Below are 135,124 nucleotides of genomic sequence, written 5' to 3' on the forward strand. Positions count from 1 at the left end.
CACACACACACACATGGCTTTACTGGAACACTTAAAACAGAAATGGATCCAGTTACAAAACACAGGTAATTTGTTCTGCAGAAAGTAGAGTATACCCCTAGCTGGCCTCAGTATCACTTCCATACTGCAAGTCAAACCTGTTTGGCAAACTGTGCCCCAAATTCCTCCTTTGAATCTATGGGTCCTCCCCTGTTTTAATTTCTGTTCCTCCTCATTTTCCTTCAGGCCTCACCGTCTTCAGGACTGAGGCAAATAGCTAAAGTGTGGGTCCCCGGCTTGAATAAACAGGTGCTTAGTGAGTTTACAGGGAGCTTTCTGAAGAAGGTATCCTTGCCCACAAAAAAAATCAGAAACCTATCACTGCTTTTGGCCACATCTTCTCACATCATCTGCCCTGTGGTAAACATATTTTCCACCCAGTTTACTATGAAAAATTTAATACTTCATGGTTTTCAATATACCTTATAGGAAATGAGATTTTAAAACAAACTATATAAAATAGATACACAACAAGTTTCTTCTGCATAGCATAGGGAACTATATTCAGTATCTTGTAGTAACCTATAGTGAAAAGAATATGAAAATGAATATACATATGTATATGTATCACTGAAACATTATGCTGTACAACAGAAATTTATACATTATGAACTGACTATACTTCAATTAAAAAAAAACTTTAAATGAATTACTAAAATCCTAGTGACTCCAAAACAGAAAGAAAGGAAGGAAGAAAGAAAGAAAGGCCAAAGGAGAAGTAATTTTCCTGTAAGTGGTGTAAGTTTCCTTATAGATGTTAAAAATGTCCTCATTATTCTCTTAACAGCAACTAACAGTGCTCCTATTGATAATAGGATGTGGGAAAACTCATGCAGCTCAAAGTCATAATAAAGAGCCCATGCGTTTGTTGCTGGTGAAAAGATGCTTTTGGCAGGAAAGCACCTGCTATGGGTATAATCAGGGTGGTGTGCGAATAATAAACTGCAATACAACTAAATGTAAACTGCATGTAATGTTTCTTGGGCCTTGGAGATGATGATCAAGTTGTGTCCCGCCCAGTGGGATTTCTGAGATCCTCAAGCTCCTGTCCCCCAGCTCCCAAGCTCATTCTGAACCTTGCCATGAAATCTGGGGGGCTCAAGATTTCCTCAGCAGCCGTGGCAGCCACAGTTGATGTCCTGGTTCAGTTTTGGCCTGGATGCTCGCTTTCTCTATGATGGCTGCTTTCCTGGTGGGACCTTGGTAGGACATCTGTCAGTCTCCCTGCTTTAATTCAGCTGAGCTGTGAGTAACCTGTTCCTCGAGGACTGTTGAAAGCTTTCTGTCTTAAAGCTATGACAACATACCTAATTTCAATGCTTTTTTTTTTTTTTCCTTTTTTACAAAGCTGAGGGGCTGGAACAAAGTGGAGAAGGAGGGACGTTTCCTAGGAAACTCTCCTATTCCTCGGGGTCACCTGTGGAGTCCGAAAGTGTTCGGTGACAGTGAAAGCGAGAGTTCACTGGTGGGCGGAGTAGCCCCTGTCCAGCTAAGGCCTGCAGCAGGCTGGGCCCTCAGGAGCACTGGACACCGGCCAAGAACAGTGCTGTGTGCTGAGTTGTAGCTAGAATGGTCTGACAGCAGGCTGTCTGGGAAAATGTCTTTACTGGCCTGGGATAATAGATTGCCAAATACAGGTCCAAATACAGGCATCCTTCGTTTCATCACACTTCCCAGACATTTCAGGGTTTTTTGAAGTATAGTTGACTTACAATATTATATTAGTTTCAGGTATACAACATACGCATGTCTCTCACTTTAAATCAAAAGCTAGAAATGATTACGCCTAGTAAGGAAGGCCTGCCGAAAACTGAGACAGGCCGGAATCTAGGCCCCTTGCCCAGTCAGGTTGTGTGAATGCAAAGGAAAAGTTCCTGAAGGAAATTAAAACCATTATTCCAGTGAACACATGAGTGATAAGAAAGAGAAACAGCCTTACTGCTGATATGGAGAAAGTTGTAGTGGGTCTGGAGAGAAGGTCAAGCCAGCTCCAGCAGTCCCTTGAGCCAAAGCTTAGTCCAGAGCCAGGCCCTGACCCTCTTCGGTTCTGTGAAGGCTGAGAGAGGCGAGGAAGCTGCAGAAGAAAAGCCTGAAGCTAGCAGAGGTTGGTCATGGTTTAAGGAAAGAAGATAACATAACAGAGCAAGGGAAAGCAGCGAGTGCTGAAATAGAAGCTGCACAGCAGGTTACCCAGAAGGTCAGGCTAAAATGATTCATGAGGACAGAGGACAGGCTGCCCTGCTTATTAGGGGCTCGCTAATGCAGCTGGTGACTTAAGGTGAAGCCATCACTCACTTACCATTCTGAAAATTCTTAGGGCTCTTAAGAATTACACTAAATCTACTCTTCCTGTGCTCTCTAAATGAAGCAGAGTAAATTGAGAACCTTCTGGAAGGGATTCATCATTCCAGATGCTGTTAAAAACATTCGTGATTCAAGGGAAGGGGTCAAAATATCAACATTAATAAGAGTTTGGAAGACGTTGATTCCAACCCTTACAGATGACTTGGGGGAGGGGTTCAAGACTTCAGTGGAGGAAGTAACTGCAGATGTGGTGGGAAAAGCAAGAAAACCAGAAGATGTGACTGAATTGCTGCAATCTCGTGATAAGGCTTTAATGGGTGTGGAGTTGTTTCTTACGGATGAGCAAATAAAGTGGTTTCCTGAGACGGACTCTACTCCTGGTGAAGGTGCTGTGAAGATCGTTGGAAGGACAGCAGAGAATTTAGATTATTAAATAAACTTAGCTGGTAACGCAGCAGCAGGGTTTGAGAGGCCTGACTCCTATAGTGAAAGAAGTTCTGCTGTAGGTAAAAAGCTATCAAATAGCATTGCAGGCTACAGAGAAATCCAAGGCAGAATCAACTGACGTGGCAAATTTCATTGTTGTCTTATTTTAAGAAGTTGTTGCAGACACCCCAACCTTCAGCAACCGCCACCCTGATCAGTCAGCAGCCATTAACATTGAAGCAAGACCTTCCACTAATGAAAATATTATGACTCTCTGAAGGCACAGATGATGGTTAGCATTTTGTAGCAATAGAGTATGTTTTGATTAAGGCATTACCTTGTTTTTTCAGACACAGTGCTATTGCGCACTTAATAGACTATAGTATAGGGTCAACATAATTTATTTGCACTGGGAAACCAAAAATTTCATGTGCTTCACTTTATCGTGATATTCATTTTACTGCAATGGTCTGAAATCAATCCCACAGTACCTCCAAGCTCTGCCTGTAGATTGGCAAACTTCCAACCATGGGAGAGGGAGGGTGAGATTGGGAGTGGGTAGTTGCCTGCAATTCCTTCAGCTCTTTGGGTCCTGCAGGAATGCCAGGGGGAGCTAAACAATCGCTGCCTTGAATGGGGGCAAGCTTTCAACCCCGGGATTTTCACTCACTCACTTTGTGCATCAGTCACCTTAGTCTAAATGAGATGACAGGAATAAATGACCCACAAATGAACATGGTATTACTGTTCAGATTCCATGTTCATTGAGCATTGGCTGTAGTTCAACTCCACAAATTTAATCAGTGACCAGCATTTACCCGGGGCATGCAGGTCCACGGCAGAGAAAAGAGGGCAGAGGAGCTGCTTTAAAGCTCGTGTTGAGAATTGGCACCTGCCCCTCCACTCACATTTCATTGGCCCAAGCAAGTCACAGTGCCAAGCTTGATGTCAAAGATGTATCAAGATCTAATCTTCCCATGGCGTGGGATGGCCAATATTGGAGAAAAATAATACAGCTTGAAATACTATGTTGAGGTGAGCAAGGCATCTCTCTGAGCCTCAGCTTTGTCCTGGATGTAGGGGATGATAATAACATTTACCCCTCAGGATTGTTTAGAAAGTAAAAGGGAGCAATGCATCCAAATGCCGTGTAAATGTGAGAGCTATAGGGATTATTTGTTGCCCCAAGATTGCTCTTTCTCAGATATCATCATCTCAGGAAACTGTGCAATTTTTTTCCTTTTCAATTTTGTATTCAATACAGAAAATAATCATAAGTAAAAATATACATTTTCAATAAAGACATTTGCACATGTATCGAAGGTGTCTTGTCAAAACTGACATTGTTTCTTAATTGTTTCACTTTCAAAAAAAGTTGTGTGATTTAGCAATTAATGTAGGAGTCTTCCTATAGCTTTTGGCCCCTATCCTTTCCTCTTAAAGAGAGGCTCAGCTGAGATTGTTTGGTGTCTGCCCCTCCTGCCTCCCAAGAGGTCCTGCCCTTGCTCACCAGGCATGTAGAATGTGGGCTGCAGAACCTGGGAACGAGAACAGGCAGCTAGAGCCTCAGGGTCAGGAGGAAAGGAGAGGGGCCATGACAAGAGACTTGTCATCGGAGCGGTGAGATGTTTTCCTCTTCAGAAAAAAAGGAAAAGCCTCTTGGGGCTGGGATCCTGGAGATTGCAAGTAGGGAGGGGCTTCTGGGGATTTTAGGAAGGAAAATACAGAGATGTGAAATGTGAGGGCTTTGACTTTGAATTGCTTAAGATTACATTTGGTTGCAAGCAAAGAAAAAAACCTCTGAGTAATAGCAGCTTACATAAGGCAGAAAATTGTTCCTTAATCACTTTAAAAAGTCCAAATGCAGGTAGTTCTTTACCACTACGGAGGTTCCGTGACCATCAAGGACTCGAGATCCTTTTCCTGTTCCACCATCCTTAGCATGCTCTCCTATGGTCCAAAAGAGGTGTTTCAGTTCCAGCCACATCATCTGTATGATTGCCAGCATCGAGGACGAAGGAACAAAGAAGGCCCGCTGACAGTCTTTAGGGAAATTTCCAGGAATTCCACCCAACATATGTGCTTAAGCTCGTTGCCCAGAACTTAGTCACATGGCCACACCTGGGAAATGTTTGATTTTATTCTAGGTGTCTAGCCAAATCAGCGGTTCCATTTCTAAGGAAGAAAAGGAAAACACAGAATAGGATAGATGACTGGCAGACATCCCATAGAGAGAGAAAAGAGAATTTTAAGGTGGTGCTTTGGATTGTGTATTTCAATATTTTTAACAGTCCTTGAGATATGAACTGAAGAATTTATGTTATTTTGAAATAAAATCTTGTTTTCTGTATTTTATTTCATTGCCTGTGACCTAGATTTGAGGCCGAGCTGCGTGAGCTGTGGTTCAGTGCTCATCCGGCCGCTATAATCACCAGTGAGTTTGTATTTCTGGTTACCACGCATGGGCTCCTTCCACTGAAATGCCTTTCTGTCCCGTCTATATAACAGTCTGAGACAGGAAAGGACTTTCTCACCACCATCATTCCAATTTATTGCGGTCCCCAATGAATGGTCTTGATCTCCTGTTCTCATACACTGCGGGGACATATATATTTATTATATCTGCTCTTTCATGTTCTTTTATTCTTACGTTCCTTTTTGAAAATCTGGGACAAAGTCTCTTAGAACTCGGTCAAATGGTATTCACAAGTACCATGGCCAAAGCATATCTCTCTTAAAAACCTCAGGGTTCCAGGACGAAGGCCAGGAACCTTGGACTCTTTCTTTTGTCGAGATGTGAGAATTTAGGAAATACCCAGTTGCCTTACTGCTCTTACATTAAGAATGCTAACGCTGAGGTCCCGTGAATCTCACCCCTGGCCACTCTGAAGTCTTCATTTTCATTTTCTGCCAAGTATCATATTGAGATTCTGTGCTAATTTGCCATCCTCTGATGTTGGTCTTGGAAAGCTCAAGTCCCAGCGATAAGTATTAAGACTAACTGCTCACTATCCTTTTTTTCTCAGCATGCCAGTTATAGATATATTATAATTTTTGTTATTAAAGCAATACAGGTTCATTGTAGAAAACTTGGAAAAGTACTCTGAAGGAAAAATATCATTCATATTCTAACCATCTTAACCATGTTCACTGGACTCTTCCTAGTGCTGCTTCTAGGAGTTTACACGTGTATGCATATATACGCGTGTGTGTGTGTGTGTGTGTGTGTGTGTGTGTGCTCACGTACCTTAAGCAGAACTGGGAATAGTCTACAAACATGCACTGCTTATGTGTTCTGCTTTCCACTTAACCTGAGCACTTTCCACCCATAAATATTCTTTGAAGGCATGAGTTTTAATTACTGCATAGCTCTTAACTGTATACACCATTAAAAATTCACTTTGGTAGGTATTTCAGTTCAGTTCTGTTTAGTTCTGAGAGGTGAAATGGCTTTGACAACAGTATGGCAAAGCCAAAATTAGTAGTCCCAATGACAACTTTTAGTCCAGTGTTTATTTAACTACTATAAATTTCTGGAAGTTAGGGACCATGCTTACTTACCTTGGCTAGTCTCTAAAGATGGTCCCCAACAAACCCCACCTCCCAGAATTCATGGTCTTAGGTAGGTCTCTCCCACAGTGCACCTGGGTTTGCCCTGTGGTGCCAAGAGAATTCAATGAATGTGAGGCTGCATAACTTCCGAGGCTAGGTCATAGGAAGCCTCGTTGCCTCTGCTTTGGTCTTTTTGTGCTCTGGAAGAATTCGTAAGTCTGAATACCTGGGGCTGTGGGGAAGCCCCATGTGGCTATGTGCACAGGCCACATGGTGAGACAGAGAGATTGAGAGGGAGGGAGAGAAAAAACAGAGGAAGAGAGAGAGACTTGGCGAGCCCCAGCCATTCTAGGCAACCGCAGTGCGAGCAAACAAGCCAACTTGGATGTCCAGACCAGTCAAGCCTTCATAGGACTTCAGCCCCAAAACCACTATCTGATTGTAACTACATGAAAGACCTGTGTGGCAGCTGCCCAGCTGAGCCCAGTCAGCCCAGCGAACTATGAGAGATCATAATGAATTAGAGAGTCAGGCGCTAGATTTGGGGGTAATTCGTTGTACAGCAATAGATAATCAAAACACTGTCATATGAACTGCTATATCTTCAGCCCCTCGCATGAGCTGGCATAGTATACTGTAGATGATTGGAAAATATTTGCTAAATGAGTAAATGAACAATTTATGAGATTACTTGTGCACAAATACACACACATTTGTGTATGTGTATAACTACAAAATTTCCTTATAATTAGAAAACTAAAAAAAGCCCCTTTTCCTTTTGTTGTTGTGTTGTTTTGTTTTTTCATTCTTTTTTCTGACTAGACTGGATCAGTGAAGATTGCTTTGGTTTTTGTAAAACAGAGTAGAAGCCAAATGTCATAAATGGTTGATTGGAACATTTCCTTTCAAAATCATGCATTTATTTGGTTTGGGAAATTTGTTTTTTAATAAGTAAATTTGGTTTTGCTTTGAAACTTCTAATTTAAAATAAGAATGAAAAAGAATTGAGCATCCACACAATCGGAGATGGTGTTATGTCCTTGCGGGTGTTTCCGTCCCAGCACCGGGAGGACAGGTGAGGTGTGACAGTGAAGTTCTCAAGGAGCCAGTGCAACTATGGCAGGTGCTTAGGCAGGAACACTGACTATGGGAAAATGTGTGGTTTTTCATGGTTTCTGGAACTTGAAGTAAGAAGAAAAGAACTAGAATTGTTTCCAAACATTCTTTGCTCTACCCTGTTCTTGGCCTCTTGTGGCAAAAGATGGGTTTTAGAAAGAGAGCCAAAAAAATAAAGGTGGATGAGGATAGATGTAGAAAGAGGAAGAACAGGACACTCTTGACCAGCATGTGCTTTCTCCAAAGAAGACATAATTAAAGGCATCGTGTGAAAAACGAGCACTGTTTTCTCAGTTCCTCTTTTCTCTCATCTCCGCCAACCCCCGCCCCACGCCCTGCTGCCCAAAGTACAGAGTACACTCCACGTGAAGTTTGCAGAATAAGAAAGGATATTAGCCTTCCCACAAGCTGTAGAAGAGAACTGAGACCTTGGCTGATGGACAGTCCAAAGTCAGGGTTACAGCTATGAAAACCACTGCAAGGCTTTTAGATGAAAGGGAAACGGTCAACTGCAGTGTTGACGAAGCCGCACCTGCTCCTGACTTCACCATCCAGCAGAAGCCTGTATGGAGTTTAAGGGGTGCTGCCAAGTCGCAGGATTTTAATCTGTTTCAAAGGTCCATGAAAAAATGCATTTGTACGTAAATGTTACCCAAGGCCTCGGAAAAAGATTGCAAATTGCAGGGGCAATGGGTTAAGCTACCACCCCAGCAATTCCTTTGAGATTTTAACTCATGGCTAGAGAGGCACCAGATGCTCCTGGATGCTAGGACACTGCTCACAGAATAAGTGGACAAGGGGAGTTTTCAGAGGCATCTAGGCGCCTCCAAATTCTGCACCCACCTATCTACTGCTGCTACGTGCCTTTGCCTGTGACAAAATCAGTTTTCTTAGATTAGGTTCCCAAGTGTGTTTCTGATGTGTCCCGAACCAGGTACTGTGGGGTTAAATTTTGCAGGTGTGGCAATCAGGGTTTTGGAACTTCAGATTCAGAAAGGCCTGCTTTTCTGCCAAGATAGGAAAGAATTAATGTGAAGAGGCCAGCACAGGGCAAATACTCAACAAACCTTTGTCACCTTTTGTTACTGTTCAGACTGCACCACGCACAGGCGCAAACACAGTCACACGGCGCCATAGCCCAGGAGGTGATTTGCAAGTATGAAGGAGTATCTGAAATAAGGTGCATCCTGTGAGATTGGATATCAAAGCCCCTTTAGATGTGAGCATGAGCCCCGCCACGTTGTAGAGGGCACCCTTCCACTGTGAACTTGTGCTGTCTTGATCCAAATACTTAAAAATGTGGCAAGCATAAACAAACCTTAGAACTCCTACAACGTATTTCCACGGCTGCACATTTTAATCCCGAGGAAACGTTTTAGTAGAAATTACCAGCGCCCCTCTGAGACTCATGTTTCAACATGAAACACCCTGAAAAAGTGGACCTACTGAGGTTGCTGCCAAATTTCTAATTCACAAAGGGGTGTGCTTTTCTTAAGGTTCTTGTATGGAGGCCTGGCTGCTTGCTGTGTGCAATTGGAGATACCTGGAGAGGCTTCTTCTCGCTTTACATTTTTTCTAATTAATCTAATTCTGACTTCTGCTTTGAACATTCCTCTGCTCAGATTATTTATTGCTGAACAGACAGCCCACTGGCTCTCTTCTCTGCTCTCCAGGGAGATGTGGGTGCTGCGTGGCTCGCTGTGGTTTGTGCTGCTGGGTCTCACCCTGGAGCGGGGACGACTGTGCCTTCTATAACTCCAAAAAGCTCCTTTGATAAGTTGATCTCGGTTTCTTACTTAAATATTGAACAATCCAGCCTATGATCAATCCTAGTTTGTTTTTTAAATAATTTTTTTTCATCACACCCATTAAATTCATCCAAAGAATGTCAAGTTTTTCCTCAAGCAGAGAAGAAAAGCTACCCAGAGTTTTAGCTTCAAGAAGGCTGAGAATTGTGGTGTGATACGGTGATACCACGCTTGTTCCAGGGCCTTGTGTCTTAGTCCTACCAGGTCAGAAGAGTCAGCTGTGAGGTTACCCATGCGATCTTACTGCATAAATGAGCCAGAGCACGTCAGGCTAATTCTGCATGATCAAACTCAGCAGGCTTATTGGCGAAACAGTGGGCCAACTTAAATAAATTATTCACAATGAATGAAGTGCTAGGTCCAGCCACAGGGCGACTGCTGCTAATTGGAATATTCCATCATCCACAGAATATTTATTGATATTAAGCCAAACACTAGTGTTCCTTCAAACATAGCTTGAGAAGTGCTGAGTTAGACAGTATGGTTTGAAACAATTTTAGTAGATTATGTTGACTTTAGGATTCAGTAAAAATCACCTCCTTCAGGAAGCCTTCCCGGCCTCCACTACAGTTTTCCTCTATTTTACCACTTACTCTGAAATGCAGTATTCAAGTTCCCTGTCTCTGTTCCCCATGAGACTGTGTGCTTTTCAAATGTATTAACCACAAGTTTGGCTTTGAAGAGTAAATGAATTAATAAATGAATGGATGAGCACAATGTCAGACGGCCGTCATATTGGAAGAGCGCTGGACACCACAAGTAGCCACATAAGGCAGGACTTTCCTCGAGTAATGGTGATAGTTTTACTCATCTTGCAAGGTTGTTGAGGAGGGAAAAAATGAGATAAGCAGTATGACTATTTAATAAGCTTATAACTAAATAGTGTCTACTTGGAGCCAAATACTTTGAAAACATTCCAAGGGCTTAAAAAATGATATTGTTTCCATTTTTTTCATAACAGAATTTGGTTGGCCAGTGGCTCTAACTACATACATCACTAGGCAGGGTGGCTTTTTGTGGTTCTCTAACAGCCTGTTTTGGGATTTTTCCAGCAAGGAGTTCACATTTCCTCAGAGCTGACTGCTACTTCTCCCTGTGGCCCTATAGTGATACGGATGGGCCCTCGGGGAATCTGAGCTGTGAGCGTTTTGATAGCTGATGTGATGATCCAGCTTGGTTTAATTTGGACGAGGTCTAAGAAAAAGGAAACAGAAAACAGAAAAAAAACTTCTCAGATGTGTTTTTTAATAATTAAATATAATCCCTTAAGGATATGATGCCATTTTATTTTACTTTTTAATTTTAATTGATGTGTTCTAAATAATTGGAGTGCAATTTGGGTATAGAGAACGAGTTTGATAGAAATCTGAATTTATGTTTGTTTGACAACTGGATAGCAAAGAGAAATGTAAGAAACATTTTTAATACTGGAGAATACTAACTTTTTTTTTTTTAAAAAGCATGCATCATGCAAGTTAATGTTTATATAGCTTTGAAGTGGTGCTTGTGCTAATATATGACTGACAGGAAAAGTCAAGAGAGAAAAGGCATCTTCACTTAGGAACAGCTAAATTTGGGAATTATCAGGAGTAAAGCAGACAGATAATTCAGTAAATTGTTGCATGGGATAAACTTACTGTGGTAAAAACTCCATTTGCTTGGAGAACATTTCTATATTTTCAAAAATAACTCATAACATCATTCTGTATAATGGATGAATTTCTTTCAGTGGTCACGTTTTCATAATTTGTAAAACCTAAAAAATGTCTTAACCTTCTGGTTGGAGTCTTTGTTTTTATAGTTCTTTTCTAGAGTGCTCTGACATTAAATTGCTTTGGGTTGAGTGTTTTAAATTCTGAGAGATATGGCTCCCAAAGGCACTCAAATAAAAAGGCAGAGAGATGGAGTCATCGGCCTCCAACAGCTACTTAAGTCAAATAACGGATTAAAGACTGGGTTGTGGTTTTTATCTAATGAAAAGGTTGGGTTTCAAAAACTTTTGAGGTTTGGGTCTCAGACCCTCATTTTCATAGAAACCTTGATATAAATATAAATAACCCTCCCTGATACAAGTTCTGAAGCCACTCCATCAAGCCAGTTTAATGTCCATGGTTGTTGGAAAGATAACCCCAAATCTAGAATTGGGGAGCCTGTCTCATCGGTGAGTGCACCTTTAAAGGGCTGCCCGTGGAATCAGGGTGCGAGGTCCTCCTGCTGGTGAGGCTGCAGCCCTGTGATGGAGCTGCAGAGTTTACAGGGAGGACCGTTAAGCTTTGATGCTGACAAAGATGCCAGAGGCAGAGGCCGTTTCCTGCAAAGGGGAGGCTTGGGGTTCGCTGCAGTGTGTGGTGTGTGAGGCCTTTTCAGCAACACTGGGGAGGACTCTGGTGTCTGAGCAGACAGGTCGTGGGCAGATGCTTGCCGAGCAGAGAGAGGGCAGGTATGACGGGGCTGCGTGTCTTTCATTAGCTGTGTCTGTAGATCGTGTCGTTGTTACCGTGGCTGTGTGAATAACCGCAAACCACAGAGGCATAAAAACACCTTTCATCACGTTCGTGGGTTCTTTGGACAGGATACAGTCGAGGCAGCTTGCTTTTACGAGGTCTGGGGTCCCATCCGGAAGGCTGGGAGGCCGGGGGCTGGAATCGACTGAATGTTCCCTCCCTCCCGCGTCTGGTGCTAGAGGTGGCTGTTGGCTGAGGGTCCTTCCAGGGCTGTGGCTTCTCCGTGTAGCCTGGGCTTTCCCTCCACGTGGTGGCTGGTTGACAAGACTAAGCGTCCTCGGCTAGGCTGGCTCTGTGGGCTTGTGCCCTGTGCGCTCACACTTGCGCTTGGTTTGGTGTTCTGTCATGGTCTTCTTGAAATTTTTAATTTTTGAATGAGAGACTGCTTGTTTTCATTTTCTACTGGGTTCCACTAATTATGTAGCTGGTCCTAACTGAGAAGGAGGGAGAAAACGAGAGGAACTAGCCAGACGCTAACCTGCCCTTTTCGACCGAGTCTAGGAAGTCGGACTCCATGACACTGTATTTGTTAGAACTGAGTCACTGAGGTGCCCCACATTTGAAGAGAGAAAAATAGATTCCACTGCTTGATGGAAGGATGTCAAGGTTCTGGGAGAGTATGTGAGAACATAAATATTGCTCTGGCAATTTGTGGGAAATGCAATCTGCTACAAATGCTCTGCGTGCATTTCTGCAGGTGCCATCCACTGGGTGAAGTTTTCCTTTTGGATAATCTTGTGTAATAGAGTGTTAACATTAAAGTTAGAGACTGAGACTCCAAGATAGACTTGATGTGACATTCCACAGCCAGATCACAGTACGTGAAACTCGGATTCCATGACTAGAATCCCCTCAGCCCCTTTCAGATGGAAAGAGTTGGTATGGTGAAAAATTTTGAAAGGATTTCTTTGGAAAGAGCGGTTGCTCCCTCCTGGGGAATGGTAATGAGTATTATGCCCTTTACTCCCACTTTAGTAAGAAGAGACGTCAGTAGGTCCATTTGGAGCGTTTGGAACCGTATTCCTTGCTGTTAGGGTTCTCGGAAGACTGGTGTCCAACTTATACCTTAGAAAGCCGAAAAGGGTAATGGCAACAAGATAAAGTGTTTTTTTTTATTACAAATCTTATTATATTAAAATTCATTATGATTTTTGGGCTTAAAATAATAGTTTTATTTTATTTATTAATTTACTAAAACTACTATTATTTTTTTAAGGTGTCTTATCATTAAGGTCTTTATTATTCCACCATAGAGTAAACAAGGTAGGTGGCCTCAGGGTAGGGTTATTTATGGGTTCACCATGTGCATCATTAGGGTCACATGCAGATTGACCGCATCCATGAAGCATGTGTATCTTCTCAAGGAGAATTCCAAGCTGGACGCCCCTCGAGGTCCTTTGGCCACGACCAAACCCTCCTAGAGGCCACGAGAAGGAATCTGTTCCACTGGGCCCAGGACACACGTGAGTCTCTCCAGGAAAGGGGGTTGGAGGTACAGGGAGCTGCTCTCTCTGTGCATTTGGAGGTGACCACTCCAGCTCTGAATTCAGGCAGTATGGAGGGCTTATACCTCCAGATTTCAAAGAAGCAAGGGAATATTTTCTGTGGACCAGATATGGGGTCACTGGGGCAGCCAGTCTATGGAGGCTTATCAATAGCTTTGTTTAATAGGGCCCTAAAGAAGTGAAGGACCAGAAGCCAGGAGTTAAAGTTGATACCAGACTAATTAAGGGCTGAAGAGCGCGTGGCACCAGGGTGTTCCGCCACACTTGTTTTATCCAGGACTACGGGGTTTCCCAGGACGTGGGACTTTCAATGCTGAAACAGGGACATTACCTAAAACTGGAATGATTAGTCACCCTACCCTGGACAACCCATACATCTGCCCACTTGAGGCAAGGGAATCCCAGGAGAGGGGTCTGGGAGAGACCCTACAGGACACTCACAAAAGCGTCCACGAAAGAAAGGCTCACTTGTAAACACTGTAAATGTTTTAACAAAGCCAGTTCGTGAAGGACATTTCCCAGCCCCTAATCATTTCTCTCTCTTCTGGCTCTGGCTCCAATCCAGAAACTGGCTAGCAAGCTGTGGAAAGAGTGCCAGGAGGGAGGGGGGAAAGCAAAAGTGCAGAAATTGAGAATAAGCCACCTACCCACAGAGAAGCAGCCCAAGCAAGAGGGCAGGAAAAGGTTTAGTGCTAAATCAGTTCGTTTTCTGATTATGTAAGATATTCTCATTACTGAATTTAACTAACTGTTTTGAAGTGACTGTAGGATGTCCTTGTTTTGACACAGAAACCTGAAAATGTCTAGAAAAGCCCTGGGATGTGCCTGAGAGTTCATTCAGGGGCAAGTGAAGGTCAGCTCCACTCAACACATGCGTAGGGGAGTGGATCATAAAAACAGAGATTTCATCATGGACCATGCTTGTTTAACATCTGTTACATGTGAAATGACAAACCTGCTCTAACAGTACCAAACTGAATGCCAAAGAAATAATTTGTCAATTCTTGTACCCTACTTCTTAAGGCTTATGCATATTCCACGAACTGTTTAAAATCCTTTGGATGGTGATGTAGTTAGATATAGGGGACAATTCCTCCCTTCCCATCCCTTGCTCAGCCTCCGGTTTCCCTTGCTCAGCCTCCAGTAGCATACAGTGACCATCCTATGAGATGCCAAAGATTTGCTTCTTTTTTAGGTCAGAGGCCAAGTGATTTCAGGGGATAAACATCAGAGCTTCCACAGAGAACCCTACGGTCATTCATTCTCTGGGATGATCATCAGCTATGACTTAACCTCCTCCACTTCCACCCTACACCCCCAGTCAGGTGAGCCCACCTGCTTCTCCCACCTGTGCTCAGCTCAGTTTATCTGCTTCTACTTGAGTTCTGGCACTCAGAAATTCCCTTCCTGCTGGCTTGTCAGTATCATTACGAATTTCCACCCCATCCCTCCACTTATCCATACCTAGCACCCAATCTCAAGATCTCATGTCAATTCCCTGGTGTTTCAGACTCAAAAGCCCTTTGAAGCTTCCGACTCTGTCACTCAGGATTTCTGTGTTAGAGCCTGGGGTCCTGCAGCCTAGGCACTGCTTCTTGGTTTCCTTGAATCTGGGTTCTAATCTCAACTCTATTAATAACTCTCAGTATAATTTTATTTTATTTTTCTGTGTAATTTTAGACAATTGTTTTAACCTCTATAAGCCTCAATTTCTTCATCCATTCAATCGAGGTAAAAACAGTTGTGTTGCCCAAGGATATTGTGAAGAATTGATAGACATTAAAGCACTTTGTACAAGTTAGGTGGTAAATACATGAATGGTATTATTATTAGCACCATACGGTTACCAAGCTAGAGTTGAGATTTACAATATTGTTACCTTATCTTTACCCTTACCTATTATTACTGCATCTCTTGGCTCATTTTTCTGGAGATGCTCTCTCTCTCCTTAGCTGGCTTTGAGGAATCAGTGACCATATTGGGGAACCTCATGTGACAAGGAACTCCATATGGCCTCAGGGAGCTGAGGGTGGCCCCTTAACCCACAGCCAGCAAGAAACCAAATCTCTCAGGCTTGCAACTGCAAGAAACCAAGTTCTACCAACAGCCTGAGTGAGATTAGAAGTGTATCCTTCTCCAGCAGACCCTCAGGTGAGGCTGAAGTCTCAGCCAGAATCTTTTTTTCCCCCAGCTTTCTTAAAGTACAACTGACAAATTACATTGTAAGTCTACAGCGTGAAGGTCTGATATATGTACACCTTGTAAAATGATTCCCTCATCAAATTAATTAACACATCTATAACCTCACATATTTACCTTATTTTGGTGAGAATGTTTAAGTTCTTACTCTCTTAGCAAATTTCAATTATACAATACAGTGTTGTCAACTATGGTCACCAAGTTATACATTAGATTCTCAGATCTTATTCATCTTATAACTGAAACTTTGTACCTTTTTATCAATCTTTCCATATTTTGTGCACATTCCAGCCCCTAACAACCACTTCTGTATTCTCTGTTCTCTGTTTCTATGACACTGTCTTTTTTTTTTAATTCCACATATAAATGATAACATCCAGTATTTGTCTTTCTATGTCTAGTTTATTTCACATAATGTCCTCCAGGTTCATACATATCACAGGTGATAGGAATTCCTTCTTTTTTAAAGGCTAAATATTATACATATATTTATATTTATACGTTTTCTTGATTTATTCATTCCTTGACAGACACTTAGGTTGTATCCATATCTTGGCTGTTGTGACTAACGCTTCAGTGAGCTTGGGAGTCCGTAGTCTCTTTGAGATATGGTTTTGTTTACTTTGGGTATATACCTGTAAGTGCAGTTTGTGGACTATGTGGTAGTTCCAGCTTTAATTTTTTGAGGAAACTTCATAGTGTTTCCCACAGCAGTTTGTATTCCCACCAACAGTGTAAAAGTGTTCCCTTTTCTCCACACCCTTGACAACATTAGTGGTTTCTTTCTGTTTAATAAAAGTCATCCTAACAGGTGTGAGGTGATACCTCATTGTGATTTGATTTGCATTTCCCTCATGATTAGTGATACTGAGCATCTGTTCAAATATCCCATTGGCCATTTGTGTATCTTCTTTGGAAAAATGTTTAGTTAGGTCCTTGGCCCTTTTTTTTAAATTGGGTTATTTGGTTTTTTGATATGGAGTTGTATGAGTTCTTAATATATTTTGAATATTAACCCCTTATTGGACTTGTAGTTTGCAAATATATTCATTTTGTTGATAGTCTCCCTTGCTGAGCTGAAGCTTTTTAGTTTGATGTAACTCCACTTGTTTATTTTTGCTTTTAAGATCAAATCTAAAAAATCATGATGTCAAGAACCTTACCCCTATGTTTTCTTCCAGAGGTTTTACTGTTTCAGGTCTTACATTCAAGTCTTCAATCCATTTGCAGTTGACTTTCGTGTATGGTGCAAGACAAGGGTCCAGTTTCACTCTTTTGCCTGTGACAATCCAGCTTTGTCAGCACCATTTGTGTCCTTTTGGCTCCTTGGTCAAAAATTAATTGACCATATGCTCATGGGTTTATTTCTGGGCTCTCTATTCTGTGCCATTGATATGTGTCTGTATTCATGTCAATACCATACTGTTTTAATTACTATAACTTTGTAATATAGTTTAAAACCAGGACATATGATGCCTCCAGCTTTATTCTTCTTTCTCAAGATTGCTTTAGCTATTTGAGGTCTTTTGTGGTTCCACACAAATTTTAGGATTGCTTTTTCTATTTCTGTGAAAAATGCCATTGCCATTTTTATAGAGATTGCATTAAATCTATAAATCACTTTGGGTAATATAGACATTTTAATAATCTCAATTCTTCCAACCTATGAGCACAGAATATCTTTCAATTTGTGTGTGTGTGTTTTCTTCAACTTCTTTCATCAATATCTTATAGTTTCAGTGTATAGATCTTTCACCTCCTTGGTTAAATTTATTCCTAAATATTTTATCCTTTTTGATGCTGTAGTAAATGTGATTGTTTTCTTAATTTCTCTTCTCATGATTTGTTGTTAGTGTACAGAAATGCAACTGATTTTGTATATTTATTTTCATATCTGCAATTTCACTGAATTTGTTTATTAGTTCTAACAGTTTTTTGGTTGAGTTTTTAGGATTTTCTATATATAATATCGTCATCTGCAAATAGAGATAATTTTACTCTTGATTTTCCAATTTGGATGACTTTTATTTCTTTTTCTCACATAATTGCTCTGGCTGGGACATTCAATACTATGTTGAATAAAAGTGGTGAGACTGTGCATCTCTTAGGGATGATCACAACCGGTCCCTAGATGTATGTTAAATTAGAAGCCTGACCCTCGGGTGGCAGCTTTTAGAGTCTGCAGGTGAATCCTTTTTGTGGAAAGACTGCGAAATGGACATTTTTCCTTGCTCCCTCTGTGCTGAGCCCCGGGGAAGCAGCTGCAGGGAGTGCTTGCATGTCCCTTAAGAACTGTTTCTTTGTTTGCTATAGTCTTGAGGGTGTTCAGGGATGCAAGCCTCATTGGCTTCAGAGCTAGGTGTTTGGGAACCCTTCCTTCCGATGGCAGTATTAAAAGTGGAGCAGGAGACGTGGGGTCCAAATCCTTCACTCCTCAGGGAGAAGCTGGGAGTTGGGAGCACCCTTGGGGTTTTACGTGCTGCACTGGGGCTGAGATTTACGGCGGGAGAGTGTCTTGGGCTTTCCTACTCAATTCGAGGTAGGTATTTGCTCATTCACCCGATGGATAGGCCTTCCGGATTTCTTTCGGAGGTAGTTTCTCTGTGCGTAGCTACCCCTCCTGTATGTCCATGGGAGGAGAGGCGTTCAGGAACCTGGTATGTCATCATCTTGGTAGACCTCCTTCTTAGTCTTTTAAATAGATTAAAATAAACATTGAGAAATTTCTGTTTTAATTTTGAGTATGTTAAATATTAATAGATATAACCTAAATGAACAAAAGCTCTTTGGTGTAGTCAATAATGTTTGAGAGTAAAAGGACCCTGAGACTAGAACGTTTGAGATCCACTGAGTTTTATCACTTACTGGAAGGTGAAGACCTGCTCTCAGGAAATGGTTGAAAGGTTGGACCTGTGCAAAAGAAGTTGAAGTAAAGAATCTTTCTGAAGACTGTGACCTACAAATTGAGATCATGTCTCTAATGGAATAGCAGGGAACATATATAGAAAAAGTATCAGAAATAACTTTTTGAGCTATGGGAAACTTCCTGACTTTGAATAACACAAGAGTATTTTTATGAAAAATTAGTCAATAAATCAATCAGTTTATATAAATATGTGTATCTATATATAAGAAAATGGTATCTCTTTGCAACCTCCATGAAGCCCATTTATTTTAAAGATTTAGAAGTATTTTTTTCTGATTGTGAAAGCAATACACGTTCACTGTAGAAAATATGAAAAATTCTGAAAAGTGTTAAGAACATATGAATTAGTTGCAATTTTACCTCCCAGAGAGAATGAGTTAGCATATTATCTATTTCCTTCTGTCTCTATTTAAAATTTTTTTCGTGTTGTATGTTTAATGTCACATCCACTATATTTACTTAACCTTTTATTATGAGCATTTTCTCATTTGACAATCATTTGAAATCACTGTATGTAGTGCAGGAAAATATTCCATTGAGATTATACAATAATTTATTTAGCCCATCTGCTACAGTTGGACATGAGGAGTTATTTTCTCCACTTTTCCTCTTTTGTAAGGGATATTTGAATGCATCCTTCTCTATATAATCATTTATGCTGTACACACGCACACTCACACACTCACACACATGCATATGCCAAGAACTCTGCATATGTTCTTATCTACATCACTGGTTCAAAAGCATTCTGAAGGAAATAAATGTTGAAAAGATGTAACTGTCTCCAAAATGAACTTACATATTTATTGTCTAATTTATAGGCCATTCTGATAAAAGGGCTAGTAATTTATTTTTAAGATGATGAAATGATCCCAAATTTCATGTGGATAAATTAACGGATTAAAAAGATTTTGAAACTGAAGACACAATTGAGGGGTAAAGGTGGTGACAGAAAATATTGAAATGTATTGTAAAACTCAAGTAATTAAAACAGCATGGTTTTGTAATAAGGATTGACAGATAAAATCATAAAATTTCCTGGAGACATGGGTAGCACATATAGAAATTTAGTATAAAATTTAAAATAGTATTACAAATAAATAGTGATACTGTGAGTGTTCAATAAGAAATACCATTAACTCTTTGAAAAACAATAAACAAAAATAAAAAGCAAATCCCATTTCTAAAAAGCGAGTTTGAGATCCAATTAGAAGGAAAGATGTATGATGCCATCTAGTGGTGAAACAGGTAATTGCATACATATTGCTTAATGTAGCATCTATTGGCAGAAATTGAAAATAAGAGGAGACTTAAGGGAGGTAAATTATTCATTAATAAAAGGGTTTATACCTCACACTTCAAAAATTTAAGGAAAGCTTTGTTAATACTGATAAGATGGTTTTACTGTTTTAGAGCATATTATAAATGGTAGCCTATATAATGATCCCAATTTAACATGTAAGAAATTACGGTTGCAGACATTTACATAAACAAGTATGCCAACCTGTCATACTTTTTTTTTAGTAACACGATGAAACAAAAGAACAATCTGAGTAAAAGCGTGCTGGTTGGAAATTCATATATGAGAATAGAACCTGCCAGTAGTTATAGTTCTGAATAAGAACACATTCCCAGAAACCTGTCCTCTGGGTTGTGAAGCATGATGGAGGTCCAGAGCGTGCTCTGGGCTTGTGGTTAGTGTGGCTGCGTAGTCCCTGAAGTTAATGGAGGCTTCAGCTTTCCTCACTGACCCCAGACACAGGGACCACATATGCAACCATTTCCACTTTGGCTCTGCCCTCAGGCTTTCCATCCAGCCATCTAAGTTGCAGTGAGGAAACACAGGTGAATCTGCAAAGCAGCCCTTGCATTTCTGGGAACAAATCCTCGTTTCCCATCCAAGTGGCTGCAGCCCAGCTGCCCTGTTGTCATGTACCTCTGCTCGCTGGCACTTTCTCTGGTCAAGAGATGAGCTCTTAAACTAAAGATGAGTCTCGAAGTCCCCTCTGTTGGGGGATTTAGGATGATTTAGGAATGGGAGAACTGGGTGAGTCTATCTCTGGGTTATCAAGACTGAGAGCTTAAAATTCAGGAGATTTGGGGGACCATTAATGCAACTGGAGAAACAGAAAGAGCAAGTGGAAAGGGGGAGGCTAAAAAAAGCAACAGGAGGAGGTGAATGAAGCACACGAGGTTCCCGTGCCTGGTTCTGTAGCTCCCAACACACTTCTCTGCCCTTTGCTCAGCTTGGACGTCAGTTCTCACTTAGATTCCTTATATTCCCAAATGTCAACGTTTTTCTGTCCCTTGGGTTCATAATTGCACCATAAGATACGGTTAGAAAGGACAAACCTGACCTATGTCTTTCAATGGCTGCTCATTACCCTTGCATAAATGTCCAAACCCTTTAGCATGAGTATGAGGCCTCTCATGATCTCTCCAGTCTCATCACCGACTTTCCCTTGCTCTCTCCTTCCTCCCACTCACCTCTCCCCCTCCTTCTCTGCCCTTCAAGCTCCAGCCATCTGCAAAGGTTCTCATTTCCCGTACCAGGGCATTCCACCAGCCTCTTGGCCAGGCTGTTCCCTCTGCAGGAAATACTTACTCTTCCTCCACCCTTGCCCCCAGCAGTGACCATTTTCTTTTTAGATCCCAGCTTAGGCATCATTTTCTCCGGACACACTCATAGGTACAGTTTCTCCTCCTATGTGAGCACCGTATCTCTAACCCCATCATAGTTTTTATGACTCTGCATCAAAATGACCTGATTATTTATTTGTCTCTCCTGAGAGACTCTAAGCTCCATGAAGGAAAAGTCTCTCCTAATGCTTCGTAAATAACCTAGAATACAGCCAGCATCCAGATATTCATTCAAGGAACAAATGAACATACACAGAGAACGTACCTGTTACTTAAAGCCCAAGTGAGCTGTGAGTCTTTTCTGAGCAAAGTGTCCGTCGGCCTGATGTGCGCTCAGATGAGGGTCTGTAAAACTTCATAATGTTTTTAAGAGCTGCTGCCTCCGATTTCAAAACCAGACAAATACTTCTAACATATGCAACTTTCTCTTATGCAAAGTGAAAGCTAAATGCACATGGAATCAATGTAAGGATTATCTGTATTTTGTGGACATGGGTGGTCCAGACACCCACAAGGAGATAAATAAATGTTTGAGGTGGGTCCTTCAATGATTTTTACAACAGTTGCCAATTTGGCAAGCTTGACCGGGCCCTACCAGTATGAGGAACCATGATTTTGGTATGATGTTGGGGAATTTGTGGCTTCCATCTGCTGGTTATCTCACAAAATGTGGAGCTGAGAAAAAAAAAAAAAAATCACATACTGATTAAATCATAGAATCCCACACTTGGAAGGGACTTCATGAGATGATCTGGGCCCGCCTCCTGAAGGTCAATGCATAAATCATCTTGTGCAGATGGCTGTTTATACTATTTTTAAAGCTCTTTAAGGATGGAGATTACACAGCTTCCCTTGGTTGTCTGATCTTCATGGTCAAGAACTTCCTTTTTTAAAAGCCCAGCTTCTCACTGCAGTTTGGCCCATTTCCTCTTTTTCTCAGCTCTCTGTGAATATGGAGGGTACATGATCAACCTTTCCTGCTAATTAGCTCTGGCCCACACCCTGTACTCTTATAATTAATTATTCAGATTTATGCTATCCTCCCCCCTCCCCCAGCTACACAGTTGCAATTCATTTATTTTTCAGAAGACTTATTTTTTCCCTCTTCATTGATTATTGAGATTAAGAACTGTTCTCCTTAGAGTCTATTCCATACTTGACTATATAAAACTGGTAATGGTATTTCTTTTCAAGTCCAAATCAGCTGTAAATAAACAGCAAAAGTTTTCTTCTTATCTTATCCCAATATCAGATTTGCTGTTTAAATTACAGCCTTTCCTCTTTGTGCCTGGCATGGATTAGGTTCCACAATAAGCCTCAAGCCTTTTACTGTCAAACTGTTATTTTCTACATGTCATATCTGTGTAATTTGCCTTGGGTTCTGTGGTAGGCTAGTGAGTACCGCCTCCCATCTCCTCAAGATGTCCGCATCCTGATGCCCAGAACCTGTGACTGTCACTTTACACGGGGAAGGGGACTCTGCAGATGTTACTAAGTTAAAGGTCTTGAAATGTGGAGATTCTCCTGGGTTATCCAGGTGGACCCAGTGTAATCACAAGTGTGCTTATAAAAGGGAGACAGGAGGATTAGGGTCAGAGACAAAAGAAAGATGAAGACAGGATCAGAGATTGGACAGATACACTTCGAAGACAGAGGAAGAGGACGAGTGAGGAAGTGGGCAGGCAGCCTCTAAAAAGTTGGAAGAAGCAAAGGAATAGATTCTTTCCTAGAGCCCTTGAAGGGAGTGTGGCCCTGACAATACCTTGATTTCAGCCTGTTGAAACCTATTTTGGGCTTCTGACCTGCAGAGTGAAGGTAGTCCATCTGTGTTGTTTTAAGCAACTAAGTTTGTGGTAATTTGTCATGGCAGCAACGAGGTCCTAATCCAGCTTTGTTCATGAAAATATCTGTGCTTGTCTGGAACTTCATGATTTTATTTAATAGACCATTTATGGATTTATAATGGTTATTTAGTATTATGTTCCCACCACCCAAAACCACACAAAAAAATGAGTGGGTATTTACTAGATTATTGATAATCTTATGTAATCAAAGATTCCTTACATCATAGAAGATTCCATTTATTGAAAGGGTTCTCTGGGCCAGGCAGGGAGAGCACCATGAACTTGGAATGTGTTACCTCACTTAAGTGCCACAACAAAACCATGAGGTAAGGATTATTATCCCCGTTTTATTGGGGTTTGGAGGCAGGAAGCAGCGCGGAGCTAGTCACTGACAGAGCTGACATTCAAGCCCTGTCTGCCCAATTTTAAAGCCCATCTTCTCGCTACTGTCCCACATTGACCTGCCACTGCCCTGTGCGCCATTTCTCTAGCTGGAGGGTAAAACTGTTAAGAAGCACCGTGAGTTTTCAAGGAAAATGTGTTACTATAAATGTAACTTTCTTGGGGGGGGGAAAGGCTAGTTTCCTAGAAATGCCATGTATTTGTTCCACATGTCAGATAGAAATGATTTCAAACACCAAAACGAAGTTAGAATTGTTGGGAAAGTGAGAGGGATCACTCAGAAACATTTGGAGGGAAAGTGAGAGTCTCTCTGTCTTGGCGAGAACCTGTAATTTCCCTGAGGAAAGAGAATTTCTGAAGAGCAAAACTTCAGAATTAGTTTCCAGCAAAGTTATGGTTTAAACTCATATTCTGCCCTGTGGAAGTCCCTGAAATCGTATTCTTAGGTCATTTTTTTTCTTTTGGTACCTGCAGAATTAGACGCGTTAGGTTTGAAAGGGTGCTATTTCATCTCTGTGCCCTCGTCTCCCTCTTTCTTCTCTCTATTTGAAAGAGAAGAGTGTGCAATTTCATTTTGATACCAGCCTTTCCCAACTCTGCTTTCCATGCGGTCTGCCCAGGCTGGGAGGGAGGAGATACACAATTTGTTCCTAAGGCATCTCATCTTAACAAACCAACCAATAAATATTCAATCAAGCCATAACCACCCCTTGGTTCTACTAACCAGCCTTCTCCCTCCTCCCTTTTCCATGTGAAAAATTATTAGGTTTTCTCCATTTGATATAAAACATTATGCAAACATAGCATCAAGTCCCACCCCTCTTCCAACCATACTGTTCCTATGTCCTTCTTATGTATCAGCTTCACAGCAGTCCCTACTCCTTTTCTTTTGGGCAAAACTTGAAAGCCCACAGTGGTCCATACTTGTTATCTGCACACACCCCCCTTTTCTTGTCTCTTCTTGGTCCACTATAGTTCAGTTGTTCCATCACTCCTTTGTGGGGCAAGTTATAGTGGATTCTCGTGTGGTTGGGTGGGTGTAGAAGTCAAATGGACGTCTTTTCTATGTCCCAGCTAAACCAACTGGCTTCCCTCCAACCCTGAAAACCTGCTCCTCTACCCGTACGCACCCTTCAGGGAGTAACACCACCTCGACATCAACTCAGAAATCTAGGAAGCAGCCTCTGCTCTGCCTTCTCCTAGTCAGGCCACCTCCTTCGTATTTTGTCTGCATCTCTGTTCTTTTCACTCTCAGTTTGTCAATTCAAGTCGTCATCCTTTCTCAACTGAATTACTGAAATACTCTCCAAACTGCTGCTTTCCTCCAATCTTTAAAGTTGTTTTATGAAATGAACAAGTTCATTCTGGGTAAAAGAAGAAATAAGAAAAGAGAGGAGACTGCTCATGTGTAGGAGACATAGACACCTGTGTCCAAATCTAAGGACATCCAGGGCAGTAAGAGGGCCCAAGGAAGAATGGGAGAAAATAATGAAAGGAATTGAAATGAGAGAAGATGGGCTGAAATGCGAAGGTCACGGTGACTGCTCTAAAACACCTGTGAGCTAGTGTGCTCTGGACACGCCCATCTCCTGGGCTATTATGGCCTAATTTGGCATGAGTAGATGAAATATAGTCTATTTAAGCATATATTATGCAATGAGAGTTGTTAAGATGATGAGAGAAGCTGAGTTTATAAACTGTAACCAGAATCACCAGCCATGGCTATCACATAATGAATTATTATTATCATTATTAATTTTATCATTATTTATTATTATGGGTATTTTACTGGGAAGTTGGAACACAATAGCTTTTTCTTCTCGTTCTCCTTCAGTATCTTCATTTCATCTCTCATTTATTATGACACTTTAAAGACATTCAAGCAGATATGCAGACTAATGAAACAAACATCCATGTACTCACCACCAACCTTAAAACATCAGCTTCCAAATACCATGACAACTGGAGCACTGTGCTCAGTCCCTACTTCTCCTCCCCAGCTCCCAACTGGAGGTAACCCACCCACTCTTCTGAAACTGGCATTCTTTCATTCCCATGTGTATTTACTTTAAATGTCCAAATTACAACAGCTCTCACTCAACTAATGTAGCATCTCAGCCACATCACCCAATTGCTGAAGATAAAAACTCAGGAGTAATCCCTGATTCAACACTTTTTCTCATCCTGTGACCTGATGCTGTGGGCTGCAACCCTGTGGAGTAGCAGTAGCGCACTGTTCTTCCCAAGTCCAAGTTCAGCGTGAGGTTGGCCATGGTGGGAGTCCGCACACCTTTAACACTGGTGTGATAACCGTGGCCCAGAACGGGTCATCAAACACTAACCAGCACATTACTGCTCGTCTCCAAGGTGGCAGTTTGTGGTGTGGAGGAGGTGCCAGCAGGGGCGCAGGGAATAAGGAGGGGAGCGGGTCTCTCAAGGATGCATCCGGGCGAGGAAAGGCTGTAGTCTAGTACACTGAGCAGGGGACGCAGCAGCAAGAGCTCCCTGACTTTGGGATCTAACCGGTCAAGCTAGGGGTGTCTCAGGGAAGCGCCCTATCATGGCTAGTATGGTTTAGAACCCATCGTTTGTCTTGCCATCAGGTGAAACGATGCCTAGTGCTGCCAGGCAGTCGGCAGGGAACTTCCGGTTTTGCAAGTGTTTTGATAGTGGCAAGGCTCGCAAGGCAAGCAGTTAGCTACTTCAGAAAATGAGTATTCTGCAGGGTCCTCAGGGCTGATCAAGTGGAGGCATTTTTGCACTCGGCCTCCAGAGTGATTGTCACCACAGCCATTTCCCTCCTGGTGGGGAGGCGATGCGGGGAAGGGGGGATCCCAATGTCAAGCGAGGCTGAGGTGTGACTGAGGTGCTGTCTTCCCCGACGGTGAGCTCTCGGCTGGACAACCTCCTCTGAGGCACTGGCATCCTGGGGGCGGTGGAGGCCGGCTCGGCTCCGGGAAGGTGACCCTCCCGGGCGGAGCCCCTTGAAGGAGTGGCTGACTGGTGTCAAATTCTGAGCGCATACAAGAATAAACAAATGGGACCTAATGAAACTTACAAGCTTCTGCAGAGCAAAGGAAACCAGAAATAAAACAAGAAGAAAACCTACGGAATGGGAGAAAATTTTTGCAAGTGAAACCGACAAAGGCTTGATCTCCAAAATATATAAGCAGCTCATACGACTCAATAAGGAAAAAATAAACAACCCAATCCAAAAATGGGCAGAAGACCTAAACAAGCAACTCTCCAAGGAAGACATACAAATGATCAAAAAGCACATGAAAAAATGTTCAGTATCACTAATTATCAGAGAAATGCAAATCAAAACTACAATGAGGTATCAACTCACACCAGTCAGAATGGCCGTCATTCAAAAATCCAAAAATGACAAATGTTGGAGAGGCTGTGGAGAAAGGGGAACCCTCCTACACTGCTGGTGGGAATGCAGTTTGGTGCAGCCACTATGGAAAACAGTGTGGAGATTCCTCAAAAGACTAGGAATAGACTTACCATATGACCCAGGAATCCCACTCCTGGGCTTGTACCCAGAAGGAAATCTACTTCAGGACGACACCTGCACCCCAATGTTCATAGCAGCACTATTTACAATAGCCAAAACATGGAAACAACCTAAATGTCCATCAACAGGTGACTGGATAAAGAAGAAGTGGTATATTTATACAATGGAATACTACTCAGCCATAAAAACTGACAACATAATGCCATTTGCAGCAACATGGATGCTCCTAGAGAATATCATTCTAAGTGAAGTAAGCCAGAAAGAGAAAAAAAAAATACCATATGAGATCGCTCATATGTGGAATCTAAAAAACAAAAACAAACAAACAAACAAAAACAAAGCATAAATACAGGACAGAAATAGACTCATGGACAGAGAATACAGACTTGTGGTGACCAGGGTGGGGGGCGGGGTAGAGGGTGGGAAGGGATAGACTGGGATTTCAAAATTGTAGAATAGATAAACAAGATTACACTGTATAGCACAGGGAAATACACACAAAATGTTATGATAAATCACAGAGAAAAAAATGTGACAATGAGTGTGTATATGTCCATGAATGACTGAAAAATTGTGCTGAACACTGGAATTTGACACAACACTGTAAAATGATTATGAATCAATAAAAAATGTAAAAAAAAAATTCTGAGCGCATAAACTAGAGGCCTGTCTCAGGGTGAGATTATAAGCATAGGAGCTACTGCTTGTTGATTCTTTTAACCAGTATCCCATGGAGAGATATGTGGGGTATTCAGGTTGTTTACAATAATCTATTTCTTTTGATTAATATATAATAGGGTACGTGTAGTTTAGCTTCATAACAAATTGCCAAGTAGTTTTCCCAAGTGGGCATCCATCCCATTTTATAATATTACCCAGAATATATGAAACTTCCAGTGCCGCATTTGTGCCACCATTTAGGTTGCTGGCTTTTGCAAACTTGATATAAATGTGCAATGCATTATTTCCATTTTATTAAATTTTTATATGCAGCATGTGTGGAGATAAGGAGAATTTTTTTTCTTTTTAGACCTCCTTAATATGGTGTATTACATTAATAGATTTTTCTAATATGGAACCACCCTTGATAATTTTGGAATAAAGTTGCACTTGATCATAGTGTATTAATATTTTTAATATGCTGTTGAATTCTATTTGCTGGGATTTTTTTTTTAGGATTTTAAGATAAATTTCATGAATGAAATTAGTTCATAATTTTCTCTTTTTCTTCTATCTTTATCAAGTTTAGGCATTGACGTTGCACTCACTTTATAAAAAGAATGAGGACATTCATCCCCCTTTCTCCCCTTAGCCTCTAGAATAATTTATCAAGCATCATAATCACTCACTTCTTTGAAAGTTTGATGGATGTTCCATGCAAAACCTTATGGATCTAGTGCCTTTTTTTAAGATGATTCTTTGATACTTTCCTTCATTTCTTCTGTGGAAATTGATTTATTTAAGCTTTTAGAAAAATCTCTACTAGTGCCAATTTTTTAAAATTACATTTTATTTAAAATTTTGTCTATCTCTTCTAGGTTTTCAAATATATTTTATGCTAACAAATCTTAGACAGTTTCAATCGTCTGACATTTGTTTTAATTTCACCTGTTTCAATGATTGTTTCCCAACTCACTTTATTTTACATATTGTTGCTTCCTCCAGTCCTTGTTTGTACTGTAATATTTCTTTTATATATTGCTAGATTTGACTCACTGATGTTTTGTATGGGATTTTTTTTTACTGATGGTCATGAATCAGATTGATGTGTTGTTTTCCTTTCCTGTAAAATCTTTGTCAGATTTTGGTATCAAGGTTATCCTGGTCTCATAAAATGAGCTGGGAAATAGTCTTTATTTTCCCCTTATTTTAAAGAGTTTATGTAATATTGGTGTTTTTTCTTCCTTAAATGTTTAGAAGAATTCACCTGTTAAGCCATCTGGGCCTGGAGTTCTTTTCTGGAAAAGTTTTTAAAATAACAGATCCATTTCCATAATAGACAGAGAACTATTGAGATTTTTCTATTATTTGTGTGTATTTTAGTAACATTGTTAAAGGGAATCTGTCCATTTTGACTAACTGTTTAATTTATCAGGCATATAATTTCAAATACCATATTCTTATTATCCTTTTATTGTCTGTAAGATCTTTAGAGGTATCTCCTTTTACTACAGATATTGGTAATTTTTTCTCTTTTTTTTTCCCCCTGATCTTGCTAGGGATTTATTAATTTTATTTATCTAGCCAAAGAATCAACTTTTGGTTTTGCTAATTTTTACTGGTAATTTTTCTCCATTTCATATTTTCTCCTATATTTGTAAAATTTTCTTTCTTCTACATTTTGAAATTTGCTGTCTTTTCCCCCCAGCTTTTTGAGGTAAAATCTTAGGCTATTGATTTCCAAACTTTCTTCTTTTGTAACAGGTGCATTTAAAGCTGTATTTTACCCTTAAATACTGCTTTGGTTATATCTCTGATTTGTATTTATTGTATCTTCATTTTGATAAAATTCAAAAGTATTTCTTGATTCCTTCTATGATTTCTTCTTTGATCCATAGTTTATTTAGGTTTATTGCCTAGTTTCAAGCAGCTGTGATTTTCAAGCTATCTTTTTGTGTTTGATTTCTGTTTTAATTCCACTGTAGTCAGAGAACAGACTCTGAATGATTTCAGTCTTTGGAATTCGTATAATTCTTTGTGTAAGTATTGAGGTTTTCTTTGTGGCCAACTATGTGGTCAATTTTTGTGTACTTTCCATTTCATTTTGGAAAACATGTATCCTGTTTCATAAGAATTCCCAGTTCAGTTTAGAGCTATACAATCTATCTTACTGGTTATGTTGTTTTGGTCTCTGTAGCCTAACTTTTTGCTTCCCTAACTCTATCTTGAGTTAAGAGAGAAGGGTTAAGATTTAATTTTATCAGTATATTTCTGACACTTGCTTCTTAAATCTCGTGTAGTTTCTGCTTTATGAAAACGGTTGATGTGTTATTGGGCGCATACAAATTAACAGCTGTTATAGATCTTCATTATGACTCAGAACACTTAGCATTTTAAAGTGTCCCTCTTTTCCTTAATATTTTTTCCTTTGAGTTTTACCTTCTGCTCTCAAAAGTGCGACCCCTACTTTCTTTTATATTTACATCTGCCTGTTTTAGTTTGTTGTTCACCTTAAACCTTCACAATGGTATGTGTTTATTGTATCTCAATAATAAAAAGGAGAGAAAAAGAGTTGGCAGTGCTGTATGCAGCAAAGTCTCTGGCATGGCAATCAGCACTAGACTGGCCCAAGATTCTGGACAATGCAGGACAGGGAGATGAGGGTACAGGTTATAACTGACAAACTTAAATGCCCGCAGGTGACAGGCAAGTAATATGAATAAATAAAATGTGCCAGGGGAAAGTGCCTTCTGTATACATTACCTGCATGTGTGTGAGCATGCACAGATGTGTGTTGTGTGCATTTGTGTGTGTGTGTGTGTGTGTGCATATAGGAGGCACAATAGTGAGCTGAAAAGCATGTGACCCTTCAGAAAGAGGCAGCTGTACTCAGCTCCAGAAAAGATTCATTTGGTGGCTCTCATATTACCTAATGACCTAATTTTTCAAGAGAAGCTAGAAATCAATTATTTTAATATAAAATAACTTGATTTTTCAATATTGGCTCAAAACAATAAAGCACTGTGCCACAATTCAAAACACGAATCCATCTCGGCACCAGATTCGGCTTGTGGGCTACCAGCTTAGGGAGAAGGGGTACTTGGAAGAAGTGGGAGCACAAAGAAGAGAGAAAATAGATGATGGTGAAGAAGCTTGAAAATTTTATTTAAGTCTATCTTTGATATATTGAAAGCTGAGCATTTTTATGACAAAAGTTTTAAGAAGAAAGTTCTCTTTTGTTTCACAACTGTGACTACCAGTCCTTCCTTTATCCTATTATTATAATGCTGATATGTCATGATTGGAGTAATTTATATATACAAATACTATCACAGAAAAACAATTTCTTTGCTAAGTGGAAGCAGGTTGGGGTACTTCATCCAAAATAAGAAAATAAGAGAACTCTGTACTTCCATATTTTAAAGCTCTTATGTTAGCAATATTTTGACAATGGTTTATTCTGTTTATAATCTTTTTGGTTACACAGTATTAAATGAAAATTTATTTATTGGCATGCAAAGCAATATGGCTTTAGAATACACCTCTTAAATTTACAGAACTTAAAATTTCAAACATCCCACATGGCTGGCAGGTGATGTTGTGAAGATGATCTTAAAGCAGTGACATACTTACTTCCTAGAGATAAAAAAAAGAGAGAGTGAGAGAATGATTTAACACAGTATACTATCCAGATGATATAGTTAAATTATCCAGGAAGTATATTAATAATTTATTTTGATAAAAGCTGTTTATCAATCTTTTCCTCTTGTACATCCCTTTATCTTTTGGACTCCAAATATTTACATTCAAAGATGACTTATCCTAAAGTTCCCCTATCAAGAAGTACAAAGAGTATGAATAACTATAAAAAGCAATTATATTCTATCAAAATATGTGGCTAATTTGGGCACTTAAATTTTTACCACTATGGCTATTACATTAAGTATTTAATACCATATATAACTTTCACTTTGTGCTAAAATTTCAACACACATAGCTATTTGCAATGTGACCTTAAGATGTAAATGACTTAACATGTCCATTTTTTATTCATATCTGTCGTCTTAATGCCTTGTCCTTTATTGACATTCAGGACAGATGTTTGGAATAAATGGGTGAATGGATAAAACTGTAATGATCAAAAACAAATATAATAATGTACTCTTTAAAGATTCATAGTTTTGATTGTGCACCAAGAGAGCAAAGACTCTCTTCCCCACATAGGAACAAGCTGGAGCAGTAGGATATCTATGAGAGTTTTGATGATTTTCGGAATGAACTAAAATACAATCACCTGTCAGTAATTTTGGTCTGAAGCAACCAGTTTATAAAGTCCTGGGTGGCAAGATTATCGAGAAGCGTGTTCATCTCATCAGAGAAAGAGCCATCAGCATGTCTGCGTCGGAGTTCTTCAACAATGGTGACTTCTTCTGGGAAACTGAGAAAACGAGGGGTAAAATTAGTACTTGGTTAAACACTTCAAATAAATGCTTACTGATTACCTATCACTGGTAATACACATGAGGGTCATTGAGAAAACAAAACGTTTTTATTTACAGAGGACCTGCCACGAAAAGTCTCATAGAAACTTGCATGTTGGAAAGGGAACGAGGTGGGCAGAAAAGGGCAGAGCTGGGACCTGAAACCAAGCCCTTTCCATATTCCAGCTGCTTCCAAGATTTGAGTGTATTGTCAACACAGAGGTTATTACTGAGTCTAGTAATTTGTTTGTAATTCAGAAAAATATATCCTGTAAAACAAATGATTATCATAACAGCCTTGCCAAGCGTAGTCTTAAGGGATTAAATCTTAGTCTTTATTAGATTTTCTCTTCAACTGGTTTATTTAACAGAATTTTTGGTATCCCTTTGACACACTATAAAATAATCTCAAGAGTAAGTGACTCTTCTACCACTGATTTTGTAAATTTGAGTGTTAATGTTCGAAAAATCAGTGACAATACTCCTTCCCTTTTGTCCTGAGAGTGCTTTAAAGTCTCAGTAAGCTCATTTTAAATCTCACTAAAAATAAAAATAGAACGGAACTTGAATTTCCTGCTTATCATAATTCAAATGTCAATCAAAACGGTCACAAGAAAATGAGATGGTTCCGGGTTGTGTTTGGTTGTGGTAAGATCCAAGAAAGTACCTAAAGGTCTTAGTCTCATTTTCAACTGTGATATTTCAATGGTTGTCTACATGAAAGTTCCACAAAAAATGGGTATGTTGTTAAATATGTGGGTGTTTCCAAGTATCTGTATTTTGAGTGTCATTTCATTAAACATCTTGAGTTTAGTTCCTGTCAGTCTTCATCACATTTTTACCTGGATACTTACTGACATGTAAATATATGTTGATCATGTATGTATATATTTAAAGTCAAACTAAGTTTTCAGCATTATTTCTTCTTTTCCCTTTTCCCTATTTTTCCTGGGACAGTCCTAGTTTATGCTTGTTTTCCTGGTGTAGTTATCAAATCACTCTGTTTATTCTCAAAAGTGTCCTAGATTGACACATTACTACCCTAATTACAACACAACTATAATGGGGGATAAAAAAGTAACCTGTCCAACCCTATTATTAATACCTGCTACCTAAGATAAAACAGACAAGAGTTTTGTAAACCGCGATTTCCTCTCTTGTGGGACTCTACTAATTGCCTCTGTAATGCAGATCCATATATAGATAACTGTAGTCTAAGTTTTCAGCATCAAGCAAGAAAAAAAAGTTAAATAAGAATATACAGACTTACTCTCGCCTTCCTCGGCCTTTCACCAGCCAAGCAATGAATTCCTTGGCAGCTTGGCCTTCCAAATAAGAACTTACATCACTGGTAAAGGTCCCTTCAGCATGTCTCTCAAATTCATCATGACGTTTGGCAATGTTATTCCTGAAAGCAATGTGAAAGTCAAGTTGAAGATCTGTCTCTTTAGCAATATGGTTCTCACCTATAAGCCGTGGCAGCTTCGGGTTCGAGATTCTGTGTAGAAGGGGCTAGGGAGATTGGAGAGATGAGGGTGGAGGAGGGGGCTCATCTTGAAGCTCCATTAATTATCTGGAGTGAGGTTGATGGGAGATGGCTAATAACAGGTAAGGGGGCTAAGTCCCCTCACTCCCCCAGTGACTCATTTTCGCCTCCCCTGCTTATCCAAGTCATTGAATATTAGAGCTGTATTTACTTCCGTCTCAACGTGTGCGGATTCCCCAGTGTGCTCTGCTATTCACCAACAAAGCAGCTGGGGCCAGAGTTAGTTCATTGGTACAAGGGGAAGCAAAGGAGCATCTCAACATGTCATCAGAAAGACCACACGATAATGGATCAAAGGAAACATGTGATGGGTGAGCAATGAGGAAAGCTAAGAAGATGACCCCTTGTCATCCTCAAGTGTGTGCAGAGTGCTCTGTGGAGGTTGATCAGCTGCTCTCAGTCTCCACGGCACATATGACCCTGAGAGGTTTCATCTTAAACACAACAGAAACCGCCTGAGAGCTAGGATTGTTTTACGTTAGTTTACTAGGATGTGGCATTCTCTTTCTAGGAATGAAGACAGCTGGGATTTTTTCAAACATGTGATTTCTCACATTTCACCAATGGCTCCGTTTGTAAACTTAACAAAGGTTTCTCCCAGTGTCTTCTCTGACCACAACTGCCATCTTCCCTGTAGTCGTGCCCTCCAGTTTAAGACTTTTTGGTCAATGCTCTGTCTCTTTCTTCCTGCTGGCTCGTGTCTCTCACTCACTCACTCTCTCTCTCTCTCTCCCCCTTCTCCATTCTATCCAGACAAATCTATGCCCTTTTCCTGATTTTTAGATTCCTTCAGCTACTTTGCATGCATAACTCCCTTCCCCTTGTGGGCCACCCTCCAAAGAAATTGTGAAATTCCACCATCCCTGTGAACCCTTGCAGCTGATTTCCTCCAGTAGCCTAGATGCAGCAGAACCCCCAACACTGCCAAAGGAGGTCCGACGTTAAAATGTATGTCTTACGATGGGCTTGTGTTCTTATTTGCCTTCTTCTCTCTTTGTGCTGTGCAGCTAGGCTGTAATTTTAAATGTGTATCTTGGATTGTATTCTACAAGAAAAAGACTGCATCTGTTTCCATTCCTAACCATGATTAACTTGGCTAGAGGATACTTTAAATGTGATCACAGTCATGAGTTTGAACCTTACAAGGGAATGTTGAATTCACTCTTATCTTTTGGTTAGAAATTAGATTCCTAACTTTGCAGGTTCACAAAAGTCGGCTTTCAATTTTTAAAGGCAAATAGGCGAGAGAGTGAATATTGCTAAGACCACAGCTGGGAAAATAATTTAAAGCCTATGTCCCATTGGAGGACGGGTAAGAGTTTTGGAGGCGCAAGGGGTGGGGCATTCACAGGCATAATGGATAACATCATCAACCTGGAAAATCATCACAGATGAAAGAGCTTATGGGCACTATTTGATATGCACTTTAACTGAGGAAAGTCAGGAGGAATTTTAGACATATTGAAGGAGCACATTTGTATGCAAAGGTCTGATCAGGGTCAGACTCTTACTTGTTCCTCTTGGTGTTCATCAACCACTGCACAAAATCCTGGGCACGCCTGGAGTCCAGATACTTGCTGTAGTCACTGGTGAACGTGCCCTGCGAATGGCGCTTGTCTTCATTCATCAGATCCGAATCATTGAGTGGATCAGTCTGGGGAGCCGGGAATGATCTGTGAAGAACAGTGATTGGTGCAACTAAATCTCTCAAGAATAGATTCATTTGAGAAGCATCTCTCTGCAAAGTACAAAACCACATGAAGCTGGAAAGCAGGTACTTTCAATATTTCAGTTGGCAGTTCGGAAAGACCTTATTCTGGTAAAACTCATGGTTTTACCAGAGTTAAGTACATCCTGATTCAGAAATCTAGCAATTGATCTTTCAACTGGCTGCTGCTGCTTCTTTTTTTTTTTTTTCTGAAATAGGATTAAGTAAATCTGTTTTCAACGAATTCATGTACTCATAATTATGCTAATAATTCCAGAAGAGAGCAATGCCTTGAATATTTTAAAAGAGTGAAGAATCCCAAATCATTTTTGTTTGGGCAGCAGATTTATGTTCCAAATTTAGTTTTGCATATATTAATATAAAAAAATAGCTCCATTACCTACTTATGTGGTAGCTAATGGTGGAAGAAAGACAATTAAAAGTTCAAAGGAAGATAAGAAGAAGCCCACTAATTTAAAACTGGGTCATGAATAATCTGCATGCCAGTAATCAACAGTTGGTTGGCATGGCTATATGGGGAAATATTCAATATGATTAAGGCTCAGAAATAGAAGTGAGATACTATTTTTACCTGTCAAATTAGCAAGGATTAACTACTGGGGAGGATATTGTGAGAGGAGTATTTCTATAACGCTGATGAGAGTGTATATGTGTAGGACTTTTCTGGAAAGCAAATTGGCAAGATATAATAAAAAGTTTAAACTCATTTAAACTCTTTGACACAATAATTTTACTACTATAAATCAGTCCTCTGAAAATAGTAAGAAATGTAGGAAAAAATGTTATTTGCAGCATTCTTTGTGTGAAAATTTGAAGAACTCTTAAGTAGTCAATAGAGGAGGAATATCTAAATAAATATTATACATTTATGAGATGGAATAGTGTGCAGCCATTAAATAGCATATATTTAATAGATATTTGCAATGATGTAAGAAAAAGCTAACAATACAATACCAAGAGGAAAAGCATAATACGAAGCTGTAAATGATCTGAGATATATTTACATACAGTACACTCATATTTTCTGTCATGAACCTGTAGGACTTTTACAATTAGCAGGAAAAAAATGTTATTTTTTAAAAGGAATTAAAAAAGGAAAAGTTGGTGTGAATAATTAACATGATCTACTATGCAGTGCAAGTAATAAATGGATGGGGTAAGATCAGCTGAAGATTTCAAAGAGATGTAATTTCCTCTGTAACATATTTTTCAACATTGGCCACCCCTTTGGTTATGAAACAACATACTCTGATCTATACTCTAGAAAAGCCTTTATCGCAATGATACTTTAAACATTTGAAAATTATGCATAGTATTTATTCTAAATCACTGAGACCTATTCACTAATCACAGTTATCTTGGACTGTATTCTAACCATAGTGCTGTTAGTTCAAGTCTGAAGATTTAATACCTGGATTTCTCCTCTGTGTCCTGAAGGGAACGTTGCCAGCTGCCTTGCACCAGCATTACAAACAATCCAGCCACAAAGTAAATGCTTTTCATTATTGCTGCCTGTCGGAACACAGAGTCAGGGGTTGGGGAGAGGGATAAAGACACTTAACCATATTTAAACATGTCAAGCAAAATTAGTTCAATTTTGATTAAGTACTATAAATAGAAAGAAAAAGCTAGTCATCAATTTTATTCTGATTTTATTTCTAACTTAATTTCAAATATTAGATGATATTTTTCCTGCAGATTTTTTTTTTGGTGGCAAAAAAGAATACAAAAGATGTTTAGCAGCACTGTGAAACTTTTTCATTAGTGTGGGATACTTCTGTTAATGATTAGAAGGCTCATTTCCAGACTTGAAATTAAAAACGTCCAAGATAAACATTGAAAATCCCCACTGTAGATGATCTGCTACATATGGTTAGCTTGAATGGCACTTTATCCATAATGCCACCCCCTTCCCTATCAGTCTGGCTTTCAATTAATAGTCCTTCACTTCCCAGCATTTACATTATACTGCATTTCAACCATCTTAAAGCAGCCTCAGGCTACAACTTGGCATACCAGCTGTCGGTTCAGATGTATTATTCATTTATATTTTAAATAGTGTAACTTGGTCTAGACTTTGTAATTATAAAGCGGCCAACAGATTTGAGGTATTTTAGGGTGCTTTGACCTGTTCTAAATTAAAGGGAAAAAAATCATTTTAAAGACAAGCAATTTGCAACCAGAACTAATGCTTCTGGCAACTTGAATGATCACAACTGAAAAACTAAGAGATCACTGTCATAAAGAAAATTAAAGCTCGCTTTTGAAGTCTCGGAAGTCCCCCGTTTGTTTTATAATTGGACTGAGTCCAGGACATCATTCACTTCTAGCGACACCCTAGACCAGGTTGCGCGGTGCGCCTGATCACTTGTCCTCACGTCATAAGCAGATGCCCCGTGAAGCCACGGGATGCTAAGGACATGATGGTGCAGTGTGGATGCAGCAGGGCAGGACCAACATGAATGTGAGGCAGAATGTCCCCACAGGGTGAGCACCTCTATTTTCTGAATGAAAACCTCAAGTCCAGTATTTGTCACGGACTTTTCTCTGCTGCTTTCAAATCTTACCATGTTTACTTTGAGAAGTGGGGATTTCAATCCAAGTTTGATTATGCTTACCCATAAAAAATTTGAATGAGTATTTTTAGCAAATGGCATTTGGTTTGAAACAAGTATTTTCCAAATATTATCATTTTAAACTATCAATCTTTTCTCTAACATCTTAGTCATAATTACTATCTATCCTTGGCACTAAAACACAGAGACTCTGACACCTGCAGTGGTAATTTCTTTTCTTTGAAATACGAAGTCTTTTTAGATTAGGTGGTCAATTAGACAAAGCAACACAATAGGCACTACATATTCATCCTTCTTCATTCATCAATGTTAAATTACTCATTTGGCATCTTGCTATGTTTCATTTTATCCAGTTGGCAAACTTTGGAAACCTTGCCAAATGTATAGGCAGGGTCTTCTGATTATAATTCTTACTTATTAATTCATGCTTTTAGAAACTTCAAAAAATTAAAGCAACCATTTCTTTTTAGGATGACATCACTCTTGGAAAGTTAATTTAGAACTAAATAATTCCTTCCATGCAACGTCCCTAAACGGCTTGCAACATCTTCTATTATGTTCTACAGAGGCAGATACGGAGCAGGTGGTTTTTTGCCGCTGTGGGAAGAAGAAACAACCACGCAGAAGTGAATGTTCAAAGTCCTCTCCAGGCAGTAAAATGACCTCTACTGAAAGAAGAGACTGATTTTTAAAATTTCCCTTGTTCATTATGTAAAAGTCTAAGGAATTGCGAAAAATTTAAGAACAAGGTTGGTTGGTTGAATACCCCTACTGAGAAAGCAAATATTTGTGTTATTTTAGTGTCAAAATCTTATTTAATAAGAGAAAAATTTCCAGTTACTTCCTTACCTCTGCTTTAGAAAGCCTGAGGAAAGAATCTGCAGTTCTGTAAGAACGTTACACGTCCACTCAAATTTAAAAGGAAATACGGTACCAAGAGCATTTCCTGAGTAGAAAGTCTTTTGGAAAGATTGATTTTTGACATAGGCAAGGTGACATATATTATCTCCCTAAATATATTGGTGTTGTAGGTTATTTCCTCTCACAGGTCCTTGGTATGTGTGAAAAAAACACATCACATAATCATTTACTCCATTGAGGATCTCCATAAAATTGTTCTTTGTCCTTAAGAGCTTAAATAGGTAATTTAGAACATCTGATTTTTTTCCTAAAGAGATTTACTACAATTTCATTTCAGAATGTGGACACTTTAGATATTTTATTTATTACTACTGGTCCTCAATACATAGTAAATAATTATGAATCTCTGGCTCTACTCAGTTCCATCCACAGAATTTCCAGTAATTGATGATATTTTTTCTCAGCACTGAATATGCTATGTCTTATTTACAAAGAGCTGATTTCATGGGCTTTGAGTTTTTGATAGACTTATCAGAAATTTGAATATTTGAACGATGATGTGGATTCTGCTCTTTTTGAAAAACATACGTTTTCATTGATAAGGAGCAACTGCTGTTATAGCATCTCTAATGGACACATACATTTCTGCTGAAAGGCGCCTTCTGTTCAAAGGCATACACATCTTAACATTTATCAAATCCAAGGAAAAATTTTTATTTTTCAAAACGTTACAACTTATTTTTAAAATGCCGTTGTTATAACAGTTAAATCTTGTGATATGTGCATTGATTTGAATCTTTTTCTTTCTATTTGATATTTTTGCATTGAATTGTTTCTCTAACTCACTTTGCGGCTTTGGTATGTTGAAGTATATGTAAATGCATTTTATATCACTTTTTTCATCTCAATTCTGCCCCGTATTTTAGTAGTAAACTATAAGATGAAAAAACAATATTTCAGTTAATAATACTTTGCCCCCTTAAGAATGCTCAACTTCACCCCAAACAGGATTTACAATCGTATAATCAGTCCATATTAATCTTACCTTCCGACACCAGGATGCGAACAGAACAGGTGGAGAGAGAGCGCGTCCTCTTTTCGGAACTTTGGGTGTGCTGTGCCCTGAGCTCTACAGTTCTGCACCACAGTGCCCTGCCTTTATATACTCTCCAGTGTCGTTTAGCCTCGCAGATATTACGCTGACAATATAAATTTTTCATCTGTAAATAATGGGGTTTGTTACAAACAATTTCACTCGCCCACTCACTTTGCTCATCTGCATTTTATGCTTATATTGGGTGAGACCTCAGAGACCAGGAAACTTTTTATTTACTCTGGTGCTTTTTTTTCCCCCGGGGAATGGAAAGAGCAGTTTGGAAAATTCACCTTTCACTCTTGGTCAGGCATGAAAATCACTTAAGTACTCTAAAATGAATTTTGATGCTGAAGCCAAAAAAAACAAACAAACATGAAATTACACAGTCCATGGCTAACCCACTTGGAACAGGGCCTTATTTGAGGGTCTTATAAGCCCTTTTGTTTGCTGTTTAACTGTGATGAATTTATCTTAATATAATAATTAATTCTTGTACCTCGCCAAATAATAAAGTACTCACTCGAAGCGTATGTCTTAAGAATCGTCTCATCTACACTATACAAAATTAATTGCATTGTTTTGGTGGAGAATTTTTAAGAATGTCAGTTAAAACCTAATGTATCCTGTTGTAATATACTGGGTTCAGACAGAAAGGATAAAGCAAAATGAGGATTAAACATCCAAGACAGACAATGCTAATAAGACAGAGTCTAATGTTACTTTTTCCTTCTAATGTATATTTAAAGGCTAACTCTGCTGGTAAGATAGCTGGATACTAATTTACAAAAGAGTAAGTCACTATGTGTCTGGTCGTATTTCCTGAGCTTTGTGATCTGCCAATCAGGACTTCAGTGATCTGTAGGATTTAGCAGCTATGAGTCTGGCCACCTTTGAGAAAGAAGAAAATGAGAAATGATCTGGGCAGACAGCCTGAGGACAGTGTTGGTATGATGAGATTTTAGTCTGGCTGCTGTCAACACGCTGTGTGGCCTCAGTCAAGGCACGTACTCTCTTTATTAAGCCTCAGCTTTCTGATTTGCAAATGAGAGTGTCGGTTAAATGACTCTTCTAAAATAAAAATTTGATTTCATCTGACAAAATCATTGCAACATTTCTCAACTTGATTCCAATATTCTAATATAATCATCTGCACAATGGAGCTTGTACAGAAGTAAGTCATTGAGACAACTGGAGAAACACTCCTGAGGAACTTGAATGGTTTACTTTGTAGACTGGACCCACTCTTGGATGTAGAGCTGCCTAAAGGCCATAAAGATCAGTTCTATGCGAAATTAGGAGACCTCAGGGAGGAGTATTTGGTTTTTTGGTATTTTGGGGGGGGGAGTTGCATTCTTTTTTATTGAAGTATAGTCAGTTTAAAATGTGTCAATTTCTGGTGTGCAGCACAATGTTTCAGTCATACATATACATGTATTTGTTTTCCTACTCTTTTTCATTCTAGGTCACCACAAGATAGAAAGGGGTACTTGTGCTGGACATACCTGATGGTAGACCATCAGTGTAAGCCTTACTATTCAAAGTATGGTCCAAGGACCAGCATTACCTGGGAGCTTGCTAGAAATGCAGACTCTCAGACCCAAACTCAGACTTCCTGAATAATAATCTGCATTTTACCAAGATTCCCAGGCAATTTATAGGCGTACTGAAGTCTGAGAAACAGAATGAAATACCCATCTCGTTTCTTCAGCTTCTCCCTGGTGCTTGCTGGTGTTTTGACCTGAAGATTGCTTTCACCAGCAGAGGGGGATAAAGAGCAGAGAACAGTGGCGCACCTCAGGGCCGTCTGGAGTAACACTGGTACGTATTGTCGTGGCTTGAAAGTGTGGATTCGTTTAATACATAGTCAGATTGTTCTTCCTTCTGGTCTCAGTCCTCATGAGTATATTAGCTATATTTTTATTAAATCGTTTGACATTCAATTCTTTTCTTTTTTTCCCCCCTTTGGCTATTTGAGTAGATGTTTCTTCCTCTCTTCTCTGTCTGTCTGTCCTTTGCAGATGCTACTTGTTCGTGGGAGCAGCCCTAAGAAGGGAGATGTGTGATGTATAGAAGGGCCTTACCCTAGCACCTGGCATCTCAGTAAATGCCCTCTCCCAGAATCTCATTACAAAATTTCTTTCTTTCCCTCTACCCGACTTGCTTTCTATTGTTTCTAAAGTGACTATCCCAAGTTCTTTCAGGAAATGTCCTCTAGTTTCATTTCCAGCCCAGCAACACTGATTCTTGGGGGGAGGGTTCCCAACATCACTAGTGATAAGCATTCTGAGAGTGCAGAAGTAGTAAAAGCCCCACTGCTCTCCTCCCCAGGAAGGGGAAATCAGGCTCCTTAACAAACAGAGCATATTGTCAGAAATTAAGACAAATATCCAGTGCAGCTTGGACTAGTGGATCTTCTTAGAATGACTGTCCCAACACCCATCTCCACCTGGCCTCTAATTCCCATCACTGCAGCTATTCAATTACTTAGACACGAGGCAGGGAACGTGGGGGCCCTGGATCTGTATAACGAGTGTTAAGAAGCTTGTCTGGGAGCAGCGATGTTCTGAGAGATGTTGTTTAGAGTTCTCCACGCAGGCTCATCAGTCTGCACGCGGTGCCTGGTGGTTGCAGGGGGTATGGCCACACAACAGCTATGATATGCGTTCCTTCATGGAGGGTTAGTTTGACCTGATAGAAGTAATATAAAACATGATTATTATATGGAATAGAGTGCAAAAATGTGCATCACATTTTAAGATAAAATAAGTACTTATTCAAAGGTTTCTTGCTTTCTTTATGGTGCTTAGGACCAGGGACAACTCCATGGGCTTACAGACTGTCCGTTGCATGCGGTCACATGCTTGGCTTAATGTTCTACTCTTACCATCTTGAAGTTCTTAAAAATATTTTAACAAGGACTCCATATTTTTGCTTTGCACTTGGCCCTATAAATTATGTAGCAGATTCTGCTTAGGATCTCACTTCATAAAATCATAGGGTTTTACGTCTTTGTTTTCCTCAGCTGTTCAGGATACTTGGGTTGAAATATTCGAGAATGGCAAAGATCCAGGTTCACAGTGCACTCTGGTGGCAAGTCTACGGACAAGGGGAACTCTTCTATTGCTGAGGGGAGTGCAACATGTCACAGTACATTTGGGGGCACAATTTGGCAACTTTAACAAAATTATAAATACCTATAACTCTTGGTCTAGGTAGGCTAAAGCATCATTTTGAAAATTTATCCCATCAATAGTCCTACATAAATAAGTAATGATGTAGGCACCAGTTTCTTTACTGCAGCACTTGCATAATCGTAGCAGGTTGGAACCAATCCCAGAGGCCATCAATAAAGCAGTGTTTAGAAAAAGAATGAGGACTCTCCTTATTCACCAATACGGAAAGATTCTGAAATGTTGTTAGGTGAGAATAGGAAGGTGTATTATGGGTATATAGTAGGTTACCTTTTGTGTTAGAAAAGGGAAGGGAGCATGTATATGTTTATTTATTCATCACTGTGTTTTAAAAAATTGTTTTTTTGGGGGGGGAAAGTTTGCTTGCTTTGTTTTACACTTCAGTTACTGAAGCCTTACAAGGTAATGTAGAGATACAATCTTCTGTACCGAAAATAGACAAGACAGTGCTGTCAATATTAGTGTAATGTAACGTGAGTCTGTACTGGTGGAAATAATTTTTGTTCCTCTTATTATTAAAAAAAAAAGGAAGAATGCATAAGAAATTAATAAAATTAGTTTTACTGCTTACCATGTGGGAGGCAGTGTGGAGCAGTGGGTTAGACAGGAACAGGGTGCAAAGAACACTTCTCAATATGTATTTGTTATGCTGTTTTGATTCTTTTAACCATTTGGTTTAATTATCTATTCAAAACATTAAAAATGCAATTTAAAAGGGGTGAGGGTGTAACCACTCTGAGAAAAGGTTAAACTTTAGAGCTAAATGTACAATGACCCTTTGGCCTAGTACTTCTACATCTAGGTGTTTCACACAAAAGAAATGAAAACACGTAACCACAAAAAGACTTGTACAAAAATATTTACAACAGCTTTATTTACAATAGCTAAAACAGGAAGCAACCGAAACTATCCATAAACATAAGAAAAAACAGACATAAAATGGAATCCTATTGAACAGTAACAAAAAGGAGCCAATAAGTGACACTGGCAGCAGTACCGATGAATCTCACAGACAACAGGCTGAGAGAAAGGAGCTGGACACAGAAAACTACGTGCCGTGTGAGTCCATCCACAGAAGTTGCAGAGGTTAACTAAAACTCAGAACTGGCTAGATAAAACTCAGAACAGTGGTTGTCTCTTAGAAGAGGCGGGAGAGGATAGTCTGGGCGGGGGGGCTTCCTGGGGAGGTGGAAATAGTCTGTATTGTGAAAGGGATCTGTTTTACCAAGGCATGTCCAATTGTCAAAATAGTGAATATTTGATTTGTGATTTCAACTTATGTAAATTTTAACTAAGAGAGATAATGAAAAAGGAGTGTGGGGTGTGGGTGGAGGTGTAAATAATAGAACCTTGGCAGGTTATTGATAATTGTTAGAAAGGGTAATGAGCCACTTTTAAAGTTTCAGCTTTTGGTAGCTCACGGCGAAAAAGAATGTGACAATGAATATATGTATGGTCATATATAACTGAAAAATTGTGCTCTACACTGGAAATTGACACAATGTTGTAAATTGACTATAACCCAATAAAATAAAAATTTTTAAAAAGCTATAAGGAAAAAAGTTTCAACTTTTAAAGTTTCAAAGGCTTTTGTTAAATGACTCTACATTTTTATTACTTATTATTTTTTACATTATTTATATATAAATGTATTTTATATCTTATTATATTATTACTTATTATTTTTAATAACATAGTTATTACTATGAGAGTTTATTATGTGATTCTGCTTACTTTATGCACCTTTGGCATTTTCTGAACTAAAAAGTTAAATTAAAACTATAATAAAATAAGCATAAGGATGGGCCATTAGCACCAGTTAGTTGTTTACTCTGGAAGCTAAAGAGTTTGACCTTTCAGTTACTAAGGATGAGCTGGGTAAAGTAAATGAAGTTCAGAGACACATGGTGGCAACCAAGCTTGGAGGTAAAATGGTAGCACAGGACCAGGCCCGAGTAATGGAAAAACCACTGCACTGAAGGCCAGGGATGACAGCCACCATTCAGAGATAACTGAATAGTGATTGTAGCTCTTTCTCAATCATTTTCAAGGTTTGTCCCGAGGGTATGCCTCCACTCTGTTATGTAAGATTTAATAGTGACCTTAACACTTTGCAGATGAGTTTGAGGTCCATTTTTTTCTCTCAGAGGTAATGCTCTCAACATGCATACTATTCCTAGAGTACTTTTCTGCAAAACAAGGGTCTTCTGGAGATAGGTGTGAGTGTGCAAAAGATCTGTCCTCGCTCCCCACAGAAATTGTGCCTAGCATGTGAGAGAAAAGTTTATAGCAATGCAGATTTTTTTTAGCTTTGAAAAAAAATGCAGAGAGCCATTTAACATTAGCCTTTGCAACTTTAACAATCGAGTACATAGAATGTAATAATCAGATGCCCAACACATCTCCATGAGTGTCTTGATGAGCTCAGGCATCCAGGGGCAATAAAGGAAGAACTTCCAGAGAAGTTCTGAGTTTGCCGGAGGATGCGAGATACATCCTTACTGAGAGATATTTAAGAAACAGTTCGTGACCCTTTCATCTGGAATGATTCCGAGGAAGCCTGCTGGGTGGGGGGAAATTCCGTAATAAGATCGGTGGACAGTCTTCCCGCCCTGAGGCTCTGAGACCTTGCAGACAGCCCAGCTCGCAAGTCTGAGCAGGGGACCATGCGGCATCATGGTTTTGCATACGTCGATTTTATCTTTTGCTGCATCCCTGGTATAATGAGATGTTTAAAATTGTTCTAAGTTTCAGTTGTTATTTTTATTCATAAAGGGAACAAGAAAGGGAAAGAAAACAAAATCACATTTATACAAAGTAATCTTATCTCATAATTTATAATCAGAATTTATATTTATATGTATAAATACATATGTATCATTGAATACATGTGTTATGCTTCTATTTTTCGCATATTGTAGCTATAAAAAACAAACCATATGTCATTACATTTATCCAACCTCTTGCTCATCTGGAAAGACTTTCTTTCCTTCAAGCTTCTAAGTTTTTAATGTGAACCAATTAAAACATTGCAATTTTTCAGAGGCTGCTGTAAAAGGAAGTAACTTTAGCCATTAGAATATTGAAAATTTGAAATCCGTACACTAAAAAATGCAGAAAATGAAAAATGGAGTTATAAGCACTTTTTCTTATTCATGATGTCTTGTAATCAGACTTGCCCTCTGCCTGAAACTTGCTCAGTATAACCAACTCACATTTTGTCACCTATTGTAAAGATACAGACGGTTTTTTGGTGTTATTGAAATGATATAATAGTAGAGTGAAGGCTAATTTTTGAAGCTCCCTAGGCTATTATCCTATTTTTAAGTAGAATTTTATTTAATTTAAGCAATTCATTATTTGATTATTTTATTCTTCAAACATAGAGAATTAATTTCTACAATTTTGTTTTGTAGCAAATTGCACCAAATAATTGATCTTTGCACTCAGAAACCGTTCCATGGCCTCAGTACTATGTTCTAATCCTCTCTTGCTTGCTGAAGAGTAAATCATTTCTTTGTGGGCATGTTGTCAGGGGAAGTTAAAGACTGTTTTTCACTTCCATTTTAATAAAAATCTTTTTCTCTTCATAGAGCACACGAGAGTACTCACAGGAAGCCCTTTCTAATGCAGAAGACACAGTCTCCCTTTCTTTCTCATAAATCTGTTCCATGGTCACCAGCATCCTCCTCCATATACACTGATCAGGTAGCTCTGGAAGCCAGAGACTGGATCTTAGACTTTCTTCTTTTTTTTCACGCCTTCCTCTCAACACTAGGCATAACGTACAGCAAAAAAAGGTGACTCAATGAATATCCTAAATTTTGCTTTGATATATTAAGCACCAATTTTCATCTATTATTTTTCTGGACAATTGTCCTACATAAATCTATCATTTAGAACAGTTGACATTAATGAAAACAATCAAGTATAAATTATAATTTCAGGGATACATTTGAATTAACACCTGAATGAAAGTGTAATAATCATGCATTTCAGTGAGTAACACATAGTCCCAACCACCTGATTAGGTGATTGCTGGCTTTCATTTTCACATAGAATTCAAATACAGGCTTAATTTTAATCAGCAGATTTAGAACAGAATAATACTTTGAAAATATTTCTTTGTTTAAGGTCAGTTTTTTTTTATACTTCAGGGATGAGGAGCAAGTCCCCTAAGATTATAGAAATACTTGCCCTTTATTAATGCTTATGAAAAGCAAAACTCTCTAAATGTGATATTCTCTAATCCTCACCATATAGAGTAAGTTAAATATTTCTGCCTCCATTTTACAAACAGTGAGACAAGGGAATAGAACAGACAACCAAGTTGCTTAAAGCCACAAGTGGATTTGAATCCTTACTTCCCTCCTCAGGGAGGGCTCTGCCAAACAGTGGTGGGAGACCGGGCAGAATCTCCTCACCTCCTTGGAATCTGCTTTGACTTCTGTCTGAATCCATTCACCGCCGCCAGATGGCTAAGATAGCAAGATGTCTAAAGATTAAACAGTTGGCAATTCCAGGTATTTTATAGTTTAGCTCTGATTTTAAAAGTGTATGATTCACTGGTTTTTAGTATATTCACAATGTTGTATAACCGTCACCACTGTCTACTTCCGGAACCTTTTCATTACCTTCAAAAGAAGCCCTGTACCCATTAGCAGTTGCTCCCTGTTGCCTCTTCCCGGCCCCTGACAACAACTGATCTACTTTCTCTATTTATTTGCCTACGCTGCACATCTCATATAAATGGAATCACTCAATACATGGCCTGTTGTGTCTGACCTCTTTTACTTAGCATATATTCAAAGTTCATCAATGTTGTAGCACGAATCAGTACATCATTCCTTTGTATGTCTTCATAATATTCCATCATATGTATATAACACATTTGGTTTAACTATTCAATTGATGGACACTCGGGTTGTTTCTACTTTTGAGTATTATGAATAATGCTGCTATAAATATTTAAGCATAAGTTTTTGTTTGGACTATGTTTTTAATTCTCTTAGGTAAAGTAGGATTCTCAAAGAATGGTAAAGAATTCTAGAAGAAGAAGTGATGAGTTACATGATAACTCGACTTCTGACTTATTGAGGGACTGCCCAACTGCTTTCCAAAGTAGCTGTGGAGATTCCATTTTTTAAGAATCAAATCCATGAGTTTTGGAGATGTCACCCAACCGACTTTTCTTCCCTTCCAACAGCTACAGATTTCATTTTCTGATAAAGAAGCTGGGAACATTCAAAGAGCATAGGATTGAGAGCACGGTATGGGAGCGGGACAGGCCTTGGCAAAAAGAGTCTGTCTTAATAGTTTTCTCTAGACTGAAGTGAAGACAGAATGGGAGGAGAAAAGATGGAGGCAGCCTGAGGTTGGCTATTTGAAAAGTCCTTTTGGAAGAGCTGATATGTGAGTGCAGTTGAGCAGGAATGTGGAAGAACAGAATTTGAGTCAGACAAGCAAATATCTGATATTTGAGAAGTCTAAGTGTTTTGAGTGCTCATGAGGTATAAGGTATGACTCTTTAATGACTGAGGGGGGTGAATTCTATGGGTTTCCTCTCTTCTATGTCCAGAGATGTGAATGACAACTGATTAAATAAGACTAACAAATTTTAACTTTGTCTTTAACTGAGAATGAAAGTATTTCTTTTATTGGCAATGAAAATGGATTAAAATAATTATTTATAAAGCACCCAAGAGCCTAATTTTCTGAAATCTCTCAGATTAAAAACTTCAATCTACTGATTCTAGAAATTGTGCCATAATTATTACAAATATATTGAAAATCTTTACAAAGGAAGTTTTTTTTAAAACCAGATCTTTAAAAGACTTATTGAGATTAAGTTTACACAACAAAACCAAATCATTTGAAGTGAACAAATTAGTGTCATCTGTTCACAGTGTTGTACAACCACCAACTCCATCTAGTACCAAAACTTTTCTATCACTCAAAACAAAACAAAACAAAACAAAACAAAACAAAACACTTTATATGTTAAGCAGTTTCTTCTCATCCTTGGGGAACCACCAATCTGTATTCCATTCCTGTGGACTTACCTATTCTGGATATTTCATATAAATGGAATCATACGATAGCCTTTGTGTCTGGGCTTCTTCCACTTTGCATGTTTCCAAGGTTCATTCATGTTGTAGCATGCATCAGTGCTTCCTTTTTATGGATAAATAATATTCCATTATATGTGTTTAACACAATTGGCTCATTCATTCATCCATTGATGGAACTTTGGGCTGCTTTTACCCTTTGACTATGGTGAATCAGCGCTGCTATGAACATGCCTTTAAGTGTATTTGCTGGAGAAGCTGTTTTCAGTTCTTTTGGATATATACCTAGAAGGGGGACTGCTGGGTTACATGATGATCCTATGCTTGACTTCTTGAAGACCTGCTAAACTGTTTTCCGCAGCAGCTGAACTATTTTACATTCCTGCCAGCAATATAATGAGGGTTCCAATTTATCCATATCTTTGCCAACACTTTTTCTCTTTCTTTTATTTAATAGCCATCCTTGGAGGTATAAAGTGATACTTTATTATGGTTTTGATTTGCATTTCCCTAACGGTGAAAGATATTGAATATCTCTTCATGTGCTTGTTGTTTAGTATCTTCTTTGGAGAAATGTCTATTCAAGTTCTTTACCTCTTTTTAAATTGTGTTGTTGAATTATAAGAGTTCCTGATATATTCTAGATACTGGACCCTGCAAATAAAATTATATATAGATATGAAAATATATATAACACATACATATGCATAGGTCCATGTAAATATATATATTATACATGTAAAAACATATATACAAAGTATATATATGTCATATGTGAAATTCTTTTTCAAAAATGAATAAAATTTTAATAAAAATTATACCTTTTAATAAATTACACATATTAACAGTTGCATCTATAGTTTCTATGACTACTTATTTTCTGGGAGCTATGGCACAGGATTATGTGAATATTGAATGGCTATTTATAAGGTTTATCAAATATTTTTAACACTCTGATAATGATAAATCACTAATACTTGTCAAGAGGAAATACTGTGCAAAAAACTCTAAGTCTATGTCAAGGAAATGGTACTAGGGTTTCCTATAGCAGGTTTCACTGGGCACAGCTTTTTCACCAAAGATTATGTAAACAATGTTTTATGGTTCCTGATACTGTAACTTGAGAAAGTAAATAATAAAAATCCTCCGGATATGTTGAAAGTGCTTTGGCAACCTGGAGGCACACATGTGATTTTTTTTTTAAGCATACACTGATAGCCACTAACTAAAAGCAGGAGAAAGATATAGAATGCTTATTTTCCTTGGAATTTTTTAATTTTTACTTTTTGTTTTTCTAAAAACTTAATCTGGAGGAATAAAACCTCAGGTTTACATTTTCATTTTTGGAGCCTCTGCTTTGGCAGCCTGAGTGCTGTTGGCAAGATACAGTTGATGCCAATTTGGGGACCATTCTTGTGTGATATCTTAGAAGCTCCCCCCCATCCTACCCACTTCTGTAGCTCTGTGGCCATGGTGTGGGAGTTGGTAGGAGAACAGGTGTGGGAAGACATAGAGCAGGGGTAACATTAACCAGAAGACATCCAGAAGGAATACAGATGAGTGGAGAAGAGGTGATGGGAAGACTGGAAAGCTAACATCATTTGGAGTCCAGTCACGAACTGGATTTACATACTGGATGGCTTGCTTGTACATACACAGAATTTTGCTGGGGCCAGGAATGAGATGCAAAGTCTGTAGAAGTCATCGAGTTAGAGGCAGGCACAAAACACCATTTTCAAAGCCACCCTACCAATGTTTATTTAAGCAGTTGCTTAATGGCTACTTCATTAACTGTACTTAAATTCTAATACTGACAGAGAACTTGCTACTAGGGTTATGTTTATTTATACTCTATATATTCAACATGTGATTAATGACAATAATATGTAACAAAGCCATCTGAAAAGGCATTCCCCAGGCTTCCCTGGAATACCTGACAAATGGCACTTCTCATATTACATGAGGTGTGGTGATGGGAGGAAGACTGTGGTCCAGAAGATCTGATTCTATGGATCTCAGGTAAGCGCCATAATTTGTATGTCATTTTCCTAATCAGAAATACACATATTTTTTTAGATAGAAGAAATGGTTACTGTATAATATTATGTATGATATTACATTTAGAACAGTTTTTCTTTCAAATGGCAGCTAGGTATTTGAAGGGTTTGCCACAGAATGGTTGTGACTTTAATCTCAAAGCTCAATTCGTGGTCAGCGGGGACTGTACATCAGGAAATACACATCTTAAATTTTTTTAAATTTTAGCTTTACCATTTGGAGAATTAAGTGGAATAATCTATATGAAGTACTTGATATATAATTGACATTCAAAAAAGGGGGCAATTAAATGATTATTTAAAATAGAAATTGATATCCACAGACCAAATCTGACATGATGAGTTTTCTTTACTCATAAATTAGTTGTCAAGAGTTCAAAATTGAGAGAGTTTATATTTAACTCTCCAATTTTCTGGTATCTTTTGACAAAAACCAGGCTGGGAAGCAATAGGCCTATATTTCTCCAGGGCAACAGTTTGAATCAGTAGGCGTCACCCCTCTAGACGCACTCACCAGCTTGCCTGAGTGTCACCCTTAGGTTACTGAGAACTTGCTGACCCCCTCCTTGGTTTGCTTCATTTATTCTGATTGCCTAGCTGGCCTCAGCAGTTGACTGAGATTGGGAACTCTACTCCAGGGCATCCTGTGCATTTGTCCAATACAAGATTCTCAACTATCAGTTTAATTCACATAAAATCAGTCTCATCAAGGAAGATGGTAGATGGTGATGGCAATTCCTTTGAGAATGTTATCATATCAGCATCATGCAAAGTGCAATGGTGGCCTCAGGCCTCATTTTCATCATCCAAGTCAGGGAGAACACTTTGACCTGTTTTAAGGGGATATAAGATTGTTTTCCCACGCCATCTCTATAAAAAGAGCCTCAAAAGAGACCCGTGAGAACTCTGTATTGGAAAGAAACAGAAATAATCAGTGTAACCACTGTAATCCCAGAAGATGATGAGATCCAGAGGAGGGAAGAATGAATTAAAACACCAGATTGACTCCTATTATCCAAGCTATGGTCTCAGTTTTTGGAAGAGGATTTATGGCTTAGGAATTACCTTGCACTATATCCTAATGGGACACAGAAGGATTCGTTGGGCTTGCAAAGCCATGGATTTAACTCAGTAACTGTGGCACAGAGAGGGGTAATGGAATCTCAGGAAGATAAAGCGCTTGCCCAAATCATAAGAATTAGAATTCAGTTCTCTTGATTCTGTTTGGTCATTTTGCAGATACCCAAGGCCATACTCAGCCACATTGATGGGATCCTAGAAAGTTCAATTCACCCATATTGAATGGTCAACTAGAAAACTGTGATCGTAAATGTACAAATTCTGGAAGACATATTTCACTGGCTTATTTTTGATGACTCCAAATTTATAATCTGAATTTAAAAGAACCAACCAACAAAACGTTCAGGATTTGAACTTATGACCTACCTGCATAGCTATCCTTGTTTTACAATGTGAAAGAAACCCTTAGTACTTGAAATACATTTATTAAATAAAATATACTTTAAAACTACTTTTTATTGACAAAAAAAAAGATGCTAAAATAATCAATAACGTTCCAGAGACTTACTTGACTTTTTCCAATCTGAATCTTGTGCCAAAATTCCTCAGTCTGTGGTGTCTCTAGGGGCAGTGAGAATTGGATGTAGGGCAGTGCAGTGGGCTTTTTATTTCCTAACGCAAATTATTTTTGTTTCATAGATCACCTTCTTTTAAATCTCTGGCTAAGATTCATGTCCTCCCTAACCCCATTCTCCTGACTATGGGCCACCTGCTGCTTAGGGATTTTTTTTTTTCCTTTGTCTTTGCTTTGAAGGGGAAAAGGCAAGTTTCTATTACATACTTATTTCTATTAAATACTTATTTCCATACTATTTACATACTTGTTTCCACGGTGAGATCACATATATGGATTCTAGTTTCATAATAATAATAATGAATAGCCAATAATTCATGGCTAGCAAAGATGGTCCTGTCTTTGCTTGTCAATGAACAATAATTAGGAAAAAGAGAAGACAAATGTCAGACCACGGTTTGACATGATTACCCCTCTCTCGTGCACAGGATACGGACTCTGTATCACCACAGAGCAAAGGATGTAATATTGTACCAACAAATATTTATTAAATCATATATTGTCAAAGCCATTTTTAAAGTAAGTAGAGTAAGTAATGGAGGATTAATTAGAGGCCAATAGAATGAAATCATACTGCTCCAGCTTGCCAAAGACATTACCTGTGCGTCAAAAAGAAGTGTCTGTGACCAGCATGCTAGTATTGCATGCCAATAATCTGAGCAGGTGGTCATTAGAGACTTTTGCCAGAAACCAGATCTTTTTCCCCATGAATAGCTTGGTAAGGTCCAGGCACTCATTTCTCCCTGAATTAGAAATTATTTCACTTAGAATTGCCAAGGTACCTGTCCATACTGCCAAGGAAGTGTTTTAGCAAATCTCCTTTCACAAGCTGAGAAGCGTTTACTGTGTTCAGAATTTTAAAATCTGTTTTATTAGATAAACTCAAAATCTCTGCTTTACTGGATACATGTAACGTATCTGTTAGGTGCCTTCTTTCTGCTTTACAAACAGGATAATTGAACACGTTGTTTTGGTAGAATCTTCTCAGAAGACCACATAATCACCATTTAAATTAGCCCTACTTCATTTTACATTTGCTTATTTTACTGTTAAGTTTTCCAGAACTGTATTTTTTTTTTACAATTAGAACATCTGAATTTTAATTACACTACCATCAAGAAGCTCATTAAAGTCACTTAATTGGCAACATTTCAAAAAAAAAACCTTAGCTGGGTTTAATATATTTTAAAGAGTTACTGTCAAAGTATAATTTCACCATTACAAACAGCTTGGCAACAACATTTGCATAAAGATCTGTCAGTTTCTGAAAAATGCTCAAATGTTGGGAAAATCAGATTCGTTAAGGCGCCTTTACTGAAACAGTCTAGAAACGGAGAACTTGTCACATACATTCATCTTCATAACTCCTGCAGGACCCAGAATACGGCCATGCACTGCACAGGTATCACAAAATGTTTCTTGAAGGAAATAAAACATACTTTCACACTTTGCAGTAGATTAAAAAAAATGTTTTTTAATCTCAAGAAAAGTTTCCCTCATTTGTATTCAATTTAACAAAATACCCATTTTCTTGCTCCTTCTTTCTCATTCACTCTAACAAATACTTGATGGTCACTTAGAATTTTGAAACCTCTTAAAATAGCTCTAAAGCCAGCATTGCAGGATTAAAATTTGAGATTATTTTGAGTTGGCATAATTTTTCGTGGCTTTCCTCTCACATGTACCAGAATCCCATCCCCAGGGTACTGATCTCATTTGAACTTGCATTGGGGTTACTCATATTCACTTCTCACCTTTACAAACTTTAAGCTACTGCCTATAGACTGACATGTATACTGTTTAACATACAAGTCTTTTTTTTTGAGGGGGTGTCACCTATAGTACCTAAAACAGTGGGCTGACAGCTGCATTTGTGGAATGATGCATGGAAATCTCAAGTTGGTGATACATGAAGGGTGATTATACTCTGCCACATTAATTAGGGTGTTGGGACACCCTCCTCCCCAAGTCTCATATGTAAGCAGAAAATGTGGCAAAGAAGAGTTATTATTATAATTCACCTCCTACAAATAGAAAAGGTAAGACATTTAATCATCCTTTCAGTTTGATATTTTCTACTAAAATCTTTGTATTTTATGTCCTTTTTATCTTTCAAGCCAAAAAAAAAAAAATCTAGCAAAGCTGTACAAAACGTGAACATTAAAAACAACAAAAAACAAAAAACCCTACCACTTTAGTTGCTGACTTGCTCTCCACTATATCCTCAAAATCTTGCATGGTGTCAGGTATACAGACAGTGTTTGTTGAATGAATGAATGAACACATGGACACACGCTGACATCCTGAGGAGCACCTGGATGGCTGTACCTGAGGGCGTCAGGGAAGGCCACATCAGTAGTGATGTAGAAACGCCTGTCTTCCACGAACACAGCGTCGTTCACTCATTCATCAGTTGGTGAGCTTCTACCATATGCTCTGTTCCAAGATGTGGTCTGTGAAGATTCCTCCAGGATAGCACCATCCAACAGCACTTTCTGTGATAATGAAAATGTTCTACATCGAATATCTACAATATTATTCTGTAGACTGTGGAGAATACCTGGAGGTTTCTACTTGGGAAAGTGATGCAGTTCGATCTGTCTTGGAGAAGTTACCTCTGTGGCTCTGGGAACCAAGGCCTGAGGCTGGAGACCACTTTTTGCACACTGATATTAAATACCAAATCTGCATACTCCACAAAGGCAGAAAATAAATTGGAGTAACAAGACTTTCTTATTATTTGTAATTGCCCCATTTTCTCCCTTCATAAAGTATTAGGAGAGGACTGTTGGCTAGTCTCCTCTAGAATATCACGAGGAAATCTGGGCTTGCTTCAGAGGCTGCTCCCTGCAGAACAGAAAGGAAGGTAGTAGCTCCCCTCTGATCCTCAGAGCATCAACAGTTGCGTGGACGTGCAGAGCAGGGCCTGTGGCCAGTCCTGAGTCTGTGAGGATGTTGCCTGGGCTCCTTGACCTCCACAAAGCACCCTTCCTGACAGGTGAGGTGTGGCTCTGTGACTGGAGGGAGAGGCACGGTCTCAGAAAGTAGGAGAAAGAGTGTTGGACTGAGAAAGGTCTGAGAAGTCTAAAGGAGTCTGTAATGAATGATCTTCGAGGCCCCTTCCCGCTGTAGTTTCCACACCTGGACTGGTTCTTCTGGCTTGCCAGCACGAGGGAAGGCATAAGGGTCTTCCACCTGCAACCAGGAAGACTGAAGCTAAGGGTGGGGAAAAATCTCCCAGGGCAATCCAACACTGGGAACCACATCAATGGAAAGTCCCCTAGGCAGTGACCTCATGGATACTTTCAACACTCATTTAAGAAATATCTTCAGGTGACCTGGTGTGGATTGTTTTAAATTCTGTGACAATCACAGAGATGGCCAGCTGCCCGTGCTTCTCAGTGACAGGAACAGTTACCGGCAGAGCATTGCCTCTGGGACTGCAGGCATTATGACTCTTCTTCTTCTTCTTCTTCTTCTTTTTTTTTTTCCAGAATAAACCCTATAATGTAGAACTAAAACCCCAGAAAAATCTCATAGATTTAACATTTTTCCTCTCCGGCTATTGATGTCCATTTGATTTAATTTTTGGATTTATTTAGTTTGGTGAGGCTTAGCAATCCGAAAACAGTTACCATTACTTGTTCTAAAAAGGGACCTAAAATAGGAACGTCTCCAAATTAGAAGCATTTCTTAAAAGGAGCCTAGATTCAAAATTCTGATTTTATCAAATACTTTCGGCATTGTGAAAGAAATCTTCTGGGAGAAACTTAATAAACATTTCTTGGAGGGACAGCCCAGAGTGCAAGCGTCAGGGCACCTCCACCGAAGGCATCGCCACCCTGATTTCTGAGCAGTGCTTTTGCACTCTCTGAGCCATTTGTTCCAGCGTTTGGAGTTCTAGTTACAAAAATCCAAAACTGCTTCGAGATTCTTCTCCTCCACGACCACCCTAATATTATTCAAGCACTTGCCTAACACAAGCATGTTTTCCTGTAATAGAAACCAGAACGTGAAATTAACACACACAGAGAAAAATAATAGCATTTTAGCTTCTGATTTTATTTTTTTTCTTCAAAGGAACAGGTGATAAAACACGGTCTGTGTCCAAAGCAAAAGGCACGGCCTCCTTTTCACTTCTTTCACAGAGTGCCAGGAAATGTAAACAATATTTAGGTTGAACTTCTGAGTCCTCCGAATTTTTTGTCAGCCTTGAGAACAACATTCATTTGTTTGTTTATACCAGCATTTAACAGCATAAAGAGAAAAACAAGCAAACGGTCTGAGGCATTTATAGGAAGTGTTCAGATTGTGATACAGTCTTGGATCTGCCTCGTTTTTAGTCTGACAAAGAGAAGCATTGCTTTAGGAAGTGAGTCATGTGGGTGTATAAATGCTTCGTGGACAGGCCGGATATGCCGTGGTTCTGGTCCGAGTACCACTGAAACACAAAGGGGAGAAGACTCTGTTATTCCTGCAGCCACTTCTGACTTTTTGTGCTCTCAGGGCCTGATGATGGTTTTTCTAATATTCCTGTTGAAATTCTACTTAAGAATACTTGCATAAATAAAGCAGTTTACATGTAAATATTTAGAACAGGAAGATTTCAAGCCCTTTTATTAACCTTCACTACTGCTTTGTATTTTTCAAACTTATATTCGAGCTTCTGTTGGCTGAATTTTCAGTGACCAGCATCCTGGGGATCATGAGAGGCTCTGGTTCCAGAGTTGGGGCGCTGGGTCAGACACTTTGCTTCTCTGGAGCTTGGTTTCCTCATTTGAAAAATGAGGACAAGGAGAGGGTTGGATTTGATTTTCTCTAAGGCTCCTTCTAGCTCAAAAATTCCACGAGGCTTTTAGCCTCTGAATCTAATTCCTCTCGGTTGCGGAAAATTCACAGCACATATAACCGTAAACACCCTTCTCAGGAGTTAAAAATAGCATCATTAAAAAACCCCAGGGAGATGGTATTATAAATTTCAGCTTTACTGCTGGAGAGATGCCAGTAAGGTTATTGTTTTCACCAAATGAAGGTGGCTAGTGGTTGTTGATGTAAAGCTATACACTTAGGAAAAGAATTTACTCTGGGAGTCACATTTAAAAAAAAAATGGGTGAAGGGGTAAAAACAAGATCAGAAAAATCTCATCTCATGCTTTGTAAATTATCTTAAAAAACCAAATTTCCAAAAGATGGGGGTTTCCTTCTCTAGATTCTTGCGTAACAGATGCAAGTGAGGGGGAATTTACGCTCCCTGAAGAGGGGGAGAATTAGCGATCAGGGACTGTCTCCCCTGCTTTGGCTTTCGCCTTGTTCGCCTCTGTGTTTCCATTTCCCATTTTTCATGCAACTGGATTTTACAGCCAGCTCATTCGTTCATTCACTCAGTAAAAATACGAGCTGTGAAGGGCCCGGCAGGTGTGTGTCAGGCACCGAGAACGGGGAGATGAAAGGATTCTCTAACTCTGCCTGGAGCTGCATGATTTCAGGGAGCCTCTGAGGTCTCTGATAACATTCCGCGATTGCTTCTTACTGAGTAAACAGATTCTTCTAGCTGCTTTGGGAGTCTCGGATTTTGCAGGGACTCAAGGCACGTAGCTCCACTTAGCACATGGGATCACGGAACTACTGGATCGTTGAGCTAGAAGATCATCTAATCTTGTGGTTGCCTTATTTTATATGTGACTCAACTGGGATCAGCAGAAGTGATGTGATTTGCCTGGTGTCCTTCAGGGAGTTAATGAAAGATGCAAGATTCATTTGCTAGTGTTCTGCGTACTCTACCTTACAGCCTCTTTGTCAGGTTTCAGTTAAAAAGGAAAAAAGAAAAAGAAAGAGAGAAAAGGAAAAAGAAAAAAAGAAAAAGAAAAGAAAAGAAAAGATGATTTCTCCTTTTAGCGTAGGGGTCTAAGGCCGTGAACACGAGTGAGACGAAGTGATGTACCATTGCCTGGAAATCCACTTGTGCATTAACCAGAGCTTTAGCAATCTGTGCTGAGTTTTGAAAGTGCACATTATCTGCAACAAAGAGAGAGAGTTAAAGTGCTGTTAAATACCAGAAAGCATAGAGTGACAATGTACTGCCTGGAAATGAACACCAACAATTATCTAGTCATGCAGTTGACATTGTCAGCAGTGAGTAATCACACTCGTTTATGGAAATGTCCCTGACTCTTAGGTACTGACCCTGAGCACAGGCATAGGAAGATGCTTAATGTTTCTTAAACAAAGTGATGCTGGCTCAGTATTTTTATGTGTAAGAGTCTTGCTTAAACCTCACCATCTGCTGTTCCGTGGATGAGAAGATAGTCTACATTTCTGAAATATTCTGCTCTTGCCATCACAGTTGAATTCTGGAAAAGAGGAAAAATTAACATTTTAGTTGCTGCAAGTTCTAATAGAAAACTAGCAAAATCATTGTGCAATGGACTTAGCACCAATACTGAAATTATGTATTGCTTTGGTTGATAAATATTTAAGAGTCAGAGCAACACATTTTCATCATCATTTGCATTACTTCCATCTGATTCTTAGTTTGAAAAACTGAAAGTTTATGTGTCACATGTTACATATGAGTGAGACCTTAGGCATAAAAGATGCCCTGCTCAAGCTGTGTAGGGGTGGGGGTGGGGAGGAGGATGAGGAAAAGGGAGGTTCGGGAAGGGAGGATGGGGAAAGGAAAAAGAGAATCCAAAAGGAGCAAATTCCTTTCTAGTGAGGTGCTTTGCAGCTGACAAAAGATTGTCACATTTGCTTGGAGACCCAGCAATAGTGTCAGCTCTGAATGACTGCTTTACAATTATTTAGCACATCTGAAATACATTAATGACCTCAGTAAAACAGAAAACACTTACTTTATAATGCTCGAGATTATCATCCTTTGTTGGGAGGCCCATGAATCGCTCTGTGTAGATAGATGCTGTAAAATATATAAGATACATGTCGTTTCATTACCTGACAAGGCTCCTCAGATGAATAACTGCTCATCAATTCTCTCAGGGGGAGCTGCCGAGGAAGGTTCTTGTTTCCTTAACTGTGACCCAAGTCATTTGCCCTGCAAGTTGCCTCAATAGGGCTGGAGAAGCAATGCAGGAGAAGATCATGGACACAGGAGCAGCCAACACTATGAAGGTGGTATAGCTCAGTGGTAGAGTGTGTGCTTAGCATGCATGAGGTCCTGGGTTCAGTCCCCACTACCTCCATTAAAAAAAGAGAAAGAAAGGGCTAGTCTTAAGCTTTTTCACTCCTATCCTAAGTTCTTCAGTTGCAGAATGTTGAGTTAGGAATGATCTCATTATATTTTAAAAGCAATCACAAATGCAGCCATCTCTACTACTTGTATTGGTACCTTAATTTGGGATGGAAGTATGTCCCACAAGTCCTCCTCCCCCAACACACACACACATTTTTTTTTTCTCTGAATGAAGATTCCCTACAAGTTGCAGTTGCCTCATTTCCACCCCGACGCAGGGAAGAGGATCTGATGGAAGGTAATTTTTGTGCACTTATTGGAGTTAGTTCCAAATAATTATCCTGCATTGATGTTAATCATAAAAATAGGCACACACGGTAGGTGTACTTCTCAAACAAATGTTTTGTTTCTTTGATTTCTGGAGCAATGGAATTGGCAGCTGCAAACCATGACATGGAGGTGAGTTGTCTCGCCCCGGCCTGACTTTGCCTAAGATGTGCTCAAAAGCCAGTTAGGCTGCACCTGTGTGCCTGCACAAACACAGGGTTAGCTCTGATTTTAAAGATTTAGTTCATCAAGGGACACAAGGTTTCTGGGAGAGAAAAATAACATACGTTGGATTTGGGAACAGTCCTTCCTCTTCTTAAGATTTCTTTGATTGTTGCAACATGATTATAATGAATCATATAAACAACCTCATTTATAGATTATATTTTCCCCAGTGATGCTGGGGTGAATTTTACTGCATAATTTGTTTTCCTAGCAACCTTAAATATAGAGTAATTATGTGTTAAATGTTTTCACAGCAACATTTATGAAATGTTTCCATACCATAATATTCCCAGCTGGAGACTGGAGCCACAGCTATCCCACATTTGAAAAGACCAGTTCCTGAAGCAAGGGCCAGCGATGAGACGTAACCTCCATAGGACTGTGGAGACATTGTTACAAGTCAGTCCCAGATTTACCTATGTAAACTCTCCAACATATTTTTATGGCAATTCTACTCACAATAAGTGCTGATGGGAGCTAGGGAAGATGGATGGGGTAAGTTAAATGTCTACCTTGCCTTCTGGGCAGCAAGCTCCATCAGACATAACAGTAATTTAATCCCGAGTAAATTATAAATACTGGTGTGCTGATCAGAATATGTAGGGGCATTTGAAGAGAGAGATATAATTGCAATTCTTCTGCAAGAATTTCTTTTTTTTTTCCTTCTTTATCTTTTCCCAACCAGAAACTTGCTAAGGCAAAAGCAGGATTTTACTTGAAAGAAATGCACAATAAAAGGTCACTTTCAAAATGTAGAAGCAAGATACTTCCCACAATACGCAAAGTCCCGTGAGGCAGAACTTATATTTATGTATTTACTTATTTATTTTCATAACAGAACAGCAAGGGAAGGACAAAAGATCCTCTTGGATAATTTCAGACGTGGCCAGTTTGTGTATCAGGTAGTGTTACATATTCTGTTTTGAGGATTTCTGGTTTAGCAGCTCAAAGGAGGAAAAGTCATTGGTGCCTTTAAAAATCTTACATCTCTCCTGCCCCTACAAATTTAATGGAAAAACAAAGAAATACAAAAGGGGATACAGAATGCAGAGTCAGGAGCCGGTTTAGCATGCATCAGTTTTCTTCCCCAGGGAATCTGTTGGTGATTCAGAAATGTGACCCTCATAATGAAAGGAGATACCTGCCTGTGTCACTTGGACATTTGAACATTTTCCTTAAAAAATGAAGAAAGGAACAGAGCATCATAATAAAGCTGCATCTCCCCCTGGAAGGCACATTTGTTCTATATAAACATGATGGGAGAGAGTTGCTTCTTCCAGGAACATGGATTAAGCAGCGCTCCGGGACAGGGTCACCCTCCCTGCCCTCCCAAAATGTGTGCGCTAGATTAGGGAGGGATTCTCAGTGTTCATTCTTGTTCCGTCACAGGAACGTGCCTGCAAATCAAGAGGACAGTACGACTCTCTAACTTCTGGGAATCATTTGCCCTTAGGTCAGGAGAGATCACATCACGCCTTTCACAGAAAAGTCAGTCTTTAGAGAGGACAAAAGAGAGAGACGGGAGTGAGAGCCCTACAGAACAAGAGGGCAACGGAAGGCAGACACTGATACCGGGCAGCGTATCCGTGGCAGGGGATCTGGTCTTAACCCATGAAATACCCAGGAGGAAGTCACAAGCTAAACCATCTTGCTGAATTCAACAGTGAGGGGAAGACTTTTCTAGCTAGTTGAGAGTTTAATGTTTCCAACTCTGGGGAATCTTACTCAGGACCCTTGGCTACAAAATACAGACTAAAAGAAGCAGCTCCAATTATACCATGGCCTCTTTTCATTATACTTGGAAGAGAACTAAAACGTGTTTTAATAGAGAAAAAATATATTTTAAAAACAGAAGGAACCCGTGGGTTTAAAAATCATTTTGATGAGGGAAAATTCTCTATCAGGATCAAACTTTCACTTCTAACATAAAAATAATTGGTTTGGATTCATAGGTTAGCAACAACTATTTCTGAAATGGAAGAGTTCTCCTTCTTTCTGAATTTTAGGTTTAAATGAAAGTAGAGTAAGTCTGAGTCCTTCAGAAATATGATTGCTGTTGAGGGTTTTATAGGAAGAGTGTGCTCCCTGTAAATTACAATACTGGGTTCCACTTCTCTCCCCTACGTCCCAGAACAGAAAATATCATTGAGTGATATTTAAAATGAAAGCATTTGCATATAGTAAAAAGAGTTTTGAACATTTCTGTCCAAAATCTTAGGAGTTATAAAAGTATTAATCTTTATCTACTCAGTAATTAGATAGTAGTGCTGTGTCTAAAGAAAATTTTCATGTTTTCAGGATGAATACAAATTGTCTCTAGGAATTTGTAAAAGCAAAACTCGTGTAGCAGCAGGAGAAGGTGTACTTGAAACTAGGCAGCTTAGAAAAGCTGTTTCTGTTGAAGAAATAAAGAGGAAAAAAAGAAAAACCCGAGCTGACTTTTTTCTGCTCTCCCAAGGGTGGGGCTCCAAGCAGAGTGGGTGTCTGCAACAAGAAAAGAACCCACGGAGCAGATTGGCCATGAGAATTCTAGAATTGTGTCCTTTGCACTTAGATGCCTTGCCATTTTGTTTAAATGAAGGATATTTAAAAAACATTCTTAAAAGGGCACAGAATTTTGAGGGATTTACGGAATAGTACTTTGATGGGAGCTGTAACGGAACATTTGGAGCATTTTACCTACCGGCAATTATAATACCTAGCCACTGTTTGTACGGCCAAGGTTACTGCGACAGTCTTTGTGGTCCTACAGGCTCTGTCTCCCTTCCCGCCCCGCCATCCACCCCACTGCATCCCCTGGTTCTCTGGATGTTCCTTGAACTCTCCAAGCATGATCGAGCCCCAGGACTTTGGCAAATGCTGTCACCCTCTGCCTGGAATGCTCTTTCCCCAGAAATTGCCACTAGCTCACCTCCTCCCCATTTCAAGTTTTAACTTGAAGAAAAAGTCCGACCTGTCCTTCTAAAATTGCACCAGCCCTGTCCTATGCACCTCTCTGGTTTTGTTTGGCTTTCCTCCAAGGCACTTATCATCATTTCACACCCTATACATCTTACTTATTTATCTTACTTATTGCCTTTCTCCCCAGCCATTCCCAACTCGATAAAGGTAGAGCTTTTTGTCTGTCTTGTTAATGAACGTGTCCCCAACACTGAATACAACCTGAAACACAGTAGGAATAGAAATATTTGTTTAATATCTGACTTTCCTATTAACTCATTGAACCCTCACAGTGACTTGGTGAGGAAATTATTGTTGCATTTCATGATGAGGAAACTGAGGCTCAGAGTAAACTCAGAGGAAGTGGCAGACCTGGGGCTCAGGGGCAGGACACCTGACTGCTAGTCGTGCCGTTTCCTCTGTATCCCTGTGTTAGAGCAACCTCTTTGGGAAGTTTTCAGTTCAGAGTCTAATATAGTCTCATTAGAGGTGCATTTGTCCTACTTTTACATCGTTGATCACACATAGCAATTCAAATTGCTTATAATTAGTCACTGGAAGAGAAAGGAACTAAGATTAAATCATGAACTAATGCTTATTCAACACCACCTGGCTAGGGCTATATTAACAAAGCAAAGCCCATAAATGAGGTTGTTATTCTAATAATTTAGGCAAAACCCCTGCTGCTCTTCAATTGTCAGAATAATTGCTTCAATTTTTCTTCACATAAGTCAGGGTTTTTCAACCTCAGCAATGCTGACATTTTAGGCTGGATAATTCTTTTTTGTTGGATGTTGTCCTGTGCATTGTGCGATATGTAACAACATCTCTGGCCTCTACTCACTGGATGCTAGTAGTTCTCCTCCAGTTCTGACAACCAACAATGTCTCCAGATGTTGCCAAAATTACCTGAGGGACAAAACTGCCCAGGTCAGAACCACTGTCAAAACAGACACCTCCTAGGCATAGTCCTGGAATGCACAGTGGGCGTCAGATAAGCAGCTAAAAGCAGGGCTGCTGGACTTCAGTTGTGTGTGCCAGAAAAATGAAAGGGTAAAATAAAAATGCTTTCTCTCCCCTTCTTAATCCGGATAATGGAGGGAAATGTAGGATTTGCAACTTTTGACCAATTGACTGCAAAAAAAATTGTGTGGTTAGCTATAGTGTATTTCTCAGATCATTAAGGTGCCTAATATTTCACGGAAACAGATCCTTATCAAACAAAGTAGTAGCTAAAGAAATCCACATGGTTATTCTCAACATGTTTTTCTTTCTCACCTTCAATTTCCCATAGGTCTCTGCTTATTATACTATGAAAGAGCATTCAGAGCTATAACCTGTTGCCACCCACTTCTTCACTGCCTGAATTCAGACTCCTGGGATTTGCTGCCAGTGTCACTGCTCTCCTAGCCCCTTGGACCGCTCCCTCCCTCATACCAGGCCATCCTTCAGTCTGCAGACAAGAGTATCATTCCAAGGCTCCAATTCTGCTTCCTACTGACTTCAAGACCAGTTCTCAAAGAGGTATCCATGGAATCATGGTAATACTGTATTAAACAAAACTTAACAAGATTCCTTATTTTTTGTTCATAGAGCCTGTCTACACTATTATGTAGACTTTATAATTTACCCGATGACTAGACCAGAGAACCTCTTCTGGAAAAACTTCCTGATACTAATATAATGCATTTGGGGGAACATTGACTTCTAGGAATAAATTGGGTTTAAACAACATCATAGGTGTGTGAGATGGCCATGTATTGTGAGAAACAAAGCTGAAGAAAGACAAAGTCCATTCCCTTGATGAGCTGACATTCTTGTGAGAGAAAGCAGTGCACAAACAAGATAAAACATGGTAATTCCTTTAAGAGTAATGTAGAGAGCTCTTGGAGCACAAAAAGTAATATCTGAGTTGGGTCTTAAAGAACAAGCAGCAATTTTTCGTTTTGGAGGGAGGAAGACATGGGGGAACAGAAAATGAGGATGGCTATTGCAGGTGCAGGGAACAGGACTGATAAAATCATGGGAACAAGGAAGCACAGACATAAATCAAATACAATGTGGGAAGAAGTGGAGGGAGATGAGACTGGAGAAGTAGGTGGCAACCAGATTGCCAAGGGCCTTGCATGCAAGGAAGCATGTTTGGGCACTAGGCTGAGGTCAGCGTGAAGCCCTTGGAAACATAAAAGCAGAAAAGCAACATGGTAAGAATTGTGTTTTGGAACAATAAATTCATTAGCAACACTGAAGCTTAGGAGGCCAAAGCAAGAAGGCTAGAAAGGGGCAATTGGAAGAGTTAAACCTGTACCACCCAATCGTAGTCCATGGAAGTGGACCCTCAGGCCCTGCCCTAGAGTCCTGAATCAGAAAGTCTGCTGGTAGGGCCCTAGAAACTTTTAAGAAGTTCTCTGGGTGATGCTCATGCAAGCTAAAGTTTGAGAAGCCCTGGATTAAATTCCATATAAAGAAACTTGAACTAAAACAATGTCCGTGGGGATGGTGAGAACAGACTCAGATGTCTGAAGGCAGAATTGACAGAATTTACTAACCAACAGAATGTTGGAGTCAGGGAGCAGGGGAAATTGAAAACAGTTTTGAACTTACTAATTCAGGTGACTAGGTGTGTGGTGAGGTCCTTATTAAAGATGAGGACTTGCTTTAAAGTAGACTATAATATGTTTATCTTGTACAGGTTAAGCTTGATGCCCCTGGAAGACATTTGGAAGAGATGACCAGTAGGCATTTGAAATGTGGAGCTCAGAAGAGAGAGGTGGGGACTAGTGGCAGGGATCTGGCAGTCATCACCATCTTTGAAACCACATGGGCTTCCTTAAGGAAGTGAAGAAGTATGAAAATCAAGACCAGACCCAGAAAACCACTGACATGTAAAGAATGAATAAAGTGTAATGATCACAGATACATAGAAAAATGAGAAGAGAAACATGTCACAGAGCCATGGATAAAGCCCACTCTCCTTCATGTGATGAGTATGTTCCTTAAATCATCAGACATACATGGTTCTCTACCAAACTACTTATACCTAGAATGTTCTAGAAATGAAATTAAAAGTTCCACCTTATGCTTATTTCAAAGCCAGAAGTAACAGCAAAGTGAAACTCTAAGAGAAATGTTAATGATTATATGTTAAGTGTTCAGCTTGAAATTTAAACCTTTCAAGGATTTGCTTTAGGAAATTTCATAAGAAAGGTCTTATCTGAAATATTCCCCCACAAAAATATTTCATTTATTTCCACCCACTTGAATTCCATTCTGTTTAGATACTTAACATTTGATAGTTTTAAGAAGGACCAAATGGCTTGAAGTAACAACTTTCCACAAATTCCTAACAGCTCTTCATCTGGTCACTGAGCTGAGAGCTGAGTGGGATCCTGCAGCTTCCCTTCAATATTGGGTTTCATCCCCGCCATCTTGTGCGGGCCTCTCTCAGAGAAAACAGCCAAGAAAAACAACCCAAGCGCAAATGGCTGCAAATTGACTTGCAAATGTACAAATTCAGACCAAAAAGTGAAACAGGAAATCTTCTTTGAAGGGTAATTATCATAATTTATAATGGGCAAATCTAAACTCTTTCCCACATTTCTCTAAACTTTCCAGTGACTTCATTGCCCATGACGGATACATTTTGTCACTTTCTTTTTACGTGTATTTAAAAAACCTGCACGTGGCTCTTCAAACATGGGAAATTGTCTCCATGACCTATAACGAGTAATAAATAATTATTTCTCTCCAGTTAGTACAAATTAACATTAGGTCTGGTAGATCTGATTACAAAAAGGGTCAAAACGGCCACGATATGACTAGGATAGGCTGAGTCCTAGGGAATGTACATTTTGAAAGTTCCTGCAATTTCAAACTTTATCTTAGCTTTTCATAAAAATGAAAGGACAAAACATAAAAGAAAAGACATACATAACCTCTAAAATAACAAAAGCAAGTAAACCTCTAATGAATATGGCTCAGTTCAGTATACTCTAATCTAATACCAGAAATTAAGTTAAAATGCGTTAATTATGAGTTACTTTGCTTTACAGAGAAGGAACAAAATGATTGAAAAAAGGGAACAAACACTTAGAGCCACCACTTTGAAGCCCACATTATCCAAACTGACTGTTTCCATTGACAGATTAAATTATGTTGCAACATTAACATTTCATGAGAAACCTTATAAGCGAACACTTTAGAAAATGATGATTGCTGAATCGAATAACAGGCATAAAACATATAAAACAACTCACCCAGCCCCATATGGCTATTCTTTTTTCATCAATGAAACCCATTTCTACGAATTTTCTAAAGTAAAAGAAACAAATTTTTAGAATTTTAAGTGTGTACACATGACATTTACTTCATTACACAAGCATATTTAATCCAAAGATTTAATAGAAACGCTACATTTTCTTTGTTTCAACACATGCATAATAAGGCTGCATTTACAAATAATTAAAAGAAAATTATCATGTTTTCTGCAAAGATAAAAGGATCCTTTCAACTCTGTGGTACGGGGTCTTTTGAGCAGTACTTTCAGGGCTGGAAGGCCTCCTATCCGAACTGTGCTGGTGAGTTAGGTGCTGGTGAGTTAGTTACTGGGCTCAGAGAGGTTAAGAAACAGGTTCAGAGGGCAGGGTATAGCTCAGTGGTAAAGCACATGCTTAGCAGGCATGAGGTCCTGAGTTCAACCCCCAGGACCTCCTTGAAATAAACAAACTTAATTACCTCCGTCCCCACCCCACCCTTCCCAAAAAAAGATAAGAAAAAAGAAACAGGCTCATAGTAACACCGGAAGTAATAGCAACGTGACTAGGATCAAATTTCCAAATCTCCAGCTTTCGGAAAAATGGGTTTTGTTACGGCTGTTTTAAATGTTATTAACTTCTTATAATATTTTTTCTTCACTCTTAATGTGAAAGAATTTCAGTCTAAACTGGGCCTGGAGAATATGAGGAAAATCACAAGCATGTGCCTTCAGGGAAACAAAATTTAAGGACTAGGAGACCGATTTCCACATATGCCTGAGTTATAGAAAACCGATAATATTAAAATTTTCTTTAATGATAGGGAGGGAGTTTGGTCCGGGATGGCCTCATATCAATCATGGAAAGTGTTGTTTATGGTTTCCAGAGGCGTCAACAAGAAATGACCTGGGTCAGGTTGGGCTCTCAAAATAAGCTGAATTGAGCTTTGTTTGGATGACTGTACGGGTTTTGTCTTCCGGGGGAATTTTCAAAGCTGGTCTCTGTTTTTGATTTTAACAGACTCTCACTGAACTCTCCCGTCTTTCTATTCCTTGCCTATAAATACAGCCTACCCCAAACCCTCCGTGGACTGGCCTGTAGCTTGCTACAGTTAGTGAGACCAGAACTGCAATCCTTCTGCTATTCAGGAATAAACTTATTTTTTTGACAATTTTGAGCTTGCCTCATTTTAACCTTTTATTTAGATCGACATGCATGGCAATTCCTGCCTCATTTTTGGTCACATCCATCTGAGGAAAAATAGCCACCCCCCTCCCATGTCACACTTAGGTACTCTCAGTTGTTCACGGTATGGACAACGTTACATATCTTATAGAAAATGCACACAATTCATTTGAATTCCCTCGCAGAAGAGCCTCCTAAGGAAAATTAATCTCTCCTTAGGAGCAAGTGGCTATGCTAAAGGGCAACCTCTAAAAAGTCTTGGGAAGCCCTCAGACATCTAACTGCGTTGTTGGAACAAAACAAGAGTGGTTGAGGCTAATTTATTACTTGCCCCCTTGAGGGCTGGTGTTCTAGAGAAATTGGGATTTATTTAGGGAATGTTTTGATAAAAACTCCAGAAATTCTCTGAGAAACAGAAGCAGTGGAAGCAAAAAGCAAAGTGGATGAGCCTTGACGGAAGCCTGGATGGGACAGTGGAGGAAAAGGGGGGGAAAAGACCAAAGTGACTCTCGTGGCCCCAGAAAAACCAGTGACGTTAGATGCCCTTTCTCATTCTCTTTGGAACTGGGATGGAGGGGTTTTCATTAGCTGAATAATGGAATTTCTTAAAGGGATTTCACAGCAACCATTTTGCTCTTGCATGGAGCCTGCATGCACGGTTGTTTCTGAGGCACAGAGGAGTTGGGCAGACGCCCGGGACCAGCAGATGGGAAGAAGCCCCGTCAGTCACAGCTTACTCGACACTGATTCTGAGGGACACTGCGGAGTCTACAGGGGAGAAATTCAGTAGCAAACGGAGAGTTGCTACCTGTGTGGATGCCGTTCACAGTAAAGAAGAGAAAACGGGCAGCAATTTGTGGCATTTCAGCAATTCTTCCACAAACTTCAAAAGCCAAGTGAAAGAAGAGAAGGTTTGCTTTCTTTGTCCAAAAAAAAAAAAAAACAAAAAAAACAAAAAACAACTCGCTGCTAGTGCTTGAAGACAGCTCTGAGCCATAAAATCACTCGTGATTTTATGATCTCCCAGAAGCTAGCAATCATATTGCCTTGCATCTGGGGTAAAAGCAAATAACAGGTGATACATGGGAACAGGAAATGCTTAACAGCTCCCTTCCTAGGTTTATTCTGAAAGGATGACATTTACAGGAAATGATAGTGTAATAGTTAACATGGAAATGAAACATTAACACTTAATGTGGCAGGACTAGGTTAAAGGTTAGCTAGATAATCTGAGCACTTTGAGACCAATAAGCCTCTATAAAATTTACCTCCAAAATCTGAAGTGCTTCCAGGCGAGTAATCAGAAATACTGTTGATAATGTGGTTAAATCAACACAATGTTAACAACAAATGAAAAAGCATGTTTTTCTAATTTTGGAGGCTGGACTGAACTTGACAACTTGTCTCTCCTAAAAATGTCCATAGATCAAAGGTCAGTTCGAAACCTTAGTGATCAATTATTATTCAATTTTGGAAATGTTAGTATTGATACCATGTATAACAGTATGATACGATCTATTTTCCTCATATAATTCTTCCTTGCCCCTAACTCTCAAGTTACATAAAATTTCAAAATTATGGGAATGTCCAAAATGCCAAACATACCCCAAATGAGCAGATTTGACCCTATAACTACTGAAGTTTCAAATCTCACATATGTAACATTTGGAGAGGAGCCTGAAGAAAGCAGGTCTCATTTTTAATTCAGCTTTGACTCCAAAAGCCTCTCTTTGTCGTATTCTCTTATGTATAGTCAACATTTGTGAGATTGTAAGGCTTCTTTTTTTTTTCTCCTGCTTTGCTTTGCTTGCATCTATTTCTTGACCCTGACTAGTATTTAATACTGTTTCCAAATATGTACATATGATTTTCTTTTGATATGTAAAACGTTTGGTCAGATTGCATTTTATAACAGATTCAAGGAGACAAGTTTCATTCTTTTGCGGGAGGTAGTTTGAGAGCTACCCCAGAGGGATTATAATCCCAACTCCCCAGGTCAGACGGTCAGCCTCATTCCTAAAACACTTCTTGGGGAGGTATGTGATTGAATTGTTCCCGGAATTATCATTATAAATCTATCTTTTTAGCTTTTGTTTTCTCAAAGCCTTGGGTTCCAAGGCTTCCCTTTCACTTTCGTAGAATAATGGTTTCAAGCAAAGCCAAGACCAGGACCAGCTGGCATCTCCACTGCTGAGTACAGAGTTTGCATGGGCCCACAGCCACCCCATGTTCACTAAGGTGAGTACAGGAAGTTCCATCTAACAGTCATGCTGTCCCTTCAGAGCTCACGTGGTTTGTTCACTCTTCAAAATTTTTAAGTGCACTGAAAGTAGAGACTGTAAATTGCGCAATTTTATACAGAATCTCCTAATAGCATATGTTAGTATTTGCTCTGTTGTCAAGAGACTGAGCTAATGAGTGAACGTATGCCTGATCTACAGCAGGAAGACTCTGTTCGAGTTCCACCCTAAAAATGGCTCAGAGGAGGGCAAGGCAGCCAGTCACCATCTCTGGTCCATCTTCAATTCTAAATGCCAAAGACATTTATGTTACAGTGAAAATCCATAGAATCTGTGGCTTTGAGTCCTTGTATGCTGAACATCAGAAATAATAATTTTTGTTAAGGTCTATTGGTGAGTTTCAGGTTTCAATTTTCATTTCACCCAAGAGAAAACCATAAGAAGCTATCCATTCTGTTTCTTGAGATAGTCTTCTTTAATCTGAATGCTGAATTTTGATGGTAAATAAATTCACAAAACTATAATGACATAGGTTGTTAATGATAAGATTGTTTTTAACCAATGCCAAAACAAACCAGTTTTTAGCTTTACCAACTTTGGAAAGTTGAATTTCTAATTGAATTTCTAATTACCATAATTTACATCTCTGTCTTTTGATATTGTCCCAGGATTACATGTCCTTGGTGTTTATTGCATGATTTAAATACAAATAAATGTGACCCACAGTACCAAAAACAATTCCTTAAAGGATTAAGTCTAAAATGCTGACAATTGTATTGGTTAATGTTCCTATTAAGGCATACCTTAGACTTTAGACGAGACTAAGAGATACCATAGTCTTTATAGGAGAAACTGATTCTCGGAGTTTTTCTTTGAACTATTTTTTCCACCACTCTCTGTCAGACAGAAGTGTCTCTCAAAGAAGTTAACAGTGGAAAAGCTAAAAATCTGGATCCGTAGGAATGATGGAGCTTCCTAGTTGGGTGTGAATGATGCCTATGGATTGTGTAGTGTTGTTTAATAATTTACTTATTAATTTGTCAGATTTTTCTCAAATAGACTTTGTTTTTAATTGAAAGTTTTGTGTGTAATGTGTGTGTATTACTGTTCACAGACTGGAAGAAAAATTTCAAAACATATGGGTTATGATTACTTTTCTATCTAAAAAATGATAATAACTTGTGAGTCTAAACTCTTCTGTTTTGACTAGAGACAAAGATACAGAAAAGTGTTGCCTGGGCCTGGCTCCCAGCTGTTAAATACAATCTGTGTTGTATATTCTGCACTGAAATCAGTAACTATGAATGACATTAAGATGATGAAAGAAATGTACTAATGAATCTTTTAGGTTGCTCTTTGCTGTGGAACAGCGTTTGACCTTTAGCTGTCACGCAAGCACACATATCCATGACTACCATCAGCCTGCGTTAGTTTTTACGTTTACAAACTACTATTCTCTGACTCCACCATGATAACAGAAACCCAACAACTATACAGAAATACCCAGAAGAATCCTGCACAGTGTTTCCAAATTAGGAACAATTTTGATAACTGTATTCTTTTCATTTCAGGAAAAGATGATTGAGCCCTAAGTTGTGGTTGAGAGTGTAGTTTGGAAGAAGAACTCAGGTTATGAAACTGTCTTTCTTCTAAATGCTTTCCTTCTATAATTTCTATTATGTAGAATGAGTTTTTTGTCATATGAAAATAGGAAAACACTTTCTTGCTAACATAGCTGGTTTAATTACAAATGAATGCCTAATAACTGTAAGTATATAGTGCTGATGAAATCTGAGCCATTTCTAAATTTAAGAGGAAGACTCCACAATGCTTGAGCAAATTCAGACCATCCCTAGAATATACAAAATTTTCTGCTAATTGTGAGCCATGGTAATGAAAGGCTATTATAATGACTGAAACACAGAGAGTATTTATCATCTTTCACTAGAAATCATCTTTCAACACACGTATTAGCTCTCTTCCATAAACAATTTTTTCTCATATTGAGCAAAAATATCCGTTTAAAATTAATGATAGCTTTAGATGAAGTTAGGAAAACAGACAAAAAGAGTTAAGTCATTAAGGATGGAGAAACCCAATAGTGATTGCACGACTTTTGTTTGCACATCAATTTCTGTTTGAATGAGAAGGTGCTCACCTGACAGCTGTGATCTGGTCCTCAACTTCATAAACACCCAGCTTTCGATACACTGCATACAGGAGTTTGTCACCCTGGAAAGCTGTTCCTCGCCCATCCACCAAGGCAATGACTATCCCTTCCTTACTTGCAAGATAAGATATCCAACTAATACCGAATACAGACCTTACACTCTGACTGCAGGGACCACCATACCTAAAGGGAAAAGAGAAAAAGAAAAAGATAGCATCTCTGATTCCTTTGTGAAACTCAACTTCCCGTCATGGCCAAGAATTGCCTTTAGTATTTCCCAGTACATTTGTATGATAAATTTCAATAACAGTGGCATTAGAACTGGCTCAAAATCAAGAAAGGACCAGGCTTTTCCCAGAGGTTTGCTACAAGGAAGTTGTTTTGGGACACAGCCTCTCCTATTCCCCAAAACGGATACATCTAGGGTTGGCATTTCAAGGAATATGTGTGGGTTTTTCGTCATTTCTGCCACCTGCCACTTGCTAAAAGCAGGCATAAGATATACTAAAAAAAATGCATGGTGTTTTAAGCAAATTGTGTGTAGGTCAGCACTGATTTTGGGTGTGATTCCACAAAATGTATTCCATTCCCTTATTTCATTTCTAACTCAATTACATAAGATGTTAAGATGATTTACAATATTTTTTTTGGCTGCAATTTCTCTATCTCAAAGGTATTCTGACACATTAGGCAATTTGCCACACAAAGGAAATTCAAAACAGCAAATGCAAGCAAGTCCATCTAAAATCTCAAAACTTTCTCAAGCTATTTTAAATAGCCATATTTTATTTACTCTGATTAGTTGGGGAATATATAAAAACAGCATCAATAGGAACTGTTACCAAGGAGAAGGGTTCATTCTATCTCATAAATGTGTACTTAATTCAACATATTTTCAGTAAATACTTTAAACCAAAGAAAATATTACATACACTTGAATTAGCAAAGGATACTTCTTTGATCTGTCAAACTGAGGAGGAAGAATCATCTTGTACCATAAAGCTTGAAAAACAAAAAGAAGCAAAAAACTTCATTCCATTGTACTCATTGCATTATTTATTTTCTTTAATAAGACTATATAACATAAAATCAATTCATGACTAGTAAATTTTTAAGAATCAAGAAGATGTTTTAAGTTGATTTTTACTACATATTTTTGTCCAATTTAAAAGTTACTAGAAATGCTGAACCATTGTTTTCTAGAAGTACACATTTTAAAATTAAAATTAGATAAACTCTTAAAAAAAATCCATGTTGAAATGGAGCTATAGAAAAGTATAAGATCAACCCAATTCAGAAACATATGAAAGATATTTCATAAAACTCTATTGTGACAGTAAGGTTGTTTTAATTAAGATTCTATAATATTGTCGCATTTAGGCTGTAATATTTACCCTATAATTTTGTTTAAAAAAAAAGCAAGATAAATGTTCAGCTTCATATCTATTTATGAGAAATTTTTAAAAGATCTTACTAATATTGTCCACTTCAAGTTTCTTAATTTCCTCTTTAGGCAGCTGGATATTTTTCAAAGCATTCTCTAATTCCTTGTTTTCTTCCAGGATTTTAATTTCTGGGGAAAAAAAAGTGTCAGTTTTCAATTAATAGCACTTCCATAAGTAAATTCCTTTCTTAAAATTTCTTTGGCTTTTTATATGGATAAAACTGAAACTGTATAAGGTTTGCTTGAGGAGTTTCATATTGACACACATATTTTCAGTCCAGCCTTAAAGCAGGAATAAGCTTATAAAGGACATCAATCATTGTCTCCTAAACTGATCCTCACGGCATCAAAACACATTTTGAGCAGAATCACAGAAGCAACGATGTTTATTCAGCCACATTTTCCCATCTCCAATTTTTCTTTTTTAATGTGAAGCCATGACCTGAGTAGGTGACATTTAAAAAAATTATTTTCTAAAAAAAGAAGTAGTAGAAGTGAAAATCTATATTGCTAAAACCTCAAATTTAAAATAACTACGTAGTTACCAAGTTTGTTTTAGAATTTTCAGGGTGCGAGGTCAAATATTATTTCTGCAATTTTGTGTAACTATTTCTTTCTTAACCTTTTCCTGCTGTATTTGCTTAATATAGAATATTCTTCTTTTATTTTATTTTTTAAATTGAATTACTGTGCATCCTATTCCTTCAAATCCTTTTTCTCAAAATAGTTAGATATCTTAGTAAAACAACAGTATATACACGTTATGACCCCTTTCTGTCTTCCACCTCAAAAGAGCTCCTAAAAAAACTGCTGTTTATCTTTGAGCTTAGTTATGTTTCACACTTCAGTTTTTGAAACTGAACAAATCCATTACTCTTCCGAAGCTGTGGACTGGTGGTCCATTCGAATGGGTTTCTAGCAGTAGAGGCTTTTTGTAAGCTTTATTTTGAACTGAACGGATACTAGATACCTTCTAGAGAAAAGTTAGACTTTTGTATAATAGGTGGAGTTTGTAGCTTTATTTTCTAAAAGAGGGTTTGGATGACTTCTGAGATACGGCAGTTTCTACAAAAGACATCGTGTGGACTCCTTGTTTCTGTGCTTTGTTAAAAAAGTGGTCCTTAAAGATGGGGAACTGGGGGAGTACATGTAACTACACTGAGTTTGCCAAATCACTTCCCTTATAACTCTCAGTTTTCATATACTCATGGCATTTTGCTCCAACGTGTTATATTTAATCTTAGAACAAGAAGAGATGTTTTGGTACGAGTTGTATAAGATATATAATACATTTCATTTTAACTTTGGATAATCCATCAGGAAGAAGATACTTATGGCAACTGAAAAGTTAAAACTAAAAGAATCAATCAATCAATCAAATGGATACATGATTCTAAGTACAGTGGAGCCAGCTCTTCACTGTCCGCATGTGGGCTCTGAATGTGGAGCTGTCCAGGATAAAGGGACTCATGGGTGGAGCAACCACACAGAGGGGCTGCAATATTTATTTATTTAGATCATGTTTAACATTTTGTCAACAGTCACTAGAAGTTGGAAACCATATGCAGGTGTTGCCGGGCTGGTTTGTCCTTGATTCCTTCTCCATTCTGTTCCTAGCTATTGAACTTTTCTGATTCATGACTTAACTGAAATGACAAATTGAATGGAAAAGCTTGTTAATGCTTCTGCAATCCAGGGTTGCATTTTTATGGATAGTAAGTGGGCAATTTTCCCACCCCTTAGAGCCAAATGTAATTTCACGGGGCTGTGAGGAGATGGAGGGGTGGCCATTGGACTTCTCTATGTGGCTTTGGATTAAAATCCTATAACATGGCAAGGAGTGCTATGAGTCCAGACTGTGCAGGGAGTCCAGATTGCACCATGTGCCTTCTTTCACTCATCACTGTCTGCTCAACACCCAGCATGCTCAGTACCTAGTACGTGATATGTACCTCTGTTCAAGTGCCAACTCTTCTGGGTTTTTATAGCATCTGGTTCAAGTACTATCTGTTATTTTCAAATGACCTTACCTTACTTTGCAGAGAAAATGAAACCATTGCACTGTTTTCTACAAACTTTTGTACAGTTACATCAATAATTTCCTCATCCTCTCTCATTCACAAAGTCAGAGATTAATCTTCTCACCTGTCTCTGGACTCCACTTTCCCCTCCTTCACATCTTCAACCTCTTTTTTTCTCCAAATTTCTTCCATCAGCATTCAACTATGTTCACATGTTTATCAGCTTTCAAAAACTAACTTAAACCTCTATCAATCTCTTCTGGCCACCATCCTCTCTCTTTCCTCCTTTTGCCAGTCAGACCTATTGAAAATACTCGCTCTTTTTATTTATTTACCTCCTTTGCAGAACTAAATTGACTTCTATTGGGCTTCTACCTCCACTGCTCCACTGAAACGACTCTGACCAAGCTAACACTAATCCTCTTTTGCTGAGCTCATTGATTTGGAGCAGGTCTGTCTTCACTCTCTGCAGCACTTGACACAGATGAGTGCTCCCTTTTTCTTGAGCTCCTCTCCTCCCCTGCCTTCCACTACGTTGTACTCTCAAGGTTATCTTTGTCCTTCTGTTCCCTCTTGGTCTCCTTTACAGGTTCATTTTTCTCCTTCCATGTCTCATGTTGGTGTTTTGCACAGCTCTACTTCCTCCTCATCCTCCACTACCCTTGCCCATCTTCATTTTCCACACTCTGTTGTCTCATCCATTTCCCTGGACTTAGTAACCATGAGTTCTATAAATGAATGACATCATGATTATTATCGTCAGTCCAAACCAATCCACCAACATCCAGATCCAAAACTATGTCACTCCAGGACAGCTGCATTTGGATATCCCATCAGTACCTCAAACTCAACATTCAAAACAAAATTTGTCTCTCCAAATATGTCCTCTCCATTGTGAATCCCATTTTTCAATAAAAGCTCTGATATCAATCCTCTTGACTAATCAGATATCCAAACAGCATCAATCCCTATTTAAATTAATGAGACTTAAAGTTGATGTGGCTATCACTAAGAAACATTTCCTAACCCTCAAATCCCAGATGAGGTGCCATGATTTCATACTATCTCTATTTCCCCCATTTTAACACTTTACCCCACTGTATTGTAAGCTCCCGCTCACATGTTTGCATTTCCCATTGTTGCATAATCTTCTTGAGGACAGGGACCATACCTAACCCAGTATCTGTGCATTTTAAGGAGCTAGTATTCAGTAGTGTCTGGTTTAAAGCAATAGATGCTTAATCAATAACTGTTGAATGAAGATCTTGGCATCAAATGCAATGGGAAATGGGTGAAAAAATTACAAATAAATAGAAGACATAGCATCTGCTCTAAAAAGCAGCTCCAAAACTTGTCTGGGAATTTATTAAAAATACAGATTCCCTAGCCCAATCTAAAATCTACTGAATTGGAATTTCTGAGGAGGGCTTGAGAATCTGTATTTATAATAAACGTCTCTGGAGAATTTCATCCTCAGGTAAGTTTGCAGAACTGTGCTGTAAAAGAATCTGAATTAGGTTTTGAGAATTAGAAAACACGTAAATACATACGACATACATAAGAATGACATGAACAGTGTACCTATGTTGTAAATATTGGGTGAAGTAATAAAGCTTTGTAAGCAGTACAGAAATTGGTGGCTGGCAGGAATATGAGGAGGATAGTAAGAAAGTGAAAATTCACACTATGGAAAAAGGGAAGCTAACCTTTATTTTGCAGTCATGATAAAATGGGAATTATATATTTTTGGTGATTCCCATTAACACAAAAACTTACATATTTGAAAGCAGTATTGAGCCTAATTGAGAAATATAGTCTGTTATTCTTAAAAGTATTTCCTTATTAGACACAAGGTAAAAAAACCATAAAACTTCAAAATGAAATTAAATTCGCAGTTTCATTATTACAATGCCCATTCTCTCCAGAGCTCCTGAATTGACTCTGTTTTTCCTCATTACCTTATTTTCACCTATACTTGGGCCATTGAGCTGGCAGCCAAACTAATTCCAAAGCAGTCTCCTGACTTGTCACCAAAGCTGTCCAGGGACGATAGCAGGCATGAGTGCTGAAGTCCCTCATTGTTCCTAGCCTCCATCAGCTTCAACCCTAGATGTTTAATGGTGAAGCAACAGATGACAGAGAACTGCAGGAAGATACCAAGGCAATTATACACTTCGACATCTCTGATGTGAGCAAAAACGGTCATCTTTGAGCTGTGAACTATTTTGAACCAATATCACAAATACAGGATGAAGGAGGTCTGTCTTGATAGCAGTTGAAAATGGAAAGAGCCTCCAAATTTCAGGGCTTTCACATGTGGCAACAGTGTGATGGAGCTGTTAAAACAAAAAAGCTAGCGTGATAGTCACCCTCTGCTTCGAACTGGAGTTATATCTGGAACTCATCTCCGGTTTGGGATGGTACAAAAAAACAGGCATTCTTACTTGGGGGGGAGATTGTACTAAAAATCTTAAGTTTCCTCCCAATTCTAAGCTTCTGTGTGTGTTTTTTTTTAATAAGGATGATTGGGGAAGACAGGATTAATCCCTCTTATATAGCTCATCCACATTATGCCAGGTTCTTACTGCAATTAATGATTAAATTTCATATGATCAGGTTTGACTCAAAGAATAGCCCAATGTAGATAAATAAGCTATATGACAACAGAGTCCATCGCTCTCCCCCTTATTGGTGTGGGGAAACTGTCTTGCTTCCTCCAGTGTAGTGTTATGAGAGTTCAGGATTTCTTAAAACAACAGCACACAAGAGACAGTACCTTGATCAGTGCGGCCATCATGAAGGGTGGAAATGGGGAGACCTGGGCCTGTGCACAAGATGAGAACAAAAACGCAGCTTAGTTTGAAAATAACATTTAGTTTTCAACAAGAACTGCTGGTAATATTTGCAATTACTGTCAAGTTCAATTACATCTTTTAGTTCTGCAGCCATTTTTTTCCCCATAGAGAAGTAAACATCACCTTTTAAGTTACATTTAAACAACCCATGAGATCACAGCCTAATCAAAGAACAGACCTGAGAAAACAGTTGCCTGTGTACTTTTCCAAGAGTGATTCTAAACTGTTGGGATCTAATTATACAAATGGACCCCAGAAGCTGCAGTGATAAATGGCTTTCTGGGAAGATGTCCTACTGGGTGGGCCAGTCTTAGCCGTGTCTTTATGATCAAATAACCTTCACCAGTACCTAGATTGTATCTTCAATCTGGTTTCTGGGTTCAATGTTCAGTTTATTTTGGTGAGTAGACCCAGCGTCTTTTTTTCTTTCATGTAATTTCTATACGCAGAAATACATTTACATAGAATATGTATCCTGTTCAAATATGCTGTGACAGGTCATATTCCCCAGGAAACAGACCCAGAAGGAGTTGTGTGCACCAAAGTCCATCTGGGGTGCGGTATTAGGATGCACACCTGTAGGGGGAGGTGGAAAAGAGCAGGGCAGGGAGGAAAGGTGGATCTCGGTGCAGTTGCAACAGAGACCTCAGCCAACCCCACTTGGAGCTCTGGAGCTGGATGGCCTGCAGGGCTGTCTTGATTGGGACCAATTGGTCTGGCTTTTATACCCCAGAATGGAGTGATCATTGGATGTGGCCTGTGATGAGGGCAACCTCTAGGGTGGGAGAGGGGGGCTCAGCTGTGAACTGTCAGCCGTCGGCCGTCAGCCGTCAGCCCTCAGCCCTCTCAGCAGCTGGAGACATGAGTGAGTCCATCCTAAAAGTGGGAGTTCTGGGTGGCAAACCAGTGTCCACCATATATTCCAACATGGAATTCAGGTTCTCTGTGCAGAAACTAGCCTTTTTAATTAGATCTACAAATAATTAAACATTAATTATCCATCACTTGGAAGTATAGAATAAAATAATACCTAGAAATATATTTTTAAAGGAAGAATTTATGCAGGCAGTCAGTGAGTTGAAGGCAACAAACATGGAGGCTGGGAGCAGACTTCCACTTGCTCTCCTGATGCTTCCTTCTGTGCAGTGGGAGCGCCATCAGAGCACCCTTGGCCCCAAGCAAGCAGAAGGGAAATGACCTATTTGATGAGCTCTGAGAAAACCGGGGTATGAGTAGCTCCTTCTTCTTGTTCCTGGCATCTTTTTGCCTGCAGAGAACACGCTCTGATCTGTTCCTCAGCGCTGTGAGTGTGACAGAGCCCGCCCCACGGGCGAAGCCAGCGGCCGTCTGGGTGCACCTCTATCCGTGTGAGTAATTGCAATTCTGAGCTGCAATGTTAGGAAGCTGCACACCTTAGCCACATTTTCCATTAACCTTTACAGGTACTGAAGCTAATATTTTGATTTCCTGCCTGATTCCTCGGACTAATTTGAGAGTGAGGAGGAGGGATATTATTCATTAGGCTCTTTCAAAAACCAGCAGTTCTTTATTCTGTGGAGTCTCAGCATTTTCTAGAATTTAATTTCAGGATTTTTCCTTTTGGTCAGTTTTTTTCTCCAAAGTTATGAGAAGGGACCAACACACATTAGATTTTTGGTTAGAATGTAAGGCAGTGGGCCTGAATTTCTAGACTGTAGTCAATCAGCATTCACCTTATGGAATTTTCACAGTGTACAGTTCCAGCAGGGACAACTGGCAGATCTTTGTTGCCCAAACTAGAAGGCAAACTGACTGCCCTTGACACAAGTGGCCTGGGGGTGTGGTCCTGGTGGCATAAGTATCCATTGTCTAGAATCCTCCTTTGCATTGCCTTTGTTTCATCAGCATCATCAATATGTTATACCTATTTCAATCCTATTATCTGGGATTTACTCGCCATCTCTCTTGGAGAGTTAGAAGTTACATAATGAAGCTTTACTCTTAGTCCTAAAGGGAGAGATTTCAAGGTTTTTCCTATGATGGTGCAGTGACTCATTTTACTGGAGCTTCAAAAACACCAGACGATGTGATGCTTCCCACACAGTATATTTTTTGCTAAATGGGAAATTACCATACTGCCGAGGAAGAGTGAGTGTGGAAAAGTCAGGCGATTCAAGTTCTAGAAAGGACTCTTTCACCAACTTTTGATGAGAGCTCAGTCTTTGATTCCTTATCTCTTCAGGGGGCACTGAGGCTCAGGAAGATCTTAGGGAGACAAAGCGATAGAAAAAGTTGTATGGTGCTTTCAGAGAGCATTCAAGCACTGTACAAAGGCAGAGTGCAGATAAACGTAAATGCATGTTTGTATGTGAAGGGCCACCGATGTCTTCATCAGTAAATATATCAGTATAAAAATGAGAGCTTTGGTACACTTTGCAAAAGGCAGCAATGCTTTGATCTCCCTTAGCACCTATGTTCATTCAGCAAGCACTCAATGCCCATTATGCAGTAACCATTCTTCTTGGCCTTGTGAATATAAAGATGAAAAGAAAGCAGACTCTCCCTTAAGGAGAGAAAAGAGACAAACGGCTCACTCAGGACAGTTCAATGATACTATGCGCCTGGCATGTAAGCTTTCAACATACGTTGCATAGCTTGGGATGAAAAAATGTTGCACGTAACTTTAATGGATACCTTGAAATGCCATAAGCACAATCAGCACATGAACAGCAACCTTTTGACTTTGCAAAGATGCCATTGACCAAACATTCTGTGAAAAGTGTTGTATTAAACTGACATCTTGTGCTATCTTGAAGGGCAGCGCATTGGGGTTAAAATGCTGATTCATTTCCACATAGTTAAAGGAGCTGGGGCTGAGGTTCTGGGCCCAGGTGACTGGACTGAGGAAGTGGCATATCAGAGTAGCCTTCCTTCTGAAAAGTAAAGGAAACCTCAGGGTCCTCTGCCACCGAGAAGGGATCTCAGTCAGTCAAAGAATCTATTTGTTCTCTGAGCCACCTACCTGAATAGGGGCAGTTGATACCAGAAACAGGAGAGTGGCATGTATTTTGTAATAATCCCCTGTTTTCTGTCTCTCACTCCCAAGGGGACTCAGGGATTAACCCAGGGGATGGGACAAAGAATGGAGGAGCGGATACATTTCACAAGTTAGTTTTCCAAATCCCCATGATGACTCCCAGGATCCTGATATATCACATTGATCTACTGATTGCCCAACTTTGCTATGTGTTCAAGATATAGATGAAATGTTATGCATCAAATAAAATTACTTGGATAGAAATTATTCACTGAATGTGCACATGGTCTAAACAACCAGGACATGTCTAGTATATTTTATCACCTAGTTTTTTAAACACCTGAATGAATTACTTATTATGTTCCCCACATTTAGAAAGGACATACTAGGTGACAAAAGTTCACTTTCCATCCCCATTGAAACTATAGTTCAAAGAACTGCTGGCCTCCCAGGCAAAGAGCTCAGGCTTCTTTCCTTGGCTATAGGAGACTGACATTTCTTCAGGCAAATGGCGCTGAAGTCCAGCAACCGTTTTATCAGAGGATGCTTCTTTTTATAATGTTAATCGTGTCCCGCTGTAGATACTGGGTAGGTAGTGTTTGCATGCAACGTCATGGTGCTGTGGCACGTGGTGGGTAAGAGGCTGGATTTACAATCAAGGGACTCTTGCTCCCATCTGGCTCTGATGCTTACCAGCAGTGTCGACCTTTTGCAAGTTACTCTGTTTCCTCAACTGCAAAAAATGGAGATAATAATGCCTCCCTATCTGATTCACACTTTTTCCCGTAAGCATTAGATAACATAGATAAGCTCCTCACATATAACAGGTGCTCAATAACCTGTAGCTAAGGTTTGATGAGATAGTGGCGACAAGGACAAGGACAGTGGCCTGGGGGGGTGGGGAGAGCATGTGTAAGGTCCATTACCTACCGTAGCAGACGAGTGCATAGTACTTGGCATAGTCGCTGAAACTTGCTGTGTAATATTGGCACCTTTTCTTCCTTAGATGGCAAGTAATGCACTTCTTGCTCGGAGGATAGCTTCCAATGCTAATTCTAGAGGAAAATGAAGATAAAACTAAGCTGAAATTTTGAGATTGTATTTATCAAAATGTACCACTCCATGGAAAATGACTAATTTACATATTGCCATCAAACTCACTCTATTTTTCTGTTGCCAATATCATTTAAAGGAAAGGGGGAATCACAGTATTTTGACTTGCCTGATTTTCAATCCATCTTTGCCTGAATAGGCACAAACCTTGAGAGAGGTTTTCCAGCTGTGGGAGAAATTTCTAACACCTCAAGTGGGAGTCAAGTAGTCCCTTCTCAGTAACCATCAGTCTCTTACACTTTACAGAGTGGTTGAGAATGCATGGTTCTTTCACCTCCCGTCTCTCTCTATGTACTCCGGTGGCAAAACATATAAGGAAGATCTGGCAGGATCAAGAAAGGGGTCCCTGTCCTTATCACACATCTGGAAGGGGAAATTAGTAATAAGCCAACTGGAAATAAGAAGTCACAGTTCTAAGTAGCTCCTGGACCTGTCATTTTATTTGGCAGGGAATGTGGGCTTGTGGAAGCTCTTCCTGGGAATGCTCCCTCCACACGTTCCCACGCAAGCCACCCTGTACCTGCTAAGCTGGGCCCACTGTCTGGATGATTGGCTTTAATATACAAACTCTGGACCTTAACCCAAACCCTCAGAGGCTCATCTGGGGAGGGCTAGATGGTACTTGGACCAGGACGGAGACAGGGCTGGAGTCCCGCTCTGGCTGGTGAGTTACCCGTGGCCGCTGCAGTGTTCCTTCTCCTGCTGCCCCTGATCTTACTTTGAGCGTTGTGGAGGGTGGCCAGAGCCGCTGCTGTCACCAGAGAGGGGTTCTCCCCAACAGATAAGAAGCCAGGATCCAGGAGAGAACAGGCGAATGCAGCAGAGGAAAAAGTTTATTATTTCCTCAGCTATGGTTAGTAGTATCTATGTTCATATTTTGGTGTGATCTTGGAAGCATTAGGTAGGCAGCTAACAGTTAGGGGTCAAGGTCAGCGTGCCCAGGTGCAAATCCTGGCTCAGAGAGTTGTTGTGCCGATTAAATAAAGCACATCTGTGAGGCAGATAAAAACGTGCATGGGTTATAGCAGCCCACCAGCCCACAGTAGCTGCAGTTTTGTTTCCACATCCAGAAGCAACTACGGGGGCACCATTCTAATCACCAAGTGGGCCCCTGGACTAACTTAAACACTAACTTAGGAACAGAGAAGAATTCCTTCCCAAAGTAATAGGCTTATGCCAAAGGGAGTCACATTAAAGGAAACCACACATTATGGGAATAAATACCATGCCTGGAGCACAGTAGATACTTAATAAATGTATGTTAAATGAATGTCCTCAATTACCACTAAATTTATCTGAAGTGTTTAATACCTTGTTTATATCAGCATTAGAATTTCTTGATTTTTCTTTTGAAAACATTTTGAGTTAGCTAATATGTTGGGGATACAAATTTTTATACCGATGTGGTGTACAATAATCTCTGAATATTTTATTTTAATTCATAAATTAACCTTATTCCATTTCAGCCCTTTAAAACATATTCTATACATCCTGAAAACTCTGACAGATTTTTATTTAAATTTCAATATATAAAAATACTAGGATGAATTAACATGAATTACCTATAGATATTCCTTCTTCCAGGGTAGCCTTCAAATTCATTGCTAGAATAAAACCTGAAAATACATTCAGACGTTATTAAACAAGTATTGATGACTAAGTGGTGATATAATTATTAATACTAGTACTAACATAATAATATAGTCCAATTTCCATGTTATGAAACAATTAATTGGCACTTACGTACACAAATCACTGCTGTCTATAATTCTGAATTTTGTGTATTTACTCTAACTTTATAAAGTATAATTTATATATAAAAACATTTACATTTATATAAAGTTTATATAAATGTATACATTTATATAAAATATATTTATAAACTATAAATATTATAGGAGAAAGATTAAATTATGCTGAGTATTCTTTTTTATTATAGGTATATTATATTTTGATTCATTTGTTATGAGCCACACAAAAGGACATGTTAATTTGCCCAAAAGCAAAACAAGTCACAAGAGAACATACTCATTACTTAAGTATCTGAATCCCAGTTGTAACCTGTCTTCATATAACCATGAAGTGGGATATCCAATTTAGTGGCATGGTTTTCACTCCTCTGTGAGTTCATCTGAATATCACAAAGTAACTCTCTTTTAAATTTTTTAGATTTTTATTTTTAGCAAGAGCATAATAGAATGTGAAAAGTTTGGAATAAACATTCTCAGGACTTTCCAGCAACTCAGGTACTTCTATGTCCTCACTGAAATAAAAACCTTGTTATTTCCAGTAAAAGGAAAAGAATACACCCCACTCCTCGTATTAACTGTCCTCTAAACTAGCATCCTTCTAAATGTCTTTACTAACATCACATGACTCCAGTCGTTGCTTGTTCTTGCCTTTCTCACATCATCTCAAACTACCTGTAAATCAACTACTCAGCTTTTCTGAACATCCCCCTGCAGATTTCTTGTTATGTCAAAGGTTTCTTGATTGTCTTCATCTCTCATACTTAGAACAGAGTCCACTTTCCTTCTTTCCTTGCCCTTTTCCCTCACAGCCACGGATTCATCAGTCCTGTTGGGTGTCTGTCTGTCTGTCTTCACCATCTATCTACACTTCCTCTCGCTCATTCAACAACAGTGTGCCCGGCACTACGCCAAGTGCCAAGGATGCAAATAAAGAGGGCATGGTTTTCCCTCAGAGTCCACATTTCATCACCACTGGTCTAGTTCAGGCCTCTGTCACCTCAGGGCTAGAAAATGACCAGACCTGGGTCTCCCTGCCTTCAGTTTTCTCCTCTTGCTAAACATCTTACACCTGAAATCTCCCGTCTGTTTTTATCTGGTCACTCTTCTTACACTGGTTGCTGCATGTAATGTCCAAACTCCTTTGCTGACTATTCAAAGAATTCTATGGATTGGCAATAGGTTTCTGAAAGGTTTTTTATCCAGGAAGCCTGGACTAATGATCTTCCTCTTTGGCTCTTAAAATTCCAGCTAATGGTAGGCAGGCTATAGGAGAGTACCCTGAATTTGGACTTTATTAGAAGTGAGGGATTAGAGAAGTTTGATCATAAATGCTTACTTTAACATGGTTTATTTAGATAGTATGCAGGATGGACTGAAAAGGAAAGAACTGGAAGGAAGAAGCCCCATGCTGAGGTTATCAATAAGAACCTTAGATTTAATGTGTTTTAGGTTTAAAACCTAGTTCTACCACTAACAATGTGGCCTCGGCCAAGTTAATTAAATGTCCAAGTTACCGGTTTTCTCATCTATAAAACTGGGATCATTGTTTCTAGTTTATTTATTTGCTTATTTATTTATTTATTTACTTATTGTGGTACCCATAATTGCTCAATAAATGATGGCTGTTACAGCTAATCATCTTAAACTTACATAACAGTGACTCACTGTGAGAACATTTCTATGTTTATGGGCTGCCCTCTGTCTATGAAGCTTCCTTATTGCTTCAAGTTCTGGGGGGGAAATTGCCTTTAGGACCAGCTACTATTTTTAAATTTTTATACTTTTAATATAATTATCTACCAGGTATCAGAAGAGAAACAACCACCTACTCAATATTTTTTCCAAAAGCAAATCATGTTGACTAATTATTAAAGAACGTGCAGTGTCAGTGAAACCACAGCTGCCTGAACTAAACCACAGGGTAACAAACATACTCTTAACTAAAAGAGGCATCATTTGTACATCCATCAGTGCCAATTAAAACCTGAATGGTGCATCAAGCTTCATGCAATACTTACAGTGAATCCTGTGTTACTCTGAATATATTTATGGCCTCCCACTTGCCACTTGTAATTTGAATAGCATTTTCCTATAAAAAGACAAACATTATGTTGTGTGAAGCTGAGCGTTATTTGAGCAACCTCAAGTGAATGATCTTTGAGGAGATAAATCTTGGAAGGAACATACCACAGTGTCTTTGATATAGTGAATATGTTTGTAGCCATCCTTGTCGCTAAATATTTTGTAGTATGAAATGGCATCAGAGCTGAAAACTGGTGTTGAAACAAAGAACTGAAAGAAATGAACAGAGGTTATGTTCAAGAGACAAACCAAACTAAAACTATAGATTTTTTTTTAAAAGCAATGCATAGTTATTATTACCGAGGCCAGAATGCCTTGCCTCTCCTACCTTCCGTCACTCACACCTGAAGTCCGATTCTTTCAGAGGGAAAGCTTTTCTGGTGATTCTAACAGGCACTGACACGTTCCAACTACTGCTAAATTGCTACTACATATGCCTGGGGTTTATAATAATGTGTAGTTTGATTGAATTTTGATGTTTGGGGGGCAGAGGATGTATACCTCAGTGGTAGAGTGCGTGCTTAGCATGCATGAGGTCCTGGGTTCAATCCTCAGTACCTCCATTAAAAAACAAACAAATAAACCTAATTACCTCCCCTCGCAAAAAATAAAATAAAAATGCAGCATAAAAAGATCACAAATGTAAAAAAAATAATTTCTTTGTTCTGAGATTACGTGCTGTGAGATAAAGTTAAAAGAATCACAAATGAATGTTGATGTTTAATGAACTCAAACTTTAAAATTTTGTATTTGACCAAAGTGGGACTCTCATGAAGGTCAATAATCCTTTTAATTCTTGGTTTATCAAATGCTGAGTACCTCATGCTGATGATACAGTAAAGGCATTTTTAAAGATTAAAATACTGTGACCCACTAGTTACAGTTTCTAATGATAGGGAGGGATTTCAGGACTTGAGAGGAAAATGTAACCCACAACAAGCCAGTGGGAGGTTTACTCCTTAAGCTCAGGGAGCAGAGCAGACCTCAATGCGACCTCTGACCTCTGGGCAGGACCCATTCTCGCCACCTGCTGGGAGTTGCTTAATGACCTAAGGAGTCTCTGACAGAGGTCTGGTGTGTCCTGGAACACAGCAAGCCACACCACAACATCCCAAATGGTACAGATAACTGAAGTCTTGCAAATGTCTTTACACAAAATTTTAGCGAGTAGTTTTTCCCGTTAAAAAACATAGACTCAGTTTACATTTGCTGGCTTCTTTTTCTCCTGGTCATTAGGTTGTGGAAGGATGCTAACGTGGTGAAAGAGCTCCATGAGGAAAGAGCTACCCTGTGTCATGCAGAGTAGAAATTCCCACAGGTTATCCCCAACCAGCTCTCTCAGTCAGAGCATTTCTACCGTGATGGTGAGCCGAGACACTCACCTCCTCTACAACTGGCCAAGCAACAACAACCAAAAGACTACCGGTATCTTTTAGCTTCAAACACCTATCTTGCTGACACCCATCTTACTGAGATCCACTTTTGAGCAAGAAGAGAGCAAGAGAAGTAGCTGAAGGTCCCTTTAATGATGGCCCCATGTGTGATTGGATACTTGATGCTTTTCCTAAAAGTCATCATTAGAATTTCGTGATATTAAAATGCAACTTATTTGATGTGGTGTCTATAGGACCTAAATAGTGTTCCTCCCAATTCTTTTCCACCCAATCTCGGAAAATGACTATTATGGACAAAATCTTTGTGTCCTCCCCTATTCATATGTTGGCATTAAGAGGTGGGGCTTTGGGAGGCCATTAGGATTTGGGAGGCCCCCATGAATGTGATTAGTACCCTTATAAAAATCACTAGGGAACATGCTCAGTCTGCTCTGCTCCTCCATGTGAAGATGCAACAAGAAGTTGTTGACAGTTTGCAACCCAGAAGAGAACTCTCATCAGAAACTGACCATGCCGGCATCTTCATCTCAGACATCCAGCCTCTAGAACTGTGAGAAGTAATTTGCTGTTGTTTATAAGCCACTCACTCTGTGGTATGCATTACAGCAGCCCAAGCAGACCAAGGCAATGACCCTATTTAAAAGTAGGATCTTGAAAGATGTAATCAAAGTAAGGATTGAGGCGTGGGCCCTGAGATGTGAGATCAATGATTGGTCCCCTTGTAAGAAGAGGACACAAAGAGATGCAGAGAGTCACAGAGAAGAAGCCATGAGAAGGCAGAAGCGGGCATTGGAGGGATGCAGCTGCAAGCCAAGGATGGCCAAGGATGGCCAAGGATGGCCAGAGGCCGCCAGAAGCTGGAAGAGGTAGGGAAGGGTTATTCCCGGAAGCCTTCAAAGGGTGTGACCCTGCTAACCCCTGGACTTTGGACTTCTAGCCTCCAGACTGGTGAAAGAATGAATTTTTGTTGTTTTAAGCCAAATTTTTGGTAATTTGCCATGGCAGCCCCAGGAAACTTATATGGTGTCCTAAGTCTTATCTCTTTGGCAGAGAATGGATGTTTTTAGCAAAATGAAAAATGGAATAATGAGAAACCTGCCGTTTCCTTACGTAATTCTCTTATTAGTTGCATTAACAATAAGGTCAGCCCTGGTAGGATTTTGTCTATTGAGACTAAGTGAAACTGAGAGTTAAGAGGCCCAGAAATGGGAAATTCTGATTTGCAGTTTTGTAGATGGAATTTCATTAGTCTGGGTCTGACAAATCAGTCTTTCATTTTAGAACGAGGCTTCGCCCTCTTAGCCAAATGATGGCATCCTTACTTACCAGTAACCACTTCACAATGCCTCCCTCTCACTCTTCAAAGTGAAAGGCAAAAACTGGCTCTACCTTGTCTTAACCAATAAAACAGAACCGTGGTCACAAAATACAAAGTGCCAGAATAAAAAAAATACTCTCCTCACATCTGCAGTTAGTTAAAGAACTCTAAAAAGGTTTAGTTCTGGATTAAAACTAGAGATTTCCTTTTCATTGAAAATAAATAGTAAGAGGGGAAAGTGGTATGTTTTAAGATATTAGAATCAGGCAAACAGGAAGAATAGTTTTGCTAGGCAAAGACTGCTATCTTCTCCCCTTTTATTGCACATGTCAAAGACAGCTGCTTTAGAGGAACAGGTAACTTGGGTGAGGTAAAGAGAGTGTGAAATATTCCCGCACTCGCTTTCCCAGAGCTAGGTCCATAATGCATGCTGAGTTAAGTGCTTCTTACAGCCAGCCACACCTGGGCCCTAGCGGAGCACACGTAACTAGGTGGTCCTCGGTTTTAACAAGGCCTCTTCCCAGGTCCCTTTATCGTGCTTAGATGTGCTGATAAATTACTCATCTCTATGTGCAAAGCCATTTAAAATATTTTACTTAGAAGGTAAGATTATTTACCACCAGACCATTTCTTGCGACAGTTGGTAAATCACCTGAAGGCCTGCTTATCTAGGTTGATGCCTAAATTGCGTCCACATTCAGTCAAAAGCACCGACTTCCAAGCATTGAGGAGAGCATTCATTTAATCTCATGTCATTTAATCTCACTTTTTAAATTTATAGGTGATCTCAGAAGGTCTTTTCCACTTTAAATCTCTTTGATAAATTCTAAAAGAACACCTGATCTAAAATTGCTTTTACAATTTATACTAATATGACTAGCCTGTACACTTTATCTAAAACCCTCATTAATATTATTTGAACAGATGTCTGAAAGACACATATTTCTAGGTTATTTCTGGGAAATTTTATTAAGCCACTGGTTTGATTATGGGTCAAAGGAAGCTATGCAGCATAGTATGACATATGAGTTATGACTATATAAAGTCAGGGCCTGACTTTTTTCAAAAGACATCTCAGAACTTATAAAATCTAATGAATGACCTCTTGAAAGCAGTTGCCCTGGAGAAGCGTGAACTTACTCTTGAAAGCTATCATTTTGAAGAATTTTTGACAATTCCTCTTCCAATATTTAGAAAGTTTACTGACTATTGGATCAATTTTAAGAGACTGAGATTAGTAGATAAGAAAGATAATTTTCCCAATAGAATTGCAAAGCTACAAATATTAAAATCTAACACAAAATCATATATTGCAGATAAATCTTTCATTATTTACTGTATTTATTTTGGCATGGCTTTTGATGCAACGTAGAGACCTCATCTTCCCTCAAGGCACACGTATGTGCTTCCACTCAGGCTATTTAAAACAATATTCTATAGCTTTAGAAGGTAATCAATCAATTTATTCATTCATTCATACATCTACCTAATATTTGCTGAGATGGCAAAGCTGGTGCTATCCAGACTGTAAAAACTGATAAGATACAATTGTAATCCTCAAGGTATTTATAAATAGGAGATTTCAAAAGATGCTTTCTGAAATATTTCAGAGTGTTTTGAATGCTGGTAGTATTTTCAGAATGTGTATGGATTTTTAAGATCATGTCTTTGATAAGGTTGTTGGTATCATTGTTTATCTGTTGGTAAAATCACATCATTCATGTTACTTCATAGTAACTCTAGTTATAGGATCATCACAGAGAACACAAGTAGAGGAAATTTTCAAATATTCTTCCTTCTCTCATTCTTTACTGGAAATCTCGACAGTGGCAGTGAACTGGTAAATTAAACTGTTCCCTTTCCTCAAGTTTTCAAATGCTGATCTAGGAGTTATCTTTCTGAAAAGTGAGCTTCTGACTGATGAAGAACCCCCACACCACCACCACCAAAAAAAAGAAAGAAAATCATGTTTTTCCAATGAATTCTCCTCATTTTTCCTGTGTTATTTAGTACAGTCCCAAAGAGTGAATTAAGAACTTTTCCCATTCTTTTTCTGAATTACACACTTATCCTTGTTCCTTTGTTATTTTAGAATGCAATTTACATTTACTTATATAATTAATAAAGTAATAACTAGTTAATGAATAAAGAAACCTGAAGTATCTTTGGAGACAGGGAGTAAATGTAAGCTAAAACTGCTGGATCGAGGAAAGTGTACAAAAACCTTTCTCATAGCTGAAGATTACAATCTACCTTTACAATTTATCTTTTCCCCACCCACCTTCACTTTGAATTTTTACAAGACTTATTATCTTAGAATTGAAATCGGAATTATTTATTGTCCCTTGTCTTGGGTTAATGTGTTAAACTAGTTCCTAAGAGTTTCTTTTTTCTTTGCCTGTGTCTGAATCCTAGAAAAAGTAGTCTTTTTTTTTTTTACCCAAATGCTAGTTGAATTCTACCACGTTTGTGATAAATGGCAGCATCTAGACAGCATTCACTTAGTCTCTGTCCTATTTTTTATACTTCATATAGCATATAAGATATAATAGATATTTTCCTAAAACATGGTTTTTACACTAAAAATCCTCATAAATATTTGAATAATCCTATACCTCCAAAATCTAAATATCAGTGATCACAAATCAGAACAAACTACACACTTTCCTATTTGATAACACTTTATCTAAAAACTAGAATGAATCTACATACATATGAAATCCACCTATTCATTTCAGTTTATATAAAATTAAGTAAGAGGCAGGTTATCTCTAAACCAAGGATGCACAATGTATTTATTTTTCCTGGTCCAAATGGCTGATAATTATTGTTTATTTTAAGCAGATCAAAGATTGTGTTCCCTTTTGAAAAATGGTCTTTATTTGATCTATTAATAAGTAGTATTAATTATTGGATTTCAGAGAATTAATTGAAAGAGGTAAGGTAGGGACATGAGGTATATGATTTGCTCTCAATAGAATTCTAAATACACAGACATTTAAAATTGTCTGGCACAACATTGCTGAAAGGATCACTACCTTTGTGTTTTTTACCTTGGCATTTTTTCTATAAAAACAAGTAGTGCCAGTTTGAATACATTTCAAATAGTCCTTTGATAGCTGAGAATTTGTCAAGTCTCACTTAAAGATAAGGAAAAGATAACAATCATACTCCACCAGCCCATCCAGATCTGCTTTCTTCTATATGCTCCTGGGTCTAAAAGAAAGAAAGAGAGAAAGAAAAAAAGGTCACATGAAACATAGTATCAGGAAGACCATTTTTCCTAAGTACAATCTAAACATTTGAACAAGTCAAGCTGCCTGGTCAGAGTGTACTATTGCTAGTCAGTTAACTTCACTCTTGAGTTTCAGATGACTACATTCAAAATCTTATACAACAGCACTATTGCATACACAGGGTGATCTAAGGGCTGAACCTTATTGCAAACCATTCATAATTCTGGTTAAATATTCCACGAGGCAGTGAATGGAATTACAACAGTATCTGTGGAGAACTAGCACAAGCCATGTCATATAGGTAAAAGGGCATTTACAGTGGAGTTTAGGTTAGGTTTGTTTTCCTTTTCTCAATCTTATGAAGTAACTAGGAATCTTAACATTTGCACTAAGTCTTATTTTGGTATATATTTTAGCATAATACAATCAACCATTTATTGAACAAACATTTAGTAAGCCTAAAAGAATAAACAGGCTTTTCTAGACAAATAATTAGAGAAAGAACATTCTAGGTAGAATGAACAGCAGAGAGACCAGGTCAGCTTAGAGACCCACAGTAGTTCAGTGTGACTGAGTGGAGGGTGACAGTGGGAAAGAGTTAGAAGATGAGAGAAAATGCAGAGGTATCAGCAAGATCTTGGAGAAAATTTTATGCCATGCTAGGAAGTTTGGATTTTTCCTGTAGGTAAATCCTTTGAAGGATTTCAAAATCACAATCTGGAAAACATAACTGAACATGATAGAGAGAATGGATTTGAAGTGGTTAAGACAGAGGGAAGCAGAAAGATCAATTAGGGTATTGTAATGTTTGGAAAAGGATGCAAAAGACCCAAATCCAGATATCAGTAGTGAGGATGGAGCAGAGAAGATGTAGTCAGAGGTACATAAAAGTGTAAATCCTCAGAATGAATTTGAGGGGCAAGTTGTGATTGAAACTTCTAGTATTAGATAAAAATCACCTAAGAGAGTAATAGAAACTTGTGACAGAGACTGTAAAATAATCTGACCGTTTCCTCTTTTTGCTGGGACTACAGGTAGGTGACATTTCCCAGGCCTCTTTTCAGTTGGATGTGGTCATGTGATAAGTTCTAACCATGGGATGTGAGCAAAATTGACTCATGCTACTTCTATGCCTAACTTACAAAACCCTCTCATCCATGATCCTCCATCGTTTTTCCACCCCCACTGCCCCCTGCTGGATGTTGATAATCAGGTTTGAATAACCTTGAAATACCCTTGGAAGTCACTGAAGGAGGACAGCAGAAATGTTATCAACCTGGGTTCCTGAATGACTGTGCGGAGCAGGGCACCCCATTCCCCACCCTCACCATTCCCCACTTACCTGGACTCACTATTGGATGGTTACATGAATGTGCAAAAAATTTCTATTGTATTAACCCACTGAATTTTTGGAGGGGCTTTGTTGTTGTTACTGTTATAGCAGTTAGCCTATCTTGCAAATACATTAACTTGGAGAATAATAAGATTTCTAGAGAAGTCAGAAGAAGAAGAGCTGGAAAGGAAAAGAACAGTCAGTAAAGTAGAAAGAGAACCAGGAGGGAGCATACTGTCATCAAAAGCAAGGGAGTAATCAATTTTAAAAACATAGTTTGGATTTTTCTCCTATAGGGACAGGCCAGTGTCTCAGAGAGAATAAGTTAAGACAAGACTTAATAGTGAAACGTTTTTGATTCATCATTTTCAGCTATTAAGATAAAATTAATTTTAATTTTCAGAGAAGAAAAAATAATATGAAAGATATTTCTTCCCCTAACTACAAATTTCTTAATAAATTTTATTCATATAATTATATTACACCTAACTATTGCCAGTTTCCTTTGCCTCTTTGTTTTGAGTATGAATCTCAAAATGAATACAATGTTCCCAAGTCATTGAACCTTAAATGTTATTTGTTTTCAAAACACAGACGCGTGTGTGCGCATGCGCGCGCACACACACACGCACACACACATACCAGTCATGAGTATGGTTGCTGGAAATTTCAACTTTGTTGTTCTAAATCTGAAAATATGTTTCATGCACTTATGAGATTATTTTGAAACAGAGATTGTTTTGAAATTTTAAGGTTATTCAAACCTGGTATTCTAAACTTAATCACTGATTTTGGCCATAAAACCAAAGCTTATATTCCAGGAATTCCATATCTCAATGAATGAGCATCTTACATGTTCTGTCAGTTTGGATTAAGTTGTCTCAGATTTGATAAATTAGAATTTCAAATCCCAAAGCATTCAGAGTTTTAAATGCCTAGTTTTAAGAGGTAAAAATTGTATCTAAATGACCAATCTTATAGTTTTAAACTCATAAAATTAAAGCAATAATTCCTAGTATGTAGATTCAATGAAAACATTGAAGATTATATCCATCCAAAGCTGACTAATCAGACCAATACTTTCTAATTAATTAGAACAATCGAGTTTATTCTTTTTTTGTTTGCTTATGATACTGCATTAGAGCCAAACATCTTTCCGCTTTGTATATCAAACTGTAAGATAAAAATAAGCTTCTAGCATATTCCATCAAAATTAGTCAAGCTTCTTACAGACACAGTAGTGATTTAAAAATATTTTTAGCCTGAGTAATGTTGACTATTATAGTCCTGATATATTTCCAAACAGATTCATATGACTTTTTTCTTGCAAAACATAATGTCCTAATTTCTAGATGGAATTTAGTATTTTACTTTGATTGCTTTGTGCTTTTTTTCTTACTTTATAAAGTAGGTTTATTCTATATTTGGTTTAATGAAACATTTCTTCATAATTAGATGTCTCATAAAATGTACCCATCAAATTTCCTATTTAAAGAAAACATTTTGTGTTTCTTAGTCTCTAATATCAGTACTTATGAACAGGCTTATTTTGAAGCTTTTCAATTGGTGAAGTAGTTTTCTGACTCATTAAGTCAACAGATTATGTTTGGATTTGAGCAATAGAAACAATTAAAACTCAACAATAAATCTGTGCCTCGTTTTGAAGTTTTTTCTCCCTAAAATTAGCACAGTATGGACTGCTCCCCTAAGATCACAGGATAGCAGAGTAATTTGATCTATTTCATGTCATGTCTTCAGTTATCTGCTTTTGATTTTAAAATGGGAGTATTTGGCTTTCCTTGGATAGTATTCATTTACTTTGGAATTTTTATTTTTCAATTTTGAAATTGAATAGAGCATGCCGCCATTTGCATTTTGTCCTCTGGTTCTTTTGAACAAAACACATCTATTTCCCTAATAAACCCCTTCATTTTTTTTGCCGGCCAATCTGGTAATCTCAAAAGGATGGATTTCCATTCTAAATCAGAACCAGATACCTGATTTTCCCAATGTTACATTGTTTCATTTAGTCTTTTGCTCTATTCAATTTCAATGTTAAAATCATTCAAGAAAAATCAGAGGTATCTTATTTATTTAATAAAAATAATGAACCTGTGAATAGAGAGTAGTTTTCTGCAAAGCAGTCATGAGCTGAATGCAGTAATTCTGCTTTATGATATAAAATGCTAGCTATAAATAAGTTTTCTGGTACTTACATTTTCAGAATACACTCTGTGGTCTTAATATAACCTACCTTGGGGCAGTCCCATATTAGCCAGTCTTCCCTGAAATCACATATAGATAAGACTGAAACATTCTGGATTCTTTTTAGCCACTGCAAACATATTCGTTCATCAGTAACCCATGTGAGCCAACTGAAATAATAATCACTGCAAATAAACCAAAACAATCACAACCATAAATCAATATCACATTCAAATGATTTCTTAATCTGTATTTTCTAAAGGATGTATTTCATTATTATGAAATATTTATTCCATAAATAAGAAAGGCAAAACTCTCCTTTTTCTGCAGAGAAAATTTAAATACACTTGATGATGTTTAAAGAATATCAATAAGAGAGTTCATTCATTAAATGGAATTATTTTATAATTTATAATTTTCTCCCCATTTGGAATTGTTATACCTTAGGAAAAAATTTAGACACAAGGTCAAAGCTACTGGTCAATCTAGAGGGGAAAAAACATTAAACTGGCTATTTTGAATAAGTAAACTCAATGTTTCACTTTTTAACTAGTTGAGAGAGAGCTAAGTGGGTAAAAGACTTTTTCTTTTTCTCTAGGCAGGTTTGTGTTAGAAGCTGAGTTTTAGCTGTGACCGTGATCAGGGGTTGAAATTCAGGTTAGTAGTAATCACAGGTGATACATGCAAAGTAACTCAAATAGTTCTTGGCACAAAGTGTAAGCCAGTGAATGACAACAGTGATTACTTGGATCTGAGGGTGAGTTTGTACTTAGAGAACAACGTTAACAAACCACGGAATTCTGGATATTGATGTCAAAGGAACCACAGAGCCAGAAGGGGTCTTCAGCTCAGACTGTGGTTCTATCTCCTCCTAGTTATACTATCTTAGGCTGATTACTTAGTATCTGTGCCTCTGCTTCTATATAAAAGGGGAATAATAAAATGGCTAGTTTTAAAGGTTGCTGTAAAGATTTGCTGAGAGGGCTTAAAGTGCTTATGAACTATGCTTTCTACATAGTGAGTGCTCAAAAAATGTTAGCTATTACCATCGTGTTGTTAGTGTTTTACAGATGCTCGAACAAGCCTTGTGACTCCTTAAAGATGCTCTTTCTGTCATTCCACTGACCTCCTGAGGGGAATGACACCCCCTCAAAACATGTGTTTAGCCAAGTTTTCATCAACTAGATTAGGGCGGGGAATAACGGATAATTTAAAAGATTAAAGCCATTTTTGATTATCCCAGAGTGGATTTACCTTGGCAAAGCCCAGCAGAGACCTCTGATGGGGTTCCTCTTCCTATTAGTGATCAATCAGTTGGCCCTGGCTGACTCTCCTTCATGGGGCAAGAGGAGAGGAGCCAAGCCTGGGCCGGCTAGGGTTTGGGAAGGGGTGAGGCAGCCCACCGGGCAGGGCTTGGGGGATCCCTTCCCTTTATCCACTTCAACCGCAAAGAGCAGGACTCGTTAGGTAAGGTCTACGTTGAGCACCATGCAGGGGAAGTGAGAATGCTTCTGTTCCTTTCCGTCTGCAATCAGTCCCCAGATAACTTTGCAACCAGATCATTCCAAATAGACTATATCTAGTGGAAAATGCTACTATTTGGAGAGGGGTGGCTTATTGTCTCTTGTTTGTCATTCACATGTGATAAGCATGATCTACAAATCCTGGGGTGGAGGAAAAGTAAGCCAGACTTGAAAGAAGCTAGCCTGAGGATGTCTATGAATTTTACTATCTGCCAGTTCATCCTCACTTACATTCACACATCTAAGGGAAGTACCTCTTAGATGGATTACTTTCGGTCATCTTTCAATGTACGAAAAGGATTCATATTTTCAAATCAATATAAGAAAATTATATGTGAATTTCAGTTTTTATTATGTATTTAGTTTTGCATGCTATTTTTATTTATTTATTTTTGCTAATAGTATATACATCAGAAATTCACTAGAAAGGAAGTGTAAACCCTGATTAAGAAATTGCAGCGTTAAAATTCAGTTAAAAAGGTGGGAAGCATCTGAAATGAATATACCTGGAGGCTATCATTGCTGGAACTGGCACTTCTCTGGGACCTACATGCCCAGGATAAGTGGTATCGATAATAAATATTCGAACAACAGGATTCTTCGCTCCAGCCTGCCAAGAAAGTGGAGATATGTAACCTCATAAAATTCTAGTTACCACCAAGTTAAGTATATTACTGTTGCAAACATTCTAATTATAACATGACCACGAATTTCATTGCAGGGCAATTACAAACATTGTGCCAACCAGAGTGAAAACACATATTTTAAGTGGTTAATGAGGGAGTTTTGATTTATAGGGGGAAATATTTTGGACATGAAATGCAGTTCTGGAACTGATACTCTCTTTTTTGACTTTCAAGACAGATATTTCTCATTCTGACCGTTATCAGGATAATTAGAGTAACATTTCTCCTTGTGCTGAGGGGAGTGCAGATGAAGATGCGTTTTGGGAAGAGACTGTAAAGAATAACTTAGTCTAGGACAATTACCGAACAGTCTCCTAGCTCGTTCCATCACTACTGCTGTCATCTCACCTCAAAATACAATGTCATGGGATTTATGCTTTTCTTGCTTTGTGATTTCTGTGCTAGCACTTGCCCCAAATTGACAAGAAAGCATAGTTTATGCCCAGGCAGCTTATTGGAGTTTCTCTGTTATTTTACCACAGGAAAAGAGAAACTTATAATTGATAATTTGAATTCACAAAGTTTAGATATATAATATTAAATGGCTCCATGCTGTTCGGCTTTCTCTAAGGGACTGTTCGCTCTCCTCAGACCTCCCTGTTTCACTCCGACATTTAGCTGAGACTTTCTACTTCTCTCAAGGTGTCTCCCCTCTCAGTCCAACATCAGAGTTTTCAATAACTTCAACCTTCAAAGAAATATGAGAGTTTGGGTCCCAAGTTTTCTGTCAGTCTTAGTTACCCCTCAGTTCTGGGTTCCTTCATCTCTTCCTGCTTTCTTAAACATCCTAAAGATCCAAGTTCTTTTACATCTTTTGGGTCCCAGCTACCACACCTCTCACTTCTGAACATCTCTAGTTTTCAGACTATATACACAATCCTTGAGGGATCTCCTACCTAAACTCTCATCTCCTACCCATTGTCTTTTCACAAATGACTTTTAACATAAATTTTAGACTATCTGGAATTTCTATTTTTCTCGCTATGGCCGTTTTGTCTTGCCTTGATATCCACTTGTGTGTATGCAAGTCTATCCCATCTTTGTCATGTATAGGGACCCATTGCATCCACACATGACATGTTCCCCTTGGCAAGTAAAAACAGTAGGGACTTAAGAACAAAGAAATACATTCAAGAATCACTTGTACAAGAGGAGAATTTATGGTTTGATCCCCTTTCAAATTTCTTGTCTAAATTAAATTAGGATACAATGCTTATCCACTGTGACCTGACCATTCTTCTACTGTGCATAGAGATTGCCTCTCTTGCGGAGTAGGACTGCATGAGAAGTAGGTAAGCTAAGAATTTTAGAATGTTTATGCAAGAAACTCTGGGCTCACACCATGTCTAATTCCCGCAGAGGAGAACTGAGGCTTATAAACTTAACCTATTAGGTTTCTCCAGAAAAGATCATAACCATGACTCCTTTTACCTGATAGGAACATCACATTTAACATTTTAATTTCCCATTCTCGTTGGCATTTACATGAGAACTCAAGAGGGAATTGCAGAACAGAACTTTACCCTGAATTTGGAGCATGAAAGAGAAGAAAATTAAAATTAAGTTAAGCTTGTTTTTCCTCCATGATCTAGACCATATGTTTTTCAAAGACTCTGCGATGGATTTTGCAAAGACTATTTCATCCAGCACAACCAGATGTCCAAAGCAACAGATGTCCACATAAATAATAGAGCACAGTACAATGTTTGCCTTACAATACACAAGGATAAGAAGCTCTCCAAACTTGTTGATCCCACCTCTATTCATGGTATTGGTTGCTCATTTTGACACCAGGGAAATGGAAGCGTCTGCTAAAAGTATCCTACATACCTTTGGGTATGGAATATTTATTGTTCTAGGATATTGTTCATCGCCATAATAGGAATAGGCAATAACTGGTATCTCTGTATCATTAAATTCTGCGTAGGCCAAAAATTTTCCATTAGGAGACCACCAGAGAGCATATTTTGTAGCAAGCATTTCCTCTGAAAAAAAAATACTAGCATATTAACTACAATTACAGTTTACTCTTAAACTCTTTGTAAACATTTTAAAAACACATTATGTATAGCCACTTATTGACTGAAATAATTTATTTAATGTGGATGTGACAATGCTGTACTTTGGTTATCAAAAGATAAGTAATCTGAGCTTAGAGAAATAGTTTAATCTTACACCCCATATCAGACATCAATTAGTTTTCTGAGGAATTGATATTAATCAGGAATTCAGTTTTTAAAATAAATAATAAACATCTCAACAATAATTAATTTTCCCCTTTGGGTCAGCTACTGGTTTTTATAGTCACCTAAATTAACCAGAAGAAGGAGAAATGTAATTATCCTGCAGAGTGAGATAAACATTGAAAGTTAAATTTTTCTCCTGAGAATATTTTTAAAAACCCATTAATTCAGTTATATATATATATATATGTATATATATATATGTGTGTGTGTGTATCTAAATATATATAAAATATTAGATGTATATAATATATTAAATATTTTATATATATATATATATATATATATATAAACAAAGGTAAGAACTAGAAGACCTTTTAAAGTCCAGTTAAGTCCTGGATCCTACATGACCTAAAAAGAGGACAATGTTCATGAGAGCATCAGTAACTAAGAGTATTTTCCTGCAAAATAATATAGACAGCTGTTTAGTTTTGGAAAAAAGATTTATTTCTCAAGAAAAAAACCCAAAAACCTAAGAAAATGTACCAACATAACATCTAAGGACTATATACTTCTTGGAATATCAATTATTACTACGATTTTATAATGCTTATGAAAATAAATTCTACCAGTCTGAAACAAGCTTTTGTTCTTCCAGAACACGCATGTCCTGTTTGTAACCTGATAACAGCTTTCAGAAATGCCAGCATTCATCTCAGTAACATACCGCTCGTCTGAATGTTACTAAATGTGTGCAATTACTTTCAGTGAAAAGCCCAACGTCAGCAGTAGAAAAATAATACAGCGTACCTTCATAAACCCAGTCTGGGATTCCGTTAAATATTTCATTTTCTTTTCCATTGTATGTTATTTGAAAAGGTGGGTCTTCTGGCCTTTGTTTCAGATAGATATTGTTTTGATAGACATATGCCTAGAAGTGGTGGTAAGTTAGTTAATAAGGAGAAATTTCACAAGAAATACAATAAAGCCTGCATATTTGTTTTAATTATTTGCCTAATCCCTTTAAAAAGAGTGATAATCCAGATGAAAAATGATTTACAACTAAAATACCACTTTAGTAGGTCAAAACAACCAACCAACTCACATTAACATTATGATTTTTAACATAACATTAAAATTACGATGTTAAAGTCTATATACTAAATAAAGAATAAAGCCTACTATTTTATTAGTTGCCTTTATTACCCAAATAATTATGTATATTGACAGAAAGTCAAATAAAATCTCTGAATATTAATAGCTAGCCAGATCTAATCTTTATTTAGCGGCCTTAAATAAGAGCTTGGACAAAATTTCATGTTGTCTGAAGCTAGTCTGGGAAACTTGTGAAAACCATATTTTTCCTGAGCTTTCTGGCACAGCGCATTCTGGCTGAGTATAAGGATAAAGTTTTTGACTGCGATATTTAAAGAAGTCTATCCATGAGCTTGAGATTTGCGGAATTCTCAGATGGGTTTCAATTTATCAAAACTCTTCCCATTTTTAACCACTAAAATAGTCATGAATGTATTTTTTTTTCCCTTCAGGCATGGAAATTTAACAAAGGCCAAAATCAAGTGGCTCCTCTTTTATTTAAATGATTAAACACTTCTATAATTTAAACACTTACTAATTTACTTCCAACAGGAGACCAGGATAAATACTGAATTGGACGAGGAAGCTGACTTCGTCTTACAAACTCTCTAGAAGGAAAAAAGAAAGAAAATAAATAAATAAATATACCTTGCTGTTCAATGCCAAAAAGAAAAAAAAAAGGTGTAAACAGAAAAAAATAAAGCATTATCCTCTCTGCTTCTCCTAACCTAATGAAAAGGATGTGACAACGTGGGACTAAAGACATTGGGTAGTGGAGGCAATTCTTCACTAGTTACTTATAAGTCATTTAACTTCTCTGGGTCTGAGTCTCCTGACCTTTATAGTGAGGTGAAAGGATTAAAGATTTATAGACTGTGAAAGTGGGACTCTCTCTAGAAATTATCTAATGGAACCCCCTCATTTTATAGAAAATAAACTTGAGGTTAGAGAATTGATATGGCTTTTAAAAACCACATTGCTAGCTCTTGGCAGACCCCTAGTTAAACTCAAGTCTTTTAACCCTCGGGACTGTAAAATTTGTACACACTGGGCTGAGATGGTCGCTGAAGTGCCTTCCAGCTCTGAAATTCTATAATTGTGCTGAAGTTTAATATGTACTCCTCCACATTCTCATTCACAAGCCCCCTCTCTGTGAATGCATATGCATTTCAAATTTTTGAAAATAAGATGCCATTTGACAATCTCCCCGGGGATCTGACTTGAAATCAGAAAAGGAAAGGAACATCTGATCTCAAGCTAAACTGAAAAACAGATCATATACTGGGCAGTATGCCTTAAGCTTGCAAAGTCCTCCACCCATGGGGAAATTTTAAGTGTACTATTGGCCAAAAATCTCACTTTGATGCTTAGAGTCGCCCTGCAATTACTCAATTGACTGACTCCACTGTGGAGCTTTTGTAGTTCTTCAGCAAGAACTACAGATTCAGATTTTTGTTAAGTGTTAAAGAGTCATAGGATGCCATGCTTAAATGCTGACTATTCTTTTTGAGGACCGTATTAATGGTTTCATTGAGAATGCTTTTGTGGAGATGCCAAACAAGACCTGCCTCCAAGGTATATGCGAGGAGCCTGAAGAAAGACTCCTTGTACGTCCTCTCCAAAAAGATCTCTCCAACCTGGACCTAACATATGCTTGGCATTTCTGCTTTTCCCATTCTTTTAAAGTTTGGACACTTGTGAAGACTTGTAACACGCATTACCTTGATTTAACTTATTAGGTCATAGGATATGAGGCATAGTGAACATTGAGGGAACATGGCACTGGATAGATCAGCTTTGATTGGAGACAGAATGATGTCCCTGGAGGAAGGAGACCATTGGTACTGCAGTGGGAATCCTGACTGCTAGAGGGCAGTTTATGAACACCAGGCCCCTGGAAGGGCCAGAACAGATCAGCATACTAGGGCATGGTTAAGAGAATGACCCAGAAGAGAAGATATTTGTCTTTGGTTTATAGTTCTGTCTCAAACCTGTGTCCATGCTACCTCTGACACTGTAACACTGCCTGAGATTCCCTATGCCATGGAATCAACTATGCAATGGTGCAGACAGTGCCAACCTGAACATCTCAGTGCAGTCTCTCTTCAGGGCTGGCAAGTCACCACAGTTTGCCATTGTCTGAGTTTTCTGAATAATTAATAGTATGAGAAACAGTGGAGGAGAGTGCTTTACAAAGGCTGTCATCTCAGTAATCCCCCCTTGCTTGAAACTAGAGCTATCTTCACTTTCTCTGCGGTAGATGTTTGAAAACTCTTCAGAGGCACATAGAAGACTTGGAATTTGTGATACTTAGTCTTGCCTTGAACCTCAGTGAATTTATCATTCCTCACTCCGTAGATTATGGTATGTTTACCTGACAAAAAGACAATCTGGCAAATTAGATAGCTGTGCAGGAAAAACAGAACAGTGGTTTGATTAAATTCACTGCACAAAAGCTAAATGTTTAAAATGATTTTAGGCCGTCAAATTTATACAAATGATGATTAAAATATTAGTAGTGTCATCTTCTTTTGGAATGCTGTTTAATTTGGTGAACTTCAGCATAGGTAGGACATGGAGAATTTCAAAATGATTAAAAGAAAAACAAGGAAATGATTAAACCTTAAGAAATTCTTCTGAAAGAGTAAGGTTTCCACTTCACTAGTCTAACGTTCTCTTGAGAGCAGGGTCGGTGCCTCAAGCACATCTGTGTCTCCCTCCTGTATGCTTTTCACATAGTGGGTGCTCCATAAATACTTCTTGAATTTGGTGACAGTGTGGATCCAGAGAAGAGAAAGACTCAGAGTGCACTGGTTGGATTTAGATCCTGCATTGCACAGCAGTCCCTGGTTCTTAATTTGACAGTTTAAGAAGATCAGAGCTATCCTGTGTTGAACATTTAATAGAAGTAAATAAAGTTGGTTGTTTTTTTTAATTTTCGTGTTCTTGCTAGACAAAAGGGGAAATAGACCATAAGATTTTTCAATACCTCATCAAGCCATGTAATTATTTTCCCTTTTATATAACAGCAAATAGGATATCACATTAAGATGAGTAACTAAACCAATTCATTGTCGATTCTTAGTCAGGGTGATTTTTCTAAGGTGCAAATCTGATTGTGTCATTTTCCATTTAAAACCCTTCAGTGATTCCCTATTGTCATCAGAAAGAGACCTAAACTCTTTTTAATGGTTTCCTCATTATTGTTTGGCCCATGCTTTCTGGCCTCGACTCCTTCCCCACCTTGCACCACCTCCTACTATACGCATGCCCTCCTCCAATTTCAGCTCAGCTGACCTAATTTGAGTTTCCTGAACACTCTGTGCTCTCCCTTCCTTTTGGGCCTTTACATGTTGTTCCTTCTGCAGAAATTCTCTCCCTCAGTCCTTTGCCTACCTACTCATTCATTTAATTCTTTTCTTATAAGCTGTAAATGTTCCAAAGAATTAAACATATAGATAAATAAAGGAAACAATATAACAGATAATAATTTAGCTAGCATCTAAATTTAAAAGATATTAATATTTTGCATTTTTGAAAACAATTAGCCTAAAATTAATTAAATTTAAATTAAATGTGGCATCTCCCTCCCTTCTGCTTCCTTCCAATGAAGGAGCCCCTCTCCCCATACATGTTTTTGTAGTTTTATGCATGTTTACTTTCATAAATTGTATATGTATAATTTGGTGTTCAAAATTAGGGGAAAAAAACTATATTGTGTATAAAAATATAAGATATCAGTCAAGTAAAAAGAGGTGAATATTCCAAAGAAGTATTTCTTTGAGCTCCTTAAGTTGTATGGGTATAGATATGTTGTAAAGAAATAAGAAACTAAGATCAGAAAAAAAAATGCAGTTTTCATCTCAAATCAAGTCTCTATATAAGATTTAAGTAGTATTGATAAATAGATGTGAAGTTTTACCCGTTCCTAAGGTCGTAGATATGATAGGTTGCTGTGTAAGAGTATCGCCAAAGCTGTCAGGAAGAAGAGAGGCGAAGAAAAATTATGATTCTTAAAAAGCTTAGGTCAACAATGTATAATCACAGATCACTCAATTCAAGGTTCAGAATTATAAAAAGGACTGTTTTCACAAGGCACTAGGAAAGACATGTTTCAATTCCAAATGAGTCTCATTTACAGAGTTTTACTGTGGACTTTTGTGCTGTTCGTCCAAATTCCAGAACTAATCTCAGCAGTGATTCAACCCTCACTCCATAAAAAGCATATCCAAAGACATTTCTTAATATAAAAAGCTTTTCTCTGACACACTCTATCCTTAAAAATGTTCCCTTTATGCTTTACCTTGATTGAAGTAAAACCACTATAATTTCCAAGTCCCAAAAGGAATACCCTGCACTTGGGGAATTCATTATAATAATACCCTTTAAAATTGGATAAAGAGGATTTCATTCAATATATAGTTTTGTTACAAAATGCTTGCTTTTCTTTAAGTGTAGTTTTTTAAAATAATATAAATTTTAAAAATAAATAAAAGGTATATAGCTTATATTTTCCTCCTAAAAAAAACCCTGCTCTTTTCTCGTTTATTTGTTCTGTGGTTAGTGAATAATGCAAATATTGTTTTGGATTTTGTTTCTTACAGGGCTTTCAAATTCTTGGCAAAGAAGCTCCAGCAGGTTGAAACATGTCTTTCTGAATATTGCTGGTGATCAAAATCTGGTTCATTGGAAAATAGTCAATTGACTGGACCACCCGGGGGGGCGCAAGCTTGTCTTTTCATTTTGTATGTTAAGGGAGTTTGGCATCTCAAGTAGAATATGAAAAATGGCAGTTAAAACACAAGGTTCTTGATCTAAAAGTAATTATTAGAAGTTGGAATTCATAGTAAATTCTGCTTTTTTGCCAGTGTAAGTAGAAAAAATAAGGTGATTATCTTCCCCCTACAACTTCAGGCTAAGTCGGTCCATCTCCGTGGGATGCTCCTAGGCTAGGTTTCAAAGACACAGATTTAAACCCTGCTCCACCACTGACTGTATATAATCTTGCTTGAGCAAGTAAGTTAAATAAGCTGCATCTTGATTTTTCCATTTTCAATCATAATAAACATTAACAAAGTTAACGTATGTGAGAATTGACTAATGATTTATGATGCCAAATAGCTTTATTTCTGATGAAAAAGGTGCCCCCCCCCCAATAAGTTTTCCTCTCAAGAGGAAAGTAGTCTCCACTGGCTGATGATAACCAGGCAAGAATGCCAAATTCTGAATTATTTGTATATGTTAGGGTTTTGGGGCTCAGCTAGAATTGCATTAACTATGTGAATATTTAGAGATAAAGATAGATTCTTGCTCCCTCTTACTTTTATAAACCAATCTGTGGGCTAAAAGGAGATATAATAAGATACACCCAAATTAAACAGTTAATACCTTTGAATAATCACTTTCTAGATATGCAAATTGCCGATCAGATGATAAACCATAATTTGAAGCATTCACACTTTTCTGAAATGATGAAGAAGTTGATTAGAATACAGAAAAAATAACAGAGCCATATAAATTTTTAAAAGAATATTGTATCATTGATATACTCCCACATACACATTCAGAGTAATTATTTAAAAGTTTATGTAGTACCTACTATATACAAAGAAATTTACTACACATTAGAGGATGAGGATGTGATAGGTAAAATATACTTTGTGATTTCAAGAAGCTCTTCACTGACCAAGGAACAGAGTCCAAATTCTTAATACCTGTTCTGGACTCAACTTGCCTTCTCAGCTCCATCCCCCACCATAGTTATTCTCCAGTTCTCTCTTCTAGTCTCACTAGATTACTGCCCTTGCCTCCTCCAAATCAGCTAGTATTTTGCTTGCTCTGTGGAACTGGCATCATATGAGATAAGAATTAAGAACTCAGTTATTATGGTCAGTTTTAAGCGTTTTTGAAGAGGAAGATGACGCTGGATACATACCATGGTGGTATTCTTCAAAATAGTATATGATTCTCCTGTTTCAATATTATAAAATACTATGTTATTATCTGTAGATTGATGAAGATATTCTTGTCCTTTAAACAAGAAGGAAAACAAAACTTGAAATGACCTCCCTTAACAGGAAATGCATTTATAAAAAAGAGAAACCTCTCTTATTTCACAGACTTACTTTGCTTCTCCTCTCTGTCCAGTACATACTGCTTTGTCAAATTTAAAATAATAAGTTGAAATAAAATAATAAATTGATGGTGGAGAGGAGAAAAGGATGCTTTTTTTCTACTTTATACAAAAATGCCATATTTGCTATTAGCAGCCCTATTCTAATCAGTTTAAGGTGCTTAGTAACAAATTTGGGTTTCTTCTGTGTTACAAAGAGGATAAGCTAGTTTAAAATAATATGTTTCTTTTGCAGTAAGAAATATATATTCCATTTGGGTTGTCTGATTTAGTTTAAAATATGTTTTATATGCATTTTATTATTATATGCAAGGGAAAAATGAAAATATTCCATTTTGTTTAGTATCACTTTAGATATAAACTATAATATTATAAACAATTTAGTTACTCTTACCATTTGCCTGCTTAGACTCATTTGACAACATGTTATTTTTGAAAACCTATATGCAAATAGCAATTTTATGACCCTTAAAGTATTTGTTGTCAAGGTAGGATTTGTTCATTTCTCAGATTATCTAGATTAACAATGGAATTTCTCTCTTAGTAAAATTCTCACGACCTCTTCTAAATAAGTGCTTATTTCCCATTCTGAAAAGCTATACCATGTGCTACGGTTATTCTAACAATGCAGCCTCATATTTTCCTGTTCTGCTAAACCTACTGTTGGAATCATTACTATTGGGCAAATCCAGTCTAAATAGTTCCATCAAAAGTGCTCTGGTGGCCACTTGACTTATCTAAATAATTGCTCTTTCTTTTTTTTTTTTTCCATTTCAACTGAGTTGGCTTCTGTTACCATAGAGATGTTCTGGCAATAAAAACAAAACCCAAAAAATGAACTAAAAAAACCCCAAATGGTAAAGAAATAATTCACTTACCTGAAATCCAGTTTGGAAAAAATGTTTTATAAGAAAATGTCCCATTTAAAATATCCTTCAGTGTGAGTGGTCTTGTTGTACTTCCTTCCGAGTTATGAACTTTGGGGAAGGAGGAAACATATAATTACTTAAAAGAAGATTAACAACTCAAATGTCTCTCATCTGTCTTTTCTCATATAATTAAAAGATGTGCCACTGCTAAGCACTTGTTTAACTCCTGTCTTAATAACTCAGAATATTATTTCCTTTTTTAGGGACAGGCTAATGTGGCTTAGAGAGGTAGTTTGATTGCCTGGAAGGGAACACTGGTGGGCAAATCTCGAGGAGTATGAAGGGTGCAGAGGAGGACGATGCTGAGCAGTGAGGACTTTATTCTTCAAGCAGTTAAGAGTTGTCAGAGGTTTTTAAAAAAGAAGATGAGATGAGGTTCCAACAATTCTAGGCCTTGCAAAGCTGGGCTTGCACACCATGTAGGTTTGACTGAAAAACATAGTCTTTCAAGCAGTTCATTGTAGTTCCTCACATACGCTTAGCTTGGATTTCTACTGATTTATCAATGATGTATTTTAGCATCCCAGCTGGTCAGACGACATCAGCCAGAATCCTTACCTTCAGATATCTCAAAAGAGACATTACCAATAGTAGATAAATTCATATCTGGGCTAGGGATTTTTATAAAGAGAAAATGGACCAGAAGAAAAGAAAATCACATCATCCATACAAATGATCTTGGAAATTCCAAGAGTAGACGTTTTCCATATAAAAGTTAACCTAATGTAGCTCACAAACCACAAGCAAATTTCACCTGTACTGAATCCTCCAAAACACTATTATGTTTCAAATATATCCTACTCACCGAACAAATTCATTATATAGCCCTGAAACAGATATACCAGAAACTATTGGCAACCAACTTCCAACCCTTCAGTATGCATATTCTTGTTCTTCATTGCTCCCACCTTGCCCTTTTTCCAGTTACAGAAAAGTGTCCTACACCTTGAAGAGTATATATGAATCTGGTATTTGCTCATGTAAAAATAAAACTGCCAAAGACATGAGCTGCAACTTTCTCTTCCTGCTGAACTCTTTCATAGCTTTCTATGATTTGCAAGTAAAGACCAAAAATATTAGTGTGGACTATAGGCCCTACCTATAGTCTGGGCTGCCTACCTCTGCAGCCTCTTCTTGCCCCCCTCTCATTACATTCTAGACTCCAAACATGCTGGGCTTTCTGTTCCTCAAATTTCTTTCTCCAGGGCTACTGCACCTCTCCCTTCTCCTTGTAACTTCTCTTCAGTCTTTAGTGCTCAATTTAAGGGCCACTTCCTCTGGGAAGCCTTTCCTGACTCTCTGGTTTAAGTCTGGTTCCCTTGTTACACATTCACATTAGGCCAGGTTCCCTTTTTAAAGAGCATTTGTCTTGGTTTGTAATCTTGCTTGTATTTGAATGATTATTTTATTAATATTTCTCCACCTCCTATTGTATTCTCAAAACAGTCGCCATAAGGCCAGGGACCATGTCCAGTTTTGCTCATCATGACATCCCTAGGGTCTAGCACATAATAGCCATTTAATAAATACTTGGTGAATGAATGAATATGTGAAATAGAGCCTTGACAGACAGATGGACAGTATTTGTGTCTTCTCTACAGAATGATTCTATTACTAATTTCCTATATGACTTTGGTAAGTCAGTCTCTGGCATCGCAGCTTGCTCACCTGTAATATAAAAGACTGGACTAGAAAATGCTAATACTGTTCAGTTCTACCATACTAGATTTTGAAATTTGAGACACAATATGCTCTATTAGCCTTATAGTCACATAAATATACTGCCATGTGATAAGGTCCAATTGACCAACTGGACAATACCACCTTCTGCTATTTTAACTGATTCACACTGATGTATGTATGCTTCACACTCTCAGTTAGGACCATGAGTTATTTCTTTAATTTACTAAAAATTATTCTGGTGGCTATAAGAATATAAGTAGCAGATAACCCCTTTGCAATCAGACACTAAATACTTAATAACAGTAGGTTGTTCTATTTTGTAAGTAATCTTCTTTGTACATTCTCTTTGCATCTTAAGTAATGTTCTACATGCCATACAATTATTTATAATAAAAAGTATTTCTATTTAATTAAATGGTCTTGTGCAAAATTCTTACCACTGATTTTATATTTCCCATTCAAAGAATAAAAGATCATTTTACTACAATAGTATTAGAATAATTGCTAAGATTTTAATTCAATTTTATTTAATTCTCTTAAGAGCAAATTGCAGTCTGTTTCTAATGTAAAGGGGAAATTCTAACACTATTTGCAGTAGAAATTATTTTCCTTTTGAGATACATTTAATCTATGTCTACATAATCCTGACCATATAGATGAAAAACTTCTAAATTTAGTAAATACATTTATTGTGAATACCAAAAAAACTAGATAGCACAGAAAGCTTTCTTGATATTAACTCAACAAATGAACATAATGTTGGTGATATCATTTTTGTTTAGCATAAATAGTACTTTGATTATGGCTAATGACTTAAATGGTAGATTTCCCTATTTAAGTATCCTTGCATCAATCACACTAAGCAAGTTTCAGCCACCTGAAAATTATTCCATTAATAATTATTGAATGAATATGGGGATTTTCATGTCTTTTTCCAAATAACATCTTTTTAATATTTAATTATAATCACTTGATCACTTTGGAAGTTTTGTTTTGGCATCTATAATTTTTAAACTCAAAATGGTTGAAAAGAAGTAGAAATGAATTCTGGAAGCATATCTCTCTTCTATACATAACTGACACTTATCAACACTCCTGATAGGACCCTTCTATTCCATTTGGCCCACCTTTAGCACAGTTACTCATAACACTGCTGAAACATTCTAACTATACTTTAATTATTTGCATTTTCAATTTATTAAAGCAAAGCTCAAAATTATTCCAATTGTGATTCCAAGAAGGAACAACTCACAGAAATTATTCACACATAAGGATTGATTCACTTCTCCTACTTCTTTCATGAAACTTTGTTTATTATTTATTAGGATTCTCTTTCTATTTCTGCCATTTAATTTTCTAGTCCTGAAAAATTGGGAATAAGTGTCAAAGCAGAGACATCTGACGTCGAATATCTCTAATAGTCATCATAAACTACATAAGAAAATATGGTTTATCCAATGGGAACACAAATGACTGGGAGGTCCTTTTGTTCTCACTTTCATACTTGATTTGAAACTGATGCTTCTGAGGCCACCCCGAAGGAAAGCGATGTGGGCTCCTGGGGAACACCACACCTGTCTTTCTGCTGGCTCTGCAGAGATGCTGTCCATGAAGGGGCAATAAATCTAACCATCACATCTGGTCATGTTTTGTTTCTGGAGTGAGCAATACAGGAGCAAATGTTGAAAATATTAGGGTGGGAAATATGCTATTTAAAACCAATATTATATTTGGGCAAAGGCTGACAACTTTGAAAAAGTGGAGCTGAGTTAGCTTTAGACCAGTAATAAGTGTTACAATTTCCTAAGTTCTAAGAAGTATCAAGCACTCTACACGCATGGTCCCATTAAACACTTACAGCAACTCTCTGATATAAGTACTATTATTAACACCATTTTACAGATTAAGAAATGAAAATTAGAGAGATAAAGTAACTTGCTTATTACATAACAAAGCTGAGATTCAAATCCACCTCCATCTGGTTTTAGAGACTGGGCTCTTTATCACTATACTGAGAAATAAAGTGAAAACACATGTGTGATAAAACAACAAGACAAAACAAACACAAAAATCAGGTCAAGAACCAAGCAACACACAAGGGGGTTAGAATAATTATACCTCAAGATGAACATTGAGAGAAAAATGAGACAATCTGAGCTTTGTCAAAGCAAAGAGGCCGCTGTAAAGCTTTTCATGTCTCACTGAGGAAAGTAGTAGCTCTCAGTTCTGAAAGTATTTTCCGTGGTTCGCTCTTCAGATAACACTGAACAACATAAATTATTCAGAGGAATTGTCGATTTTTTTAAAGTTCATTTTGTGTATTGTGTTATTGTTGTGCAATGTTAATTTGGGCTTGTGTGTGTGATCTCTAAAGCAGTAAAGATCATAGGGTATGGTTAACATAATGGGTGAGAACATGGGTAAATGACATTTTGGTGACCCTGAAAAGGACAGCAAACCTTGACTATATTTGAAGTACCACTCAGTCTCCTTTGCCAGCTCATCTTCCTCTAATCTCTGCATTAAATTGTGGTGTGGCTCATACTGGTGTTACTCGGAGCTTGAGGAAGAAAGACTTTCCTCAACCATTTCATTCTCCCAAGGTTCCTGTTACGTATTCCCTAGTGACTCTCTACCACCACCACCGCCACCTCCACACCTGACCTCAACTGGATGCCTTCTCTGAATTCCAGGCAATATATTAAACTTCCTCCTCAACATCTCCACTTGCATATCTCACAGGTACTCCCTCCCCTCCTACCGCCTCTGTCCAGCTCACAAGCCTGACAATTCTATCTCCCAAATCTCTCTTAACTCTCAACATTTCTCCTGCACCTTCAAGGCCAACCCATTTCTCACTAGGTAGCCGTAATGGATGCCTAACTGCTCCACCTGCAATTTCATTCCTAGTATTTCATTGTAGTTTTGATGTACATTTTCCTAATGACTAATGATGTTGAGTCTCTTTTCCTGACCTGTTGGTCATTTTTATATCTTATTTGGAGGAAATGTCTACCCTTTGTCTATTTTTAAATTGGGTTATTTACCTTTTATTATTGAGTTGTAAGATATATATATATATATCTATATTCTGGATGCAAGTCCCATATCAGATATATGTATGTGCAAACATTTTTTTCCCACGTTGTGGGTAGTCTTTTCACTTTCTTGATGATATCCTTTGCAACTGAAGTGTTAAGTTTCAGTAAAGTCCTAATTATGTACTTTCTCCTTTGTGGCTTGTGCTTTTGGTCATACTTAGGAAACCACTGCCTAATCCAAGGACATGAAATTTTATTCCTATGTTTTGTTTTTAAAGTGTTTTATAGTTTTAGCTCTTACATTTAGGTTTCCAATCCATTCTGAGTTAATTTTTATGTATGTGTGAGGAAGTGGGTCCAACATCATTTTTTGCACGTGGATATCCAGTTGTCCCAGTACCATTTTTTGAAAAGACAGTTCCCATTAAATTGTTATGTCATCCTTATTGAAATCAGTTAACCATAAAAGTGAGGCTTTATTTCCTAACCCTAGTTCTATTCTATTGATTTATATGTCTATCCTTGTTCCAGTATCACATTGTCTTGATTATGTAAGCTTTCCTTATGAAATAAGGAAATGTGATTCCTCCAACTTTGTTCTTTGTTTTCAAGGTAGCTATTCTGGGTCCTTTGCATTTCCATATGAGTTTTGGAATCAGCTCATCAATTTCTGCAAAAAAAAAAAAAGTCATCTGGAACCTGGATAGGGATTGCATTTAATCTGTAGATCAATTGGGGTAATATTCCCATCTTAAAAATATTGTTTTCTGACCTATAAATATAGGATCTCTTTCCATTTATTTATATCTTTTTTTGTATTGTCCATTGCTAATGTACAGAAACACAATTGATTTTTGTATATTGATCTTGTGTTTTGCAAATTCTCTACATTTGTTCATTAGTTCTGACAGTTTTTTAAGTGAATTCCTTAGGATTTTCTGTAGACAAGATCATGTCATCTGCAAATCAAGATAGTTTTACTTCTTCCTTTCCAATCTGAATGCTTTTTATTTCTTTTCCTTACCTAACTGTCCTGGTTATAACCACCAGTTCACTATTGAACAGAAGTGGTGAGAGCAGACGTGCTCTCTTGTTCCTGATCTTAGGGGAAGAGCACTGAATCCTTCACTAGTATGATGTTAGCTGTGAATTTTTTGTGGATGCCTTTTATCAGATGAGGAAATTCCTCCTGTTTCTAGTCTGCTGAGTGGTGGGTTTTTTTGTTTTTTTTTTAAATAATGAAAGAGTGCTGTGTTTTGTTAATTCCTTTTTCTGTGTCTGCTGAGATTTTTGGTTTTTTTTCTATTAATACAGCTTATTATAGTAATTGATTTTTAGATGTTAAAGCTTGTATTCTTAGGGTAAGTTTGACTTAGTCTTGGTGTAAATCCCTTTTAAATGTTCCTGGATTTGGCTTGCTAGTATTATGTTGAGGGTTTTTCCGTCTGTATTTGTAAGAAATATGGGTCTGTAACTACTAGTGATCTGCAAATTCTTTTCTTGTGACATCTTTCCATGGTTTTGGTATCACAGAAGCACTGGCTTTATATAATGAGTTGAGAAATGTTCTCTTCCCTTCTATTTTTTAAAAGAGTTTGTGAAAGATTGATAATAATTCTTCTTTAGATGTCTGGTAGAATTTACCAGTGAAGCCACCTGGGCTTGGGGTTTTCTTTGTGGGAAGTTTTAAAATCACTGTATCAATCTTTTCAGTTGTCATAGTTTTATTCAAGTTTTCTATTCATTCTTTCTTTTTCTTCATTGAAATATAGCCAGTTACAATCTGGCAATTTCTGGTGTACAGCACAATGTCCCAGCCATGCATATATATACATATATTCATTTTCATATTATTTTTCATTAAAGGTTATTCCAAGATATGGACTACAGTTCCCTGTGCTATACAGAAGAAATTCGTTTTTAAGTGAATTTTGATTGTTTGTATCTTTAGAAAATTTGTTCTTTTCTTCTAAGTTATCTGATATTTTGACATGCAGTTTTTCATTCCTGCTCCTTTAAAGAGGCCTATCGTATGGGTTTTTCTACCAAGTATAAAATTGTAATCTATACGAACAAACTTTATTATATACTGAACAATCTTATTTTTGTTCTTAACGAGAATAAAAGTTAATAAAGATTGTAAGTTATTTCATTTTTATTACATAATTTTTGTTAATTCACAAGGATACTGAAATGAAAATAAGTTCTATGCTCTACATATAATAAGCAATAAGTAAATAAAAGACTGATTAGTATTTAATAATCCTATGGAAAGATTATTTTCATTTGTGCCTATTGTGTTAATTATTGCTAGATTTTTAAGGCTCATTTTGACTGTCTCTGGTTCTTAAAAACTTTTAGCCCTGATTCCATATTTCCAATTTGAGCTCTAGAACATGTTTTTCTCCAGGTGTATTATCTATGACTAAATATTCTTTTATAAACTGTAGCACAATTCATCTTGGAAATCAGAGATAGATAAACACTACATAACGGTAATAAATATTTTTAATGTTTGTTGGTTCAAATGTTTTCCCTTCTCTAGACCCCAAGGCACAAGACCTATTATTATTGCTTTCTTTTCCTGTTTTAGAACTTGAGCTTCTTTTTATAGTTTCATAAAAACCTGTTCCCTTAATATCACTGAAATATTTATAGACAGGATCCTAACTTAAATCCAAACGAGCCCCAACAGCAGTCCACGTTATCTACTAAATGTCAGCCAAGTCAGATCTGACGTTAATCTAAGTCTTTGTAAAAAGGATCAATTTATCATTCAACATGATGCTTGCTTAATAATATTTAATCTTCTAATCTGATTGTTCTTTGCTGCTGCCTCCAGAACAACAATTTTACTTTTTCTATACAGCTATTCCCGAGATCTCTATTCTTGACTGCCTCCCTAAATTTTTGGAAAGACTCATCATAAAAATTTCCATAGGTTCTGTTTTAACTTTTCCATTCTTACTCATCCTTACTTTCCATGAGGCAATCCAATAACGAAACACAATGTTAGTTAAAAATATTGTCTCTAAAGGCCCTGTCGAAGCTTGTCATTTCGCATATATTTTGGAGAGATGTGGGGGTGATACAGAACAGTGCTTAGGTTTTTCTATTGCTGAAATGATGCTGGAAAACTCTTCCTACCCATGCCTTAAATTCCTCAGTAGTTCTGGTTGCTCAACAACATTTCTGGGAGCTTATACGTCTTCTTCGAAATAACAGACTTTGGAAAATAAGCACTTAGGAAATGTTCAATCACTTGTGGCCATGCCTTAGTGCATTTTCCAAACTATTCTCGGCAGAAAGAGCGAATTACAGAAAATCCTTACCTCTCAAAGGACGTAAGACAATGCACATCACCAATAAAGCAAGCACTGCAGCGGTGGCAACTCCGAATACAATTTTTAACCATGTCTACATAAAATAAAGAAAATTAGACATATAAATGGCTTCTGCTAAATAGTAGAAAGGGCAAGATTTTGTTTACACCTAAATCCTATTACTCCCTCCCCACAAAGCTTTTAATTGTCCTTCACTGATCTGGCTATAATCGCTGGAATTCTTACAGCTCTGCAAGGACAAATGTTTCTACAGTATATTTAGAACAATTTCCTAATCCCAGCCCGCTCCAGGAAGTACATACTTATGTACAAATCCTCACTTTCTAAACAAGAGAAAACTCTGATCGCGCTCAATATAGCCAGCCCCCCTGCTTTAGCAGTACCCGAGGCTGCATATACTAACCTTCATTTTACCAGATGTTTTTGAAAGTTAGCTAATTCTGACTTCAGAGCGTGGGTCACCGGATCTGTGAAAACCGTTGAAAGAAGCGAGTCTGTCTTCGTAGTTGGAAGCCGAAGCTAGGGCAAGTTTTTTTTTCCTTTCCACGGACTTTTGAATACTGTGCCAAATTTCAAAAGATTTCTGTAAAATTAGAAACAGATTTTGGGGGCGTTCTTGGCCTTGAAATGAACTGTGAGTGGCTCAAGGGAGGTTTTATAGCCTTCTCATCCTTGTAAATTGTACACCAACATCTGCTTACGTTGACATACAGAGGTTTTTTTTTTTTTTTTTTAACAAGTTTATGTTTCATTTTCCTCTAGAAATCACTTACGGATCACATTGGCAAGTCATTGGGTTTTGCATAACCTTTCTATCTGTAACCAAAAGAATTTAAAATAATGTAACTTCCAGGTATGTACAGTACACATATGTCTTATTTTTAGCAGAGGAAGAAAATTAAAGCCACATAAGATTTTGTGAGAAGTACACCACATTACTGCATTTTTTCTTCCTCTGGGAGATTATGAGGTATTGCAGACAGAAATGTTTTTCTTTCAGCACAATTTCTTTGTCCATATAGCACCATATGCACTTTCAGTAAATACAGAAGTTTAAAAATTCAACTGTCTAAACCCACGACTGCTTTACTTTAAAGAAATAAAATGCCATCTGGTGAAATTTAGTATGGGTTAGGTGTATATGCACAGGCCAGAAAGATGGAAAGATCAGTAAGAATAATTTACCAGCAGACCTTTGGAAGAATGAAAATGGCTTTGCAAAAGTGATATTTTTGCTTCCCTCTCAGAATATCTTCTGAGAGAGGAGAACAGTTAGTAATTATAAAGTCTTTAAAATAAATTAAAAAGCATTTGAAAAGAGAAGTAAGTCTTATGTACAATTTCATTTTGGCTAAATTTACATTAATCCAAAGCAATTGGTCAACTTGACAGATCAGTAAAATGACTGTCTGAGTTAAAACACACACACACACACACACACACACACACACACACACACACACACACCAGTTTCCTGGAGTATACTGGCTGGCTTGGAGTATACTGAATTTGGATAGATTCAGTGGTTCCACATAAACACAGTTGTCAACCTCTAGTGTTTGTTTTTCCACTAATGGTTTTCTTCTCTAGATTTGTAATGTTCTCAACCTGACTGAAACAAACTTCATGGTGAGCTTTCATGAATTTTTTTTCATGAATGATAATGAAAACACGTTCCTGAATCTGCTCGTCTTCGCTTTAGTCAACCAGTCTGACTACCATGGGAGGCTTTCTCCAGCAAAGAGCAGGACAGTGGCTTGTGAACTTCCTCTCAGACACTCTCCAGACATCCCTCCCCGAATTCCAGCCTTATGAAATTTCTGTTGAGGAAAATGAGTCATTAAGCACTTACTGGCAGAGAGATGCAGCCACCCTGGCTTGGGGAGGAGCCCCTCCCTCCTGTGCAGGTGATGGGACCAGCTCTTTACAAACTGAAGCAATCATTGAGATAAACATCCAAGTTATGCTATATGCTTGTAGGCATCTCCATATGATTGTGAAATCCTCAAACCCAAGATAAAAACCACCAGCCAGATCCCAGACGAACGGCTCCCATGTGGGCCCTCCCAGATTGATTGCCTTCTTTGGAAAATTCACACAGCGTGTTCTCAGAAGTTCTGTCCCAGCCTGCCAAAGCCCCAAAGTCCGCAAATACTTTTTAGTGGGTTATTTCCAAGACTTTATATCCTGAAGAGAAACTGACTGTAATAAATGACTAGGGTGTAATTAAAATGGATACTATTGGCTTTAGCAATTAAAAAGGCACTGACATGTGACTAGTCCGAGTACCACTTAGGGTTATAGTCAAGTGTGGGTGTCCACAAGAAACTCATTTGACAAGATCTAAAGAGAAATCAGGGTGCTTTAAGAGGGACAGATTTAAATTGAAACTATCAGTGAGAAGGAAAATTATGAGGCTAAACCACGTTTATTTAGTTTTGTTTGTTTTTTCCTTGGATACTTGGGTGATTCAAACTGCAACTTCTGGAAAATTCTTACTGGTTTGAATGGTTTAAGGAAAATGAGACTGATTCCAGAAGTAAAGCTGTCCAGAGGTTTTCCATCTGGTTCCATGAGCTAGGGATATATTGCTTGGAACAGAACCACATATGTTCTTCCCTTTGAGACAGTGTGTAAGTGCTCTAGCTTTCATCTAAACAGGTACTCCCACAAAAATTTAGATTCCTTTAATATTATAACATCTTTCCTGATTTTTTCTCCTTTTTGAGTTGAAATGTTTATGCTAACACTTTTTTAAACATTAAGGAAATTGACTACTATTCTTATTTTATACAGTTAGCATCCAGTCAACATATTTGTTGGGAAAACAAATGTGAATAAGCCACAGTCTGTGTCCCCAGGGAGCTTACATTCTACTACAAGCATGACAAGTTAGGTTCTAACATATTTGTTTCCCTTCCTGGAGCTCTTGCTGAGAACGAACCTGATGTTGGGCTTGCGCTCAGTGGAAGAGGGCCCTGATGGGTGTGTGGATGCCTGCGTGGACCCGGGGGGAGAGACAGAAAGTAAACGTAGCGTATGTTTGTGATCCTTAATTCAAGTCCTATTTTCATCAGAAAGCAACTCTGGATCTATTCATGGCTGCCAAAATGGAAAGTATGACTTTGATTTGTAAATAGTTAAGAGGAAGAATTAAGATAGTAGAGGCTCAACTGAGCTTTTTCCAAAGACAGACCTTATAAGGCTTAATTTGGGCTTAATCCAGCCCCCTGGACAAGTTAACTATAACATAAATCTTCAGCTTACTAGGAGAGCTTTCTAGAACTATTTAGAAACAGCCATTGTGTGTCTGCCAGAAATGATCTTGATTTAGGTGTTTTCCCAGAAAATACATTCAACTATATATTCCTAGAGTGTGAAGGTTAAGACCATGCTGAAAGATAAATAGGGATGTTGTCTTTTTATCTGAGGGTGGAGAGAAAAAGAAAGAGAGATGCATTCATTAACCAAAAACTAAAATAGATCATTTAGGATGAGTGATAAGAGGGTGGGAGTGGAACCAACATAAGCCTTGATTTTATACTTTAAAATAAAAATTTGCCCCCAAGAAGGCCATGCCTCACTCAGATTCCTCAGATTCAGTAAAAATTTCTTGTCAACTATTTTATTCAAAGTGCTTTAATACATTTCATTTAACTCACACCAAAACTCATTTTAATGATCAGGAAATGGAGCCCTGAAAGGTAACTTGCCCAAATTCTGACAGGGGCCAGTGTTATTAATATTATATTGCTTCTTTGTGATAATTCCTGAAGCTGATTCCAAAGTAATAAATAAATAAATAAATATATTTAATTTTAATTAACATCTCATTGATTTTCTACTGAGAGACATCTTAAGGGCATGATGGTAGAATATTAGAGCTAGAATATGTCTAATCCTCATATTTTCAGAGATCATTGTTACACATGACTCAAAAGACCACAGTCTGACTCTACAGGGAATGTGTCTAAAATATTAACTTGGTTAATATTGTCAGAACTGAGGTCTAGTAATCAAGACAATAGATATATAGTGCCTAGAGTTAAAAGGTCTTCCTCCAGGTACTTGTTTAAATTAAGGGATTCATCAGAATACCCGTCATCAAAGAGATCTGAGGCCTAGGCTAGGAAGAGCCAAGATCTTCAAAGCTCATAGTTACGATCACATAGGTATAGATCTGGAAGAAGTGGCGTAACATAACATCAGTGACAAATGACAGAGCTTGAGCTACTCTTAAATCTGATCTATCTTCTAAAACCACAATTGTTACATACGGGAGAATATGAAGCAACATGTCTCCTACTTTGTAACTGATACCTACTTTCTTAATAGATGTTATAATTAGATGTCAGTGGTTTATTACCTTTAATAATTAGGGCAAGTTCTCTTTGGCGGCCCAGAGAGTTAACTAACAAAGTTGGATTAAAAAAGAAACAGTAGGGAAACAACTTGTTTCTTTTTTTTTTGTTTTGATGCACTTTGAAATGCAAATATTAGATTTCCTTAGAAGTAGTCAGTCAGTAGGCTTGATGATATTAAATAGTGTAAATTGAAAGGGTAAGCACTTTATATACTTTGCCATTCCACTCGTAATTTTAGAGGAGAGACTATTACTTGTAATAGCTACTGTTTGTGGAATACTTCCTTTGAGCCCGGCATTTTCCCAAGGACTTTACATGAACTATTTCCTTCCACCCTCAGAACATCAGTACTATTATGATCCTCATTTTAGAAATAAGGACAGGGCTGCACAGAAAATTTAAGTAACGTCCTCAAATTCACATAGATTGTGATATGTATGCATAAGCTACATGGGGGATGGAGATGGAACATGAACCCGAACGGTCTTAACACAATTTGATTGGTCAGGGTTTAAGTTTATGCCAGAAGGGGATCTGTAGGGAAAGTGATGGGATATGTAACTGAGACTAGATCTAGGAGGAAGTGAAACAGAGGGAAGAAATTAGATGGGCTGATAAGCTGGATACCTTGACAGGGCCAAAGCCGCACCATTGTAGTCATCACTGAGAGATAGAATGGAAAGTAAAAGAAGTTGTTACCAGAAAGTAGCAGGTTTCAGTTTAAGATTTCAGTTCAAGGTTCTGACAAGGTCTAGGGTGTGGCTACAGAAGTGGGTGGCTGAGGTAGAGGCAAGAGGTGAAGGTGCTTAGGCAAAACAGTGAGAAGTGAGGGTGTCATTTGGGATGTCTGTCTTAGGAGCTCATTTACCCCAAATTATGGCAACACTTGGAGAAGGGGGAAGAAATACCCTGAGTCACATTCTAAAGTCTTTGTAACATAGTTGGAGACATTTTCAGGTCAAAGTGGTAGAATGAACATATACATCAATTTCTTTGCCCTGCAAAACATCAATAAACTGATTGTAAAAGGAAGAAGGATAAGATGTATAGCAACGAGGAGAATGGAGAGAGCAGCGTTGGTGGACAAAGCAGAGCAGAACAAGAGGCTGCCTGGACACAGCTAGAGAGGAAGTTTCATGGAACAGTTCCAGATTGAGATGGTATTTACCACTGAGGATAGGAGAGAGAAAAGGTGCTGAAGAAAGGGGGCCATTTGGACATCCATATATGGACTCTTCATCTCTACATGCAGAACCATCTGCAGCTGAGCATTTATTCTAGGCAAAAAGTAAGAGATTTAATTTTGAGAGATATTAAACTATTGCTGAGGAGGTATGAAAGGGGCCAGCTGGGAGTTGGTGTATCTGAGTAAATTCAGTCCTCCAGCATAATGGCTTCCTGATTGTTTATCCTTAAACAAAATCCAGCAGCCAATAAGCGCCACCCACATAACAGGGTCTCTTCATTCTTACCTCATTCTTATGTCTCCTACAAAAACCAAGAATCAGTAGACAAGAATAATATTTAGAAAAAAAAAAAGAAGAATCAAACCCCTAAAACATGAAAGAAAAAGTAAGGATGCTAAGAACAAGTAAGGGAAAAAAGACACTCAAGAAAAATAGGAAAAATGACCATGAAGATAATTATGAGAACAGAAGACAACCTCTAAAAAGCTTGAATATGGGGGATATAGCAAATATTTTATAACAACTATAAATGGTGTATAACCTTCAAGAATCTCTAAAAAACAAAGTTTGAATTCAGCAATTTCACTTCTGGCTACATAGCCAAAGGAAATGAAGACAGGATATCTGCACTCCCATGGTCATTGCAGCATTATTCACAATAGCCCAAATAAGGGAACAACCTAAGTGTCCATCAGCAGATGCATGGATAAGGAATCCTGGTGTACATGTACAGTGGAATATCATTCAACTATGAGAAAGAAGGCATCCTGCTATTTGCAACAACGTGGATGGATTTGGGAGGCATTATACAAAGTGAAATAAACTAGACAAAGAAAGGCAAATACTTCATGTTATCATTTATATGTGAAAAAAAAATTTTAATGTCAAACCCATAGAAATAGTCAAAAAGTGGTTGCCAGATTTATGAATGAGAAAATAGGAGAGATTGCCAACATGGGCTCAAGTTTTTGCTCAAATGTCACCTTCTCAATGAAGCTGAATCACTCATTTAAAATTGACCCCCTTCAACCTCCAGGTTTTCTTAGCTCACTCTTCTTTTTTTCCATAGGTTTTACCACTCCCCCAAATCCTGGAATACGTCTGTATGTAGGTACGTATTATTTTGATTGCTTATTCCTCTTTATCTCCCGTATTATCTCCATTTTTGGCTTGTTTCACTCATACAGCCTAAGGACATAGGAACAACTTGTTGTAAAGTAAGAGCTTAATAACCATAGTACCTGACTGAATGCGTGAAGAAGGGTGTAGAGGATCTGGGGATCACCAGCTTTCACTGGGGTCCAAGCTAGACACCACTCGAGGAGAGCACCTCCAGGTGTGGCCAAGCTCATGACTGTTAAACAATCAGATATTAACCATTGTTTTCTAACAATTATCATTTAATCCTTGCGCCACTGGTTCAGGATAACTTTCAAACCAATTGTACTTTTATTCACTATAGCATGGAGAATTAGTAACAGGAGATTCAACTGCATCTGTTTGGTTTTTTTTTTTTTCCTTTCCTGTGAACTGAGGAAAGAGTACCAACTATTTGTGAGAAGTATCTGTTTTGTGGATTAGTTACATGAGAATTAGTTGAACTCCCTGTCTGCTTCCTTTTGACGTTCTAGTTAGTGAAATTTCAGTTAATACATAATCTAATCAATTCTGTGTTCCCTCTGATAATTTTTCTAGTGTTAACCTGAAATAAATAGACTGCTAGATATTTCTCCAGCAAAGATGGGTTTATTCAGAATCAGCAGAGAATCGTAGTTTGGGGTCTGTAACCACGATAAGCCAAGTGCAAGTTCCCCTGCACAGCAAGGGAAGGAGAATGCTTTTCTAGAGAGAAAAAGGAAGTTGAGAGGGCTGTAGTGAACAACGAGTCTGTAAGCCTTCCACTGGCTGAGTCCTTGCCAGGAAAGAAGAGGGGTCTTTCTTCTTCCAGTTGGGCTCTGCAACTCTCTCAGGGCATGAGCGTTCCCCTTTGTGGTCTCCCACCTCGACTAAATTGCGGTTTCTGTTTATCAACTTGAAGTTTAAAATACATACATATAATAATATATGAATATTATAGTTATTTACAAGAGAAATCATTTGATCAAATTGCAGAGATCTGGGGGGGAGGGTATAGCTCAAGTGGTAGAGCACGTGCTTAGCATACACAAGGTCCTGGGTTCAATCCCCAGTACCTCCAATGAAAAAGTAAATAAATAAATAAACCTAATTACCTCCCCCTTGCGAAAAAAAAAAAAAAATTCTAGAGATCTAGAAGAAAACTTTGTGGGATTCATGTGCCAGATTTGGGAAGATTTTTTTGAGGTATAGTTGATGTACAATATTATATAAGTTTCAGGTGTACAACATAGTGATTTACAATTTTTAAAAGTTATACTCTATTTAAAGTTATAACATATTAGCTATATTCCCTGAATTGTTTCATGCTTGTGGTAGATGACTTAGTAAAACAGTCAATTTGAACTGGCAGAGCTTAGCGATGTGGTCGAGGAGTTGTATGGGAACCTGTGGGATCCAAAAAGCTGGTGGGCTCTCTGGACCATCTGGTGGCTAAGGGATTGCACTTTCCATCCAGTTGACACAAACTCTGATGCAGCAAGCTCTCTCTTTCATGCTCCCTCCTCCTCCAGGCTCATACAGATGAACTGTCACGGAGGAGGGAGTTGTGCAGAGGCTGAGGGAAACAGTAGGCAGGAGAAGGTGGACTTTGTGGACCACACAGTCTACTCGGGCATGAATCCCTTCTCCTTTCATGCGATGCCCAACTGGCCACACTGAGGCATGCGCACAAACCCACACTTTCTCTCTTGGCAAACATGAGGCTAGAGAAATTACTTTTTTGTGTGTGATACGGAGGCATGACCTCTTATTCTTTTGTAACCCTGTTCCTACTCTTACAGGAAAAAGGAACAACAACATTGCCTTCTCCCCTATAAATGCCCATCTCCTGATGGACGGTGAAAGTAGAAAATCCCCTTTGTTGAATACAGGAGGGGCCATGCTCAACTGCTTGAGGGCTTGCTCTAGTTTTGCTTTTACTCAAATGAAATATCCAAAGTGCATTATAGATATTTTCAGACATATTCTTACAGCCTGAAGAGTTACTTAAGCCAGAATCTCCTTGTCCCTAGGATTCTCACAATTTATCCCTCGCTACATGTAGGGTCCCTCCTTTGAAAAATCCCTAGTTGCTGACCTCCGAGTGCCATTACAGTATCACTTAGTGGTAAACCTAATATTTCACAGAAGTACAGACACTTCAATGGTTTTGGTATTTCTAATACAGTCATATCCTAGTTATAGACACAATAAAAATACCCCCCCAAAAAAACAGATTTCTCACACGACTTTAGGAAAATAGCCACTTGCTCTAAAATTCTTTCCTGCCACCCCTGTGAATTTTTCCAAGACCAAAGAGGCAGCAAGCGTTTTGAGGAAAAGATACGTTGCCTACCTTCTGTAAGATTTTATCCCATCTTCTACTTGAATTTATAGGCTAGAAAAGATTTTCAGGCGCACAGAGCACTTGTAACCATTATTTTGCTACGGTCTCTGTAACATTTAGGTGATAGAATACTCCAGATACTAAATGAGTCACAAAAACGTCAGTAAGAGAAAATCAGACGGAGAGTCAATGTCTCCTAACTCAGTTCAGGTCTAAGAACTGAGTGCCTCATCCCTTTTAGAGGACTTGAGGTATCAGGGCAGGGAGGGGAAGGTACGGAACGACGCCTTCCTTCTTCCTCTTCCTTAGGTTATAATGGTCTTTGCTATGACAATAATCAATAGATTGTGACTTGGTAAGGTCTGGAAGAAAGCCATCAGAAGTGCTGTGCAGAATGAACTGTCATTGACCTGGATGAGTACGTGTGTGTGAGACAGAGATATAAAGTCGCCGAAGACGGATAAAGCAGGAACAGTAAAAGCCAACAACCTCCAGGAGAGAAAGGTCAGACGGTTGGGAGTCAGAGGTCTGTGAGTGGCGGACAAGCCCAAGTTTTAAGACAAGGGGGCTCTTGACTTCCCCCTTCTCATGCTAATAGGAAAACAATGTGAACTATTTTATTCATAATTTTATATTGATAACATCGATGTAATATTTTTGCTATATTGAGCTAAATAAAGTAAGTTATTAAAATTAATCTCGCCTGTTTAACTTTTTTAATGCGGCTATTGGCAAATTTTAAACTAATTATGTGTATCATATGTATATTGAACAGAGCTAGTCTAGAATAGGTTAACATCTTAAAGGCTGACAAAGGCATCATTATCTCCAGCCACAGCCTAAGACAGAGCAGCACTGGAAAGGGCCAAAGAATGGGGAGTGTGGAGACCATGTCCTCCACGTTATCAGAAACTCATTTTTCTGGCTTTACTGGAATGGGTACCCCAAAGCACCTTATTTAGCTCTTGAGACCAAGATAGCACATGGGTCACAACCAGTTTGCCCCCATTGGTGGACCGGGATGGACAGAGGAGGAAGTAACCGAGAGCCTTAAGCTCACCAGCCTCCTTGGGAGCTAGAGCCTCTGGGAAGAAGAAGGGTTTGCTTTATTCACAAATCAAGAGATTCTGACTCATTTTAAACCTTTTCCTCAGGACAAAGGAATTGTATTCATCACAGCTCAGTGATCATGTGGGCGGACTAGGAACAGCTGGAGCCCAGTGAGCAAGTTCTTTGGTGAAATGAAGCAGTTACTCCTTGTGCCAAGAACATGACCACACGTGACACTAGATGACGGCTGAACAGGACTGAGTCACACGGAGAGCAAAAATCAGGTGATGTAAAGAAATTGCTTGTATGTCTTTCTATCAGCAACTGTGCTGTCCTTTTGTCTTTCTTTTGTTTACTGCCATCAATTCTATGCCAACCATGTTTTCTGCAGCTCGTGATTTTATTTCAACATCATCCAGAACCACTCATTTCTCTCCCTCTCACTGCCAAAGACTGAGTCCAGATTTTCATCACCTCAGCTCGAATGACGGCAACCAGCTTCTTCCTTAATCTTTTTCCTTCCAATTTATTTTCTCTTCAATATGATTTAGCTTGTTAACTCCTTGTAGATCATCTTTTCTAAAACATGTCACTCCACTGCTCAAAAAGCTAGAATGACTTCAGTAAGGCATTCTAATAGCTAGATAAGCTAAATACATTCATTTTCATCTTCCTTCTTCCTCACCATCTCCATTTAGAAAGTACTTTCTCCTCTTCCTTCTTTTAAAAATTATTTTAAACAACTATGAATATCTATTATACACAAGGCATTATTCAGATTTCTTATTCACTCTAATTCAGAAGGTTTTCTCAATTGATCCCTAACTTTTCTGAACTCTACAATACCTACAATTTGTATACCACACAATTGTTGTATATCCAATTTTTTTTCTGATAATTTTGTGCTCATAATCATTGAATGCCCAACCAGTTTGTTAACTCCCCAAGGTCAGAGATTGCACCTTGTAAGTCAAATCAAGAAAGGAAATTAATATTTAATGAATGCTTTCTTTGTGTCAGTCACTGTAAAAGTGTTCAGCATGTGTTATCCAGAATTTCTCTGTATCCACTTTGCCTTGTGTGGTGTTCACCCTTCATTGTTTCCATATTTCCCTGCCAAACCTCCCCAATGCCTGATGCCAAATAACACCGACTCAAGTGTGTAAGAAGCAGATTTACTGGTATTTCGGGACAATGATGGTAGAATTTCCACTGGTGATTTCTGCTTGGGCTGCAGCCTCTTGCTTTGCTTCTAGGATTCCCTCTCTCTACAGTGTTTTCTCCCCTCCTTTTTAGTTCCTCTAACTGATCCTGTCTTACACAAAACATTTTAGCTATTTCTTTGACTATTACCAATGGAACTATAAGAAGACTTCATCTTAAAAAATAAACACAAACACTGTGGGGAGTGGGTTCTAAAACAAAGAGTTCTCTCTCTCTGAGAGTTATTCTGTGATTTTAAGTATTAAAGAATCTGTTATACATGCATTTTCTCATTTCATCCTCTCAATGATCCATTCCACAGTCTTTCATGTAAGACAGGAATTCTGGGTTCAGTTAATACTATTATGAAACTAGTTAATTGGATTCAGAAAATGAAATTATCTACTTAGAAATATATTCTGTCCTGTTTCTAAATTTTTTGGTTAGAGAATTGGTCAGATGCATTTGAGTCATTTCCTATGTGAAATACGATACTTACATATAAGAGAACATAGTTGGATATTTGAAAATTATAGCTTATTATGAACGAATTCTTGTATTTCTTTAGATATTATTGTATGAATCTGAGTCCAAGCTGGTGGGAGAAACCAGAGAGTAATTTGCACAGGTAAATCTTAATGTAAATAATGATTAACTTTATGGGTTCTGAGTAACAGGATTAGCTAGTAAGAAGTAAAAAGGACACTAACGTATATAGAAGTAACAGATATATGAAGCAGCCACTTCCCTTGCGGCTGAGATGGAGCCCTCAAAGCTGATTCAGACCTTATTGGAGAGGGCAAGTGTAGGTTACCGAAAGCAAGGAAGTTGTCATGGTACCACTGGAACTTGCCAGAAGTCTACTTTTCAAGCTTGCTGGAAATGTGCCCTCTAGGGACCAGGGATATCTGCTCTTGGGGAGGCGTCTCACTGGAGGTGCTCTACATAAAACCGCCTGAGACTCTGCAGTTGCTGGCCACTGAGTGCTGCTGGATGCCATGCAAGACCCTGGTGCCGGAGAGAGCCACACGTACTGCAGGAATGGGATGCTGGAGGGCCTCCCACACTGCAGAAGCTTGTCAAGTAAGCACATCAGAACCAGCAAGCAAACTCTTTCTTCTGCACTGCCTCTCTAGCACCCTCTACAGGCAAACTTTAATGTCATGATAGCCGGCAAAGCAAAACATTTAAAAGGCCCAGATGCATTTTTAGGGAGCAGTTAAAAGGTTGAATTTGGAGATAAAAGGCAATAAACTGATAATTGTCACTGTTATTTTCTGACCTTCCAGAGACTACAAATATTAGTATGAATATTCACAAAAATTTCCCACTTCCAAATGCACACTTTCAAGGTGAAAAAACCATTTGTGGTTTAGGCACCCATCAAGCCTAGGATAATGAAGAGAGGAAAAGAAATGAACACAGTAAAACCATATTGATTTACATTTAAAGGAAGAGATGGGGAGGAGTAGGGGAGATAAAAAGTAATACAGGATTATTTAGGGAAATAAACTGGAGAAGTTTTGAAAAGAGAAAAGGAGGTGGTGAAGTAATTTTCATGTATAATTATAGTTCTTTGGGAAACACAGAACTTAAAAGATTTGAAAATATTTTTATAATATGCAATATCCATTTGGACTTTTTCTGTGTGCCAAAAATATTTAAATTAATTTTTAATTTGTCTGGATATTAATGTTGGGTTTCTTTTAATACAGCTCCATGTTGAGAGAAGCTACAAACAGAAGCAGCTGTATTTGGGTTACACTGACCATAACATTGTAAAACTTTCTGAATCCGTCAAATCGTGTTTCTTGCAGTCTTTTAAGTTTTGCATTTTATCTCAAAAGAAGTGAGTGATAAAAACAAAACACTGAACTAAGTTGTTTATTTCAAAATATAGAGAGCTTTAACTAACCTTTCCCCATGAAGTTTATGACTTTCAGTAGAAAAAAACTGTTTATTCTAATTAAACACAAGAAACATCAATGTTTTAGAGAAAGAACTCAAATGGGAACCTTGTCCAAGATAACACTGTTGGGTGTTTTTGGTCATTGTAGTATTATACAAATCCTTACAGCTTAATGAATTATCATTTCCAAGGCCCATTAAGGGATTCAGACGGCAAGAATTAACCTTCCAACAGTCCATGCATCCTATGGGTACACAATAAAATACAAGCATGCATAAAGAGCAGCAGAGGGCAGGGTTTGAAGGAAATATTTAAGCTGGAAAAAATGCTCATCTTTGGTTCATTATTATTTTACATATATATTACTGAATTAAACATTTAAATTTCTTTCATAAGTGTCAAAATAATGTCCAGTTTTGAAATCGGTATGTAAACAATAATATATTTCATCAAATATATTCAAATTAAATAGTGGCTCAAATGTATTCTAACAACTGCATGGTTAACTTTATTTCCTGTACACAGTCTATTCCTCTTCTCACCTAGGACATGGCCTTTAATTTGGATTTTAAACTTATGAACCAATAGGGCTCACCTATGATGATAAGATGCTTATGAAATAATTTATTTCCTGTAAAAAGGGATTTGGTAATGCTCTGTGTGGAAAATATCTAAAAATTATAAAGAATGTCTGGAATGTTTTCCATATATATTTCTTAATTTATAACCTATGCCCTGAAAAAAAAAAGTTTAGGGATTTAGAAACAAATATAAAACAATTACAATTTGTGCTGGACAAAAATTACTGTTGACATGTTACAATGGAATCTCTGTCTCTGTCTCTTTTTTTCATACAACTGCTGGCCTGCTCTATACAACATTATTATTTTCTTCCTGGAGATGAAGACAGACTCTAATTAGAATTGTGTCTACATGATAGACCTGCTTAAGTCCTGTAGCCACTTCATAAATAAGTGCTGATCTTTTTATTGATATTAATACCTGCCTTTATGTTGCACCCATGGAAGATCTGGACATTAAATCTGTCCTCTTGCTACACTGGAGAGCATATTCATAGCAATCAGGTTTCCTGACAGCTACTCCTTACTTCTTGAGATCAGCGCTCTAGGCTAATCATTGAACGTGGGGGCTCCAAGTCTGTACATATGCTACTTAGAATCGAGCCATCGGTCTAAAATGTACTATTGCTATGCCTCACCTACAACTGTGCTGCTGCTGCTGCTGCTGCTGCTGCTTGTCTGGCAACTCTTACTATTATATTCTAGACATTCTTTCCTACTATGTGCCGACTACCAGGTATATTCCACGCAATATCCAAATTGTCCTAGAAGTCCCTCAAGGTCGGTATTGATTTCCTACAGTCTCAGAGAGATTAAGTGACTTGTTCAAGTCACAAAACCCAAGTCTGTCTCACTCCACGCTCTCGCCATAAAAACAAAGATATAAAATTGCACACCTAGTATGACTAATTAAGGAGAAATTCACAAACTGAAGAAGACAAAAGAAGCTCATAGTCATTTCAAATGAACTTCATAACTCTTCAAGGAAAATAAAGTAATTTTCTTTCTTTTTTCTTAATTGCTATGGCTCATGTAATTGTTCACCAGATTCTGGAAATGAGCACTTTATTGTGCTCATGGTGCATGAACATGACTTTCCCTGAATGTGCTCTCCATTCTAGTTCTGAAAACGTAAACTGTGTCAGATACTGGAAAGTGAAACATGGGGTTTGTCTTTGAAAAACATAAAGGATGTCTGCTGAAGAGGTGGCAGGTCTTCTCCCCATGTGCAAAGGCACATATCAGAGAGGATCAGGGTGACCAGAAAACTTTATAGCAAGAATATTTTGTAGAAAATATCAATAAAACCCAATAAGCAATCTACTTGGGGGCTGAACATTGCTAATTTTCTCACTTTCTATAGTTCTTTTCCACGGGCACATAAGTGTCTTCTAGTCTCCTACATCTGAAAAGCAACAATGATGAGAAACTCCAAATTCTCTTTGGCTTTATGTTTAACTGAGCTGAAAACACTAGAAGCCTTCCTTCCCTAAAGTATAACGCGCTGATGTAGAGACTATCCAACTGCAAGGAGAGAAATACTCACCTCTCTTATAACATTTTTTGCTTTCAAGATTGCTTGTGACATGCACTAATTGTCCCTTGGAAAACCATTTCTCATCCATTTTGTGTTTCTATAAACTGTAAATTACTGTATCTTAATTTCATATGATCTGAAATGGTCTCAGACTTTCAGTAGTAAGCCTTTACATTTCTTATCCACAAGGTTGGCCGATGATCTGTTGGCTTGGAAATTCTTGTGGTTCTAGAATTTCAGGACTTTCAAACCTGCCTTGAGATGCACGACTCCAACCAGTGTGCCTGTTCTGTGAGACCCCTGCAATGCCCCCTCAGATACAAGCCACCTGCTAGGGCAGGTTATTTAGCTCACAGCTGGTGATGTAGCTGCTGTTCACCACAAGACACCAGACAAGGTCTCAAAATGGAAGCAGTAGGGAACCAGAAGCATTAACTGTGAGAATGGTAGATCTGTAAGGAAACGTTGACGTCATTTAGTATCATCTCTCATTTTCCAGGAAAGTAAACTCAAGCCCTGTGAGATAAGGTCACTCAGTCACCCAACTACTTGAAGGTTTTGTACAAACTAAAACTTGGGCATTCTAATCTGATGTCTACATGTCGTGAGCATATTTTGTAAATGACCTTAAAATATTATGATTATTAAACTGTTCAGTAACAATCACAATGTTACAATGCTTACAATTGGTTTTGAATGAAATACATGCATCATAGTTTGAGTTTTCAGGTACAATCTCAAATTTAGTTTTATATTACTTGAAACATGTATTTTAAAACTCTGAAGTAGAAATAATACTTTATTGAAAAAAATACTGGAAAATGTAGATGAAAAACCTGATATTTGTTGACATCTCAAAAATACTCTACATATGTTATGGTAGTACATTTAGCTATTTTATACAGTTGGCTTCTTGCATAATTTCCAAAATGTTCTAGAAGACAGAAATACTTCAAATGGAGTCAATTGGAGTTTTAAAAAGAATTTTAAGAAAACCACAATTTTCCTTTGTTCTCTTGCATTCTGAAGAGCTCTGGCTGGTTGATATTCATCTTTGCTTAGGTCTTATCAAGAAAATATTCAAAGCTAAATTTAATTAATCTGAAAACCACAGAAGAATTTTCTTTTCACTCCCTCCAACATTTTGTTTTTCCTTCGTCATAGGAGGTGATCTTCTGTGGTGCAGACCGTCTATGAAACCGCCAAGTGTGGGTTAAAATGTCATTTATGCTCTGTCTTGATCATGTGGCCCTTCTATGCCAAAAGAGGCTGCTTGTCTACCGGGAGAACGTTCTGTAGTGCTGGGCCCTGTGTCCATCTCCAAATGATCACACACAGTTCAGAAATACTGAAAATGTCCCAGACACAGAGAGGTTACTCTTCTGCTTAGGACTAGGGAGTGGTGGGGGTAGACATTATCTATTATTCTCCAATGACATCCAGCATCTGCTACTTGCTAAACCCTGTGTGAACCCTGGACATCACTGACACAGGTCATCTTGTAGGTGTAATAACCAGGCTGGATTTAGCCTCCATTCTTGCTGTCAGGTACTTTTCGAGCATCGTGTTATGTTTGTGAGCTGAAAGCTGTGGAAATAAGTTTTAACATACCTGAGACTACTTCTTAATAATACCTTGCCTTTGATGGCACTTCGCATGTTTTGAAGTGCTTTCTCTGCCTGAGGTGGATATGCCCTGAAGATTCCCCAACCTTGAGGGTGGACAGGACCTGTGAATATGATGGGGTTACACTTAGACTCCTGTGATTACAGTTAAGACTCTGTCTTAGCAGACTTGAGAGAGTCTCCTGCTGGCCTTGAAGTAGGAAATAGCTGTGACAGGCCCCGTGAACAGGCCATGGCGAGGGTGACCCTGGGAGCTCAGAGTGACCCCAGTAGACAGTGAGCAAGAGAACAGAAATCCCAGTCTTCAGCTGCAAGGAATGACAGCCAACAACCTGGAAGAGTTTGGACGTGGTTCTCCCCACAGTGTATCTGATGAGAACCTCGTCTGGCTGACACCTTGATTTCAGTCCTCTCAGACCCTGTGCAGGGACCTGCCTGGACCCATGACCTGCAGAACATGTGCAATAATAAATGGGTGTTGTTTGAAGCCACTAAGTTTGTGGTCATTTGTTATGCAGCAATAGAAAACTAGTAAAAGCAAAGGCAGATAACACTAAAATCATTTCACCAATAAGGAGACTGGTTCA

The 135,124-nt window shown here is 38.3% G+C and overlaps 2 protein-coding genes across 2 annotated transcripts; both read right to left on the reverse strand.

Annotated features, from left to right (window-relative positions):
* Positions 1 to 30,589: 30,589 nt before the first annotated feature.
* Positions 30,590 to 39,796, reverse strand: GCG (glucagon). The gene is made up of 6 exons (XM_006196218.3): positions 39,684 to 39,796; positions 36,613 to 36,713; positions 34,984 to 35,145; positions 33,197 to 33,334; positions 31,740 to 31,883; positions 30,590 to 31,081 (listed from the first exon to the last, which is right to left on the reverse strand). Exons 2-6 carry the CDS (start codon positions 36,702 to 36,704, stop codon positions 31,075 to 31,077), a joined length of 543 nt encoding a protein of 180 aa, XP_006196280.1. The 5' UTR covers positions 36,705 to 36,713; positions 39,684 to 39,796; the 3' UTR covers positions 30,590 to 31,074.
* Positions 39,797 to 56,745: 16,949 nt separating this feature from the next.
* FAP (fibroblast activation protein alpha) lies at positions 56,746 to 119,760 on the reverse strand. The gene is made up of 27 exons (XM_006196221.4): positions 119,471 to 119,760; positions 118,022 to 118,201; positions 117,607 to 117,691; positions 109,500 to 109,598; positions 108,424 to 108,518; positions 107,877 to 107,951; positions 106,411 to 106,463; positions 103,024 to 103,096; positions 102,204 to 102,324; positions 101,041 to 101,195; positions 99,031 to 99,134; positions 97,051 to 97,186; positions 93,399 to 93,443; positions 87,621 to 87,725; positions 87,452 to 87,522; positions 85,245 to 85,298; positions 83,500 to 83,624; positions 79,475 to 79,522; positions 74,708 to 74,806; positions 74,166 to 74,235; positions 73,222 to 73,416; positions 67,642 to 67,696; positions 60,725 to 60,824; positions 59,556 to 59,620; positions 58,982 to 59,054; positions 58,646 to 58,719; positions 56,746 to 57,145 (listed from the first exon to the last, which is right to left on the reverse strand). Exons 2-27 carry the CDS (start codon positions 118,025 to 118,027, stop codon positions 57,044 to 57,046), a joined length of 2,283 nt encoding a protein of 760 aa, XP_006196283.1. The 5' UTR covers positions 118,028 to 118,201; positions 119,471 to 119,760; the 3' UTR covers positions 56,746 to 57,043.
* Between the last annotated feature and the right edge of the window lie 15,364 nt (positions 119,761 to 135,124).

The sequence above is a fragment of the Vicugna pacos genome, chromosome 5, assembly GCF_048564905.1.
Source record: "Vicugna pacos chromosome 5, VicPac4, whole genome shotgun sequence".
NCBI lineage: Eukaryota > Metazoa > Chordata > Mammalia > Artiodactyla > Camelidae > Vicugna > Vicugna pacos.

Bases quoted from the DNA above. Each gene is read 5' to 3' on its own strand.
- GCG (XM_006196218.3), bottom strand. From the start codon at position 36,704: ATGAAAAGCATTTACTTTGTGGCTGGATTGTTTGTAATGCTGGTGCAA. The intron at 35,146-36,612 runs GTATTAAATCTT...TGTTCTTCACAG, and splicing joins GACACAGAGGAGAAATCCAG to ATCATTCCCGGCTCCCCAGA. The intron at 31,884-33,196 runs GTAAGTCTGTAT...TCGTTTTCTCAG, and splicing joins AAAGGCCGAGGAAGGCGAGA to TTTCCCAGAAGAAGTCACCA.
- FAP (XM_006196221.4), bottom strand. The intron at 102,325-103,023 runs GTAAGTGTTTAA...CACCACTTCTAG, and splicing joins CTCCTGTTGGAAGTAAATTA to GCATATGTCTATCAAAACAA. The intron at 87,726-93,398 runs GTATGATTGTTA...CATTTCTTTCAG, and splicing joins GATCTGGATGGGCTGGTGGA to TTCTTTGTTTCAACACCAGT.